The 144,179-nt window shown below is 34.3% G+C and overlaps 2 protein-coding genes across 2 annotated transcripts; one reads left to right on the forward strand and one right to left on the reverse strand.

Annotated features, from left to right (window-relative positions):
- Positions 1-46,813: 46,813 nt before the first annotated feature.
- LOC129229468 (uncharacterized) lies at positions 46,814-102,326 on the forward strand. The gene is made up of 4 exons (XM_054863781.1): positions 46,814-46,952; positions 47,769-47,917; positions 93,745-94,359; positions 102,125-102,326. Exons 2-4 carry the CDS (start codon positions 47,810-47,812, stop codon positions 102,236-102,238), a joined length of 837 nt encoding a protein of 278 aa, XP_054719756.1. The 5' UTR covers positions 46,814-46,952; positions 47,769-47,809; the 3' UTR covers positions 102,239-102,326.
- Positions 102,327-116,448: 14,122 nt separating this feature from the next.
- LOC129230299 (uncharacterized) lies at positions 116,449-118,115 on the reverse strand. The gene is made up of 3 exons (XM_054864697.1): positions 117,536-118,115; positions 116,859-117,179; positions 116,449-116,772 (listed from the first exon to the last, which is right to left on the reverse strand). Exons 1-3 carry the CDS (start codon positions 118,113-118,115, stop codon positions 116,528-116,530), a joined length of 1,146 nt encoding a protein of 381 aa, XP_054720672.1. The 3' UTR covers positions 116,449-116,527.
- Between the last annotated feature and the right edge of the window lie 26,064 nt (positions 118,116-144,179).

The raw sequence follows: 144,179 nt of genomic DNA on the forward strand, positions 1-144,179 counted from the left end.
AATTTCGCGTTGTGGAAAAGGGTATGTGTAAAAACTTTTATAAACATACCCATACGATTAAAGACACTTGTAAACACCACCTCAAACTGTTAAAAATCATTTCTTAACTATACATTATTGTTTCTTAAACAAAAAATTGAATTTTTATTTATTTATTGTATTTAAAAAAAACGTTTTATTTAACATAAAAAACTACTACGATGCACAAAGTCAATGATCAATGGGAAAGGAAGACGTAAAATAAACCACTACGGTACGTACATTATGTAGTAAGAATAACAAATGCACTGGAGTTGTTGAAACTTTCTTTTGCCTTCTATCTTCACAGTTTTAAATGAAACAGCGCTCTTAGGTGTCATTATATTTCATCAACTTTACCATATAGAATGAAAAAAAATAAATGGAAAAGGAGGAGTAGTTTTTTGCATAAGCGATGTTTAGACTAGTACGGTGTGAGAACTTCCGCCCTCAGCGATGTCAAAGGGATGAAGGTCCATTCACGAAAAATCCGCGGTTCACTTCGGAAAATTTTCATGTTGCGGGTGAAGAATTCGCGCTGGGAATAAAGTTCTTTACCGGAGGAAAAATCGCGTTATAGCCATTTCGCGTAAGTCGGATCGCGTTGTAGCGGGAGTCGACTGTACAAGACCAAGATAATCGCTTTCAAAAGAAATTTCAACTTTTTCCCATTTCCAAAGACTTTTAAAAGAAATTTCACTCAAAAAATATTTCGATGCTGAAATATTGCTATGCTTTCGATGCTGCTTATATTTCGATGCTTTCTCGCGTATTTGTCACGTCCGTTGAAATGAATAAAAAGATTTTTTAAAGAAATCTCTCTTAATTTTTAAAAAATCTTGATCTAATTTCAACAGAGAGGGTGAGCTGTTCTCACCCACATTTTTTCTTCTATTAGGACGTGTTTGGGGAACTAACTGCATTTATGGGAGATTACTGCAATTTCTCAAACTCTCAGACTGTTCAGCAAAATTAGAGACAATAACGCAACATTGCCATTTTTACTTCCTTTTACAAATTCGGAAGAAAAAAAATTTTACTCAAAAATCGAAATTAACTTCCATTTTTTTTTTTTTCATTTTCACAAAAATACACGATTTTTTAATGTTGTCATTGGTTTTTTAAAAATTCGAAGCTCGGTAACAAGATTGATCCCGGGCCCAGGGCCTAGTAGACATGTGCCTTAATCAGGCCTGAGTGAGTCACAGCTTGCAAAAGATGATGACATTCATAAAACAGTATTTGTGTTCATTAATGAAGCAGAGCAAATTAACACTACTTGCCATTTTAGCCATGGAAAATAATGACACTCAAAAAATAAATTAAAAAGATATCAAACAAATTGCTAGTGTCAAGCTAGGCAGATACCTCTCCCCGCATGGAATATGGGGGAATAAACCTTCTTAATTTAATACTTTATAACATTAAGCAGATATCAACTTTACTGTTTTTTATCTTTGTTTGTCAAATTTACGCGCTTTTTTTCCTTAATGGGGTTATTTCCATCAGTCAAAAGTACTACTTTTAATAACTGAAGTTTATAGAACGAAAAAGAAATAACACGGAGCCGGGAAAATGTTTTATTTTCAAAACGTTAAATTTTTAATTAATATTTCAAAACGTCCGATTTTTAAAACTAGGCGTAGTCTTTATGACATCAAAAAGGATGAACTTTGGCGCGCACTCCACTGTCGTGCTGAATGTTTACGCTTGCTGTCTAGCACGTTTCCAGTTTATGATAATTCAGAAGCGAGTTAAATATTGTGCTCTTCGGTAATGGCATCAGTGAATGATATTTCATCACTTATGATGTCATGTGCAGAAGCGTAAAAAAAGGAAATTGAATCTGCGCACCGATTAAAATAATTTTTAAGAATATTAAACTTTGTCAAATTATTTAAAAAATGGTCAAATCCTATGTTTTTAAGCATGCTCTTTCAGGAAAAAATATTTCTTATAAATTTCGGAAACAACTCCATTCTCTTTATATCTTTTTTTTTATTTTGGCCAGTTCAAATTGATATTATTTATCTAAAAAATAACACGTAATGTGTAGGTTAATTAATATTCATTATTTTTGTGCTTTTAAATGCTTATACATGTTTTCAGATTAATTTAAATGCGTAGTGAATTAATTTTTCATTTCTTCTTTTTTATCTGATGTAGTGACATTTTACAGATAAATATAATTTAGTTTTTTAACAGTATTCCTTTTTTCGAAAATTGTGTTTGAAAAGCTAACACTTAATAAATATAAATAAAAGTTTCATTTGCTGCTTTTTTAATATTAACTACCTATATAATTCAGATTTTTATTCATTAACAATTAAATTACGAAGACTTTCGTCTATTGTGCATTGAAGTTTGAAGTTACAACGAACCAGCTTAATTTTTCTAGTCGCATGGAGGGGCGGGGGGGGGGGGAACGTCACGTCTTCGTACGACCCGGGTTTTGGACGCAGAAGTTAGGGTAGAGGAAAGTAATACAAATTAATAAATGAAAACTATATTAATCTTTATTGTAACTCCTTTCGAATTTTCTACTTCTTTCAATATGTTTTTAAGTAAAAAGGAAATAGGATTTTAAATTTAAAATTTTTGAGAATTTATCATTTCTTCAATACGTTTCTTCCTCATTTTTATTGTTTGCTCCTAAAGTATTTTATTTATTCATTATTATTTGTATTCATGAATTTTGAAGACTAGAGATGCAAATCATTCAAAAAGCCTCTTCATTTTTTTTAATCTTAAAAATTACTCAAAATTCAAATCGAGACTTTTGATTTCAATAATTGTTTTGAATGCAATAGTTGAAGCAGAGCAAAATGAAATAAATCAATACATGAAAAATAACATTCTATCCTCAAAGAAAATAAACTCGTTTCAATTCTCAGAATTAAACAAGAAGTTCTGTCCAGAACTAAACGAGCCTACTTTCCCATATACCCATACTACTTTCTACTACCTGATCAATATTCTCAAAAACAGCTAAAATCGCAAATTGTTTCAAACATATTTTTTTAATATCATAAGCTGATTTCTAGGAATAAAATATTCCTCACTCATCTTAAAAAAAAAAAAAAAAAAAAAAAAAAAAAAAACACACCTTTCAAACAAAGCAGCTAATACACTTTTTCCCATTAAAAAAATTCTTTAACAGTTTTCAAAACGAAAAAATAATAATTAAAATTAATAAGCTTATTGAAATAAATACGTTATATTAAAAAATCGTTTCTTTTTCCCCTGTTGCCAAAAATATTTTTTTAAATGAATTAATGCAATTACCAAAATAAATAAAAACAATAAAATGTCAACTTAAAGAAATAATTTTCATTGTCAAAAAAAAAAAAAAAAAAAAAAAAAATCGTCTGCGTATATCTTTATGTAGAAACATGAATGACTTCGAGTTTATTCGCCGAAAACTGAATGCCTAAATTAAAACTTTAGCGTGAAAATAAAAACAAGTCATATCAACAATAATTATTTCACAGTTAAAACCATAGCTGAGGAGTCAATCTCATTTTGGGATAAAGGAGTCGGAGTCGAATATCCAAAAATCGGAGTCAGTCATCTGTCCTCCGTGTATAAATTTTTGCCAAAGCTACGAAGTCAGAGTTGAAGTCGGGGAGTCGGAGTCCGATTAATTATCGGGCACAGGAGTCGAGTCGGAGTCAGGTGCCCCTAAATTCTCGGAGTCGGAGTCTGGAGTTTGGCGTCAAGAGCTTTTTCCAACAAAATTTGTTTGAAGTAAATCCGCCTTCCAGTACGGAATCTACATTGACTTTCAGTTTCCCCGTAGGCGCTAATGTTAAGGGATTTGAACTGTTCAAAATTGAACGGAAAATTGTTCAAATCAAAAAGATATTTTATATACAAGTTTTTCATCAAACGTTTTTTCCTACAAAGTTTGTTTGAAGCAAATTCGCCTCACAGTTCGGAATTGCCTTGAATTTCCCCGTAGGCGCTAATGTTAAATTTTTTTGAACTGTTCAAAATTGAACAAAAAATAGTTCAAATCAAAAAGTGAAATATGGGAATGAGGTGTACTCGCCGAGATCTTTCGAACAAAAAAAAGTTTGTTCGAATCGGACTATTCATTCAAAAGTTATAAGGGGGGGACAGACAGACAGACCGACAGACAGACAGACCGACAGATAGACAGACCGACAGATAGACAGACCGACAGACAGACCGACAGACATTTTTCCCCATCTCAATACCCTACTTTCCAATTTTTAATTTTTCAATATTTATTTAATTATTTTACTTATTTTTGATTTTTTTTTGTTTTTCGCGATATTTTGAAGATGCATTAAGCCTTCTTTCATGCTTTTTTCTTCTTTTTCTGACTTTTACTGGGAAAGTAGGCTAAAAAGAAAAAAAAAAGAAAAGGAGAAGTGATCACGGATAGCTTTTGTAAAAAGTAGAACAATTTTATATAATTAATATACAATTCAGTTATTTTCTGTTAAGTAACTTTTGCAACAGAAGAGTGAATAACACAGTTTTCTCTCTCTCTCTCTTTTTAATAGTGTTGATGGCATTGCACTATTTTTATATCTTGGTACTCTAAAAATATTCAACTTGTTATGTACGATGCTGAATATTTGCATGAGATACAATCTAGTACTTGCAGTTCGGCAGTTTGTGCGTGGAGCCATCTTGAGAATGATAGCGATGTTCTATACACGCACGTGCATCCAGTGCCAGAAGAAGCGGGGAGCGCGGGAATGAATCTTGACGTCATCACCGGAGATGCGGAAACTAAGGGGGCGGGGCTAATCGGGAGACTTTAAAAATTAATTAAAAAATAACTAGCAGTGCGAATGAACTGAAATCGGTGTCTATCGTTATAAAATGGCTTAAATTTTCATTTTAAAAAATAAAAAAAATGCATGCAGGTTCCTCATTATAGCTAGTTTTCTCGTGATGTCGGTGTGTACGTATGTATGTGCGTATCTGTGTATGTACACGAAATGGGAAGATTGGGCGCCGCAAATTGGGCTCTGGGAACACTGGGCGCCGAGCATTTTGGACCGAGCACTTTGGGCACCGAACATTTTGGGCACCGCACACTTTGGACGCCTAAGCACTTCGGGCACCGGGAACATTGGGCACAATGTGCTCGGCGCTCAATGTTCCCTCCGCCCAATCTTCCTAGGCCGAGAATAGGGGATTCGGAATTTCTCCATCGTAAATTTTACGAAACTGATGATGTCCTAAGAACCCAATTTTAATTTGTTTCTGGTGTTTAAACAAAAGGGTGGGGCTGAGGGATGCGCGGCTCTTTTGGGATTTTTCAAAATTGAAGTCTTGGAGGCTATATTTCAAGCTTTATTTTGCAAGACTAGGAAAGGGGGTAGATAAGAAACAGGAATGAAGATACTTCTCGAAATTTTTACGATCTTTTTAGAAAGATCCTAGGGGGGGTGGGTAAAAGTTCTTTAGGTGGCGCTTAGCCCCCTATTTTTCACGCCAAATGAGAGTAACAACAGTGAAGTAATTAGTTTTCGTAAATGAATGGTTAAACGCATTTAAAAAAGAAATTGCTTTTTTGTACTTTCAGGAAAGTATTAAGCAGATTTTTTTTTTAAATATTATTATGAGACACAATTAGAGGTAAACCACATTCATGCGAGCCGACAGAACCAAATATGGGGGGAGGGGTGGGGTTCGCTTGCATGCAAATCACAAACAAAAAAAGTTCATCAACTTTTTTTTTCGTTTATTTTTAACTAGCTGCAATACCCTGCTTTTTGCACGGTCTACCTGGAATAAAAAAGTTTTGTCAAGTGACGCGTGTTCAACAACCATGCTTCAATAAGAGAAAAAATTACTGCAAAATATCCCGTCAAAATACATTCTCAAGGAAGAAAACGGCAAATCAAACGTTCATGAAAAAATTAAACGCAAATTCCCAGAAATACAACTAAAATCCAAAAAAAAAAAAAGAATGAAGATAAGTCGTTAGATAATAATCAAAAGGGGAAATTTTACCTCAAAACAAAAACAAAATTTTATTAAGTCACAACCATAGACTAATAATAAGAGTAGACCAAGCTATGGCAACCCTTTTGCTGCTCGTAAACCAAACCATGTGACTGGTGGATATCCTAGCAACAGCGGGTGTTGATCGTAGCAGATGATCAACGGCAGCGAGAAATTAAATAAATAGAATTGATGAATCAAGGAAGAATGATCTTTTATGGAGTCCGATTTGTAAATTTGTTATTCTAAGTTGTAAATATTTTGTTAATATAGTGAGTTTTTCGTTTAGATAGTATTGTGCATTTTCTTTAGTCAATTTCGATAACCCCAGTAGCACAACAATTTTGGCCAATATCGGTCGAGTATTGGCCAAACCTGGCGTGCGTCGTCGTATGTCGGACGATTTTACCCGATTTTGGCCAATACTGGGCAGTATTGGCATCCCGATACTGAAAAAGTGAAAAGGCTTTATAAAACGTTTTTTAAAAGGAAATTTTGTGTTTAACATAAAAGTAGAACTGTTCTAAGACTTTTTCCAGTAGATTTGGTATTTGAAACTCCTGATTAAAGAAACTGACAGACCTCGCTATTGGCCGAACTAGTCCAATACTGTATAGGCTTGGCCAACTGATACTGGTCAAATTAGAAAAACTTAATCAACGGTTACTTTTCAGAACATTTCGCAATTTCCTCCAAAAAGAATAACATGAATAACAGACATTTTGAGGAAATTTAGCACTGCAAAAATATATTTGGAAATTTACGCTTCCTGCCTAATGTCCAATGCTGTCCGATACTCAGCAACATTGGGCACCTCAATTATTAAAATGCATTCAAAACAGTTTTCTTGCAAAGCATTTTGAAATTTAATGCGTGGGTACAATTGGGAGAAGTTATTTTCCAATAACTTCGGAACCTATCATCCACGATAAAGTAATCTACGGTTTTCGCTTCATCCAACATTTGCCGATCTTATCCGATTCTATGCAGTATTGGCATTCTGAATTAAATATCACTTTTAAAATAGTTTCTTTAGTGAATATTTTGTTCTGTAATGTGTTGATAATACTGGGAAAAATTATACTGAAATAATTTAGGAATCTATTATCTACAAAAACGAAACATATGGAAGTTCGGTTCTGCCGACATTGGCCGATCGCATCCGATGCTGCGCTGTATTGGTATTCTGAATTAGAAAATTACTTTTAAAACAGATTTTTTGCAAGACATTATAAATTTTTATGCGTAGGTACAATGAAAAATAGTCATTTTACAATAATTTATCGATCTATAATACACGATATCGAAATGTACAGCGTTTATCTTCTGCCGACATTAGCCGATCGCATCCGATACTGTGCTGTATTGACAGTCTGAATTAGAAAATTACTTTTAAAACATGTTTGTTGAAAGGCATTTTGAATTTTAATGTGTAGGTTCAATCAAAAAAAGTCATTTTACAATAATTTATCGACTTATATAATCCACGATACAATGTACGGCGTTCCATTTCTGTCGACATTGGCCGATCGCATCCAATACTATGCTGTATTGACATTCTGGGTTAGAAAATTACTTTTAAAACAGACTTTTTGCAAGACATTTTGAATTTTAATACGTAGGTACGATTAAAAAAAAAGTCATTTTACAATAATTTATCGATCTATAATACACGATACTGAAATGTACGGCGTTTTTATCTTCTGCCGACATTAGCCGATCGCATCCGATACTGTGCTGTATTGGTATTCTGAATTAGAGAATTACATTCAAAATAGTTTTCCTATTGGATGTTTGTTGCTTCTAATAAGTGGATAAAATTGAGAAAAATTATTCTGAAATAATTTAGGAATCTATTGTTCCCGATAAAGAAATGTATGAAGTTTCGCTTTTGCCGACATTAGCCTATTCCATTCGATATTGTGCTGCACATCCAGCGCTCTTTGATGACGCATGCGCAGAGCCGGGAGTTCTCTCGCTCCGCTCCGTCGAAGGACGCCATTGCTGTTATTTGCTTCATTTACTCGTTCTGTTGGTAAGTTTGAAATCGTTTTGTATATTGAATAGAATTGCAAATTTCTTTAAACTAGAATTTGAAATGTGTTATACTTTTTGCATTCACTCTTTGTTCAATACACATAGTGTTCTGAATACCCGAAAAACCTTCCAAATTTGCTTGTACTGTGTTTGTGATTGTTTTATGATGTCAATAGCGTGGGGGGAAGCATTTCAATTAAAACTTTTTAGCATGTGCTATCCTTTATTATAAATCGTTCCTTTTCACGTTTTGAGAATCGAGCTATAGTAACGTTATCGCCAACACTTACAAAAAAAAAAAAAAAAAATAACGCCGAACTGTTTAGTTCTATATGTTACAGCTATTTTGCTTTGTTTTATATTTTCTTATCTTGCAGAAATTTCATATAGTACAGGGAAATTGCATTTTAGATGTTTTCAGGCATCGAGCAAGATAAAAACATATTTCCCTTAAATTCTTCCCGCGCTCTTGAAAAAATAAGTTAGAATATAGTTTGTCATTTACTGTCAAGTATAACGCTTATTTGTGAGGCAATATAAGTATTTAATTTATGTCAACAACCAGTTAATATATTTAACAATTCAGTTTTGAATCAGATATGTACAATTTCTGAACATTTTGAGGCTGCGAGGAAAAAAGATGGACACTTTGATTCTTTACAAACATTTTTTTTTTAAACAGTGATGTTTTGATGAAAATAATTTCATGAATTCACAAATATTTTCAATATTTCAAGTGCATATAACATATTACTTTTCAGGGAAATCCAAACTCAGGAAATAGATAGGTACCGTAGCAAAAGAGGGTTGTAGTAAGTTTATGCTCTCTGACGCTGTTTTTTTTTTTTCTGGTGCACTTAACAGTAGTTGGCACTTGACATCAGTTTAAGAAAGTAAAGGTATTAAGTTATTAAAGTAAGCATAAATAGTATCTTTATCTCTGTTGTGCTGTGTATTTTCTCTGTATTGCGATTCCAGCGGTTGTATACTAAATTGTTCAAAGTTGTATGTAATATTAAATATTTATTTGCAATTAGATATATTTGTGATTTGTGCTTATCCAAGTTATTTGAGATAATTGCAATATAATGGCTGGAAGTGAAAAGATACTTAATTCTATAATAATTGCTTAAAATTGTATCTGTAAAAATCTGTAAACCACAAAAGATTACATAATCTAAAAGGTTACTTATTACATCATCCTACTTGCTGGAGTAGTAATTGCTTGTTAGTATTTTAAATAAAAAGCATATATGGCTTCAAGATTTTGATGCATAGAAAAATGCTCAAATAACTACATAGATTTGAGGAAAAAAAGAAATCTCTTCAACTAACAAAATCCCTATAATAGCATATTATAGTGTATGTTGTTATTATATTTTCTTATTTTCAAAAACAAAATTTGAAATGTTTTAATATTTGCTATTTTATATCTAAATGTGAAAAAGAGTTTAATGTTAACTTCTCATTAATATCTTTCAGTAATTTGATTTGTTTGCATCTGTTTAAAAAATTGACTTTTTCGATTACATAATTTTTATTTTTGTCTCAAGAATTATAGTTCAAGGTTAGGAACTTAACTTTAATATAAGTTTAAATAGTTGTACAAGACTTTCAGTTGTATGTTGCCATGGTTCGCTGATTATAGGTATATATATATATATATATATATATATATATATATATATATATATATATATATATATATATATATATATATATATATATATGATATTTTTCAAATTTATTTTTGGAACTAGGATAGAATGCACTGTAATTTGGTAAAAAATAAAATGCCTACTTGAAACATAATAGTACTGTTTATTTATTTAGGTTTGTTTAATTACTGCCTTTTTTAATATCTATGTGATTTTGCCTGCCAGAGGTTCAAGTTGTGCCGCCCGTATGACCTCATGATCTTTGCAGCAGGGAATCCTCTCTCATCAGGCTCTAGAGATGAATGATACCTGTTTGTCTACACAACAGAAGATCTTCGACCATCTGGCTTCGAACCCGCCACCCTTTAGTCCACTTCACTGATCCATGATTTGGTAAGTTTGCTCAATAATAAAGCCAATTATAAAAAGTTTTTGTACCGAGATTTTTTTAGTTTTCTGTCGGACCAGTGATAAAAACCTTCCAATTGGGAAAACATAAAATTAGAGCAATGGCTAAAATGTACACATATTGTTAAAAAATACTCTTGTCCAATATTGAGAAAAATGTGTAGTCTTTACTATTTTTTTTTTTTTTTTTGGTTTTTGGATACAATTTCACTTATAGCAGAATCTGTGCTAAAATTTTTATAAAAATTTACTTCTTGGTTGGCAATAATAAATTAAAATAGCTTTCTAGTTTTTTAAAATAGAAAACATTTATCTGTTTTTGGAAATGTTAAAGCATTTCCATGTAACATAGTAAATTTATCTATGTTTAGAAAAATTATTAAGCTGAAACAAATCATCTAAATTGATAATTTCTTTCCTGATACATGATTTGATAGATGATCAATCATAGATCAAGAATCTTGTATTTGGGTCATTCCAAATTTAATGTAACATTCAATGTCCAAGACTTATAAGTTGTAGGGTAGTTCTCAAAAGGTGAACAAAAATGTTGCTTTTGAGCCATTTTTAAAATTTTGGAATTTGAAATCAATTTTGCTTTTATTGCATAGCATGTATACCTAGAACATCATACACAAACATAAAAAGACAGCAGGTATTTATGCAATTTAATAAATAGCAAATTTAATGATCGGTCTGTAGGTAACAGATTTTGGACATACAGTTGTCCGGTAGGTAACAGATTTTGGACATCATAATGCAAGTTTCATTTTTTGAACTTTTCCAATGAAAATTTTATTTATTTTTAAATTCTGCAATGAAAAATAGAGGATTTATGAAGTACATGAGTGGCCTTATATACTGGTTTTAAAATAATAAAATTTTGTTATGGTTTTGTAGAATCGGAAAAAAAAAATCCATTTTGCCAGCGCAGGTGGATCACTTTAAGAAAAGTGATCCAAGTCGCCAAAACCGACGCTGTTGGCGAAAGCCTGAATTCCTCTCTGGTAACCCTTTGCAAATCGTACGCTGTGAGTTGTCGCCAATCGGGGTTTGCTTGGCAATTTTTGCCGCCTTTGTTTACTATTCGTTACATCATAACTTGAGTTTCTACTGTTATTTATGTAATGTTTAATGCATAGCGTATTAATTGTGCAAAATTGCAATGGATTAAAGAAATTAACATTATAATAGCCTTTAGTTAGTAAGGTTAACAAGACAGAAGATCATATAATATTGAATCAATGGACAGAATTATCGGCATCTAGATCATAACGCAATTTGAACACCTCACATATATGTTTAAGAAAAGTGATTTTGCTTCAAAGATACTGCATAAAAACATATGAAAACACTTTAAAATGATTGACAATTGATTTTGAGGATCGAAAAATACCTTTAAAACATATAAATCATATATTTAGTACTCAAATAATAGCATTGTCAAGATTGTAACTTTTGGACATACATGAAATTTCCAACTTCCTTCTTTTTTTAAAATTTTTTACACAATAAATAATCTGTCTTTAATTTTTTAATTTGTAGAAAATATTATCAAAAAAATATTCAGTTTGAGATTCATACCCTTAATTTTGTTTTGAAACGGTTGGAAATAATTTAAAAAAATTTTTTTTTGATGGTACATTTGCTCAGTTAACATTTGAAAGTCTAAAATTGTGCCTTTTAGCAAAGAAAATATATTTTTAAGGGTATTTGAAGAGCATTTTTTCCATAATTTTTAATATATTTAACAATTATTTCCATTTATCATTAATATTCCATAATTTCATTTTTCCATAATTCTTGCCTCTATATAGTTCTATTATTTAACTCAAAAATTTTGAGTCAATTAAAATGAAAGTTATTTTGTGTTGAAGCTTCAAAGTCGAGGTCTGTGTTTGCTCCCACCTTTTGAGAACTGCCATGTAACTTTTTCCCAAATTTTACTCCTAAGTTAAATGTAAATATTAAAAATGATAGGTCTGACATATTTTTCATTGATACATTACTAAAATTAAGTACATTTTTTACTTTTTGAATGGGGTTATTGAAATTGTGTCTTATAAAAAAACCATGTCTCAACAGCACTTTATTTTTAACCCCCTTTTTTTTTGTTTCATGTTAATGTTTCTTTTTTTTTCAACTCATTATTAACATATTATACTAACATGTTTTTAAAATAAAATTTCAAATTTATTTTATGGAAGAAAATCTTTTGTTTCCTGTGATACTGCCTCCTTACTTCTTTAATTATTATAATAAGAATGTGTTACTTAAATATTGTCAACGATAGCTATGTACTTCTACACGTTATGAATGTAAAGTAGCCATTTTTTTCGCATGTGCTATTTTGAAGAGTTCCAGGTGAAGAAAAAAGAACTTTAGACATAGGTGTCTTTTTTATGTGTCCCGTGTTACTATTAAATTATAGAAAGGTTTAATTATTTATTGTTTAACCCATGTTAAAAACTTTCAGGTTGAGTTTAAAGGAAAAAAATCATATACTTTTGCATTGTCTCCATTAATACAAGGGGAATTTTTAATACCATTTTGTCCCCTGTGTTACCTTGATCTTGGTAACACAGGAGACAACAAAGTAACATGGGGACTTAATTGTTTCTAAGCTTGCTATGTAGTTAAATTTTAAAAGAAAAAACATATTTAGGTTGAAAGAATATGTAGTATTTTAAATTATATGAAAAATATGTCTGTTTAATATAATTAAGTTAAGAAATTGCAAATGTTTCTTTGGTTACAACCAAATTTTATCACAGATAGATAAACAAAACAAAGGAGGACTAAAAGGCACATTTTTCTTCTCTTAAATTCTATTTAGATTTCTGTTGTAAAATTTTTTTATCTCTTTTGGAGTTATCATTGTATAAGTTCAGTTTTGGTACTTGGAAAATATTTTTAATGAAAAAGAGCACTAGGGTTTTTTTTTATATTAAATTTCAAGAAGGGTGTAGTGTTTAAAATAAGAAACAGGTTTTTACCTTAATGTTATTTTCTTAAAGACCTGCTTAACCTACAACAATGAGATTTTTAGTAAATTTGCCATCTCTTTGTTGAAGAGTGCCAAGTATTTCTTTTTTCAAATCTGCATATTTTATATTTAATGTTAATTAGTGTATATATATATATATATATATATATATATATATATATATATATATATATATATATATATATATATATATTCATTTCTAGTTCATATTAATTTTTTTTCCTGGTTATTGTCAATTTTAAATGAGTTTGTAATCGTAAGGCTGATGCATATGGTCACAAGAATTATGAATTAAAAACAATAAATTTTAAATTTAACATCTGAATATTTTCCTTTACATTAAAATTACTTTGACAGTCTGAATTAATTTTGTACTGTGTACAAATTATAACTTTCTATGTATTTAAAAAAGTACGTTTATCGATTATTGAACATTTAAATTTGTTTTCTATTTCGAAATTATTTTCTACTTCTGATGACTTTTTCAAAAATTATTTTCCGCATCTATTTATTTCTGCATCTGGCAACTATTTTGAAGGCTTTTATATCATAGATTACTAGAAGCAATTATTTTAATAGCTGAAGTCAGTAATAGCCCTGAGGAGATTTTGTTTTAATGAAAAATAGTGTTTATAGTAAAACTAGTACCAGATTGTCTTATTAAATAGTGCACGATTAAGAACTTTCGATTGTGAAGTATCTTTATTTGAATGACAAAGAAAATAGATGACTTGCTTTAATACTCATTGTATTTTGAACTTATTCAATCCTGGAAATATCTCTTTATATTCTAAATATTATTTAGAATATAAAAAAATATTTCTATAAAATAATAATACAATTATTTTTAAAAATTAGAAGAATTAGCATCTAAAGCCTCTAGGATTTCTTTTCCTTTTTGCTTGCAAAATACAACAATTAGAATTATGAGCAAAAATTAAAAGTTTTATGGAATCTGATCTTAATTTAAGAAATGAATTGATCCTCAAAAATCCATACTCTGAACAGTAGTTTGATGGATCATTTTTGAAAGTAATAAAATTAACAATTTATGCAGAATAAACTACTTAATGATAAAATAGATTTTTTCTATTTAATTCAATCTAAATTTAATGGTGGTAAGCTAAATCTAAAATAAAAATTTCTTCAAAGTGATTTTCTTATACATTTAATCTGTATTGAATTTCTATCACCTGTAAATATTCTGCTGTAACTACCTAGCTTAGAATTGTACTACATAAATTTGTTTGATATTGACAGAAGTACACAACCATTCAAAGAAAATCATTTATATCCGCAAATCAAGTTATGCGTAATTTTTTCATTTTGTAATTTAAAAATACTTGCTAAAATAATATGAGGGATAATGTATTTGTATAAGTTATTTTACAGTGTCTAATAATTGCAAGGGTAAATGGGGGCTACCACTAAAAGCCCACAGTGGTCCACGAGCAATCTTCATGTGATCTGCAAACATTTTAGTTGATGGTGAACAGCATCATTTTTGTAGCTGAAATTAAATTTATCAAAGAAAACTTTTGGAATCATATGATTTCATCACGCATAATTGTTGTAAAAAAAATATCTCCATTGTATGTGGTGTCATTTATCGGTTTGGGGAAAGGGTAAAAGTTGAGAACTTTTCCCTCCCCCCAAGCCGAAAAGAAAGAAAAAAAATGTAGGAATCTGCGAGAAATTTTTTGAAAATATAAATTTGCCAAAGTAAAGAGTCTTATCAAAGAGTAAGACATGATTTGGAAAATGTTTCGTTACTGCTATAATCAGCAGTGAAATAATTTTATAGTCGTTAATCATCTCCACTGGAGCAGCAAGAATTTTTACCTGAATGGGAGGGAAGGTCTATAGTCTTGATGTGTTTAATTTTATCTAATTGGTAGCAAATTGCTAACTCTACCGTTTCTACAGTAATAGAATTAGCAGTATATGTTGAAGCTAAGAACTCTGGGGAGAGTTTGACCTTCAAACCATTCTTGTTGCACCACTACTTATGTCAGATTAACTACCAATTAATTTGCAATACCCTCATTTTACACGGATTTCATTACACACAGTTTAAGATTTGACCCCGTTATTTCATTATATATGGATGAGTTTTGATTTATGCAGATGCAGCATTAAAATGCATTAAGTTTTTCAAAATTTTCATATTTCAAACTTCTAAGATTGTATATAACAAATGAAAACTGCATTTTGGCATGCTTATAAGGGAGCTTGAGCCATTGAAGACATTTTTAGAGCTTTTTTCAGAAGTAATGTTATTAAACTCACGCAATTAATAGCTCACTTGAAAAAAAGCTTTTAGAAGTGACAAATAAGAACAAAACCAACAACAATACCAACATTGATGAAACACGACCCAAAGCTTCCACATTTAAATTTTGAGCCATATTTTGACAGTGGATCTTTCTGATTTGTGTGTTTGTAAAGGAAGATCCCATCATGGAAATGATGCAAGTGACCATGGATGTGCTCATGCCCCACAAAGAAAAAGCCCTGCATAGAAAAATGACTGCCAAAGGAATATCATAAACAGCTCTTATTCATATTCCCTAAGTTAATTCATGTTTTCTTCATGTCCATTGTGTATTTGTATTGGAATTAGTACATATTTTTTATCAATGGAACATAACCTAACCTATTTTAACATTACTGTTAAGTCTTCATTTACACAGCATTTCTGTGGAACGTAACCCCTGCAAAAAACGAGAGTCCATTGTATGTAGTTTACAATTTACATGTTGGTTATAAATAGTAATCCTTACTATGTGTTTGCTTTGCACATTGCAGAGTTAAAAAAAAAGTGTAATTATATTTAAGTGACTGCTTTTTTTCTCTCTCTTTAGCAAGTGTAAAAATTAAGTGGGATGCTGCGAATACAAATGCTATCAGCCGCAGAATCGGCAGATACTTGCTGGAGCTGTAGATTGGGATCATCGGTCTCACAGTATCAAATAAAGGACACTGAATGGTTGAAACGAAGACAAAAAAGCTCATAATATGTAAAATCAATATATATGTATGTTTTAATGAAACATATTTATGTTATAAATAATATGTATGTTTTTTACATATTACCTAGCTGATAATGTGTAAAAAAATGAATAAAAAATTTTTTCCCAATGAACTTGTAAACATATAAATTGCTCCAAAATATTAATTTAAGAAAAAAATAAGGATTTTGATTATATCATTTATATGATCGAATGAACGAACAAAACATTTATGATGGAAATACTGTCAATGGGAAGAACTATCATGCTTAAATCTGATCCTTACTCTTAACAATAATGAATCTTAATTTCCCACAATCTTAACATTTGGCGTAAAAAAAGTAATTTGTGCTCATTAAAAATCATAAAAAATGAAAGATATTACTGTCAATAATCTAATTATAAAATAAATTATAAACCGTCAATTTTCCTCTAGTCTAGTTATTGTAGCCGTAAATTATATCGTTTTAAGACAGAAAGGTCGAGGGACCTTTGACCAGTGCGCTAGGAATAAAACACAAACGCACAGTTTTGGGTTTTATACCTCTAGTGCAGTGTCAAAGCTTCATAGCTATGGGTACGCGCCACTTCTCAGTAACGACGAATTCTGTTAAAAAAAAAATCGTCACACAGATTTCCATCCTTCAATTAAAAGGGGGTAAAAACCCTAAAACTGAAGGATGGAAGCCTCTATGCCGATTTTTTTTTAAAGACTGAATTCTGTTTTAGCAGTATTACCCAACACTGGCTAATAGCTACGTATATAATCGGCCAGTGTCACCTGGTCCCATTGGCCAGTACTGGCTCGAGTGTCGGCCAATGCGGCAAAAGAGATTGCTACCCGGTATTGGCCAATTTAGTTCTGCCGGTACTGGCCAATGCTGGCATCAAGTATTGCTCAATATTGTTAAAAAGTCAACCATTCGACGCTGGCCAACCCAACTTTAACCGATATTGGCCAAAACTCGCTCTGAGTATCTGCCAATACTGGGGAAAAATTACAGGCCAACATTAGCCAATTTTGATTTGCCAGTATTGGCCAATACTGGCAACGAGTATTGCCCAATATTGTAAAAAAGTTAGCCGTTTTACGCTGGCCGACCCAACTTTACCCGATATTGGCCAATCTACCAAACACCGTGGTTATGACATTGGCCGATACTGCTGTGCTGCTGGGGAACTCTCTTAGCAATTAAAGATGAAAGCGCCGAAAAAAGAATCGGCAAACGTTAAGATTTTTACCTACAATTTCAATTTAAAATACTGATTAGTACATTTTTGCGTCAAGCAAAACGTTTACGCCATTACGTTTACACCGATGCTGACGTAGCAGTTCCAAATGAAATAAAAGTCACTGAAAACTGATCAAAAACTAATTACTAATGTCAAAATAATGCATAACTGAAAGAAAAACGGTTCAATCTCTGCATCTGGAAAAAAAAAATTATAATAAAAACACATTACGTCTTAAAATACATGTCGGAGTGCCAAAGTATAGATAATCCTGCCATCTAGCAACCATGCTGCCAAAGTTTTCGCTAAGTCTCCCACCAGTCACATGACCATTTTTTTGGTCATGAACCAATTTTTTCGGGAAAGCTCGATCTACTCTTATTATTAGTCTATGGGAACAACCAAGAAAAAAAAGTGGCAACCTTCTGAACGCTAATTTGAAATAAGATCGCGCAAAAGATAATTTTCCGATTTAAAATTTCTGTTCCATTACACTTCGCAGAGTGCTTTTCATTTTTTCCCCGGTGATTTTACAGCTTTTTTTTTTTTTTTTGAAACTCAAAGGAAATTAAGGAACTCTATGGGTGTTTTCCGCGGACTTTCGAATGGGACCTGAATCAAAGAAATCGGATAATTATTTTGGGTAGAAAGAACCATTTAATTCCATTTCGGGCTTTAAAATTAAAATCCGAACGGTTCAGTCCTGTTTTGGCTTTCGACCCCCCCCCCCCCTCCCCTCATACGTTCTTTCTCGGATGCCCAAGTACCTCTTTGCCAAATTTGGCCGAGATCCGACGTAAACTGTGGATTTGTATAGAGAACAAACACAGATATATACATGCACATATACTATATACGCACATATTCTTTGTTTTATTTATATAGATTAATTTATTTACTTTAAAGCGAATAAACCAAACCCAGTGGAATGACAGCACATGAGGGCCCAAGACTAATGTGCCCCTCTCAGTTTCCCTGATCAAGGACTGTAGGGTGCAAGAGCACAGGGGCAGATTTACAGTCTATTCAAGGTGTGGCAGTTGAAAACCGCGAAAGCCATCTCCCCCACCTGTCATGTAGAGGGATAAGGAGTCAAATGCCCTCCCCCTTATCCTGTCTTTTAAATACTAATCGCCTTTAACGAATTTTCATCCCCTTGTAGTGTCAAATCGCTCCTTCGGGGGCGATCATCACCAGGGTTGGAAACTACTGTTCTAAATCATAACAATGTCTTATCAAGCCAGAATAGTGTAGTCCTGGAAGAAGATGCCATTGAACAACCCATATGAAAATATAAAAATTATCAAAATTCGAAAAAAGGGGAAGAAGAGAGCTTAGGTTCAAATTAAAAAAAAGATAACGCTGTCCATCCTCGACTACACTAACTTTCTAAAATTAATTTAAAGCAAATTTGTGGAATGTACGTGATTAAAGTTAGTAGCGATTGCTAGTATTTCTTTCAATTCTTTATCACTGGTTCCTGAAAATGACGGTCACGGAAGGGGCGGTCGCCCCCACCACCTCCTAGTAAATCCGCCACTGCAAAAGCAGATGTTCCGGTTAGGTAGTCAGCCTAAAACGCGGGACCCCCAGTGTTTAGTTTCCAAGCACGCTTGGTACTCATTTTATTAACCAACTGAAGGGATGAACGGCTGAGTCGACCAAGCCCAACCCAGGAGAGCCACTGGGATTCTTTAAAGCGAATAGTGAGTTGTATTTTTATCTTTGTTGAAACTTTTCAGCGAAGAAAGTTAAGTTAAGTAAAGGAAAGGTTTGCAATCAGGGCTGTGGAGTCGGAGTCGGAGTCGGAGTCGAAGAGTCGGAGTCGGACCGATTTTGGGGTAAAGGAGTCGGAGTCGGAGTTGTTAGAAAATATGCCGACTCCGACTCCGGGCTTCTTTTTTTCTTTCCTTTTCACTGACTCTCCTCGCATTTTTTAAAAACTGACTACCAATTGGTTCGATTACAGGTATAAAAAGATACTAATGAGAAAATAACTGCCATTATGGCAATCAGCTAGCTTGAGTGCTTACCGAACTTTCTGTAGCCGTCCCCTAGTTTGCTTGCTTTTTAACTTAACTAATAGCAACTGTCAGCAAACGGTTTTGTTGCCTAACATTCTCAAGTAATCACTTTCAAATAAAAATAGAAATATAGTGTTTTGTTCGATCTCAATTTTAAAATAGTAAAAGAAACGTTACAAATTAGTAAGTCGAGGCCCGTAGCTAAGGTTGAAACGTTTAAGGGTGATCGGCAAATTCAAAAAAGTTTTGGCACGAAAGCACGAATCCAAAAGATCCGATGAAATAATCTAATGTTTTTTCTTTATTAAGACTATTTGTATAAGCTTGGTTCTCACTAAAAAGTATGGAACAAAATAAGTGTAAATGATTTCTTGATTACAACACTCAATAATTTCAGTTAATCTTAAAATCTTCACATTAAGGTTAATTCTGAAGCAGCCAATAAAATTTAAATTAAAAATTTAGCGAAGAAGAAATACAGGTATAGTAAAAGCTATTCGTACAAATTTGTATACCGCCGCATTTTGTGTGAAATTAGCTCCTGACATATATTGCCCAATTTTCGTTGAAATTTTATTGATGAAATATAATTTAAAATATATTCGCCAAAAATTTTCAGAATCAAAGTATTTATATTTTTTTATAAATTCTGAAATTAATTTTGGGTGTCATCTACCAGATGGGTGTCACCCGGGGCAAACCACCCCCTCTCAAGAACTTGTATTTAGAAGAAAAAAAAAGCTTTTTCTCTCTCAAGTTACAGTTTTCAAAAATTTAAAGCACACGATTTGATCAATATCTATTTGTTAAACATTAAAGGGGGACAAATTACAGATAATCCTTTTCAAATTTTTTAAAGGAGATTTTTAAGTCATCTCACTTTTTAACTCGTAACTATTGGAAAATTTGATTTTTAAATTTAATTTCTAACGTTGAATGCGTCTTGGGTTTACAATAAAAAACAAAATGCGAAATTTTCATAAAAAGGAAGTAATATTTCAATCTCTGTTTAGAGGTGTTCCCTCTTTCCCTGAAGGGAGAGAGGGAGTTGAAAAAATACAATTAAAAAAAATATCAAAAAATCTGGAGTCGGAGTCGGAGTTGGAGTCGGAGTCGGGCGTCTCAAAATCCAGGAGTCGGAGTCGGGGTCGGAGTCGGCAATTTTCCTTCCGACTCCGCAGCCCTGTTTGCAATAAGTAAAAAATAAATAAAAGGAATTCAATATCACAAAAGTCTAAAAGTGATATTACTTTTTAAAATCAACAAATTTTATTTTTAAAAGCCAAGGATTGTAAGAAAAGGCCATTTTCGCTTGCGCCCGGCTTATAACGTTTGGCGATCTAGCTTGCACCAGGCTAGCGGAAAAGTATCTAATTTTTTGTTTTGTAATAAACCATCGATTTTTTTTTCTTGTCATGCTCTGTAGGTGCTGGAACGTCTGCTTGCAGATTCTTAATACTTTATCGTTGTGAGTGATGTGATATGTGACTGCAAATAGTCTGTTTTTAATTTCTCCATTTCTTCCTTTATTCCTTTCAATCATCTTTGGTTGAATCGGAACCCAGTCACAAATCATCTTATCTTTCTATTTTTTTCCTTGAGAAAAATATAAAAAATTAAATTTTGCTCTGAAATGAAAAGTTTTTCTGGCATTTGTCCCAATAGTGCAAGAAGTAAAAGGATGGAATACTTTTCTTGTAGTATATTCTTCTGCTAACATTTTTTTTTTTTCATTTTTGATCTCCTATACTTAGTTTTTTGGTTTGAAACTTAGTTTGAGTGCACTTCAATTTCTAAGAACCACAATGATGAACCAGTGAGAAAACAGCAAGGTTACCAACCTACAACAATGTAGGCACTAAGCATACACTGGTGGTTACAAAAAACGATATGTCTATGAAGTATTTCAAAACTGTTGATCGTAAAACATATGTAGAGTAATATCAGAGCTTTTATTATATCATCTTTGGTAGTTAAGACTTTTTTCCGCTTAACTTTATCTTAAGACTTTTCAAATTCTGGCACAGAGAAATACCACTCTAAACACATGATCGGTAAAGTAGAAAATGGTGAAATTTGACGTATGAACTTTTGAGAAATAACTACCACAGATATGCATATGCCCTATAAAAACCACAGAAAAACAGCATAGAATAATGTACATGGGTGAATAAGGTAAATGATTTTTTTGTGTTTCCAAAGAAAAATTTTCTGTATAGTTTAACATTCATTATTTCACTAGTTGTCGTTATTTTTGTATTTGCTAAGGCCAGATGATGTTTGAATTTTTTTGTGTTCTATTGGCACCAGGAGAAAATATGCCTTCAATGGCCTATATTGTTGGATTTTAACTACCAGAGAAATGGCAAATTCATACATGTTCTATAAGAACAAGATCAACCGTTCTTTTTACCAGAACTTAAACGTAATCCAAGAAGTCTTCACACAATAAACATTGTATTGTACATTGTACAAACGTACGTTTAGGTAACGATAAAATTAAAAGGTCTATGCTTTTCAGGAGAAATACTGAAACGACTGGCACAAGCACACTTTGTAGCAGTGCAAAGAGATTTGATGCAATACTATTTCAATTTTACTCGACCCCATTAGCTTGCTTCTAAATTTTTTGCATTTTTAATGCTAAATTAGTCTTTTAATTTTACCAGGTGAGGGTGACAATGTTTATGTAGCGTGAAAATAAACAATTTTTTGAATGTGAATAAATATTTTTACAACGCTTTTTGACAAAATATCTTGTGATGTTTATTTAGGTGTGTGATCATAGTAAAATACATTATGCCAGATTATTTAAAAAAGAATGTTGAACGTGTTTGTATAAAAAGTAGAAAAAAGGGAGGCCAGGGGAGAATACATTTTTAACTATTTTCAGGTATAAATGCTAAAAGTTATGGAGAATTGACTGTAAGGGCCACATGATAGACAGTATTCTTTATTAATAAAGCATACTATAACAATAATACAATTTGTTTTACCAAAAAATTTCTGTGCGCCGTTTAAATTCAAATAGCGTATTATTCACCCACATACCCTTAATTTAATAACCCCTCAGAACCAAACACCGTTCCGTGATATGTTGTGGCATGCCACTTGCTGATTGGGCTTGCACTGGAGTCAATAGTTCCTGGCATAAGGTGTAACAATGAGGATGGTTGCTGACAGTGGTGATAATGAATTTTTTTAATATTCACCATAGAAGCAACTGTTATCATCAGCACTGATCTTCACTACAGTGTTATCAGTTCTTCCGGCGCGTTTGTACTCCTCGCTATGATACACGGTTGAGTCCATGACTATGCTGCTTTCTTCAAAGACTACTTTACACTTGGCTTCGCCCCCAACACGTGGTATCTGACAGAGGCGTAGGGTGACGAAACATTTGGGTGGGCACAGGCCTCTAACGTCAGGGCAGATTCCTCCCCCCCCCCACCAACTTAGATTATAGCAGTACACTACACACACACACACACATTAACAATTCCTCGAAAGAAAAAATAGTATGTTGAGATGACTCAATTTTAGAAGAAACAAAGATTCTGTTCAAACCTGTTGGGTTTTATGCTAAAAATCACGAGTTTCAAAAAGTTTTCTTGCACTAATTAAAACGAAGGAATATTGTTTTTCGCTCTTGCAGTGAGTATGATTTTAAAAATAATATTTATTTATCAAAATAATACGTGTTTCTTGATTAACTACACAAAATTTTTAATTTAGCAATTTAAATAAACAATTTTATAAAAAGGTTAGAACAACATTATGATTTCACAATTTATGTTTATTATTACTGTGCTTCTTCTTAAGTGGTACGACAGCCCCACGTGGGCCGTGGCCATTTCAGGAATTCATTGATTACTGATAGCTTGTTTTAATCTCCCTAGAAAGGAAATATAGCGTGTTAGCATTCTTTTGAAAAATATTACTTATAAAGTACGGTTATGAAAGTAAGTAATTTTATTGTCGCTGCATCATTCGATGTCTTTCTTATTTAAAGGTTGATTCGGTTCCGGGCCATTTCCTTGAAACTCAAAAGTAAACAAGAATGAAAAACAGTTATTCCCGTCTGTTCAAAATACTCATTAAATCAATTCCATATATGATTGTGTGTGTAATTAATGTCAAATTATGACTACTTCTATTCATATTTCTAAGTAATAGAATTGGCTATTTTTAGCTTGTACACCCCCGATTGAGAAATATCTTGTTCTGCTATTAGAAAAGACATATAAAGAATGAATGCACGCAGTCGACAAACGTCGCAGATTCTCAAGAAAGGACTATTTCTTAATTGAGGCGGAATTTTTTTTTTTTAAATAAGTAAAAAATCTTAAATTCTTGAGAATAAATTTGTACTGTATTTCACGGATTCTGGCGGATATAGTCCATATGTAACAGGTATTTGTAAATTTAAACTCAGCATCTTTTTTTTTTGCATTTTTACGAATGATCTAATTTTGATTTATTTCGCAATATATTTTTTGAAGCATTTTAAACCTGCATCGAATAGGGCTGAATTCTTTTCCCGTGCTAATGCGTAGTAACAGTTAATACGCAAACCCATCTTAGTTACAGCTCTTATTGTAAAAAAGTGGTGCATACACGTACGTCAGGGTTTTAAGAATAGCTTATCAATGAATAAAATTGCATTGCAGTTCTTTGTAACCATAGCTGAAATTCTACTAAAAAAAGCGAAAGAACCCTACATTTCCCTCAACTTAGCTTTAACTTTTATACATAAATAGCTTAAAGTTTGCCTAAAATGATAAAATCTAACAAAAATTGGAAGGCAATACTGGAGCTCGGCGGCTCGGCCCCTGTGAGCTCCTATGCGAATTTAACTCTGTTTTCCAAGTTACGTTTGTGCTACGCCTTTTATAGCAATATTTGTTACAAACACTATGTTGGTTTTTTCTCATTAATTTTTTTCATACAAAAATAAATGTTTTACAATACCTTGTAATGTCAGTAGAAATTGAGCCTTCTATCGGTTGAGGATGCAAATTTTTCTACCAGATCGTCAAGCTCGTTGGGCTCCATCAATTGTGCTGTAACCTCCTGTTCAACAGCCATTAACGCTAATCCGTTTAATCTGTCCTGCCCCATAGTAGTCCTCAAATATGTTTTTAGACGGCGAAGAGTGGAAAACGATCGTTCTGCGTTTGCTGTAGTGATAGGCCATGACAGTGCTACTTCAAACAGCTCCAAAATAGAAGGGATACTAGTTGATAAGTTGTGTTTCAGGAATGAATTTCCAAATTCTGATAGAGTGGGAGACAGATTGTTGAAGTTTAATTTTGCATAGTTGTGATAAAATCGGAGCTGTGTGGTGACGTCAAATTTCATTTTGTAAAGTTCTTTAATGCTATCTGCAGAGGACTCATTTAAGGGATCTTTTAAATTGAGAAGTATGTCTGAAATAACTTTGATTTTACTATAATCATTTTCAGAAAATCTCTGTCTTAAATTGAAGAGGATAGTGTCTAATCCTTGGTAGTAAATATTAACTTTGTATGCCTCTTCTGCAGAAGTAGGAAAAAATGCCGATTGGAAATTTCCATCGTCAAGTCTTCTTGGCACTTTTCTTTTCCGGTGGAGGTGTGGTTGTCTAATTTCGAAACCGTCAGAAGAGAGTTGTTGCATACGTCCTCAGTCTCCTCCCAAATACGCTTAAAATACTCATCATTTCTCTCAGATGATAAACAGTGTAGCAGTGCTTCGACTTTTGGAAAAAAAATGAAATGTCCAATGTTATGCTTTGTATTTCTTTTGACAGAATATCAGTCACACTTAAAACACGGAACAAAAATTTTAAACAGAATATAAATTCAAAGTTCGTTACTAATGTCAGCAAGCCATCTGCTTGACTAGCTATTTTTACATCTGACGAATCATCGGAAATTTTAAGTAGTGTCTGAATTATCTCTTGCAAATTTTCTATCACCGCTGATAGAGCACGATGACGAACTGTCCAACGTGTTTTGGACAAACTACAAAGTCTTCTAAAAACTGAACCTTCACTTTTCTTGCAAATATTTTCAAATATTGCGAACCTTTTTGCAGATGCATTTATTAAGTTATATAATGAATTGACAACGCTAAGAGCATTTCTCAGCTCCTTTATTTCTTCACAGAATCGCATTACTGCCAAATCAAGAAGATGAGCGTGACAGTGAGTGTATAGTGCTCTTGGTTCTTCATCTTTGAATTTTGCAGCAACTCCGTTAAATTTTCCACTCATATTTGAAGCGCCATCGTATGCCTGTCCACGCAGTTTGCTCAAATCTATCCCTGTTTTCTGCAAATAATTTTTTATAGTACGATGCAAATTTTCTCCCGTCGTCTCTTCAACGTCAACAAATCCCAAAAACCTTTCTTTAACTAAAAAGGAATCTGCTGTTTTCTGTGGATGCCTCACGCAAATACTGACTTGCTCTTTTGTGCTACGGTCGGTTGTTTCGTCGCAAATTATTGAAAAAGCAGATGCAGAATTTACTTCATTAACAATATCGACTACAATCTTGTTTTTTATGATATTTATTATTTCGTTCTGAATCTGGCCACTCTTATATGAATGAATTTTTGAGCTCATCATTTGGATAATGTCCACTTCTTTATCTTTAGCACGAATCTGTAGCAACTCAAGGAAGTTCCCTTTGTTCAGAGAAGACATTGTTTCATCATGACCCCTCAAAGCTAAGCATTGCTTACATAAAAACAAAATAGTTTCGATAACAAATCTCAAATACGTTCTATTTTGTTGCGCTTGCTTTGTATGAGCATAAGACAAATTGTCACATATGGTGTTACCACTAATTTTCTTCTCATTCCAAAACTGCAATGATTTCAAATGCATCTCTGATTTTTCACGCTTTCGGAATTTTTCCAAAGCTTTCTTCCAGTTCGAAACCCCTTTTCTTGTGAAATTATCTTCACCCTGACCTGATTTTTCACAACAAAATAACCTGTAGTAATAGCAGAAAGCTGCATCTTTCATAATGCTATACTCAAGCCAAGGAAACTCGGTACCAAAAGTACCAAAAGTCTTTAAAACTTCTAGACTTTCCTTGACATTTCTGAATTTTATTAAAATCTTTCGGCTGAAAAGGACCAGCGTTAATATTTGCATATCTTATGCCATTAGCAGGATCACCATTGTTTATTTCGGTATCTCGTTGTTGGCTTTCAAAATCATCAGTAGGCTTTGATTTTTCTTCATCTATGGTAATCAATTCTTCATCACAAGATTCATCATCGCATAACATATTATTAAATTCTGTTGCTTTCGCAACATCTGCAAATTCCTCAGTGTTATCTTCATTACTTAGTAATTGGTTCGTTGAAGGCTTAGAGTTTTCTTCGATCCTAGCTACGAATTCACCATCATTGTTTGTTTTAATAGAAGACGAACTCTCTGTCACCGAAATTTTTTTGAAAAAAAGATAAAACAGTTTTCTATTTCAACATCTTGCAGATGAAGAGATTTAAGTTTTAAAACTCAAGAGCAAGACGAAGTATTCATTTCAGAATTTATTCGATACTGCATGATAGCTAAATCTTTGGAGAGAAGAGATATTTTCCTTTTCAAGAATCGGAAGAGAATGAGCCTTTCTGCACAAAATGTTCAACTCGGTCGGCTTTTTCTTTCCGCGAGAAACGTCTATTATCCTTTAAAAAGACTCATTTCTGAGAACTCTTTCTGGGAGGTCAATCATGATACTCTAAGTAGTCCCACAGGGACGATTCCCTGCTGTTCTGTCACTTGATGATCTCTTATTCTGTGATGTAGTCACTAACTCCCTGTTGATGGTTCCCAGGTTCCCATAACGCCACTTTACCTGATACACTGTCATTGTAATACAGGTGCCGATTACAATAACTAAAACAGGCGGTAAATGGTAGGCGGCGGCTTTGGAAGTTTGTCATACTGTTGGGAGCCTTGTGTTACCAGGCATCCGTAAATGAACATTTTTATTGCAGTCATTTATCAGAACTTTTCACATCGACTAGCGACCGCTCATGTCATAAAAGGAGCTTAAGATACTGAAGTTCTTTACGAAAATAAACTTTAGAGTTCATCTTCGGAAGAATAAAATTTTTATTAATGAGTCGCATTATGTTCACAAAAATTTTAGATTAGTATTTAGAATGCATTTTAAATTTACATTTTACGATATTTAACCCCCAATGAAATACCGTTTGGATGGGGATAGTTATCCTATATAGATAATTTGAAAAAAAAAAAAAAAACAGTTACAATCAATACCGGATCAAGTCAAGGGATGCCCAGGTCCTTGTAAATTTGGTGTCTCCCTCTCACAAGAAAATTATCACATTTTCAAAGTAGTAATTTCCAAAAATGGGTTGAAATTAAAAAACTTACTGTATGGCTTCCCTAAAATTCTGTTGTCCAGGTTCTCGTTCCTGCAACGTTCCTGTTCCGTGTATTAATCAGGCCCAGGTTAAAACCTCAAAACAATTTTGTGAAATTCCTAAGACCAATTATGTCAGCTTAACTTAACTTTTTTGAATAAAAATAAATCTGACACATATATATAGTTTCATTGTGAATTAATTTATCACACGCAATGCACGAAATCAGTGGTACCTTGAGCGTCAAATAAAGAGTAAAGGAAATTCAAGAGCAGTCGTACCCTCCTCCTCTCCCCTCCTCAAATAATGCCGTTTGCATAGTTAAAATAAAAACTAATCCTTTATTTACTGTTATAATTTCAAACACATATACATAAGAAAATGGTTGTTAAAAAATGGTTATTTTAACATTTTTTCGATTTCAAAAATCTTACACTGCCTTGGAATAAGCCTCTTTTTTCGATAACCAGTGAAGACATGGGGATTGCAAAATAGTCCGTTTTTAACAAATACATAATTAATTCAAAACCCCTCACGACTAAAATGGGCGCATTTTTTCATCATATCATATATCGTGCCATTTCTAGTGTACTTTTTTGTAAAACTTATCGTTTCAGTCGATTTTTTCTTGACTGCCTCTGCAAGCGGCGCAGAGACGATGAACAGTGAGTGAAGTTATTTTTACTTTACTTGATTCGTATATGCCGATTTGAAAGATTTTGTAATTGTAACAACTTCTCCGAGCTCCAAGGCTGGGGCTATAGGAAATTTATACATTATTGCTACCTTACTGGGGAATGTCAGCATAAAATGAAAGTAATAAGTAGCCGCGTAGAAACTCCTGAGATGATTTTCGTTTTAATTTCGGGACAACAGAGGCAACCAATTTTAGTAATAAAAAAATCTGTTCAGCAAGTTGGAGGGGCACGTGCCCCCCCCCCCGACCCTACGCTTCTGGTATCTGATGATTCTATGTCCGTGTTTTGGGGATGAGACTTCAGACCAACACTGAGAAAGGTTGCCAGTTGGCCATCGCGCTGGAAGAAGACAAGTGTTATATAATTTTCTAAGAAATCCCCTCCCACCCTCCCTCCCGAAAAAAAAGTGTGATGTAAAGAGAATTGTTCGACTTAAAATTATTTTAAGATTTGCAGTGTATTTCTATACGTTTTGGGTTAAGTAATAATTTATTTTGCTAAGGAAATCCTAAACTCTGTTTTTCACTTACTGAACATTTTCCGCAAACACAGTGAAGAGTAATACGGGTCAAATTGGAACGAAAAAATTTCATTCTCTTCTACCAATACAATATACTCTCGATATCTCAAAAACCTTCATATTACGAAAAATTATTTTTCCCCTTGATATTGCGTATTTAGCTAATGGTTTTTTTCAATCTTATGTCGAAGAGTTTTTAGTCAAAACCTTGTTATGTCTAATATTTTATGAAATCGAATATAGTTTTTCCGGAAATACCGCAGTTTATTTTCTAGAAGCAACTTGAGAAACACACCTTCATTATTTCTCTTGGGGGTTAAGAATGATTCGGAGAAGCTCATCTACTGTCACTTTCATTCTACAGCCTGGGGCTGTCAGAAAAGTAAAGTTCTGCGAAGGCCAAAAAATCTACCTAAAACTTTTTGCTCTCTTCTCACGCCATTTCGTTGAACCTTTTTACTCTATTTTTACCTCCGTAAAAAGGGAAGATGAACAGAAAACCCTTTAGAGACTCAGGGAATGGCGCAATCCTTTGTTCAACTTCTTTTGTTCCGGGGCGCTCGTTCCCCAGGGAAGTGTGCTAAGCGTAACTCTTTTCATAATCGCAATCAATAGCTTAATTGATCAACTGCCTCCTTCTGTAAAAGGTACCATGTTCGTTGATGATTTTCAAATTTCTTTTTCTTCATCAAGCATGAGTATCATTGAAAGACAACTTCAAATAGCCATCAATAAAGTATCACAATGGGCGGAAGAAAATGGCTTCTCTTTCTCTGCTCAAAAAACCTTTTGCATTCATTTCTGCCGTAAAAGAGGTCTCCATCCTGATCCAAACCTTAACCTTAATAATCAACCAATAGTTGTAAAGGATCAGGGAAAATTCCTGGGTCTCATATTTGATAAAAAACTTAAATTTGTACCGCACATACAAGAACTGAGGGAAAAATGTTTATTGAAACTAAATATCCTGAAAGTCTTAGCAAACACATCTTGGGGTGCTGATAAAGAGTCTCTGTTGAGAATTTACTGGGCTCTTATACGCTCAAAACTTGATTATGGATGTCAAATTTATGGCTCTGCAGCGAAGAGCTATCTGAAAGCCTTGGATCCAATACATAATCAGGCACTGCGCATTTGCACAGGAGCCTTCGGAACCTCACCTATCAACAGTCTTCATATTCTAGCACATGAACAGTCTCTTAACAATAGACGTCTCAAACTTTCTTTAAATTTTTACTTCAAAACAAAACCTTAACCTAATCACCCACTACACCTTCATATTTTTAATCCATCAAATGTTCTGTTATTTCTACACCGTCCTTCGATCATCCCAACATTTGGGATCCGAATGCGTCGGATGCTGTCAGACCTGCAGCTATTAGATTTCAAAACCTTCAACACACTAAAACCAATTGAACCATGGGGTGAAGTAAATACATCTACTATCAATGACCTCGCTAAATTCCCTAAAGAGACTACACCAAATACAGCTTACCAGCAAATATTTTATGATACAAAATGCAAATATTCGGAATATAAAGATATTTTTACCGATGGATCAAAAGCAAACGATCACGTCGGCTTTTCTACAATAGTTGATGGCCACGTTATGGCAGAAAAATTAAACCCATCTTGCTCTGTATTTACTTCAGAAATAAAAGCCATATTTATATCTCTTCAGTCAATAGTCCAACCCAACTGCAAAAAGTGGGTGATATACACTGACTCAAAGAGTTCAGTGGAAGCCATCACTCACTGCAATAATAATAGCCACCCTATAGCCATTTAGTCCTATCATGTGTTAAAAAATCTTATGCAAAACAATTTTAAAGTCCTCTTTTGTTGGATCCCTGGTCATGTAGGCATTGTAGGCAATGAGGCAGCCGATTCGGCTGCCAGAACTGCAAGTATTCTGGTTGATGACCGTGTTCCTTACGCTGACATCAAAAACGCCATTTCTGAATCTCTTAATACGCATTGGCAGCGGTCTTGGCATTCAGAAACCCAAAACAAACTGCGTTCAATTCAGCCCTCAACTAAAGGCTTTAGATCATTGCCTCTCACCAGGAGGAGAACAAGTTTTATTAGCTCGACTTCAAATTAGTCATACTAGGTTCACACATAAATACCTTTTATGCCGTGAACCAGCTCCAATGTGCATAACTTGTAATGTCATTCAGACAGTGTTACATATTTTAAGTAACTGCACAAATTTTAATCAAATACGTTTTAAATATTTTTATGATTTTAACCCTACTTTGAAGGAGTTGCTTGGGGACCAACCCCATCGCAATTTACACCCCTTCCTCCGGGAGATTGGTTTCTCCCCTTTTAATTTAGTGTTTGTGTCGTCATTATGTGATCTCGCCCTTTTTATATTTTTCAAGATATTGTTTTATCCGTTTTTTCTTAATATGTTTTTAGCATTTATATGTTTTTAAGGTGTTCCTTTTTTAATACTACAACTTGAAGGTTTATGCTTTTACTTCAAAAAATACTTTGTTTTACTTTTTTGATTCATTCTTAAATGAAAACTAAATAAAATATAACAAAAAATCGTTTGGCGCAGTATAGCCCTTAAGGGCTCTTGCGCCATAAAAAATCAACTAACCAACCAACCGGGGCGCTCGAAACTAGTTTGAAACAGTTCTGCAGCATGGCAATCCAAACCTGTGATAAGTTTAGGAGTTGTAAATCACTAGTTTTTGTTACTTCACTGGAGCGTTCTTTCTCCTTTATTATTTTTTGCTCATTTCAAAAATTAAAATTTGTTATTGTATTAAGACTTTTTTCAACTTTCGTTACATGTTTCCACTTATTTTTAAGTATCGTGGTTAATTTTTGGAATAAAAATTATTTTAATATAATTATGACCTTGTTACCTCAAAAACTCAATATCTTGAATTTTTTTTACCGTCCCTTCGACTTCGTGATATCGAGAGTATACTGTACTTTTCAGGCACTCAAACGTGGGTTTTTCGCAGATTTTACTTCAGATGGGTTTTACTTCGAATATAATAAAGAACTACTATATCTTCGAATTGTGTTTGTTGTTACTTTGCAAATTCGTACCATTTTTTAAATGATACGTAGAATTTGTGAGGTAAACAAGCAAAAATTAATGCCAAAAGATTTTTTTAACTATTACCACAATAATTGAAAATATTTCAATGCACGACTTTAATGGCGTGTTCATTCTCTGTCTCCTCATTTTTGACCAATTTCAAAGTCAATATTTAATTTTTAAAAAAGTTTGGTTCATGTATTTAGAATCACTTGGAGACGGTATGAAAAAATATTGAACAGTTTCATTTCCAGGATACTTTATTTTTACCACACACTTTTAAAACGTACGAATAATTTTGTAAGGCAAAGTAGGTAAGTTGCTTTCTGTGTAACACATTTCAGTACTTTAATACTATTTTTTGTGATCTATTTTTTTTTTCAATATGGCTTTTTATTCAAAACAAGAATTAAAGCTCTTTACACGCCAATATGACACAGGATAATCCTGCGCACTTAAATCAGAACTGCTTTCGTGAAGGCGGAGCGAAGTGCCCAATGGAAGGCCAATTGCAGCAATCTATCGCTGTTCCGGTGGAAAATTGACGTATCTGTTTTTTTTTTTTTTAAATTTTAATTGAGTTACTTAAGCATTAGCTGCAATTAATTTAGCAATAAAAATAGTCTGTGCAATGCACAACCATAAGGCATTTACCATTTTTCTGACGAACTCTTAATTTTTAGCTAGGCATCTAATATTAAAATTGTTACAAAACTAGTAATTTTATGAATATAAAATATCAATCATTCATATAGTTATTTAGAATTTAGTAATTTTAAATTTTTATATTGTATACATCGATGTTCATAAGAAAAATATCAGGATATTTTCAAAATAAATATCAGATAAATACCGCGCATATTAAACGCTTTTGCTGTAACGACAGCTTGTTAAATTCTGATCGCGTTGTAAAAAATAGTTCTGCAAAGGCCTCAGCTTATCCTGTCTTCTAAAAAGACAGGCTTCGGCAATTTCAGTTTTTGATATCAACAGTCGTTTGTCATGGAATGGTATGTGACAAACAATCAAATTATAAAAATATCCCTATCCGTCACTATACGAAGTGCAATAACGAGTGTATAATAAAGCAGGCTCTTACTTTTACACATGTTTTATCGCCACATTCGTTAGATTAGCATTTGCTACGCAATGTGCTACAGCCTCTACTGTTCCACGTTGTTGAATATCCGTATTTGCCCCCCCCCCTCTCCTACACGGTCAAAATGTCAGCTTTGTAATTATTTACCATGGTTTTAGCTGTTCTTTTCAAGACACGGGATCCGTTGTTTCTCAGTGCTTGATCGGGTTCTAAACATTCAGTTATTTTACTCTCTGGTCGAGGAAATCCAAACTTACATGAATTTTGTTTTCGATTACTTAAAATTTATAGTAAAGCATGAGGTTTTCTGTCCATGTTACAGACAAAAACGTCATGTAAAGACTCCTGTGTGTATTTTTGTAATTTGCGCTCGCTTGATTTCCTTTAAAAAAATTTACTGCGCGAGAGTGAGAGAGAACATTTAAAGATATTTTTTGGAAAAGTCCTTTTTCGGAAATCACCCCAACAACAATTTCCTTCACCCGGAGATTAGATGAAAAAGCCATATTTCGCCCCCAATCATTCCCCCCCCCCCCCCAGTGGCGTCATGTTGTTAAGAACAGAACTAGAGCCGACACGATGAAACAGTGAAGACGTCACTGCAACAGATCCACCAAAAAAGTGTGCATTCTTGATCCTTTGTATGTTAAATCGTGAAATCGAATTTGGGATATTTATTAGTTTTAGTTTTTTTTTTTTTTATATATATTACTTCAATGTAAGCTTCAATCACGGACGGTATGGTCCTTATTGTGCCGGAGGAAGATCCCCTTGCTTGTGAATTTGAACATTTTCTACAATAGCACGTAATGACTCGTTTTCAACATCCAATGAGCACGAAACGACATTTGCTACATTTATAAATATCGGCACACCAAGCAAGCAAATGTAAATGAGGACTGCCCCTATTTTGAAATTCAATCGTGTATCTGTAATTTACTAATGGACCTATCAATTTCTGTGTTATTCTTCAAGTATCGCATTTAAGCGTTTACTCGCACCTTAAATTGTCTTGCTATGGCTATAAGATATCGCTGATCTAGTTTCATTCGCTCCGAATAGCTTAAGAGCCAGTTTTTATAAGAGTCAGACAGGTCAGATACATGCCATTTTTGATTTCGCTAAAAATTTTACAGTGCTTTCTTTGAATGGTTTTTAGAAGACACAGATTTTTTCTTCTTCCAAAAAAATTTTTGTGACCCACAAAAATTTCGAAAGTTGGTCCCAACTTAGGGTTTTTCTCAAATCGACATTTTTTAATATTCAATTATCTCTGCGTATTGAGCATTAGCAAAAGTAACCTTTGTGATTAAAACATAATATTTAGCGCCTCAACTGAAATATATCGTAAATTTTCCGGCTGATCTTCAGTGGAACCTGGCAAGGGTGGCTAAATTCTGCCGAAGAAAATTAAAATGTGTCATGTTTGAGGCATCCTGGTTCCATGCACTAAGGTTCAACCATAGTTTTTGTGCGCAATTTATGTAGTGATACATATAAATCATTAAATAGGCGCATTAAATGCATGATTAATGCTATCTGCTGCGAAAAAATAGCAGTTTAGTCATCAAAATATGAAAAAAAAATTTACTTTTTAGGGGCCTGTATCTCAGTGCACCGAGGTTCAGTATAGAACTTACTGCTTACATTTCAAACTAGAGTATGTGTATTTTCACAATCAAGTGACAGAACTATGGGCTAATTCTTTTCAAGAACACAGTACATATTTCAAAACAGTAAAATGGACTATTTAGTTTTCAATTCAATCAACATATCCGGGTTTAACTTACCTCCAGGGACTTCTAGATACTATTTAAAAAACTAGTATGATCAAAAACGTACCATAAAAGAGTTATAATCTTGCATATAGACTGATTACGCTTACTCGCATTCTGTATACTTAGATAACTGGAAGCAAAGTGGGGGGGGGGGGGGAAAGGGGGTTACTATTGCGGTAAAAACGTAAGTAATTTGTAACACTTTTTTGGAGGTGTTTTAGATATATTTTTAATTATTTTAATTAAGTTGGCTTTTTTTCATTTGTACTTTGCATCATAGTTCGTTGACATTTGTTTAGGCTGTACATTATAGTGACAAAAATTAGTTTCTCTGTACTAAACTACCATAATAGGAAGCAATTACTAAGTCATATTTTATTACTTATGATAAAAGCAATGCTATGACATTAAATTATAAAACAAGGGTATAGTTGCCGAAATGACTAGTGGGACAGTAAAAAAATGCAAGACAAAAGCATTGTAGATTGAGTACAACGAACTGGATGCAACGTTAACTCTTATGCAATTTCCTCATCATGGAATGCATTTTATGAGCATGCAGATCCACTGCCAATAGTTATGTCACTTGTTTGTGACAAGACATACACTCTAGATTGAAATGTAGGCATCAAGTTCTATACTAACCCTCAGTGCACTGAGATACAGGCCCCTAAAAAGTAAATTTTTTTTTCATATTTTGATGTTTTTCTTTCACTTTTCTTCTAGTTATCATATTATAAAGTATGCTAGTAAGCATAATCAATCCATTTGAAGTTTATAACTCTTTTGTGGTAAGTTTTTGATTATACTAGTTTTTAAATAGAATCTGGAAGTCCCTGGAGGAAAGTTAAAGCCCGGATATGTTGACTGAATTGAAAACTGAATAGTTCATTTTATTATTTTAAAATACGCATTGTGTTCTTGAAAATAATTTCCCCACAGTTCTGTTCCTTGTTTGTGAAAGTACACATACTCTAAATTGAAATGCATGCATCTAGCTCTACACTGACCCTCGATGCACTGAGATAAAGGCTTATAAAAACTGCATTTTTTAGCATTTTTCGGTACAAAAACTGCCTATTTTTGGCACCGCACAGGATGAGCCATGCAACTAGTGAGGACATTGAACAATTTATATATATTCTTACACAAATTACGTACAAAACCCATGATTGAGCCTAAATTCAGGGAACCAGAGGGTCTCAAACATGGCACTTTTTCATTTTTTTCGACTAAGTTTAGCGACCCCTGAAATGCTGCATTGAAGGTCAGTCACAAAAGTTACGATATGTTTCAATTTAGGTACTAAATTCACATTGTGAACACAAGATTTTTTTTTTAGCTGATGCTTTTTACACAGAAAAAAATCGCATTTTAAAAAACGCTGATTTGGAAAAACCTCTGCGTCGGGCTCCACTTCACGAATTTTTACAGAGCCCCAAAATTTTTTTGGAGGAAAAGAAAAAATACGTGTTGTGCGTGAAAAATGCATGTTTTACAGTATACGGGGTTAGTTACATGAGATATATTTCAGTAATGAAATGAATTTTACACATTTTCTGGTTTATTCTGTTAAATTTTAAAAATTCTTAACCACGTTAAAAATCAAAAACTTTTCTGCTTTACAGATTTACTTCATTAATGACTTATTCTAATAAACTATCATCATCATTATCATTGTCCACACAAATTACAGTTTTTACAAGTATATAATTTATCAAACTTAGCACACGGTTTCGAGCACTCTATGCAGAACCAGTCTGCATCATCTTCATCCGAAGGACGAACTGTTTGGACGCATCTTCCTGCATTTTTTTTTTTTTTTTTTTTTGCCTTTGTGTCTGTTGATTTCTTCTCTGTTAGACACAATTTCCTTTTCACAGATGTTTGTTTCCCAGCTTCGGCTTGCAAAACATTTTTTACTGGTGTATCTGTCAAAGTGGCGCCGACCTACGGCTTTCGCTTGCGGACCGTCTTCACTGTCTGCAACTTTGGAGAAAGACGTACATTCGAATAATACATCATTTATTATTATTATCATTGTTGTAATTATTATTATTATTTATTGAACCATACATATTAACAATAAAAAAAATCATAGAATGAAAGAGATCATAATCATTATTATTAGTATCGTCATCCAACTACAGTACTTTATATGAATTAAATCATGCAATAAAACATATCAGAAATACTACTTACCCACACTAGCATTTTTCATCTTACTGCAGATTCTCTCTAGTGTCATGAAATTCATCGGCTGCCTTTCGTACTGAACTACGTGCAATTACTTCTTCATCCACATCCAGGTATGTTTCGTTAGGTGTTTTGCCCTTATCCGTCTTGTTTTTATAGTCCCCTGCCATCTCACATTTAAAAAGAGAACATAATATTAAATTAAAACTTGCATGGGGCAAGTTGTTACTTGTAACAACTAACCCCAACAAAATTGTAACAACTTGCCCCATACGACGCCACTTTAGTTCTTGGCACATATTACTGGTATTATATCTTTGTACAAAACTTTTAAATACGTTAGAACTTACCTAAAAATGTGGGCTTTCACGCGGTATATAAATAAATTCGTTATCTACAACGGCTTCGTCACAAATAGAAAAAATAACAACGGAAAGAAAAATTACTTCCTCCCTACTCAAAAAACCGATTTCCTTGAGCAATCTCCATGCTACTGACTGCAAGCACTCCAATGATTGTCAGGGAATGCAGATGGGTGAGTGGTATCATCGACTGCAAGGAAAAAAAGTTTCTCCTGGCGGTTATTTTTTAATTCGAATGTAACAACTTACCCCGTGTAACAACTAACCCCGGTCTCCCCTACGTGTAGCTTCATGCTCTCATGGAAATTCAGCATTTAACTCCTTAAGACCGAGGCCGGCCGAAAACGGCCCTGTAGCTTAGATCCGAGACCGCCCGAATCCGGCCGAGTTCCGCGAATGCAGGGGTGGTGGGTAGAGGAAGATCCCCTACTGTGAGACCTCTCCGAAAAAGATTCTTTCCTCTTGCCGATAGCTATTTAGCAAATGATAGCGACAGTTGCATGAATGGGGATCTGCTAATGACTTGAGGTTGCTTGGCTTCCTCAAAAAAAAAAAAAAAAAAAAGAGAAAAGACGAATGCGTTGTACGATTTCGTTTCAATTTCCTGTACTTTTAACTCTCACTTTTTTATACCACTTTTAAAAAACAAATGCTATTCATGGATTTATAAATTAATATACGAATTATCATAAAAATTATACAAAACAACATTAATAAAGCACAAACTTTGCAAATAACTACATATACATGCTTCAGGGTTACAAGGAACCTCAAAACACGGGTGTGCAATTACTACTTGCAATATTTTGCCATATATTAACCTTTTCTATTTTCATTATTTTATTTTCAACCCAAATGTAATTATTTCTTTCCAGTTTTAGAAACTGAAAAGTAAAACTTAGCAAATCAGAGCTTGGAAGGCATCTAATCAAATCTGCCCAGAGCTTTAACGAGCTCGTGAAAATATACTGCACCCCACCACACAACTGTTACCCAAACAGTAGCGCCGCACAAAAAGTGAAATAGGAGGTCATAATTCCATAAGAACTTAAAACTACATAAACACACACATAATATGTAAAAATGTACGCATGGTTTGCCCAACTCCAGTATTCAGGTCGCACCACGTGTGACTAAAGAAAGTGTCTTAGCTACTAGTTCTCTCAGAATGGTCGAAAGAAAAGAATTTCGTTACGATATTATACAATTTTTAAACAGCCGTATTATCCACTTTACGTTTGGAGTTGAAAATTTTGAGTAAAGTGATACTTACTAGCAATATAATATATATTAGCACTCCTAAAAATTTAATCACAAAACAGCATTTTCTAATTTTCTTCTGAACAACATGTTTTTCATTAATTTGGAAAATTCAGTCAGTTTGTCAACATGTAAATTCAGAACCATGATTTACAAAAAAAGGTGAAAAATGACAATCTGCTTAAATCTTCAAAAACAGCTGTCTCTGAAGTGGGATAAACAGAAATTGCTAATGGCGCTAAGTTACATTGTTATATTCCTTTAATGATGGTAGTGTAACAAACACGAAAAAATCGGATTTAATTCTTTCCTAAATTCATTTAATCAATTTATAAAGACATTATCTCTTGCTTTGAGTAGCACATCCCACTAATTTGTTTCCTTGAAAATATAAATTAATTGTTCAATTCTTCAAACAAATTAAATACATATTTACTTCTGTATAAAAAGCATTATTCGGGAACAGCATCAGAATAAATTGTGGGGAATATTTTTTTAAATCATGTCATACAGCATTTTACTTACTGATAAATATAAAGAAAATCTAAATGTGTGCTTCTACATCTGTTGCATTTACACTTTTAGCACTAATTTAGAATTAATTGATTTTTTAAGAGAAAACAAATGTCACCTCCTTCCCCCAAGCGATTTCAGAGTTGCATCAAGACAAGAAAACTTTCGTTCAGTACTGATTTATGTATCTTGCATTTCTATGTTAAAAAGGAAGTCAACGTTGTCATAATTTTTTCGCATATTTATCGTATTTGCTTAGCTAGTTATACGCTAAGCCATATGCAACTCGTGTGGGTTGGGGGGGGGGGGGCATTTTACCTTACTTTCAAAGGCAAAGAGGCCTTGCCCTCTCACTTTTCAGAAGTAAAAATTAACAATCTACTGAAAAATTATTTTTACTTGGATTGATTTTACGGATTAATTTATTTTGCGTGAATAAAACCAAAAAAACTCCAAAAAGAAAAAAAAAAAATTTTTTTTTCATCTTATTTCATTAGAATGGAGATTATAATTGGAAGAAGTAATCTACGGTGGCTATTCATCCCAAATTTTGACGTGAAACTCCATTTTTATCTGTCATTTAATAAGTAATGTCAAAATCCAATTACATAGACTATTTTTTTTTCTTTTTGTAAAGAAAAAAAAAAGGGGAAATAAATCTCTTGACCCCCGTTTTTTTGAGTAAAAAAATTTTTTTTTTCATTATTACGTTTGAAAAATAATCTTTCTATTATTTTCTTTTAATTTTGCTTCCCCCCCCCCCGACTGGGATAGTTTTTATTACTTGTCTGTAGTATATATACTCAGAAGTGGAAAAGAGGAGATAGGGGTGCAGGTCCTTCCAAATTTTTGAAAATATTTTCAAAAATTTGGAATATTAATATAATTAAATATAATTATTCTCATCAGTTTGTGCGAATGGAATTGATTGAAATTGGAAAATTTAAAATATTGCACAATAAATCTTGAGCTTGTGGTTGAATTGGAATGTTCTTATTTATGATTATTATTTTTTTCTTTGTTTACCTACTGTATAAAAAAAATAAATAAATAAATTAAAAAAATGACTGTTATGCCACTCGACATAAGTTGGAATGCCATCAAAGAAACCATTGGGAACTGAAAGTAGGGCCGTGGTAGCCCGATCGGTAGAGTGTCGGATTCGGGGCCGGAGGGTCCTGAGTTCGAACCTCGATGGTCGAAGATCCACCATCGTCATTAAAGGGGACTGGGCGATGTTAAATATGCTCGTGGTCTCAATGTCCTCCAAGTGAAACGATACCTCTGGGGGGGTACTAGCACCAGGTAGCTATTAGCTCCTGGTCTAGTTCTGAATTCTCATTAACTGTTCGATTCGGTGATGGTGCTGCCATCTATCGTTATAAAAAAATAATGGAGGCAAGGCACTTAGTATGCAGTCCTCGACATAAATACAGTTGTAGTCAGTTCTGACTCGGAATCGAAATCGAAATCGAAACTGAAAGTAACCAAGACGCCATCTGGCGAGATAATCTAAATAAGAAACGATGGCGATTGCCCGTTGTTCTGCGTGTTAAACTTTTTAGAAAAGGAATGAAAAGCTCTCAAGCTGTTATATTTGCAGAAACTCTTGTTTAACAGTTAATCTTTCTGATAGATCTCAAAAAGGCATCATAAGAAAACTTGTCTTGTGTCACTCATACTACTTACGATCATGCTTGACAATGTAAGATACGAAAATATTTTGTAACGTAAACCACTCGGAAACTCACCCCGAGTAGTATATATTGCTAATTTACTAGGATCTGCTATGATACAAGTATATTCTAGCTACATTTTTAAAGGTAACTTGGTATATATCGGCTCGAAAACAATTAGATCAATCAGTGCAAATAATAATATGCAATCTTCCTGTGTAGAAATATACACCAACAGTGACAAAGGGATAGTAGACAGTAGATTAAAGCTGAAATTAGAAACAGAAAAAGATATGAAAAGATTGTGGACAGTAAAGAGTCAAAGAATGGATGTGCAACACTACCAATACTACAAATCAAAATAGGAAAAGAAAACCAATAAACCAACAGTTTATGAATGATTGGTGTATTAAGAATAAACACATATTCACAAACCAAGCACAAGAACGGAGAGGAACGGTCGAGGGGTCTTCAGCGTGGACGGTTCCATTTCTAAAATAGCTTAGTCGAAAAAGTCAGGACTTAACTGTGGCAAAGTTTCCCCCGGCCCGGTCTTAAAGAGTTAAAATGTCAACATGCCAGTAAGATCTTTTGCAAGGCAGAAAAAAATATATAAAACACTTCTAACTGTGCAATGACCCAACTAGTAAAAACGAAGTAAAAATCCATATCATTCATATAGGAAAATCATGGGCTAAGGTGGCTGCCGAAGGATTGTCGGCCCAAAGTGAAAATAAAACGCAGACTTTGCTGCAGCGGAGGTTTCAAGAATCCAAAACCTCGAAAAAATTATCACGCAGAAGAATAAATAGATAGAAAAATTAATGGAGAATCTAGCCAAAGTGGTTGAAGAACTTAAAATCCTAAAAGAACAACTCAAAATTAAACCAATTTCCTGGTTTAAAAACATTGAAATAGAGATAAGCCAAATCAAATCAAAGGTTGCGATATTGAAGGGAAACCATACGGCTATCCCCTCAGCCCTCTTCCTTTCGACAATAATCACGACGTCAATAATCGTGAGCCTGATCCTGATATTATTATTCCAGATGAATACTAATTCCATTACTGTCATTTCGCTCGTTGCTGTTTTCTACCTTTCTTGAAACATTCGTGGTCTCCTTGCCAACTTGGATTTTCTTAAATTTTTTATTGCTTGGTTCAACCCGGTTTCTATTTGTATCCAAGAAACCTGGCTTCCAGTAAGTAAGCTACCTTTTATTTCCAATTATTGCTATGGTGTGGAAAAGAACTTCCCACATAAGGGAGGAGGTTTGTGCACGTATGTACGAAAAGATATTCCCTCGCAATTATCTTATACTTTTTCCTCTACAGGGTTAGAAATTTTAGTTGTTTCTGTCGTCTATCGTAAGAGTTCTTATGATATTGTTAATTGTTATAGAGCACCAGGCTCCCTAAGTGACTTTATTATTGACGAACTTAGAAAAGTAGAAAATGACACGTCAGTGTTCACCGGGGACTTCAATGCCAGAAATAAAGAATTTGGGAACAGACTCTCTACCCCGAGTGGGACAAAACTTGTAAATTGGCTTAAAATATCTAATTTAATAATACTTGATGATAAAACCCCAACACATATCAATAGAGGTAAGGAAGACGGTATTCTTGACTTAACTGCAGTCAGCAAAGAAATCGTAATGTCTTTCTCGTGGACTCGACTTCATGAAAGAGGACAGAGCGATCACTTTCCTACTATCATTAGAACCGACACTCCAGTTCGAACAATTTACAAAAACAATTCATGGAAATGCCCTATCATACAGATATCAACCAACAAACGGTTGACTTAACTAACGCAATGAAAGCAGCAGAAATTGCAGAATCTAAAACCATAAAATTTTACGATAAAAACCCAGGCTTAAAATGGTTTAATAGAGAGTGCGCAAAAAAGAAAGCACATGGAAGTGCATGCTTAAAAAACTTAAAAAAATTACCAAATACATATAACTGGATTAAAATGAAAAAAAGCAACAGCTATGTTCAAATTAGCCGTAAAACGGGCAAAAAATCCTTTTGGGAGAAGTACAACTATAACATAAAAAATTCAAAAGAAATTTTCAGCTCGATCAAAAAATCAAACGTCCTAACCGATATAGTAAATGACAATAATCTAATCCTAGAAGTTAATGGAAACCGGATAACAGGAAAAGTAGAACAAGCAAATATTTTTGTTGAACATTTCGCTAATAAAAATGAAGACAATCCACAACCCTTAATAACCGAAGAAGGTGCTTGTACAGATAACCTAACATCTAAAATTTCAATTGATGAAATGGAAAATGCCTTGAAATACATGAAAAACAAGAGCCCGGGTTCCGACAGGGTAACGATTAAAGCAATAAAACTTCTACCAGAAATTGGTAAACATTCCGTACTACAATTATTCAATATCAGCTTAAGGTCGGGAATTTTTCCCAAAGCGTGGAAAATGCCGAATCTTATCCCCATAAAAAAGGATCTAAAAAAACCAAACTCGTGGACAGCTACAGGCCGATAGCGTTAACCCAAACCACCGTCAAAATCTTAGAAAAAATCCTGCTCAATCGTACCAATACATGGCTTCTGAAGCGAATTATCTTACCCGCCTATATTTATGGCTTCACAGCGAAAAGAAGCACTAATGAATTCCTATACGACCTTCTTAAGCACACTGAAATATGCCGAAAAAAAAAAAAATTATCTATGCGATTAGTGTGGATCTTAAAGGAGCATACGATAATGTCAAAATAACAAAATTGGTTAATAAGCTATCAAATTTAAAATTAGATATCAAACTAATTAATTGGATAAAGAATTTTCTTTCCGAAAGGGAAATTTTTGTTCAATGGAGGGGAGTGTGCTCTGACACGCGTAGAGTTCATTAGGGTGCCATTTTATCCCCGCTGCTCTTCAATCTGTATATTTCAGATTTAGGACAATATATTACTAATGCCAAAATTTTTACCTATGCTGATGATGTAATGCTCTTGGTCTATGACAAAAAAAAAAAAAAAAAAATAGGATGCAGAAAAATTTTTGGAAGAATGCCTAACACAAATTCAATCTTGGACCAATGATAACGAAATGCCAATCTCAACGCAAAAATCAAGCCTGATTGATGTTTCTCCTAAAAAAGAAAAGAATGGAAAAACGTTCTATCTAAATAATAAAAGTATCTCCTGGAACACGAATCACAAAATACTGGGCGTAACATGGCAAAATAATCAAAGAGGGAATGAACATATCGAACTCTTAGAATACAAAACAAGTAAAATATTAAATGCCTTGAAATGGCTGAGCAACAGAAACACGGGCCTAAACAATAAATTTCTGGTTAAAATTATCAGACAAGTCTTGGTACCACAACTAGACTACGGCATAATTATTAGAACGAAGGATAGCAAACGAAACTACAAAAAATGGACACCATCATAAATACAGGCATCCGAATTGCCTTAGGCATAAACAACTTTGCACCAAATGACCTCATCAGATTCCAATCAAAAATGGACCTGACACAACGCAGAGTTCACTGGAAATCTGTTCAATTCTTTTGCAAGCAGCTATTCGAAAAAAAAAAAGAATTAGCCATGTACGATCAATCTAAAGAAGGGAAACAAGGAAAATGAAATTGAAAGCGAGATTAGGCAATGTTTCGAACTAATAGTAAAAGCGAATCACTTATACGAAAACCCAATACTAAAAGAAAACCTATCTGGAAGATTCAGTACCAAAAAAACTAATAGTTCGGACCGATGAAGAAGAATTTCAAACCGTGAAGGTTAGCTCCGCGATCATGTCTCACTTTCCGATGTTTAAGGAGAGCAAAGAAAATTTTCAGGTATGGGCAACAGATGGATCTAAGAGCAACAATGTTGCAATCGGTATATACAATAGTTCATCAAAAGTCGAAAGAGAACTCAAAATCATTCCTATCTGTTCAGTCTTCACTGCGGAAATGTCTGCCATGTATGGTATACTGCTAAATTTCTCGTAACAAACCAACCAACAATAATCTTATCTGATAGTCTAAGTGCTTTAAAAGCTTTGAATAACCCAAAAAATAACGAAGATCCTTTAATAACTTCAACTCGTTCCCTTTTACAATCTTTCGCCAAGCATAACAAAATCGAACTGTATTGGGTACCAGCTCATGTTGGAATTCCAGATAACGAGATGGCTGATGCTCTAGCAAAACAGGCTGAAAATAATGCATCAACTCCTACCATCCCAATTTGCACACACAAAGACATAATAAGGAACTACTTAAACTCCGAAAGTGAAACCGGACGCAATTCCACATGGAATAATTCCAAACACTATACAAGAACAGAGTGTTACCAATTGGGTACAAAGTAGGAAAACAGAAATAATTCTGAATCGAATCATAACTAACTCGCTTCTGACGAAAGATAAACTTCTCAAAATGAAGAAAGTTGATTCCCCTAATTGCTTTACGTGCAACACTGCCGAAAACTTCATTCATCTTTTTTTTTTTTGCCCTAAACACAGTATGGATCCATTCTGATTCGCAACTCCAGCGCTCGAATACGCTACCTTGCGGTGGTTTGTAAAACTGCCGGGAAAACTAAAACATTGCCACGTTGCGTTCCACGTATGTCTGCTGACGTAAACACAGGCAGTTTGTTCTGAGTATTTATTAACGCAATCCATGTGTCTTAGTTTGCTTTCAGCTACAGAAATTAATTCGTCCCTTAGAAGTATTCTCGAGCTTCTCAGCTGAAAGGTTTCGCCAAATTTCTTTAGGGTTATAGTTTTAGTATTGTGCGAGCAAAGTAGCCTTGGCGAGATTTCGCGTTTTTAGTTAAACCATTTTTAATTTTTATCATGAGTGGAATAAAATGGTAGTAAGATTACAGAATTCGATAAGTAAAAAGAAATAATGGTCAATCAACTGAAAAGAAAACTACCACCATATATCCGTGAGAATTTTGTTGATGATTTGCATAACATGACATAATTAAATCGTAACTCAGAAATTAGAAAAATCGAAACAGAAAAATTTTAAATTAACCGATTCGGGAATTCGAGAGAAATAACTCAGCTACAAATGCAAAACAATAAGCGCTAGGCAAGCAAGGCAAAAAAGTATCATCTTCTTTCGATAATAATTTGTAACGTCATATTGAATTTTCTAGCATTAATTGTTATTCTTGTCAGGCCACAATTATTATTTAGTTTAATCAAGACTTGATAAATATCGAATTCAACATCGTGGAAATAGCTGGCTTAGAACTACGAACTACGTAAAGTAAGACAAAACAACGTTAGAAGAAGCACAAATTTGCAAATTACAGCAGACACGTGTTTCGGCGTTACAGGGAACGCCTTTTTCAATGCAAAAAATGATGAGCTTATGGATCTTTTTGGCTTTTGTCTTTTGTCGGATGTCTTTTCATCCATAAGCTCATTATTTTTTGCATTGAAAAAGGCGTTCCCTGTAACGCCGAAACACGTGTCTGCTGTAATTTGCAAATTTGTGCTTCTTCTAACGTTGTTTTGTCTTACTTTACTGTTCAGCACAAAAGTATTTATTTATCTTACGAACTACGTAGTTTGCATTAATCTTTGAAGTTTAGTAATGCTTATTGAATTCCTCATTTCTTTCTACGTGGGCCAGAATATCCACAGGACTTTGAAAATTAATTTAAAAAGAATAAATCGAAAAAATCAAACATACGAACAAAAATCACGACACTTTTAGCACTTTACCAAGTGTGTTTGTTTTAGTTTTTTCGTCCGCCATTAGACAGTGACTGCAGTGCTCCCTATAGTTCGTTGGAGTAGCGAATTTGTTTCGGATTCATTTGTAAGGTTATTATAATTATTATTTCTCTCTGTAGTGGAGAGTAGGGACTTCGTCGTTCGTTGTTAGAGCATGTATCAAACATTAACAGCAATCCAAATAGCAAGTTGTTTATACTTCTGGATCCTTCGGATTCGATTTTCAAATATAGAATTGAAATGTTAAAATAGCACTTCTGCTAAATCTTGTAAGTTTGCTGCTTTTCTTTCAACCTCGTAAAAGTTCATGATCTCTACTTTCTAACATTAATCTTTTGAAATCTGTAGTTTTAGTAAGTGTTGGAAATCTTATATCATTTCTATCTCCTAATTAGTAGTGTGAAATGTCTTTTATTTGAAAAAAGGGCAATAATGCAAATGACTTTTCGCTATTTTAATTTGATTCATCAGAAATATCTTTGTTTACGTAGCAGAATGTTAAGTGTATGTGTCGTTCAATAAACTGTGCACTAGTTAAGGTTGAATAACGGCAAATGAATTTTTTGTGACTCCCAAGAAAAAGTTCTCTGTTTAGTTTTGTATTCATCCTTCATATGAGCAACAGTAGTTCATGACAAAATCCAAATATGCAAATTTCTAGAGTTAGGAGAATCAATTTGGAATTAATGAATATTTTGGTGTTGATGTGAGAACTTGGTGGAAAAAGTAAATGCAATGCAAAGCTTCTCCAAACTTAAAATACACCGCCAGCTCAGTTATTCCATCCAAAGACTGCAGAACTCTTTGACGTTGCAATACGTTTTTGCATCTCCATTTTTTTTTCCCAAAAAACATTTTGGAAAGATATTTTTAGCAAATTTTGATTTTTGACCTATGCAGCAAACTTCACAAATTCTCTGCCAACATTCAGAATTTTGAGAATCATCACAAAGTATTTCCTTCCAAAATAATTTAGAAACATATGAAATTTTTAGTGATTTTAGCCGAAGAAAAATTTTTTCACATGCATTTTTTGGTCATGTTTAAACAGAATTAATACAAGTTATGGCATGTTATTTTTTTAGGAAAACGTCATCAAAACGGACAATATTTTTCTGATAAAAATATGGTGCGGAGGGAATGTTTCGTTCCTGGATGCAGAACAGGAAGTGCAAAAAACCGCTTACAAAACAAAAAAGAGGGTAAAAAGACACCTGCTTTGTTTGGACCAAGAGTGAGTAATATCAAACAAATTAATTTTTTAATATCTTTCAGATGGACAGACGGAAATTTAGAACAGGGTTATCAGGGGTCTGTCCAGGATTTTTCATAGGGTCCGTTTTTTGTGAAAAATAATTAATTTCGCAAAAAAAAAAAAAAAAAAAAAAAAAAAAAAAAGATTTTCTTTTTTTTGTTAAAACGAAATTTTATAATTTAGAGATGGCACAAACTGCATTAATTAAACTTAAAGTTGAGTGTTTTCCTCTTCAATATCGAGAATATCATTCTGGAGTGTTTTTCTGATATTTGGCGGGGGGGGGGGGAGGAGGGCGCATCGCTCTCTCAAGTATCAATATTTATCTACCATTCTACATTTTGTTAAATTATACTACAAATATTTCTGTCCAGTATTTAAAATAATTGTAACAAAAAAATAAATAAATAAAATTCAGAATAGGGTTCAGCATTTAACTTTGTGACCCAAGACACTCTTAAAAAGCACAGAATTTCGTTTAAAACGTATAAATTCCGTGATTTTAACAAAAATAAAAAGTTATTTTAATTGTTTACCTCTTAACAAAGCGTAATAAACATCAAAAATTCGAAAAATCGGATTCCGATAGCGGATGCAAAGAGATCGCAATTCTCAAAGTGAAGACATCAAAAGTATAAAAACGACTTGTAAAAGAAATATTTTTGATAAAATTATTTTAAAACTGCATTTTAGAGTCCTATGATAAACATTTCATTAACATCTGTGGACACAGTTGAAGCAAAAAAATAAATAAATGAAATAAAATAAACCATCTATTCAGCATTTTAATTTTTGACTCATAACAGAAAATGGAATTTTGCTTTAAAAACTTGAAATGAGAGTTCTAACAGAAATAAAGAGACTTTTCATTTATTTGCATCCTAATAAAGCGAAGTTAACTCGAAAAAAGAACAAAATATGACTCTCATATCAGATTTAAAGGATTGCATTTTTCAAAATGTAGACATCTAAAGAAAAAAAACGGTAATTAAAAGAGTTTATTTAAAGTTAATCATCCTTGTTAGCATCGAAAAATCAAAACCCATATAATTTTCTCCCAAAATAACAATTAAACATCGCACCGCACTGTAAAAACGCAAATATTGACAAGCTAGTAAAATGAGAATATTTTCTAATCAAGTCATTATAAAGGTTCAACGCCAGATGCTAAGTGGTGATAATTTTGAAGTTGGTAGCCCTATCTGAAGCGATCATATTTTTTCCCCACCCTTACTATCCTTTTGCAGTTCTAAGTTCATTTCGCAGATATATATTATTATTGTTTATTAAATCAAGAGCGGGGAGAAAAGTGCTTACAAATGCCTTTTCAGAAAAGTTTACAACAACACCGCTGCTAATTAGCTGTGATAAAACAAACAAAACCATTATATTTATTTGGCAGTAGCAATTATTTATCGCTTGCAGGAGCATCGCAAGAGTGCCGATTTTTTTCTTTCAAAATTAGCCGATTTTGTATAAGCTGATCCCTCTAATTTGACTTCAAAAAAGGTTCCAAAAATTATCGGTTTATACACAGAAATATGCATTGTTCAGATTTGCTCTTTCAATTAACAATTTGTGAAAGATCCGATCTTGTTTATCAGAATTTTGTGAAGGGTCCGTTTTGTTTGATCGGGATTTTGTGAAAGGTCCGTTTTGTTTGATCGGGATTTTGTGAAAGGTCCGTTTTGGTTGATCGGATTTTTGTGAAGGGTCCGTTAACGGACCTAAATATCCTCTGGCCAGACCCCTGGTTATTTCACAGTGACTAACAGCACATTTACTGCGGTTTTTACAACTTTATGTGTATAAAGAATAATTAATGGTAGAATTCGCAGATTTGCACTGTACTTGGTTAATATGTGTCATTTCTACCATGAATATGAATAAACGTAACTGCCGATACATAGTTTTTAAACAAAAATGGTATTGTTACTTACGTAATATTTTTGAAAAGCGATATTCTTGGAATGAGGCAAATTTCTCTATTGGTTAAGCAAGCATTTTAAATTGGCTGATATTTGTAAAGGGTAAACTTTCCAATTTTTCTGAAATAGGCAACAGATTTTAGGGGCGGCAAATTTCGAAATTGAAACTTTTTTTTTAAGCATAAATATTTATTTCAGCACCATAAGATTCATTGCTTCAATGCTGAAAAAAGTAATATTGATTTTGAGTGTGTACCAGCGCTTGGATATGCAAATCATAGTTTGGAATTTAACTACAGATTCAATTTAATTTGATATGCGGCAAATTGCAAGATTTAAGAGTCTAAAAATACTAATATCTGTTACAGTGCCATAAGATGCATTACTTTAATGTTAAAAAAGATTCAGTAAAGAGTATTAGTGCTTGGATATGCAAAACAGAGTCTGGAATTATAGTAACTTAGTAATTTTAACAACTTTACTATTTTTATTTTATAAATGTTTCTTTATTTGAAGTGAAATCGCCAGGGTTGGCAGGTTTCTGCCGAGAAGGTAAAAACCACTGGTAGAAACCGGTTAAAACCGGCATGGCAAAAACCCCTTTCTGCCACATTTATGGCAGAAACTCAAAAAATGACATAAATGCAACTCCTGACATACAACAGAAAATGTATAAGAAAAATAATTAAATATTAACCCAAATACAATTTATTTACAACACTATCACCATTCAAAATCAAGTTTTACATTGTTTTCCCACTGCAGCAGCCTGTAACAAAATAAAAGTGTTGATGCTGTTTCTAAACCTAACCAATTTCCCAATTTGTTGTGCACAAAGGAGAAATTTGAGAAGATTCTTTCAATCCCAGCAGAACTAGCTGGCATTATCTTCAAAGAACAAGCAAGATTCACATAACTTTCATCTATAGCACATTTTTTCAAACTGGACCACCATGCGGTATTTGGAGTAGTTGTTACGTGATTGGAAAAATAGGTTTTGGGAAAAGGGGCCGATTTGTTTTGTAAAGCAATGGTATAAGGTACATAATCAGGGTTAATATTTGTGAGTAAAGTGCATGCACTTTCTTCTTGATTACATGATAAATTTACTCCCAAATACTTTGGATGGAGCATATAGGAGAGTAAATGATTATCAGTAACTGCTTGATTAAGCTCTTTGAGAATATCTTTGTTCAGTTATATTAATTGTAAAATGAGAAGTTCTTGAATTTTAGAGTTTAATGAAATAAAACAAATCTGTATTTATTTAAATATTTGATATATATATATATATATATATATATATATATATATATATATATATATATATATATATATATATATATATATATATATATATATATATATATATATAACACTTTATATTAAATGCAAACAAAATAATTATAAACAACAAACTGAAAAATTTGTTACAACATTACAAGGCTAAAATTTCTAACACATAGCAATTTCAACTATGATAAATTTTACTTTGCTTTGGAAATGTCAGTTTTGTTATTTAACATATTTTTACACTAATTATTAAATAACTATTATATTAAGTTTTTGCAATGACGAAATGGAGTTATATTTTTTATTTTACTTAATTGCCTGTCATTAAGTAATTACTAGAGCTATTCAAAGCGTTTTCTAGTTTTTGCCAGTTTCTGCCGGTTTTTACCGGTTATAACCAGTTTCTGCCACTGGCAGGGCAAAAACAAGTTTCTGCCGGCAAAAAGCCAACCCTGGAAATCGCGCACTGGGCATTTTTTGAGATGGGAGAAAAAAACATACAGGACAGAGCTGAAATATTAAATATTAGTTTTTTAAAGTGGGAGGGGAAATTCAGCTGCTTGAAATAAATTATTAAGATGGTGTATTTTTTTCATAAAATGTATGTACAGGGTGTCTTGAAAAAGACTGACTGTTTTTTAAAATTTATAACAGGAAAACAGTTGATGATAAAAAACAAATTCTTGCTGAAAATTCATGTGGTGGGTCCTAAATTTTTTCCCCCAGAGTTCCAAATTTTAGTTCAAAAATGTTTCAATAGATGGAGCTGCACATAGCAAGCCGGCAAGTCAAAAAAGAATTGAAATTCACCGATTTTTCCTCCGATTGCGACTTGGGATTACAGCCGACGATTGTTTGAAAATAGTTTTGTTCTTTTGTTCATTATTTTCGAAAAATAATGAAGTAATTTTCTGTATTTTTTTTTCTGATTTACGGGCTTACTATCTGCAGCGCCATCTATTGGAAAAATTTTCAACTAAAATTTGGAACACTGGAAAAAATTACGACCTACCATATTAATTTTCTACAAGAATTGTTTTTTTTATCATTTACCGTTTTCCTGTTATAAATTTTTAAAAACAGTCGGTCTTTTTCAGGACACCCTGTATTTGTGAATGATTTTTAGTAGTTTCTAATATGTTATACATAGTATTACTTTTATATAGTGATGTAAAATACCCGGGTATTTATTTTTATGGGTAAATACCCAGGGTATATACCTAGGTAAATACCCAAAATGGGTACTTACCCGGATATTTATTTCAAAAATTTATATTCAACTAAAATACTTTTCTGTATGTATTCCACTATGTATATATATTACCAACCATATACAAAACAAAAAATTTTTGCCCAAAACTTGTATTTTGATCACATATTTAAAGAATTATTGTATGAAACAACTTAGCAATCTAATATATGCACATTAAATGTGTTGGATATGTCTAATCAATGTTGATAGCCAAATTTCAGACATTCAAAGCCATTCTACAAGAAGTTAAAAGCTTAACTGGTTACAAAAAAAAAAAAAAAAAAGCAAACATCAATTTTTTAAGGTCCTAATCTTTTATAACCCAGTAATATGTTCCTGCATGACATCAAAATGTACTGAAATTTCGTTCAATTTATTGAATTTATTATTACTATTTATTTACCTATATCTTTTGCAGAAATTTCCTGCAAACCTAGTTCACAAGTGTTCAGGCATATTTTGCATCTCATATATATATATATATATATATATATATATATATATATATATATATATATATATATATATATATATATATATATATATAATAAAAGTGAAAAATATTGAAAAGACCACACCAAGAGCCCATAGATGCGCAACGCAGCAAAACTAAAAAGCCAAGTAAATATAAAATTAAGCAAACAGAATTACAAATATTAAACAAAATATAAATAACAAATGATGATAAAAAGGAAAAATGCAAACAGCTATTAAGTAGGAATAGATAAAGAGTGAATCCAGAGCTCATCAGCCGTGGATGATTCATTAATTATGGTCAAAAGACAAAAATTTTAACTAAAAACTAGAAGAGAATGTTTAAGCTCCAGTACATGTAATATAGAGTAACAATGGGCAAACGCACCACTTGCTAAGCTAAAAACAATAAACTAGAGCTCAAACCTAAAACTAAAAGCAGGAGGTTTCGCCTCGACTAATTAGGAAAACAAGTTCCGATAATTAGCCTTCCACGGGACAGTACCTGCCAATAACAAAATTGTCTTACCTTGAAATCCGCGTAAACAAATCCAATCCATTGTTCAGCCTGATAAAAAAACCAATCCATTTGTCAACAAAACATTAAAAACATAAAAACATATCCCGAAATCGGTCCATAGACATGCCGAGTCTGTTTCGCACGTGTAAATTGTTTACGCGGATTTCAAGGTAAGACAATTTTGTTATTGGCAGGTACTGTCCCGTGGAAGGCTAATTATCGGAACTTGTTTTCCTAATTAGTCGAGGCGAAACCCCCTGCTTTTAGTTTTAGGTTTGAGCTCTAGTTTATTGTTTTTAGCTTAGCAAGTGGTGCGTTTGCCCATTGTTACTCTATATTACATGTACTGGAGCTTAAACATTCTCTTCTAGTTTATAGTTAAAATTTTGGTCTTTTGACCATAATTAATGAATCCTCCACAGCTGATGAGCTCTGGATTCACTCTCTATCTATTTCTACTTAATAGCTGTTTGCATTTTTCCTTTTTATCATCATTTGTTATTTATATTTTTTTAATATTTGTAATTCTGTTTGCTTAATTTTATATATATATATATATATACAGTGAAACCTGTATAAACTGACCACTTGCGGTGCACTATTTCAGTGGTCATCTTAAACAGGTGGTCAACTTATAGAGGTTTTTATATATGATATAGATCTAATTCTGTGCCTGAAGATAGTGGTCCACTTAGACAGGTGGTCAACTTACAAAGGTGGTCAACTTTACAGGTTTTACTGTATATATATATATATATATATATATATATATATATATATATATATACTAAAACATTTAAAATTCAAAAATAAAAAGAAACAAACCAAAGATGTTCTGAAGAATGTACCTTGCGAACTAAGTGGTTGGTCTACCCCCTGATAACGTATCAGTACTTAGTTCACTTATTTCATATTGATGTTTTGACTTTCTCTTTTTGTTGTATTTCAAGCATATGTCTTGAGTGTGAGAAAAAAATAGAAACGTTACAGCTGTTTTACAATATTTTAATTTAAAGAACAAAACAATTTAATACTAAAAATAAACGCAGTACAACAACAAAAAAATGTTATAATAAAAATACTTAATCTATCCTTTTTCAGTAAAATGTGTTTGAAGATGTTTAAAAAATTTTTTTTTATTACAGTAGATCCTCGTTTTACGCTGGGGTTACGTTCCACGGAAATGCCGCGTAAATCGAAATCGCGTAAATTGAGACCTAAAAGTAGTGTTAAAATAGGGGTTTGGTTCCGTTGATAAAAAAAAAAATTCATTGTAGTGATGACTAATTGTGTAATAAGTTTAATGTGTACTTATATCGACTTTTATGCATAACATGCATAAAGAAAACATAAATTAATTTAGTGTTCTGTTTATAAAGAGGAACTGGCAATGATAGTCTTTTGGCAGTCATTAAGAATTTTTCTCTGTAATTCTTTGCAGAGCATTAACGCATCCATGACCACTTGCGTTATTTCCATGATAGAATCTTTCTTCACTAACAAATCAGAAAGACCATTTCTGTTGTCTAGGAATGGCTCAAAAATTTCAATGTGAACGTTTTTGTTTGTGTGCCACCGAAGTCAGTATCCTCGTTGGTTTTGGCCTCCTTTGTCACTCCTCAAAACTCTTCTTCCAGTGAGTTCTAAACTGTGCGAGTTTATTAACTTTACCTCTGGAAAGAGCTCTGGAACCAATCGCATAAGATGTCTCCAGGGGCCTCAAGTTCGATTATTAGCACGCCAAAATGCAGTTTATTACGTGTAATCTGCAATCTTTAGAAGTCTTGATTTTGAAAGAGAAGAGAATGTTATCTGTTTGCATTGCCACATCCGCGTAAAACCAAAACTCATCTGCATAAAATAAAATAAAGGTGTGAAATCTTAAACCGCGTATAATCGAAACCCCGCAAAATAAACCCTCGTAAAACGAGGGACTACTGTACTTCTTCAATTATGACATTGAAAAGAAAGATTCTTTGGTTCGCGAAATGTTTATTTCATAATTTCATCAAATCTTTCAATAAAAAATATTATAAACTATGTAATTACATATGTATGTATCAGTTTTACCAATAATTTCATATTTAGATTTTTAAGAAAAATTCCCATTCACTTTTTGCATTTTTTTTTGTAAAATACCCAGTTTTGGGGTGTTTACCCAGGCCTTGGGTAAATACCCCAAAAATATTTACCTACCCGCTGGGTATTTACCCGATCCACATCACTACTTTTATAGCAATCTTTTAAACATTGCATGTGATTGCCACGTATGGGACATCAGTAAGAATCGTATGATGTTCCACATATGATAGTATACAAAAAAAAAAAAGCACAATACGAGCTTTTAATAGTTAGAACTTTAATGCTAAAAATTATTTTTGGAGCAAAACGATTAAATTAGACTCATTTGCAAAGTATACATTTCTCAGAATTTATTTAAAAATCAACTAAAAAATTATGATAGCATGAAAATTTCAAAGAAGAAAGCATATATTGTTTCATTGAATTTAAATTGATCACGGTTGTTGACAATCACTGAAGAATTCATTTTAAAATTTCTTGTGCTTCATATGTGATGCTGTCAGTAGGAACTGGCCATTTATACATCCCCAGTGTCCCCTTCGCTTCTTGCATAACAGAAATGTGAATCTTGAGAACTTTCTATTGGTGTTATTTCTCCTGGATATGCTTTAGAATCAAACATTACCACCACCCCGTGCCATGGCAGAAACTGAAATTTTGAACTTAATCCTTTTCATCACAGATTACTCTGTGTCATTAGCAGTTAACTTGCAAAGAGTTTTCTTTTCTTTCCAGTGTATTCCATGATACTGCTTGATCCCAGGAACATTTGTTACCATATCCCATGGCTTCCATATTTCAACTTCGTTTTTTTATTTGGTCTTCAGATTTAACCCCTTGAGGACCAGCGCATGGAAAACAAAGCGCAGCTACGGGACCGAACATTCCGAAATGGAACGCCGCCATCGGCCCGAGCATTTACAGCAGTTAAGCCTAACTGAACAAAAATATTCATATAAAATCAGCATTTCAAAATAATGACTTGAAATTTTAAATTTGCTTAAACAATGTACTACTGATTACTAATTATTAATATAAAGACTATTACATTATTAGAAGGGAGTGAAATAAGTAGAATACTAAAACTTTAACTATGTGCACAAAGTTAAATAATATGTGCACAAAAACAAAGTTAGAGTTAGACATTGTGAGTGTGCAATCAAAGAAAAAGAAATGTAGCAAAAAAATATGTTCCTTATGTAATTTTAATTAAAACAACTTAGGTCAACGAATTTAAACTAGTTAAATTCCCACGCAACAAGTCTCAAAACTGCTTCATAATTCTCTCGAAAACATTCCCTTTCATTCACTTCGCTAACCATTTTTATTGCAATGTTCCAGTATCCAAATAAAAAAGAATAAATAAAGAAGAATAATATCAGAAAGGATTCAAAAATAATCATAAACTTCAGTGCCGCTTGAAATCCTTCCTGTACTCTCATCGAACGGGGAATCCCAAAAGTCTGGAACACATACGCAAAAATATTTTAACCTTCCTCCCCTCCCCTCCCCCATAATTTATTCAGCTAGATGTATATCTCTTTCAATTACTCGTAACAAAAAAAGAGAAGCAAAGATATAAACAAGAGCAATTGAGACCTCATAAATCGTATGCGCAGAGCAGTGATTCACTGTTGTTTACATTAAAAAAAAATCTATCCCATTGGGAGGTCCAAATAAGAAACTAAAGCGTGTACATGAAGGTCAAATACCATGTGACTCGAGTATGATCAAAGTTATAGCCATTTAGCGCCCTCTATTATCGTTTAAATATTCAATTCTATCGTTCCATTTCGAGAAAGCGTATATGTGACGCTGGGACGTCAGCGTCGATCAGAGCGCGAAGCGGATACGTGCCGCTGGGCTGATAAGAGAGGAATTGTTGTGTAGCGTCCGCATGACGCTGGGTGCGAACGGGTTAAAAAAAAAAACACTTTAGTATTTTTAGCCAAAGTACTTGCTAGTTCAACAAAATCTTTTGCTGACTTGCTGACTGTATTAGCAGAGGTGGATCAATTAAAGGAGGGGCCCTAAGCGGTAAACATTTTGGCCCTTCCCCCCTCTTAAGTAAAAAAAAAAATTCCAATAAAATAAAAATAAAGTATAAACAAAAATTTAAAGCAATATTGTTACACAATAATTTTTATTTTTAGTATCTAACTTATATAAATTTTCGGCGTGCTTTACTGGCAGCAAAATCGTCAATTATTCTTTTAGTGTCGATGCGATTTTACATATCTTGCTCTATGTATAAAATCGCCAATTTATTTAATCTATCTTCTCCCATTTTATTTCGTAAATAATTTTTCGCTCTCTTCAAAACAGAAAAAGATCGTTCGCCAGTGGCATTCGACAATGGAATAGTTTAAAAAATTTTCAGCAATGTTTCCATGTTCGGAAATGTACAAAAATATTTCTTTCGCAGCATGTTCATCTTCATTCTCTTTTTTTTCTTTTTTTCCATTACATGCCTGTGTGGTTCAGATTCAGAACATGTTTCTAGGGTAGATACTGCACCCAACGGTACCCAACGAGATTCCCCGCCCTGCTCCACCCGAAGGCTTTTCATGGAACTAGCGAAAGCCAGGGAGTCTTTCTTTGTCTAACCACAAGTATGATGCCAGCCAGCAATCCGGCTATGTTCCTCTGCTTTATTGAGTTTTACAGATCTACCGATCAGAACGGTAGTGCAATATTATAGAAACAATCTTGGTTAAATGTAATATGTACAGAACATTGCCAGCCGCAATGCTGGCGGGTGATGGGAAAACACTGCCTATGAGTAGGAGTTACATGGCCGGTCCCATCTCCGGGTAACTAGGTACAGTCTTCATCTGTGGCTGTCCTCAGTGTTGTCTTTGTCGGTCTTCTTCTGTCACGTTCTGGAATTTGTCATGGTCGGGAATGTCCTTGTTGTTTCTAGTCTGTCTTGGTATCCTGTTGAAACAAAGGGGAGGCAGTAAGAGTTCTTTTAATGATATTACAGTAATTTATGTAGTCAGTGTCCAGAACTGGGGGGACTCTGCCGCCTATGGAAGATCTACAATTAACTGTTAAAATGCAATCATTTAAGTAGTGGTTGGTTGTACCTGGTGTGTCACATATTGTGCACATCGAATTTTGAGATATATTGAACCTGCTTAGGTATGCAGGGGTTTTAAAGTGCTCAGAGATTATTTGGTTTGTGATCGGATCAGATTTTTTAATTTTGGGGATTCTATTGATAAATTGATAGGTTCCTCTTCCATTTGCGGTGTTGTCCCAATCGCTTTGCCATCTAGCTAGTGTCCTCTGTTTTACTAAGAATTTCAACTTTTGCCGCGAGATATTAATTGGCTCTTGCTCTTCCATTACTGTGGCTGCCTTCGCCTCAGCATCAGCCCTTTCATTACCCATCCAGCCAACATGGGCTTTTATCCAGTGGAAATTCATGCGAAAGCCATTATTAATAAGTCGATTGAAAGCGATTAATATTTGAGTTTTAAGGGGAGTAGCTCCTTGGCTAGGGTTGGAGAGGGAAAGCAGGGATGCTCTACTATCTGAATAAAAATGTAGAGTGGCACCGTTTCTGAGTTTTGTTGCGTGAATGAGGGCCTGTTCTATTGCCTTCATCTCTGCTTGATAGACAGTGTTGTAACTAGCAAGTCTTTGCTTAAAAATTGAGATTAGGCTGTCGTAGTAGTACACTACAAAAGACAGACCTGTGGAATTATTAAGGTGGGAGCCATCAGTGTACAAACTGTACTCTTGCAATGGCTCCGGGGGATCTTGATCGAAGTCAGTTTTTGAGATATTGGCTGGATGGGTCTCCCAATGCTCCATCTCCAAGGTATCTGGTGTAATTGTTATTTCATTTAGTTTTAATTCTTTTAGTAATCTAGGTCTAGTAGGGCGAATCTACTTTCCATCAAGTGGAACAGGGGAATGCGTCCCAAGAGCAGATATAGTACTTCTGTGGCTTGGTTCTGTAACAACCCGTGATTGCTGTCAGCCAAGGTCTGATACTGTTGTTTAACTTTGTTCTTAAGGTATCCAACTAGTCTCGACAACTTTTTTTTTTGGAATATTAATGAGAACTTTTTTTAAAGTTTGTTTTCTGTTTGGGTGTGAGTGAAAGCTTATAAAACTGGCAAAAAAAAGTTATTGAAAATTTTTTTTTTGAAGAAATGGGCATTTTTTGGTTTAAATTAGGCGTTTTTTGTACCTCATGCCATGTACTATAAAAAAAATTCAATTGCATAATATGCAAAATCTCACATATCATATTGTTCAGAAGGTTGTTGTCTCCAATTTGTTCTATTAACTTTCAGTAATTGCCATTTTTCTCTGAATTAGGAGTCAAAAATGAAAAATATGCAAATTTTTTCAAAATTTCCCACTTGTAACTGAAAACAAAAAACCCTAAAAAATATATAAACAGTCGGTTTTCATAGTTCTTAGCACAAAATATCTGTAATATAACATTGAACACTGGTGCAAAATTTAAAGCAAATATTTGAAGAACTTTTTGAGACAACACGCTTAATATGGTATAAAGTACGACGAAAATTCGTTTCGGACAAAAATTCATTTAAAGATTTAAAAGCATAGTTTTTAAAAAAATTGCAGCTAAAAGAAACCAAAATTCCTGTTTATCAAAAGAATAAACATTTCTTGACACAGTAACAATTGCAAAATTTTTCAAATTCTTATCTTTTTATTTGTTTATCAATTTTGTGGTGAAGTAGAACTTGATTCTAAATGCGTATTTTGTCGAAAAACACATCACATAATTGGAAAAAACATGCTAGGTAAATTTTAATGGAATAAATATAGTTTGTTCTGTCATATAGAATAAAATTTTATTTCATCGTACTAGTTCAATTGAATGTTAATTTTTTTTGGTATATTTTAATAATGAGCATTTATGCAAGAATTTTGAAAAAATTCAAAAACATCTATTACAGCAGGGGGAAAAACACACAATATATACAGCACTTCAAAAACTGCCATAGGAATAAACCTGCCCTTCTTTTTTCTCATCACGGGTATATTTTGTCTTACGAGCTGCTTTTCTTTTTTTTCGAGACAATTTTGTACATTCTGACGAATGTCTTGCAGAAGCTACAACACGCTGTTTGTCGAAACTGATGAATTCTTGAACAAGCGCTTCAGATTGTGATAACTTTAAATGTTACACAACTGGCAATAATCCGTTATAACCAGAGTTAAAAAGTATGACTGATAGTAATGCACCCAAGCGAAAAGTTTCAAGTCCAATAAACACATCTTTGGGCAAAATAGTCCATAGAAGATCGTTGTAACTATCGTTGCAGTTTTGTGTCTTTCCGTGAAGACACTTTCGGAGCAAATTCTCTGAACAGAGCTTGAAGTAAGTTGGCTTTATCAAATTTATGATTTTATTTGGTAGTGCAGGTGCAATATCTTTAATAGTTTTCCCCCGCTGCTTTCCCCCTTTGAAACCGACACCAACTTTCAACACCTTGAGGACATTGGCGGTGCATAGGGTTGTCTTTTTCTGACACACTGTGATAAAATGCAGCAATTACACCACTCATCATTTTTTGTAGATTACCGGCATTGTTTCGAATTGCAATGCCGTAATAATTTTGTATTTTATCAATTAATTTATCCGTCAGCTTTCCTTTGCCTCCCAGACCTTTTGTATTTTTCTTCAATTTGCGTAGCCGCCCCCTACATGCTTTTGTACTGGCCAATGCACTCAAGTTTGGCAACTGTGTCCTTTGCCATAAAAGTTTTTTACGCTTTCATAGCCCTTTGAGTCTCCATCACCATAATATTCAGTACATTGTACATTTCTAGATTTTGATCTTTCGAAAATGCGACACGCGCCAACAACCTCCATACTTCCGGCTGTACCTTGATGGTTTGCACAGATATGCTGTGTTGCGTTGCTCTTCTTAGTGGAACATATCCGGCAATACTTCGACATTACTTCAACGTCTAAAACTTTGCCACTATTGATATTGCAGTAACGCAACCATTCAAAGAGGAGTATCCTCTACGCTGCTAAATGCCGTCAATTCATATTCCACATTTAACAAAATTATTCCCATTTTTAATTTCGTCTAAGGCCCAGTTAGTGTTTTCTTGCGCACAACGTTCAACTACATTCAACAATTTTCTTTCTTGATTTCTGAAAGCAAGCTTGGATAAAAAAAGGTAAACCAAGGAAAGCACATATCTTTTTCCCAGCTGAAAAACCTTTCCTAATCAGTCTTAGACCCAGAACAATAGCAGAATTGATAAGACAAAAAGAATTCAACTTTTCTGTAGAAGAGAAACCTTTCAAAAAAGAGCACTGTTTGCATTTTAAGGTCATGTTCGAACATAATCCAGTCACAGAGTCTTCTATCAACTCCAAGCCTTCAGAAAAACAGTTCGGGCAACAAACCATGGCAAATAATGAAATTAAAGTAGTCAAGCTGACAATTCTATGGCCTTGATGAGTTTCAGATTTGTTTTCAAAGAAATTTTCCACCAGTTCACGGCTACGTTTCAACTTTTTAGCGCTAGCAGTTCCAGCAACAGCGAGATCAGATGCTTCGTCATTACCTTCACGAGCAGGTATAGTGAAGCGATTTCTGTGAAATTTACGCTTTTTAGACCGCTGAGATTTTCCGTTAGCCATGATAAACTAGTATTTTGTCTCAAAAAAGAGAAAATAGATCATAATCGTAAAATAAAATTAATAAAAGCAATGAGGAAGAACGTAAACAAATCGAAAGCAATATCAAACAAGCGAAGCTGTTGCCATATTTTTGAGCAGTTATAATGAATTTCATGCAAAAAAAATTTATTCAGATTGAGTAAGGCTTGCCTTAATTAATATTTTTAAACTAAATTCCTTGAAATTCCATTAAAAACAGCAAAAATCAATTAAAATACAAACACTTCCGGTAGAGATACCCAACTTCCGGTTCGGTCTTGTTGATTTCACTTAACGCGAAAACAGCTGTAACTTTGTAAATACTACGAATTGAAACAAAAGTAAGGTGTTTTCAGAAAGCTGAGATTTCAAGCATTTAGAATATTAAATAAAAAGAAAATAGATAATTTCACCAAAATTGGCAATTTTACACTAGTCAGATACCTTTCTTTTAATTTCTATTGCTCTATGTCCCCAAGCCCCATAACCATGTAGTATTATTGGTATCGCTACTGCTGTTAGTAATCTGTTTAATAAGTGAACTCTATCACCTGTAACAAATTTATATACTAAGCTTTTAAATTTTATTAACAATATTTCAATTTTGTTCCTTTTAATTTTAAAGTTAGTGTCAAATTTTATTAACAATATTTCAATTTTGTTCCTTTTAATTTAAAAGTTAGTGTCAAAGTTTAGTTTTTTATCGAGGGTTAGTCCCAGGTACGTTAACTCATGTTTTTTCTTGATGTTTTTGTTATTCATCTTAAATGATGGTGCGTGTTTGGAGGAAGGAGAGGCGGGAAGGAGGAGACAGCATTTATGTATGGGGGGGGGGGGGATATGGTGCGATCTTTAAAAAAGTCCGTAATTAGGTTCAATATGTTTTGTGGCAGTTTGTTTTCTTCAAGCACTTGAATTAAATTCGACCACCAAACGTTATTGAATGCTCTTTTAATGTCAATTTTTATTAACACAGTGTTTACTTCTAGCTTTGTTTTCTCTAAGTTGCTTAATTAAGTGTCGGAAGGCCTCCTCCGTGCCTCTTCCCCTCGTAAATCCGTATTGGTTGTGTGGTATTTGTTTCATTAGTTCTTGGTGGAAGATGATTCTGTTCGAGATTAGCTTGTCGAGTACTTTACCCAGTGTATTCAGTAGAGATATTGGTCAGTATTCATTGTTTGGTTTTCCTTGTTCGTTGGTTTTATTAATTAGAATTACTCTGACCCTTTTCCATATTGTTGGGAATGTGCCCAGATCGAGACATTTGTTGTATCAATATGTTAGTCTTGTTGTGTCTACGCTCTATCTCTTTGATTAATTCGTTAAAAATATTATCAGGGCCGCTAGCTTTTTTGTTCTTAAATGATCTAATGATTAGCTTTATCTCATTATGCGAAAAAGGCTAATCTAGATTGTTGTTTAATTGCGGTATTCTGTTGCGTATGTCTTTGTGATCTATTGTGTCAGTGGCGCGGCCATCCTCCGTAAAAATTTCATCAATTATCTCTTTAACCCTCTGATCATTATCTTTATTGTCAACATTAAGGAAAGTGGTCTTTTTTCAAATTTTGGAATTTGCAATTTTGTACAGCAGGCCAAAAGGGTCATATTTGTTGGTTTCTATGAAATTTTTCCAAGATGCGCGCTTATAGTGGTTGATAAGTTTTTTGTATTTCGCACGTTGTTTTTGATATGCAGTTAGGGTTTTGAGGTAATTAGGGTTGTCTGTTTTTAGTGCATTCTGATATTTTCTTCTTAGTGCTCTAGTTTTCTTATGACAGATATTAAGTTCTGTGTTCCACCAGTTATTGTTGTGCTTTTTAGTCTGTACTTTGGTTAGTCGTTCAATTAGAATTTTTTCTAGTGTATCGTTAAAGTCTTTAGCTATTTTGTTTAGGTCGTGTGGGCTGTTACAGCGGTGAAGATCCTTTTCCAAGTCTTTGAATAGACTGGAATGTTTAATGACCAATTTTTCAATTTTAATTTTGCTTTTACTAATGAATTTAATTTTATCTATTTCAGTGTAGAGTTTAATTTTAAATTTTAGTAAACAATGGTCACTGAAGGTCTCTTCGCTGCTTACCTCCCAGTCATGTATTATGTTCGTTATGTTGTTGGAGCAAAGTGTTAAGTCTATCCAACTTCTTCCTACTGTGGAAAGATAAGTTGGAGGACTATCAGTGGTATTTACTACGTTGATGTTATTATTATTTATGAGGTCTATAATAATTTCACTTCTATTTTCAACCTGGGGTGCTCCCCAAAGTGGGTGACTGGAATTAAAGTCTCCACCAATTATATGTCGGTGAAGGTTTGAGGTTATTGTCTGCAAATCATTTAATGTTTGTCTAGCTTTGTCAGGGTCTCTATGTATACTGATAAAAAGCGTATTTCTTTGTTGTTTCTTTTAACTTTAATTGCAATTATGTCTCTTTTTTGTATAGTTACGGTAACATTTAAACTAGGTTCAGTTACAATTATAGCCACTCTCCCTTCTTCAGGGAAGTAGCTTGACCATGCTAATGGGACATTCTGTGGCTTATTGTCTTGAATCTTTTAACTTTTAAATAATACAGACTTAGGAGCAAATTTGAATGTTTATTATTTAAATTCCTTACCATATTTGGACAAGACTTTTATCCAAATTCGTAAGATCATGGTATGTACTACTTAAACAAAAAAAACAAATAACATTTAAAAGCAAAGTATCATTAGAAATAATGTTAAAAAACTACCTCTAACTAAAATGTCCCGTGTGTTACTTTTAAGAGTATTTTGTTTGTGTAAAAACTTTATAGCAAGGAAATAAACAAAATGCATCTTGGTACAAAACACTTTTATGTAATGCTTCAAAACTATAATGTTTTAGGAAATAGATAAATTAAATCAAACATGTCAAGAACTAAAAAGTTTTTGTCCCGTGCATTACTTGTCCTGTGCGTTACCTTCGACTTATGGTTCACTAAATGTGAATTGTCCTCTATTTCCAGCAACTACTGGTGGATTAATTACTTTGACTACATTGTCACGTAGATACCACAACCTATCCTCTTTTTCTCGCCATTTCCATGTGTTAGGACCATCCTTGACCATAACATTTACTTCAAATTCATCATTTTTTATGGCAATAATTTCTCCTGGGAAAAGATTGGAGTCTTAAGTCACTAACACCCAATGCCCTACAGTGATATCAGAGGTAGGATTTTGAAATTAATTTTCTATGAATTTGACTTCTTTGCAACAAGCATTATGGTATAAGCGTAGGGGTTGATTTGGCACTGATTTGATAACATGGCATCTTTTAATGCCAGGAATAGGGTCAGTTTTTTCCCACACCTTGTCATTCCTTGGAATTTCTTTATCCCTTGGCTCTTGCTCATCACTGCAGTTCTCACTAGAGACTTTGATCGCCCACCAATTCCATCAATAATACCTTTGCCATGTGATGTGGCTGTGTATTTCCAGACAAAAGTCTTCCTATACTTTTCACTTAATTGTGTCAATAATTTGGCCATGAATCGGTTTTTAAACTCTGATGACGGTCCATCAGTCCAAATAACTTCTTCAACATTAATCATGTCAGGTGAATTTGGTTTCAATTTGTGTTCATACAGATGTTCTATAAATGTCTTGACCATGTTCTTCTCCTTTTCTTTGGTATCTGAGCATCTGAGGTATGTCTTACATTCACCACGATGTATTGAAGCACCTGTAAATAAAGTTACGCTGCCACGAGACCAAAGTGCACTTTGAATCTCGTTCTGATACTCGCAGCTGTAATTCATTGCAAAGTCCAGTTGTAGTATTCTCACATGAGGATTTTCTTTATCTTTGGAAAACTCTGCAGCCTGAATTCTTTTGACATTCATATGTGAGCTGAATATATTGAATGTATTCTTGAGATGATCAAGAAGTTTTCCAGTAGATCCACGTTTGATTAAACATATCAATCTTTTGTTTTCTGCTTTCTCCCACTCTTTCCATGTAACTTCTTTGGCCAACTCATGTCGGGAAATCTAATCTTTTGGCTATGTTTGCATACCTCACACATTCCATTCCAACAGTCAGAATTTACAACATCATCTCAGAGATTAGCTTTCCAAAAATCAGGACTGTATTCAATTTTCAATGCTGACAGTTTTAAGAAAAAATTTTCACACACTATACACTTGCATTGATCTGCTGGTGTCTCATGTAAAAGCAAAACATTTTTTGGTCCCAATTTACAAAAAGTAGAAAATCCAACTGTCACTTCAGGATTCGACTCCTTAAACAAACAAAATGCTTCTTTCATGAAAATGGTTAAGTAATACTTTCTCAGTTGATTTTTTTCCCGTTCTTTCCATATGGTCATTTCATCCTTTATACCCGGGCACCAGTGGCGGATTGGTTAAAGAAATCGGCACTGGCATAAAGGGATGTCGCGGCCCTATAGCTTCTATATATACTAATTTCTACAAAAATGATTGGAAAACGATATCACTTAAATCTGAGGAAACTATTCAAAAAATAATAATAATAATAATAATAAATAAAAAAATAAATACTTTCTCTTAAACAAAATTTAACAGATGGGATTCTTTTCTGTGTTTGAATGGTAAAAAATTGATACAAGATAAGCTAATCCTTTGTTTGTAAAAAAAAAGGTGATTGTAATAATCTATTTAAGTATTTTTAGGTGCCTGGTGCTGTATTGATTATTTCCGTAGTAATATCTTCTAACATTACTTCAGTTAGAATAGGTAGGTTCCTAGGGAGGCGAGGGGTGTGTGCGACTCCTTAATTTTTTCAGACACATGTATCAATACGGAGAGAGATAGGAAGTAGATTGATTTTATTTTGCATATGGGATTTATTAAATATTAGCACTAGAAACCTAATTGTAAGTTTAACATTGAGTCAGAAATATGGGGTCCTGGGGTCTCTCCCCAGAAAAATTTTCAAACTGTAGTCCTAAAAACGCAATTTTAGATGATCTCTGGTGATGTTATAGAGAGCGGAGGCTCGAGAGTCCTCTTCCGGCAATTTTTAGGAAGTGAAACTTTGAACTTGCATTTATATATTATCTTCAATTATGTTAGGAAGATGAGGTCCGGGAAAATTTCAAAATACTAGCTCTGAAAACGCCGTTTTAAAAGATTTTGGGTGATGCTAGGGAAAGGAGAGATTCGAGCAACGTCCAACCAAAACTGTTTTTGAAATTGAAATCTTAAAAAGGTAATTGTAAGTTTTTTTTTTTTTTGATAAAACTAGGACATTGACATTTATTCAAGTTAAGTACCAAAAGCGAAACTTTTACCGACCTCCGTTGATTTTAGGAGGAGGAGTTATGGCGAGGCTCTACTTGGAATTTTTTCGAAATTGAAGCATTAAAAACGAGATTTTTGACGTGCTTTACTGATGATGACAAAGAGGGAAGGAGGGGGGACTTTCTTTGAGATTTTTCGATGCTGTATATTCAAAAACGGAGTAATAAACGATCTTTCATAGTGTTACTAAGAAGAGAGGATCGAGGACTTTCACCAGGTAAACAATCGAAACTTCGGAAAGAGAAATTACTGGGGTAATATTTAATGCGGAAAGATGAGGTTAGTGGACAATGGAAGATATAAAGGTCTAGTGTACCGTCAGGGGTGATTGTGGTCCGGTATTTTACCGAATTTCCGGTATTTTCGGACGTATTTCCGGTATTTTCATGTCTGAAAATACCGGAATTATGTTCTTTTTTCGTTATGCTTTTATCTCCCTACCTCCACAGTTTATTTTAAATTATACAATACTCATCAAATATACCTGCAAGAGCCTTAAGATGGTCAACTATCCCTTAAGATGGGCAAATGTCAAGATAATTTGTATAACACCAGCTCAAAAGTAACTTTGTAATACATTAAAAATTTAATTAAATGTGCACACAATATACAATATTTTCACTCAGAACTATTTAAAACTATGGCAAAGGTGCAATTAAGTAATAGGGGCCAAAGATTACCCCCCCCCCCCCCGCCTTTCTCGCTTTGAAACTTTCAGGTATTTTTTGATGAACTCACAATCACCCCTGACGGTGTACCTGTGAGTCAATGAAACTATGACATGGACTTTTACGTGATATAGAATCTGAAAGTGAGAAACGAAGCAGATCAATAGGGGAAGGACTATGGCCAGTTACAAAAATTGCTTGGTGTGTGGTGTTTAGATTTAAATTTGAGGTTTTAATTTAATTTTTGGGAATAGATCGAAAAATCTTCTGTCATGATGTAATGGGAAAAGTGGGGATTTGGGGGTTTTCCTTTTTTTTTTTTTGAGATTGAAGCCCAAAAAAGGTAATTTTAGACGATCTTTGATGATATTATGGGAAGGAGATGCTTAAGGGGTGTCCGAAATTTTTTCGACACTGATTTCTGACGCTCTTTAATGATGGGGTGGGGACGTTTCTAGGTCGATTGTGGCGGAAATACTCTCCTTGAAAGTTTTCGAAGCTGAAATTCCAAATACGCTGTTGTAGGCCATCTTGAATGACGTTGAACTGAGGAATGGGGTTCGGGAGTTTTTCCCAGGAATTCCTTAAAAAGCTAAGTTTCAAAAACGCACTTTAGGCAAGCTTTGGTGACTTAAAAGGAAGATGGAAGCTCTTTTGGATCCCTCTCTTCCCTCCTTTTGGCTACATCCCAATCTTCTTTTATTTATTTTATTGATAAAAATATGAAACACCATCCAACCGTGTTCTCCTTAAAAACCATTTACATTTTCCATAATAAAATTTTCAATTTACAGCCCAGTATTTTTATTTGCTTGAAATGCAAGACATCTGTGGCCCCAGGTAAAAAAACTTTTCTTGAACTGATCTGGTGCTTTAGTGACCTTAAATAACTTTAATGATCTTTGGTCTTTTTTTTTCACTCTATTTTATTTTAAATATCATTCCATCTTCACCTCTTGATAAAGTTTTGTTTCAAATTTTGGTTCATACATGCTTTTTACATTCAAACACTTAGAACTACTGGTGTGACTAGTAATTTCAATATTTTCAATCTCTCTCGCTATACTTTAATTTTTCTCCTAGTTAAACCATATTTCTGCGGCCTGTGTACTTTTCTATATACATAACTCTGATTTTCAGGATATTTTTCATTTTAAAAAAATAGGAAAGGTACATGGTAGAAAAGGTCGGTGTGTCGGCGGCCCTTGAGAATCATATTTTTTTATATAATCATTTTTAAACTGAAGGGTCTTAAACCGTGTGTTTGAACCCTTCGAGGGATATCGAGTGAGAGAAACTGAATATTTTATTTTTCGCGAAAAAAAAAAAAAATGTTAGAAACGCACATTTAGGAGGTCTTTACTTAAATAATCTTTATAATACAGAAATTTGGACGCTCCAAATTGTGTTTTAAGATTGCATTTTCTGTTAAAGCCTTATTGAAAAAATACTTTTTGTCACGTTTATCACAATTGTTATATGAACTACAATTCATAACAATTGTGAATTGCCATTCCTAAGTAAGATAAATGTGAATTGCAATTCATAGATGAAATTGAAAAATGGACAAAAGTATTTTAACTTTTAAATACTGCCCTTGTTTTTCTGTTTTTTATTGCATTACTAAAATGAAATTGGCGGCCCCATTTCTGAAAAACTGGGCTGGTATAGCATCCCCACGGCCCCCTTAGCGACGGCCTTGCACCCTCCATCCGTGGGACCATGCGTAAAGAGGGATTTGAAACTAGAGAATTTACGTAGCGGTATTTACATTTTACTATTTGTAGACAGGGCAACTGATCGGCCCGAACATGACCGGCCCACCGGGCAAATGCCCGGTTGCCCGCCGGGTGTATCCGCCACTGCCGGACACGTATAAACAATTTCAGGTCGTTGAAAGGACTCCTCCACAGCTGTTTGTATAGCTGCTTTACCCTTTTTTGACTCCAGCATCTCACTCGGAATATCAATATTAAGTCCAACCTGCTTGGCTAATTTTGCAACAACTGCCTGTTTTTATCTTGGTGATTTTGGCAAGGATGAAACAACTTTTTTAACTGCCTTACCAAATGTTTGTGGTGAATTGTGTGATCCTAACTCTTTAGAGAAACTTGCAGAAGAGTTCAGTTTTGATTCGTTCTTTTTTCTTTCTCTGTATTTACGTTTGCGTTGTCGTTCTTTTTTTACGAGACTCCTCTTGCAATTCTTTATCTTTAAGTTTTTCTTTTTCTGCTGCTCTAAATAGACGCATTCTATTCTTATTTTCACTCTTATGCTGTCCATGTATTTTTTTCTATACTTCTTCATCTTCTCAGCATTAGTCATTTTAACTTTTCTTTGTGCATTTACATCCATCATTGAATTTTGTCTGACCACTCACTTTCACTCAACAAATGTAACAAATAAAGGTCTTATAAAAGTGCGGTTAAAAAAAATTGGAAACAAAACAAACTAGGAACATAGCAAGTTTCAACAAACTGAGAACATTACTTGCATTCCAAGAACAACTAAACAAGTTTAGTTGTTCATGTGCTGCTTTATTACAAAACAATTAATAAATATATTTGGGATTTTTATATCAATACAAAATAATGATGATTTAAATAAATTTATTGTTTATTAACTGCAAATTAGCTTTTATAATTTTCTTGTCCCGTGCGTTACTCTACACAATAGTAAAACATCCTTCTTTGTTATAAGATAAGAGGTTGTTTGATACAACTAATTCATTTAATAGGTACTTAATTGTCCCTTGTAAGATTTTAAAGTTAAAAAAATAAAATATCAACATATACTTCACAGAAAAAACCCTCTAAAGTTAATTTTTATTTTACTCAATGCCATGTGATGTCCCGTGCGTTACCTTAAGTTTTCATTTTTTTCCAGCTAACCAAAGCCATTAAAAATAATTGCTGATGGGGAATAATACATGCTTTGATATACTATCAAAGCATAGCAGTTAATCCCATATTTAATTAATAGTTACTTGGATAACTCAAAAAATTACTTGCAATTGTTCCGTGCGTTACCTGGAGAATCACCCTCATGCATCGCGTCTAGATTACAGTTTTCTTCTTTGTTAGCAGTACCACATTTGGTACAGTATGGGGTCTCAGCTTTGCACTCTGTTCTGGTATGGCTACGAAAGCATTTCGTGCATAGCTGATCCTTAGAATTGCAGTTAGTGCTTATGTGGCCGAATTTTAGGCAGTAATGGCACCTGCGGGGTTTCAGGTACTCCATTACCTTAAATGCCTTCCAATTCGCCGTAATTTTTTTCCTTTTATTGTTGATTAGATTGTGAAATGTCAAGGCATTAACTTCGAAAACAGAGTGAAATTTCCCCTCTGTCTTCGCCTTGAATTTAAATTTAAATTCTCCCTCCCCCGAGTCCAAATTTAGAGCCTCTACCAACTGTGGTATGTCCTCTTCAGTGGTGTTATATACTATGATGCGTGGTTTTAGAACTAGTGGTCTTTTAATATCGAAAATGTTATTTAGTTCATCAATTTTCTTAAATTCTTGTATCAAGGTATCTATATCTTCTGGAGTCTTTCCCTCTACTACCAGGTTGTTGTTCCTGCTTTTTCTAACATTAGTTATCCTTATTTTTTTGTCCTTAGTCTTTATGTGTCTCCTTAGTGCAATTTCTGCATGCTCTGCTCCTAGTACACCCTGCTGGTCTGAAATAACTGCCATCCTGTGTCTAATAGGGATAGGTCTGCAATCGATAGGTTTAACGGCCTCTGAAAAAGACCTAGGGGGGGGAGGAGCCGTAGCCAAAAGAGGCGGTGAGGGGGGGGAAGTCCAAGGGGGGGGGGGGCTGACTTCTCTAGCTCAATAAGAGCCTGCTGGTATTTAACAGCGAGGACCATTAGCTGCGTAAACATACCCTCAACATTATATGAGGCCCCTAGTTTCAAAACCGGATACTTGCAAAAAATTCCATTTTCTTTTTTTTTTGTTAATCTTGTAGAGAATCATAAGGCCTATTTGCCTGCTCAATATTAGGTTCAAAAACCGCTTCTTTCCCCCTTGAAATGGGGCGGGAAGGTCTGCCTCAGTTTCAAAACCGGACTTTTACATCTGCTGTAAAATTTGGTTTTCTACAAGTATCCGGTTTTGAAACTAGGGGCCTCATATGACACGTGATTAAAGGTGTCTCTACTCATTTTCTTGTCGATTTTACAGTTACTAATGTGGTCCAATACTTCACCTCTAAAAATAGAACCCCTAACAACTTCCTCACAATTGAGGAGATTAGGATTAGTGGGGGGGGGTGTCCCTAATCTCAGCTTGTACCCTGAGGGCCTCCGCCAATCTAAGGGCTGCCTTATTTCCTATCATGTCCAAGATTCCCGTAGCAAACGTAGAGTCGAGGTCCCTGAATGCATTAGCGCTTTGGACTGAAGGCAAACTGACAGAATCTGAACTCATATTTGTAACTATAATCATAATAAATCCACGGTACCTTCCATGGATTGCCACGCCCGCTACATGGATCCCCAAGACTTTCTAACGTGAAAGGCTTTTTCGCAATCACGAGTGTGTGTATGTAGGCGTGTGTGTTTGTGTGTCAGGGGGGTATGTGTGTTTGTGTGTAGGGGGTATGTGTATGTGTGTGTAGGAATGTGTGTTTGTGTCTGTATGCTGGCATAAGTGTGTGTATGTATGTGTGTGGGGGGGGGGTATGTGTATGTGTGTGTAGGCATATGTGTTTGTGTCTGTGTGCAGGCATGAATGTGTGGATAGTTGTGTGTATGTGTAGGTGTCTGTATGTGTCTGTAGTTGTGTATGTGTGTAGGTGTTTGTGTGTAGTTGTGTGCGTGTGTGTGTGTGTAGTTGTGTGCATGTGTAGGCCATGGATGCAACATGGAGACGGCTTTCGCTACAGGAGCAGCATCGTGAGGAGCCGGTCGACGGTGATGGTGCGGAGGGTGGCGGTGGGAAAATAAAATGATAGCATGCCAAAAAACAGTCTTTTAAAGCAATAAGCAATCGTGATTGCTCAAAAAGAAAACTAAGTATAAAAAAAGATAAATCAGAGAACACCCAGAATGGCAGCCCTTCGAAGGCTTGGCAAAAAAAAACAGTCTAACCTGGCGGCGTAACAAAGAGCAGCCCGCAATCTGGTCGCTAGTCCCGATCGACCCCCACCGCCGCAGATTCGGGCCAACTGCAAACGCAGTCCCGACGCGGGGCGGTGACGAGTAATCTTTCGGTCCCGCTTACCGGGCTTACCCTGCCCGTCTCCTCACCAGCTGGGGAAAAAGGGAGGGAGGCTACATCTTAGGGATGTAACCTTAGTGTGACTAGACCCGCGCTTTTGCGCAATCAGGCAGGTGTGTTGGCATAATTAAAGTTAAGTTTAAAAATCCAAAGTTTAAGAGATTTAAACTAAGCCAACTTTAACTGGCCGTGTAATGTCAAGTTGGAGACAAGCAAAAAACATATTTCAGAAAAATACATTTATTAAATATGACTAGAATTATAATACAATATCCCCATAAAAGAACACCCCCAAAATATCACAACAAAAGTGGTTCCAATAAGTAAAAGAAAATGTCACCAATCTGTCGAAGTCAGTGGCCAGTACGAAGGATTCACTTCCAGGAGCACAGAAAGTCTTCCGGAACACACTTCAGGAATGCCCTTAGCAGGAAGGCAACGTTAGACAGTTCGAAGATTCGGCAAACATATCAGGTAGAATTTTAGGAACTCACTTCCCCGGCAATATCAATTGGCCGGACACAACACAAGTGTTTCTTCACCTGGACTCATTCTAATTCCAGAACTTGGAAAATTTCGATACTTGAAAAAAAGAGGTGAATATTCATCGCCAGTTGCACACCACAAAAAAACCCTCGCTAGCACCGCGGGGAAACCCCCCCCCCCCACACGTGAGCCGAACTAGGCTTCACGATCAAAACAAAATTGGGGATCGTTGAGAAGAGAGAGAGAGTGCTGCCACTCGCCTCAATATATATGTTTCATCAGCCAATGAGATTGCATGCCTCGACGACGTCACCACACTAACTTCTACTTCCAATCTCGCTCATTTGTTTATTCCACTGCCGTGAATATTCGTACTCCCCTCCATAGCATGTGCGGACAACAAGTGGAATTAATTCTAATCAATCAGGTGACAACTCAACTTTTTCTGAATCCACACATCGAGATATGCAATCTTCAATGGTTTTAGTAAACAGTCGCCATTAATTATGGCGTGAGGGAATTGTCGATTGAAGTGTTAGCACCAACTAGTTGAATTCTACTTTTACCAGACTGGGCTTAAAGTAGGTAACAATTATAACCTTTAAAATATTTTCTTTAAATTATCGGCTGTGAACCGAGAATAAAAATAAAATAATATTTTATGCCAACAAATTCCCCCCTTCTCGGTCACACAGCACGATACACTTCAAAACGACATGAAAAACCCGCGTTTTTCAAGCAACAATTTTAAAACTTTTTAAACACTTTTGAGAAACATTGAAAAATTTACACATTTGAATATTAAACTTTTACATTTTCATAATTTCCAAAAATGAGTTTGCACATTTTTCTCAATGTACCCCGATCAGAGACTTGGTAAACGTATCCGCAGGATTTTCTGCGCTTTTCACATATTTTAATTCAAATGTATTCTCCTCTACTAAATTTCTCAAAAAATGATACCTGATGTCAATATGCTTTGTTCTGGAATTTTCTATAGGGGAATTTGAAAATTCTATTGCAGCTATATTGTCACAATTAATTACAGACCCGTTAAATTTATATCCAGCTATTCCAAAATGTGATGTTTCTTCTAAAATTCTTTTTAACCACACCACCTCTTTTGCTGCTTCTGTTAAAGAGATATACTCAGCTTCCATGGTGGACAATGAAACACACTTTTGTTTAAATGTTCGCCAGATAATAGGTACTCTGTCAATGTAAATAATAATTCCCCCCCATCAAAATCCTATTGTGCCTATTAGCAGCATAGTCTGAGTCAGAAAAGCCGTTAATTTTAATTTCATTTATTGCAGATAGACTTAATTTATAATAATTTGTATATTTTAAATAACCTAAAAGTCTTAATAAGCACTGCCAATGATTTTTACCCGGATTTGCTTGAAATTGGGATAATAGATTAACTGTATAGACAATATCCGGTCTAGTTTTCCCTGCTATATAGGACAAACATCCCAATAAATTGCGATAAGGTACTTTCTCCATTTCTTTTATTTCTTGGTCTGTTTTTGGACAATCACTTAATGACAAAATTGTACCTTTCGCTATTGGGAGGGTCGAGTATGGGTATTGATACTTTTTAAAACTTTCACAAACTGTCTTAATATAAGAATTTTGGTGTATAAAAATCCCCCCATTCATTTCTTCAAATTCTACCCCCAATAGTTTTTTAGTTCTTCCCAATTCTTTAATATTATAATGTTTAGATAAATCCTGAATTGTTTCCTGAATTATAATTTCACTTTTTTCAAAAATTATTATATCATCTACGTGCATCAATAAAAATACATTTCTGTTTCTTCTATAAACACAGTTACTACATTTAAATTTCACAAAATTTAGACCTTGGAGAACCCTATCAATTTCCAGGTACCAATTTCTCCCCGATTGATGAAGACCATATAGTGATTTCTTTAGACGACATACCCAGTCTTCTTTTCCCGGGATTACAAAACCCTGTGGTTGTCGCATATAGATGTCTTCATGCAAATCAGCATAAAGATATGCGTTTTTTACGTCTAATTGGAAAGGACTCCAACCTAGAAATATCACCAGAATTGAAAAAAACATTCTAATCAGGGAGAAATTGATAACTGGGGAGAAAACCTGAGAATACGATTCACCTACCACCTGTCTATTTCCCATCGCAACCAATCTGCTTTTAAACCTGGCAATTTCCCCCTTAGCATTCCTCTTCAAGTCATAGACCCACTTATTACCAAGTACTGGTTTACCAACTGGCTGGGGAACTAACTGCTACACCCCCCTTTCTTGAATCACTTTCATTTCTTCTGACATGGCTTCTTGCCAATGTTTTACTTCTGGGGTTTTTAAGCATTGATTGTAGTTTTGGGGAATTAGCACTTCTGACAAATTTGCCTCTGGCTCGGGTTCCATTTGTTCATTAGGGGAATTAAAAATATCAAACAAAAGGTTATAAGGTACATTTTTACTCTTGTAATCAAATAGTTCAGGATTGTAAACAATGTTATTCTCCTTACAATATTTCTCTACATCATTGGGTGACCTCAACCTTGTTTTATTTCCCTTTTCATAATAGTAGGTATCAATACGGTCCCCTTTCTTTCTTTTCACTGCATCCTTTACCCATTCAATTTCCTCACGAGGGGTGGGAGCCTTTATTTCATCTGTTTCTCTATCCAAGAGAACTTCACTCATAGGTTTAATAAACGAATAATCATCCTCATTGTCTACATTCCCATTCAAATTTGATTTCCCCCAAATTAAATTTTCCCTGAAATCCACATTGATAGTTTCAAAAATTTTCTTTAGCTCTGGGTCCCTAATTCTCTACCCTTTTGCTTGGGTTGCATAGCCCACCATTATGCCCTTCCTACTTCTTGAGTCAAATTTCTTTAAATTTTGTTTTGGCATGTGTCTGTAGGCAATACATCCAAACCTCCGGAAATGCCTTACTGAAGGCTTGTTTCCCCAGAACAGCTGAAATGGGGTTTTCCCCTTTTCCTTTAGAACTGTTCTATTCCTGACATAGTTTAAGCATAAGAAGGCTTCCGCCCGAAATTCTTCCTTTAGTCCAGAGTCTTTCAGCATCGCCTTAACCCCATTCATCAAGGTCAAATTGTACCTTTCTACTACTCCGTTTTGTTCAGGAGTATGAGGGTTGGTTCTCTCCATGCTGATGCCTTCTTTAATTAAGTGGGTCTCAAAATTAGAATTTGTAAATCTCCCCCCCCCCCATTATCAGACCTTATGGCCAAAATTTTCTTGTTGAGGGCTCTCTCTACATGCCTCTGGTATCTAAGAAAATATGTAAAAGCTTCATCTTTTGACTTTAGAAAGTAAATAGTGGACTTCCTTGAAAAATCATCAATTATTGTGAAAATATATCTTTTCCCCCCCTAGTGACTCCACCGGAAATGGCCCTGCTAGATCCATGAGAAGAAGCTCAAGTTGTCTTCTAGACCTTATCCCTGGGGTGGACTTAAATGAACACCTTCTTTTTTTCGCCATAATACAAGGCTCACAGTCTTGCCGGTTTTTACCTTTTATATTAAGCCCTTTGACACAGTTCTTTTTTTCTGTTTCCAAAATACTATCATAATTAATATGGCAAAACCGTTCATGCCACAACTCTAGGTCTAATCCTTTGACCTCGGTTACATTTACATTTGGTGGTGAGTCACTACTTTGATTACTTAAAAATGAGGTGGGTTTTACAAAATACAATTTATCAATTAAAAATGCAGCGAAAAGTTTGATGCCATCATTGTTAAAAATACATATTTTACCAGGATACCACTTTAAAGAAAAACCAAGACTGTCTATCCTGGATCCAGAAAGCAAATTTCGTCTAAGTGTTGGAGCATAATAGACCTCATTCAATGTGATGGTTACTAGCTTACCATCTGTCTTAATCTCGAAAACAATTTTCCCTACCCCCTCAACTTGACTATTTACATTGCCCACAGCTACCTCCATTTTTATATTTTTAACAGGCCTCAATTCACAAAATTGGTCCCTATCTTTACAGAAATGTGCCGTGGCACCTGTATCCAGTAAAAATACTGGTATTTCTTCCTTGAAATTTGTGTTATTGGCCTGTACTCCTGATACTTTACTGATGGTGCAAAACATTCCAGCCTAAGGGTATTACTTTGTTTGGAAAAATTACGATTACCTTTATTTTGAGTGTTTGGTTTTCTGCTCCAACACCGAGCCGAAAGATGCCCCCTTTTGCCACATGTGAAGCAAACTCTTGTTTCAAATTTATAAACATTTTCAACTTTCCGCCCAGTCTGGGGTTTATTTTGAACAGAAAAAGCATTATCACCTGAACTACTATTTCCAAATTTTTCATTTCCTAAAAATTTTAATCTTTCCTCTTCTGCCAAAAGTTCATGCAAAATATTTGAAAAATTAAATTTATTTTCGTCCCATCTATAAATATTTTGTACTATCCACCTGAAATTTTGATCCAAACTACGTATTAGTTGAAATCCTTTTAATTTTTCATCCATTTTGTAGCCATTCTCCTCCAACTGTCGGAGCAAACACTTCAATCGAGCCGCGAACATTCCAATAGTTTCTTTTTCATTAATGTAAGGATCTCGGCTGGTCTAGGGGTATTCTTCACACAACAAAGCATAATGACGGCATCGTATACTAATAAACATTTAATAATTGACAGCACAAGACGAATACAGGAACATAGAACAAGAAACATTAAAACATCGAGAACAACACGTCTTCCACCACACTTCCCATCATTCCTTCCTCTTCAACCCGCCAAAACTGGTCGCGTCGCGCACAATCTCACTCCGCGTAGGAATAATAAAAACATAGTTCACAAGAGTTCGAGTTCTTAATAAAGTGTCTTATAAAATAACAAATCACCACATTAATTCTACTAGAAAAAAACTCCTCCCACAATCCGGCAACACGGGCTAAAGACGGAGGTTCAAAATTCAACTTCAATGACGTCGATACAGCATATGGATCGTCTAAATCATCAATCAGTTGTTTTAACTCATCCGCTATGTTGAGGTAAATAATCGCCACTGCTTGGCCCTTCCGTTTCTTTATTTCTGCCGAAATACCTTCTTCTAATTTTATTTGGGTTAATTCCCATAAATCTCTTTCTATCAGTACCATTTTCATATTTTTCGACCATGTTGCCCAATTGCAGGAGTTAAGTTTCTTAATGTTTCGATAGTCCCGTTCCATATTTCTGAAAACTTTTGCACATTCGTCTCCAACTAAAAAGACATTCGACCGAGCTCTGCTACCACTCTGTTGGCATAATTAAAGTTAAGTTTAAAAATCCAAAGTTTAAGAGATTTAAACTAAGCCAACTTGACATTAAACGGCCAGTTAAAGTTGGCTTAGTTTAAATCTTTTAAACTTTGGATTTTTAAACTTAACTTTAATTATGCCAACAAGGTGACCCTACACGGAATTCCAGGAGTCCCCTCACTGTCCGATTCGAGCGACTGAAGCGCACGCAGAGCGAAATTAATACGGCCCCCAGAACCAGTACTTGTCGTTACAGTGAGAAAGACAGCTTTCCTTCCTTCCTACTTACCCTACGGGTGAAAAACACCAGAAAGGGTCTACTCACGGGGAAGCCCTAACGTGATCGCCCTGGTGACGATCTCAGAAACAGACAGACCCAGGAAACAGCTAAGGGTTGAGAAAGATTTAGTATGGGTTCGCCAACTGAAGCCAGCTAGCGAGGTAACTGATTTGTTCACGGGTAGAGTTACTATGCTCATCTGTTCCCCTCTCAGCGTATGCCTCGCTCCCTCGAGACAGAAGGGAGGAACCACCCTGCCAAGGCAAGGCCGTCCTTCGAACCCCCGATTCAACAGCGACAAGACACAAGGTCTCGAGGCCGTATTCTCCTGGGCATCTGCTCTCCCAAGCCCCCGCGGCACGACAAGCCACTTTCTCGATGCGGCGGAGGGTAGACACTGTATCTGATGCAGATATTGGTGAATTTACAGTTGATGACAAGTCAGTCTCTAAATTTACTGTTAATGACAACTCTGTCTCTGAATTTACTGTGGATAGCAACTCAGTGGCCGAGTTTACTGTTTATGGTAGTACTGGCTCTACAAGAGTCAGCCTCGGGCTTCCTCCGAATCAGACGTGCTTCCACACGCTCCGCATTCCATTTGCCATAGCTACAGAAATATAGCAGCTAGAGAGTCATATTTTATACCAATTCAAAGATCTTGTTGAACCCTTCCCGTAGAGTAGCTGCACACGGATTTTGGACCATCCATTCATTTGCAATCCGTTAATTTCATCTTTGAACATGTCCCCGCCCTGTTTTAGCACATTGTCTGACTGAATAAAGAATTGGAAAACATCGCGGGCCACCTTGATCCACTTCCTGTCATCGCACCACCACGGACGACCTGTCAATGGAAAGCTTATTTTGCAAGCTCCAAGAGGATACTGGTTATTTTGCCCTAGCGCCAGGGGCCTAAACAGAAGGACACCTTAAATTATCGTTGAGACTACCCGGTTCTTTCAGCGCTAGAAACACCCCGTGCGACCTTCGACCCCGCCGTGCAAGCACCCCCGCTCCTGCGGGATCCCTCAACAGCGTAGGAGATGAATGCCAGGGGGACATTTAATGTAAACATCCAGCATCCACAGTGAACGCTCACGCCTCAGCGAACCCAACACCTTCCAGAGGACCACCCGCAGAGTATTTCTGCATTGCGCATCCAAGGGATCTTCCTCACAGTGCATCATTTACTTTCAGTGAACATTGTGTATTCTAATGTGCCCAGAGTGTTAATCCACCTCACACTTCAGAGTCACCATATCAGACTTTTATGGACTTTCCCTCTCCGGCTGACTAGGGAACGTGCTCTAGTTGCCCCGCTATATACACATTCGTCATTCCTGCTATCATCACCTGAACTGTCGCTCACATGTGGGCTAATTACTGCTCTTCATCCAAGGAACTGTACGTATAAACATTTTAATAGTGATTTATCAACTATCTATGTACATTTTACTGGTTTTACGTAATTATTTTTCACTTTTGGAATTTATTATTATTATTTTTTTATATATATATAATTTTTTTTATATATATATATTTTAATTAACATTCGCTGTATACTGCAAAGTATATCTCCGTACATCTTACTTATTTTGCACAGTTACTTTTCACCAATGTGTTTTATTATACATATATATCTATATTTTAACATTTACTCCTTATAATTACCCCCTTTTTTTTTTTTTTTTGATTTAAGGTGCCTCAAGCAGAGCGACGCTAAAAAATTTTAAATGCATTATGCCTGGATTTCCATTGTTAATTAAATTATTGTAATTAATTTTTTATGCAATATTTTTATGCGTCTTAAAAATTCAAAAACTGTTGAAATGTCAAATATTCATTTTACTCAGAATTAAGAGAGATTTCAGTACTCTTTTTTTTTTCCTTGGGCTAAATCATAATCTCAGGAATTATTAGCTTAAATAGTCTTGTCCAATTAGTATACAAAATTAGAAGCTTATTGAATCCTATCAAGTAGACATTCATTCAGCTCAGATTTCAAGACAACATTTTTTTTTTTTTTTTTTTTTTTTTTTTGAAGTCACTCTTCTTTTTATTGATTAGCATCCGAAATATTCGTTATATACTTATCGTTTAAATACGATGGAAAATACACACGAGGTCGTACAAAGGCATTCTCCCCCTCATTGGGTGTTACAGAAACTGGACTCTAAGATGACCTCCTTGGGTAAACTTCCTCACCCAACCTCCCCACCCCCCCCCCCCAACAGTACACCACCAACACCCTCACTCTCCTTGCAATCTTCAAATTCCACAGATTTTAGTGAGATTTACATTGGTCCTTTTGAAGACCATTTTCATAAGACCACCCAACCCCCAATAAATTTCATAACATACGAAAACTCAGTAGACGATATATTGGATTTCTTTGACACCATTATCTCGGGCAAGGATCGAAACCGTCACATCTTCTTGAAGATTGGACTACGAGAGCAAGTCAAATCTGCCCTTGCGCTACTACGATTTAAGCTTAAGGATAGCCAACAGAACCAATTAACTTCTTCCCCCACTGGAATTTTGCCCAACGATGCAAATAATGTCATAAACTTACAACCTGAGCTCAATTTGACTGAGAGTAATTCACAGTGTGACCAACCAGAGATCACGTATACAACAGTTTGCACACAGACAGAGCTAATAGTTGATTCCCCCACCATCCTTTCGCCTTCTCCTCTCCAACCCGTTAAAAATCCTGCCTCTCCCCCCTTTAATGACCCCCCGTCCTATGCTTCGGCAGCCAAAAGAAATGTACACACCATGTTAGTGTACCCCACCGACCCCAATTACACATCATCTAAAAACCTCAGGAAGCTCTTGGAGAATAACTTCGATCCATTGAAGGACGGTATCAAAGTCTCAAGGGTCAGGTACGTGGCTAAAGGGGGAGTGGCTATTGACCTGCCAACACAAATTGATATTTCCTCTCTACAGGAGAACCTCGCAGAAGTCCCAGTCCTAAAGGACAAAATTAGCGTGCGAGCACCGAGACTCAGATTACCGAGAATAATCCTCTACGGTGTCACACCTGACTTTGACGGCCCAGTCCTACAAGATATTCTCTACAACGATTTTGACATTCCCGAACATGAGGAGGTCTCCCCGTGTTTTAAACTTTCAGGGAAAAACGGCACTAATAACTGGGTTTTCCAGTGTTCCCCAAGCGCCTACCACTTTATTATGTCCTCCCCCAAACTAAGCCTTTCCTGGCGGGTCATCAGCATCCGAGAATTCCTCGGAATTCGACGATGTTATGCCTGCCAGGGCTTTGGCCATGTCGCCTCGGACTGCAACAAGCAACGCAGTTGCTGCTATTGCTCTGAGGACCATGGCAATGAACCTTGCAATGCAACCCGACCATTTTGCACGAATTGCATCAATTCCAATATAAGCAAACACACAAACTACTTTACCGATCACGCAGCAAACGACTCTAAGTGCCCTTTTTATTTGAATATTGTTAACAAAGTTAGATCCCAAACGAAATATGAATAAAACATATAAAAATGCAAACTCTGAGATTTCCCTTCCATCCACTAGATTGGCAAATTCTTCATCTTTCAACCACTTAAATCTTAAACAATTTTCAACAGTTTCCCCAAATTCATTCACCTCAGTCTCCGCTCCCTCTCTGAAGATTGTTCAGATAAACCTTCAAAGAGCGGCTGCACCTACATCCTTACTTCAACAGTTATTACCAGAACAAGAAATTCATGCATTCTTGGCTCAGGAACCATACTTGGTCAAGAAACAAATTTGCAATATCCCTTCCTCCTGGGGCCGAGTCTTGTCAACCAGTGGTCGTGCGGCAATTTTCCTACCCACAGATAAACTTAAAACTATAAGTGCCTTCCAGTCATATGACTTTGTGGCAGTAAAGGTCTCAATGGACACCTCCCCCTTCATTTTGCTTTCAGCATACTCGTCCCCGGCCGAACCAATCGAAGAACTTCTTCTCGAGCTTTCGAGTTTCATTAACTCAATAAATCTCATCCCCATCCTCATCGGAGGGGACTTCAACGCCCCTTCTAGAACTTTCGGTTATTCCAGAGACGGGGCAAGGGGAGAGGCCGTCCTTGATTTTGCCGCTACTTTGAATTTAAACATGTTGAACTCTCCCCACTCCCCTCCCACCTTTCAAACAGCACATGGTCATGGTTGGCCAGACCTAACCTTTTCCAAAAATATTTGCAGCAACATTAGCTGGGATGTCAGCAATATCATATCAGCAAGTGATCATAATTATATTTTTATTAATATCGACAGCTCTTTTTCAACCTCACGGTTCATCCGCTATAAAACTTTATATACTACTATACCATTTGAAAAACTGCTCAAAGTTAAACTGCCACCAATAATTGCCCTACTTCCAACCCTGACCACATTTGATGATCTTGATCGATTCACAACAGCTCTCACACTCACTATACAGGACTGTGCAGAGCTAACTTTCAAGAAGAAAAATTTCGCCACACCTTCACCGGCAAAATGGTGGCATACAGGTTTGACTGTTCTAAAAAAGTGTGTCACTGCTACGAGACGCCGTCTCCAGCGCAACAGGGGTTCCTCACTGGAGAATCAGTTCAAAGTCATTTACAAAAAAGCACTAGCCAAATACAAACGAGCAATACGCCAAGCTAAAACCTCTTCCTGGAAAACCTTCTGCACACACAGCAAAAATGTGTTTGGCAAACCCTACAAAATCTGCTTCGGCAAAGCTTTCTCCCCAACTTATATGCATCAATCATCCGCCACTACTGATACCGAAGATTCTTTTTGTCAAAAGATCCTGAACCATTTTTACCCAGAAGACCAACCAGATCCTCCAGTCGATCCCCCTGTCCCACCCTCAACCTACACTCCTTTTACGAGGGAGGAGGTTGAACATGCAGTTCAGCTCCTCCCTCGCAAGAAAGCACCAGGTAAAGATGGCCTGGACTACATTATATGGACTGCTATTCATCGCACCTTCCCCAATTTCCTTAAAGACTACTTTAACGCCTGCCAAGCACTAGGAACTTTTCCAAAACCTCTCAAAGAGGGAGTATTGATACTTTTCCTGAAAGCAGGTAAGGATCCTTCCCTCTTTACCTCCTTTAGGCCAATAATTCTTCTGCCAGTGCTTTCAAAAATCTTTGAAAGAATCTTACTTTTCCGTCTCCAAAGCCACCTTTCCCTTAACAACCTCCACCACCCAAACCAATTTGCCTTCGTCCCGCGGCGTTCCGTTAATCATGCCTTGGCCGCACTATTTGCAAAAATAGAGGAAGGAATTGCAAGAGGGCATCAAATGGTGCTCATCTCCCTAGACATTGTTTCAGCTTTTGACAATCTTCCATGGGATAAGATCATGTATTACCTCACCGATTCCCACTGCGATGAGGGCATTTTAAATATATATCGCAGTTTCCTCTCTCACAGAAAAATTTTCATTCAAACAAGCACAGGCTCATGCTCTATCCAACAGAAAAAAGGTTGTCCGCAAGGTTCCTGTAGCGGACCGGAACTGTGGAATCTCGTCGTGGCTTCACTACTTCGAATTCCATGGCCAGATCACACCCACGTGCAGGCCTTTGCGGACGACATTGCAATTCTCGTTTCAACAAGGCGCACGCATGATCTGCAAACCTTTGCGCGCGACACTCTTTCACTAGTCAACACCTGGCTGCTCGAGCATGGCCTGACTGCTTCCAATTCCAAATCAGCATATATGCACCTTAAAGTCCCAAGGAATCTCAAAAGAGCCCCCACTCTTCTAATGGGAGACTTCCACATCATCAGAAAAAATAACTTAAAATATTTGGGGGTGGTACTCGACAATCGCCTAAAATGGACGGCTCACCTCGACTACCTAAAAACTAAATCAGTAACACTCCTTAGCAAATTTCAAAGATTAGCGGGGGGTAATTGGGGCATCAGTTTTCATCAAAGACGTCTACTTTACAAGGCGGTGGTCGAATCCTCCCTCATGCATGCAGCTGGCCTTTGGGGTAATTATCTAGGAGTACGTCTTGTAAATAAAATCCATTCTATCCAACGCCGTTTCCTTCTTGTTCTTACAGGTGCATATTCCACAACCTCACATCAAGCCCTTTACATACTATCTGGGATCCCCCCTTTGGAACTACTAATAAGGCAACATATGTGGTCCTTCAACATTCTAATCAAACAAAAACCAATTCATCTTGACGGAATCGAATTCCAAAGTACGCTCTTTGAAACTGACGCTCCAAAATGGTTCAAATGCTCCTACGAACAACTCGTAGACACTAGCTTCATCCATACTGAAGAGATCCATCCAAACCAACTTTTACCCCGCAGAATCTACACAGATGGTTCAAAAACCATGACTGGTGTGGGCTCCGCGTTTGTTTCCTTTTCGGGTAGCACAATTACAAGTTCCTCTTCGGTGAGACTTCGGGAGGGAAACTCTGTCTTCCAAGCAGAACTCTTGGCCATCAAAAATGCAATTGCTTATACGCAAAGCCTTCCTCAATACCCGTTCCAAATTTTCTCTGACAGCCTATCATCTCTATTGGCCCTCAAAAATTCTTTTAGCAAAAATCAATTAGTCCAAACAATTCAAAAACAGGTACTCAGCTCTACTAAAAATTTTAACATCTTTTGGGTTAAAGGCCATTCAAACAACAGAGGGAATGACGAAGCTGATCGTCTTGCCAAATTAGCGGCAGACACTACCGGACTTCAGGAAGACGCGAGTGTCCCATACCCCGCGTCACACCTCAAGAGGCTATTAACGACTCAGCTTTGTATGGATTGGCAATACCGATGGGACAACGCGGAGACGAGCAGAGGATTGCACGATATGCTACCAACAATCAAGCTCTACCCGCGCGTCTCACACCGTTGCCACACCATTTTCTCAACAGGTCACGGCCCATTTCCTTCATATTTGAATAGATTTAACATTATCGACTCTCCTCTCTGCTCTTGCGGAGAAATAGGGGACAGCCTCCATTACATCTTTGACTGCCCACTGACAGAAGCCCACCATCTCCGCTGTCCTCCGGGCACATCCCATCAACAACGCCTGAAGCAGGCACTTAAACTGCGGCATAGCACCGCGCGTCTTAACGCAATCTTCCATTCTTTATCAACCGAGGGTTACCTGTACCAGAGCTCAATCTAATTTCTTTTACCCATGCATTTTTATTTACCCACAGCTTTAGTATCTAATGGTTGCCTCTTTAGACATTCTGTCCTTCTGCATGTCTCCTATTACATTGTACAATCTAATGATTGTTGGCTTTGTTTTTGGTGAATGTAGCTGAGTGTATTGTCTGTTTGTGTCACTTTGTTGATTTGCTACCACTATTCAATGGTGTATAGCTGTGTACCCTGTGTAATGTGTGTATATATATATATCTATATCTATATGTATGTTTGTATATGTGTGTGTATGTTTTATTATCATTATTATTATTATTATTATTATTATTAATCTTTATGTGAGTTTAAAATTGTGTAAGCAAAATTCCTGTCTGTCGGAATATGATTTCATGTATTGCATGCATTATGTACGACATATACAATGTATCAACTCACCGATTAACACAGCTGTCTCCAGGGCCCCATCCAACCGTTTAAACCACACATAGTGGTAGGTACGGGGGACCCTGGAGTGTTATGTTATGTTATGTACTGGCTCTACATTTACTGTTGATAGTAGCTCTGTCTCTGAATCAACTGTCGATAGCAAATGAGTCGCTGACTTTACTGCTGAAGGCAACTCTAACTCTAAATTTTCTCTTGACGACAATTCTGTCCCTGAATTTGTTGTTGATGGCAACTTTGTTTCGGAATGTACTGTTAAAAACTTATGCAAAGCATTTCTTTGACTCTCGACAATTTCTATGTTCTTCTTCATTTTTTTCGTTTTTCTGCCACGCTTTGATATCTCTTCATTTTTTACTGTAAAGAAAGAAAGTTCTTTTTAAGTTTTTGAAAATAACATTTTCCCCCACAAATATTTATTCAACAATTATCCAAAGTCTCAACCTTGGAGGGAGGGTGGTAAAGGAGGTTACCTTGTTTAGCTCATGACCACTTTAAATGCGACATATTAATGTTTTACCAGCCCTTTTTATTTGACGCTTTTTTGACATTTTACACCCTGTAGTTAAATGTCAAAAAAGCAACAGCTTTTTAAAAATTAAATAAAAAATAATTATTTAATGAACAAAAACCCGACTGCGTAAAAACCGAAAAAAATAAAGAAAAAAACTATAAGCCCAGTAGCTTATAATGTTATTGAGTCCTACTGAATATTTACAACATTGAAATTGTTTCATAACCGATACACACATATGAGAAATCATAAATTCAAAACCAGAATAGAAGGATCAGCAGTCATTTTAAATTTTACGGGGTTCCTGGATTGGTCAAAAAGGAATGCTTGCTAGTAAATAAGAAAAACAAAGAACAGTTTGTAAACCTGGATTCTTCAATAGCCAAAACTTTGTCAGAGACTGATTCATTTTCTTTAATTATTGGTTTATTCACTTTTTTTTTAAACCTTGTAAAAAATATTAGTCTATTTCAATTGGTTTCGAGTTTCAGAAACAATTTAGACTTTTAAAGAGCCTATTCGTAGGAGCAAGTGACAAACAGAAGGAAAAGAAGCAAAATAAATCAAAGGAAATTTGTGTTGTTGACTATTTATATGAATCAGAAAAAATAAAATGGGGCCATTCCGCGGTTACTCTTGTTACATTTATAATGTTTTTTTTTTTAGTTTTACATTTAAATTTTTAAGATCCTTTATGTAAAATCTTCAACTTTTTTGCCAAATAAAAAGAAAAAGGCCTGCTTTTCCTTTCTATACAAGAAAAACATGATTAAATGTTTTAATTTTTTTGAATAATTCATCTGAAGCATGGTTACTCTTGTTACCTGAAAAGGACATGAGTTTGTAATGTCATACGAAAATATTTTTTAAAATCTAAACTATATAACAAAGTTATGAAATTTTATGCTTTTTTAAGAGAAGAAGGATTTATTTATTAAATGACAATAATTTCCAACATTTAAATTTTCAATTAACATTTAATAGTAGAAAAATTCTCAGTTACTCTTGTTACAAATTATTGGTTACTCTTGTTACCCATAAATTCTAAAATTTGATTAGTAGTTTTAAAGTATATAAGTAAAAATAATATGCTTTTACTAGCATATTTATTTAATTTCTTGAAAACAAAAATGATTTCTTGAATTAACAACAGTGGGATAACTTAGTTTATTTTAATATTTTCTCCCTTTTGTACGGAGTTTGATCGGGGACTTTTGGCCATTTCCAGTTGCTCCTTGCTGGAATCATCACATTTACAGAGTATGAGTCCTTGACTTTGCTGGTTATTTCACCTGGGAAAAATTTGTTTTCATATTCAGCCAATACCCATTCACTGATCTTGTAATCATCATCCTCTTTTGTCTTTAGATCCTAATGAGGAGTCACTATTCGGCCCTCAGGTTTTCCATTCATTACTGAAAAGTAGTGCATTTTTTTTATCCCCTTTATCGGAAAACTATGAGCAAAAATTGATTTTATGTCTAAAAAGTTATTCCTTTCAATAATTTGTTTGGGCTCCAGGTTTATGCCAATTTTTGTTGACAGACTTGCTTTGATAAACTCCAAAGCATTGCATACTATATAACGTTGATTTTTAGTGCTAAGCCAAACACCTCGTTTTGCAGCAGCTCCTATTCCGTCTACTGGGCCCTTGCCATGTGATGCGGCGAAAAAGTACCATGCAATAATAACATTATGCTTTCCTTGCAAATTTTTTAAAGAGGACATCACATACTGGTTTTTGAATTGAGATGCAGGCCCATCAGACCACACATCTACAACTTCATGGCTTGGACATTTTTAACACATACGCAATCAGTTTCTTTACTATGTGTCAAGTCATCTGACACTAGGATTAGTGGATGTATTTGCCATCATAATAAAGAGCTGATGTAAAAAGGCTAATTTGTGACAGGTCCCAGTGCGCAGTTTGAATTTTGTCCCGAAACATTCGCTTGTGGTTTCGGAAAAATCAATTTGTATGAGTGCCTGTTTCGTGTCAAATTCTTCAGACAAGGCCCTCTCTTGCAGCACTGTAATTTTCAGCTTGGTTTCTTTTTATGTAGCAATGTTCCATAAAGTTCAAAAGTTGGGAGTATACATAATCATGCAAATCTTTTGTAGTTCCCTCTTGAAGAACTTTGTATGTTCTTTCTTTTCCATCAGTCTTCCATTTATACCAAGAAACAGCATCCTCCTCATGTTTCTTGAGGTCATGTCAACAAAACTTTGAGGAAAGCTTTTTCAAAATTGCACTGATTACATTTTTTGAGCCAGCAATCTTCTGTTGCAGTTTCAGAGATCAGTTTGTTTGGAAAATCATGTGTAGGGAGTTGCTCTATGAAGTTACTTAAGGAGTTTATGGAATTAATATAATTTTCATGATTCTTACACATACAAACGTTATATGGCAGCTTAACTGTTGAGTAAAACATGTTTGGTTCGAAATTCCGCAAATTTACTCTTTCCTATTGAAACTGACAGATTATTTTTTAAGAAGATAGCATGAGCTTCTTTTAATGAAGTAAATACATGTCGCTTTTGTTTTGTCAGTTTTTCACCATTATTATGAATCAGTATGACATCTTTCTTTCCAGGAGCAATTCTGCTTATATCGTCTTGCTCATAAAAACTTTTCAACGATTTCCTTAAGGCTCTCTGTCAGGACATCCGACTCTAAATTTGTGAATAAGCATTATTCTCAGTTGCATTTATGAATAACTAGCTTACTACCCGGTGTTGCCCGGGTGCTTCTCAATGCAACGTATCTTTTAGATAATTAAATGGATGAATTCTACCTAAATGACAGTAAAAAAACTGCATTCACACCACTCTAGGCTCAAATTTTCAGAAGACTGTAAATAGCACAGAAAGTTGAGCATTTGCAGAAAAAATAGCATCAAGTAAAAAAGGAAAATCATGAGGTATGTTATCGGGGTTCTGTCAACGATATTCTTTGGTTCTGTCGTGTCCTCTGGCACGTTGTCTGCGGTTGAATCAGACGGGCGGTACATTTGTCTTGCATATCTTGTGGGACAACCTTTTACGTGGTGCTTCGAATACGAAAACCGTTGTGCTGCCTTTGAACGGTTTGTATACCTCAAGACATTTAGCATGATGCTATAGTACACTTCACATACATTTGATTCTGAAAAAAAATCTTTGAATGTCTCCCTAGGAAGAGTCGTTAGTAAAATTCAGTGGCTTTTATCAGTTACAAATATATGCAAAATATGGCACCGTTACAATATTTTCAGATATGAAAATCATCGTCAATTGCCCAAAAACTAAACAGATAATCCACTGTACAGAAAATAAGGAATTCGGTCATTGTTATTAATAGCCGTTAACATTACGGATTTTCTGGCGGTGTTTTTACTTTCAAGTTTTCATGTGTAGGTAGACTCATTTTATAAGTTTTTGTAAGTGTTCAGGTATGTAAACAAATTCCGTAGAAAACGTTCACTTAGTAGAAATAACTTCACAAAATGTGTCTGTTTGCCCTTTCCTTCGCGATTTAGTAGCATACCATGGAGTAAAATTAGATAAGTGTAAGTTGCATAAAAAGACGTACATCAACTAAATTTTATTTTCTTATATTTATGTCAAATTTCTATTTTCGTAGGTAAAAATGACAGTTAGACAGTAATATTGGTGTCTTGCAACAATTCAAAATTTGTCTAGATTATAATTTTATTTCACATTTTTAAAACCTCACACTTGCCGTGAATGTTGTACATAACTCAAACTGATGCAGGTAAGAGCACTTATTTAAGTTTGCTGCTCTAAAGTATTCCTTTAAGAATATCGAAATTTTAATTTACAGAGGCACAATCATCATGAAGGGTAGAAATGGTTAAACTGAATAATAGTTACCATATATATAGTTACAGATATTATTTTAAGTTACACATAAAGCATTAAAAATGGAGTACGTGGACGCAAACTTATGGAACGAACTATATAAAACCCGTCAATTGAACTGCCTTATAGAGAAAAAAATAGGCGTGCACATTTTGGTGACTATCCGCGTCATTTTTTTAAAATTATTTGCACGTCTTGAAATTAAAAGAAAGAAAAAAACCGTCTTGTTTCTACTTACAACTGTATAATAGACAATTCTTTTGTTTATGTTTTACAAAAGCTTGTTGCACATTCTGCTCTCCATATCCACAGCTTAAAAACGAAGGAAATATATTTCCACGTTTAGAAACGTAATCCAAATACTAAAAAGTTAAATTATTCAAAGTTTTCTAACTCGTAAATTTAACTCAAATCTTGCTCCTAAATACAATTCTTAGTCCCCCTTCCAGCAGCAAAATGAAATACATTTTTGAGTGAACCCAATCTTAAGCATGCAGCATAAAGCTGTCTATATGGGAAAAATAGGTAAATTTCACATGCATTTAAAGTACTTAATCGCCTGCCCTTCTGACTTATTGATCGTGATACAGAACTTCCAGTGAGAAGTCTCACTGGAGATTTTAATTTCTTGAAGTTTAAAGAATAATGTATTGCGAGTAGTGGTTATACAAATTGTTTCACCTTATCCCTCCACTGTGAACAGAGTTGCTTCTATAACACTGATACATATCCATTTTTATCTTACAGCATTTTTTCAATGACGGTTGAATTACTTAGTGGTAGTTACAAACACTAATATTTTTTGATTGTTTACAATAAAAGTTATCGAACTAAAAGTCTTGTAATTGGAAATGGAGCTTTGCTCAACTAATTTCACGATGAAGACTAAAACGAAAGAACTTTATAATGTGGCGTAATATTTCATCATGCCCATTTCAGTAGCAATCTCTTTCATGTCAAAAGTTGCCTCGTACCCGCTAACTGGTTTAAAATTATTGCTTGTCAGTGAAGATGCTCCATCAGGTGTACTATTGCTTCAAGCGTTAAAGTAATGTAAAATTTTAACCAATTGAGAAATTTGTTTACATAAAAAATGGAGACATTTTATGCATTTTAAAAGTTTAAATTAACATTTCTTTACATTTTTTCAAACTTTAAACTTTTACCCTTCCAAAACTATGAATTCCGCCGCATTAAATTTCCGTGTGGTTTTGGGTCTAAAGGTGCACAGCCTTTTATTTTACCACACATTAGCAATCCTAGTATGGTAGTTTATGTACATATAATGAGCCCCATGATTATCCCCCCCCCTTGAAAGATAAATTCAATGCATGCTACTATGCACAAAAATGATTATTTTGCAATTCATTAGCCATATTAGTATTTTTACCCCTGATCTTTGATAACCTGGAGCGATTTCTGTGAAACTTAGGTGAATCGAATTAGGTAAATCATAGAATAGTATAAATAAAATATACATATTGATTTGTTTAAGAATAATACAATATTAAATTAAATTTCTGTTTCAAGGATGTCGTTTTAATATAAGTTTAATATTGTAATCCTAAAACTGTTGAAGATTGTACTTCGATAATGAATGCATTTTTAATACTTAACTCATTTTGGTATTTTCTGTGCTGTTTATGTAGATAATAAAGATCAAAATTTGTGTTAAATATTGTTACGGTATTATTATTTGTAAACTTATTAAAAAAAAAACATTCATGAAGGGGGAGCCCTCAGACCCCCCGTAATAGGCAGTTTTTAGGTATTTGGAATAACGATATCAAATCGCTTAAATATTATAATTTAAGCTAGGTTTATGTTGTTAGAAAAATCAAAAGCTTAAAATTCAAATCAAACATAGATTTTGAAACTGGCATAGTTAAAATGTACAACATTTATACATGTAATTTTTTCCTTAAGCACGCATGCATGGTTGTGGTGGTGGGGGGGGGGGCTGAAAATATTTTCGGTCTTGAACTCTTTACCAAACTTGCACCCATGTTCTGAAGTCTTAAATCGTGAAGTCTGTTGTTCTCTTCAGTCTAATAATTTTGATTTTCTTCTTTCTGATGCTTCCTCTGCACAGTCCTTTTTTTTTTGCTGAATATGACTCATCCATTCTAATCAACCTAAAATATAATGATTGAACTTAATTCTTTGAGCTTTCCTAGGATCTGAACTATAAATGGGATAGTCCACTCACATTCCTTTGCTTCTCACTGCCTCATATGTAATTTTGCTCAACATGTAATTTTCATTGGTGATTTTCTTACTTTAATATTTTTTAACATGATAGTTATAAGTGACTTATTCTTTATGTTATGCATTGTTTTACAGAGTGTGGAACAACTCAAACAATGGAGGAAGTATATCCCCAGGGCAGATAGAGATTTAACGATGAATGATCGTGTGTGTGAACTGCATTTTCTTGAAGAAGATGTAATTAAATATTTTGAGACTGAAATTACTGATGGCACATTATTTAGATTAGAAAGAGGACGGTATACTTTAGTACAAGATGCAGTGCCTTTGATTTATCCATGCCTTCCGAATTATTTGTCAAAAATTGCAGAAAAGAGGAGAAAAATGAAACAAAAGTGTAGCATTGATCATGATCTGAAAAGAAACCAAAGGATAAAAAATTCTTTTAATTCTATGAAAAATGTTGCAGTTAATGTTGAGGAGCCTCTGGAAACTTTAAGCATTGATAGAAATCTAAACAGCAATCAAAAAACGAACTCTTTCGATTCTGTTGAAAATTTTGAACCTTATGTTCATGAGACTCCAAAAACATTTACATATGCTGAATTGACAGAAAATATTGATTGTATAGTAAGGCCTAACATTTTGTGGGGTATTACTTGCCATGAACTGTTTGTTATGTGTGCTTTATGGAATGCTGAAGGTGAACTCCAGCTGAAGATGATTATAGACAAAAATTTGGATGTAAAGGTAAGTTTTTTTGGCCAAGAATCTATAAATGTAACAACAAAGCAATGTTTAAATTAATGTTCATGAAAAAATCAGTTTAGCGAGTTATCAATCTCATGGGGATTGGAAAACCAAGAATTGTTCATTTTTGTACTGGTTTGTTACTGTGTATCTTTTTGCTAGCTCCCAGATCACTAAACAAAAGTTTTTGAGTTAAAAATTATGTACTCTTTTTTGCATTTTCATCAAATTAAATTTTGTTTTTCATTTTTCAATCTTAACTCAAAGCTTTTAAATGATAGTATTCATAATAAATCAGTACTAGATTGTTCTTTTAAGTGCAGCAGTTATCCAAACCATGAAACTAGCAAAAGTGCACGATAATGCGTTTCTTTTTTGATTATGAAACATATTTGAATTATACTGCAGTGAAACTTCAGTAACTAGATTTATATTTTTCTTATGGTTGGCCAAATGCGAATTTCAATGGGCGAAATCCTCTCAAACTTGTAACAGATTTGCAGAAACCTCTATAAGTCGACATCCAATTGCTATTGGAGACTTAATTTTTACTGTCAACATTCTTTCATATTGACCTCTTCTCGTAATTTTACAATGAGGTTACTCAATCCTTTTCTGGAAAGCTTGTTTTGAGAATTCCATCCCTTATCCAGGGGAGTTAGCCACAGCTATCTGTGCTGATAGTGCAATTTGAAGGATAGAATAAATGTACCCATGGAAGTTCTTTAGAGAAAAAAGGCAGCATGTCATGTTTTGCACAAGCTGTTAACATGTTGTGAGCAGTACTTTTTATCTTTAACTCTGACATATCTGTCTGAGAAGGAGCTTTTCCACTTCCAATGAGTTTATGACGCTTTGGGATACTCAGCCCTAGTACATGCTTGCACTCCCTTTAATTGCCCCGTTGTAACCTTCACTCCTTTATTTGCATTCAGTTCCATGTTGGAAATCCTAGCTTTAATTTAATTAGCTAGTGCAGCTGCAGTTCCTTTATGTATTGGTACAAATTAAATGAAATCTTCTCTCATTTTAAATTTGCCATCAATATATCGGACGCATAGAAAATTCGTCAGTTCTAGTATCTGTAGTTCTACCTGCTTAATTTAGTAAAGAAATTTGCTTTTAATGCGATTTCAAGATTTTACATTATCTCCTATAATTTGATTAGTTCGTTCTCGACGACTGAACTTTTATATAATTCGTTCCCACCAGATGAAGAGATGTGCTCCTGCAAACTATATCTCCAAACTTGGCTCAATACCGAATTAGTGATCTAAAATTTCCATCATTGTGTTTTGGATTTTTCAATGAAATAGGGCTGCAGTCATCAGAACCTCTGAGTGCAATTTTCTGCCTACCTCAAAAAATGATAGAATCACGCTTGCTAGCATTCATCTATTTTTCTGTACTAAATGTCTTCTCCTACTCTTTCAAAATTTTTTAGAAAGTTGTCAGCAGAAATTGCTGCCTGTCTGTGATAATTTGTTTTTTCATGATGTGAAAAAATATCCAATGCATCTTCCTGTATGTAAATGGGCATGTTACGAGATTCAAAAGACACTGATAATTCCCTTTGCAGACTTCTCATATATCACAAAAAAGACACAAACTTTACATCGAGCTTATTTTGCAACATCTGAGTACAACAGCCAAGAAAGCTTTTTCTTGGCTGTTATAAGACTCACTGGGCAACCAAGGATTTTTCATTTGCTCTCAAAAAAATATCCGAGACATAAAGGTGTAAACTTATGTCATTTTTGTTAACTTACGCTGCATGAGAAGTTACATTATTTTTCTATATGTAGCATATATGACTCGTTATAAGTACTCAAATAGTAATGGGCAGGTTTGTCTTGTAATGTTAGGGTTTGTAATAGATATTCTACATAGGGTGGCAACAAATCAGGGAAAAGTCAGGGAACTTTATTGATCAGGGAAAAATCAGGGAATTTCGAAAAAATAATAAAAATTCAGGGAAAATTGATCAAATGAAGAATTTTTTTTTTTTTTTTTTTTGCTTTGCAAAGTTAAGCACCCTTTTTCCCTATTCATTTTCCACCAATTATTTGTTAAAAAAAAGTAATATTAGTGAGGTGTGATTATGCACTGACACATGTTTGCGCAATTTTTCCCCCTTAAGGTCAAAGTATTGAATCTTAAGTTATTAACCACAGGATGAATTTCTGAAGCTTCTTTGTCTGTAAAGTTTTTTATTTTACGTAGTTTGAATTTTTCTGCTAGGCATTTCATGCTATGTAAAATAAACAACCCAACAGGCAAAGAGGAAGTTGCCATTAAAGACTTTGCTCCATTGCCTTTACTCATTGTCTTGAAGTAGCTAGCGTACTGTAATCACGATTTCAAGATTTTTTTTTTTTTTTTACAATTGATACTGCTAAGAGCTTAAAAGGTATTTTACTTGGCGTTTTCGATTTAATTGCTAAAATTGAATGTTAAATGAAAATCAACTTTGTTTTTTGTCATCTTATTATTCGCTGTCGCTTTAGATTATACAAAGTTTTTTTTTTATTTTTTATATAATTTTATTTTCAGACTTTAAAGTTCTTTTATTTTAAAACCAAGTTATATACTATAAAGTTTGAAATTAATTATTGTTTTTTTACATTTCAATGTTTGTTAAAAAATATTTTTTTTCGACTAATAATGAAATCTTTTGAAATTGAGTTGTGTACATAAGTAAATATTTTTACTATTTTTTAATAGTTAAAATGCTGTATTCCTTTGTTAAAACCTAAGTTCTGGATTAGGGAATAGCACAATATGACCTTTTGTTTAAAGGTTCCAATTTGTTTTTACATAAATATGCCCATTATTTATGTAAGCAAAACTGCATTACTTCTATACTTCCACAATTACTTGTTATTCTCACAGCAACAATTATGCTGCTTGAAAATTCAGTCCAAAATTATTTCCAAATAAACTTTTTTAGTTTTATGATGATTAGATATTTCTTTACAAGTGGTTTTAACAATTTCTTAGAATTCTTATGTTAACAGGATACTGAAAGTAAAGCATTTGTTTTAGATTTCCTATACTATTTCTGGGTAGATAATTTAATATACTATTTTTACTAAAAAAAAGCTTATTTTCAAAACATGGTTTTTTTAATTAACAGCTTAAAATGTTTTAAACACTGCATTTTATTTAATATGCAATGGTTTTCAGGTAGGGTAAAGGAAGAAAACCATTATCCATGGTAAGCTAAATCAGGGAAAGTCAGTGAACTTAATCAGGGAAAAGTCGGGGAACTTTTTTTGCCGTTCCTGTCGCCCCCCTGTTCCAGGAATACCATCAGTGGATTTTCCAAATACATAGCATCTTTCAAGAACACTCCCATCTCATTTTTTTGAAGCATAAAATTTTATCTACTATGTAGTCTAGTATGCTAATAGTGAACTAGGTGTGTGTGTGATTACTTATGGTTATAATACAAAAAACAAAACTGAGCATTGTTTGTGCTACGAGTTTCGAATTGTTAGCCAGTAAATTAGCCAAAGACTAACTTTAACCGATTTAAATGTATTTTTTTTCAGTAGGGACATTTACTCAGAGAACCAAGTATAATTTTATAGAACATTTAATGCAAGCACTTGCAAGATGCAGCATACACTTGCTGAATTCCATGTGTGACAGACATGACATAAGACAACTTTTTTGCTGATTTTAAAATGGTAAATATTTATTGATCAGGAAAAAAATGCCATGGGTTGATGTAGATATATGCCTAAATAATAAAAAACACTAAAATTTTAGTTTAAGCGAAAATACTTTCAATTTTATGAGATAAATGTGCCGTGGCAGACATGACAAAATTGCGACATAGATTTTGAGTGACCATATATTATTACAATTTGCTCTTAATTGGTATGCATTTCAAGTCTAGAATTTTTTGGGAATGAAGATCTGATTTGGATCTCTCAAGCAGGAAGAAAAATATTAAAAAATTTATGAGTTGTAAATTATCATAAATATATCAGCGTGACAGACATGACAAGGTTTTGTGACAGACAATGACGCGTGTACAATTTTATACAAATCTTTGTATTTTTTCTTTAACATCATCTTTTAAAACTTTTCCCCACTAATTAGTGGTTACATCATGATTAAACATTAAAAGGTTACATTATATGACAGAAAACAAAAATTGAAATTTTTTTTAAAACCTGTAAAACCACCTGGAACTGACCAGTGTGGGAGCTATAACATTTCCTATTATTTGTTCCTTTGCATACCATACAACATGCTCTTCCAGTTCAAACTTAACCAAATCATTTATTTTGGTTGGTATTAAACATTTTACTTTATATTGATTGGAGCAGTTTGTGTTACTACTCCTTGAAAAACATCATTGTCGTACTGCACATTAACCCATTGGCCACATTGCAAATTTGTATCGATCTTGTTTGGATAGATGTAGTTTTTGGTACTCTCACCAGTGTTGAAATTGAAGAGAGTACCCTTTTTACATTTTGAAGTCAGGCTGTAGAAAACTTTGCCAGGAGCACAAGATCAAAAACAATGCAAATTTCTTGTTCCAGGCATTGTTTTGATTTCTTGCCATGTCAGTTCCAGGTCTGCTTTCATGCTTTGTATTTCCTCTTGAGGTTTGTATATTATATTAATCTCGGGGCATATTTTCTGTGCAGCTTCAGAAAACTCCTGTGATGTTTTTGGATCTATACTTCTCGCTCGAGTAGCATCTCAGACTTGAAGCTTAATAGTCCCTCCCAATACCATCAACACAGCCTTTCCCATGCGATGTGACTGAGAAATTCCAGATTGTCGGGAACTTACTTTGTGTTATTGAATATAATGTGTACTTTTGTTTGAAGTGCTGAGATGTTCCATCAGATTGGAATTCAATCTCTTGCACTTCAAACTGGGAATGATTCTCCTTGAACTTGTCAATAACCAAATTGTTGAAACAGCATATTTGTCGTGAGTACTGTAATCAGATATTACAGCATATGGCTCTGAAGAAACAGCGTCAGAATTAAATTCACGAAAATAAACCATTGTAGTGTATAGGGTTGTGGAAGTATTCTGCTAATGAGCTAACTGGATCTTGTCCTGATAACTAAGAGAGTAATTCTCACTAAAGTCAGTTTGAATCAGAAATTTTCCTGTCGATAGATTTTTCTTTGAATTTGTAAAAACTTCCGATTGGGTGCGTTTCACAAACACGTGACACAAGAAGTACCTACTGCAGTTGTTTCTCCATTGAATTTATCACATCATTCAAAATTCCATCTCTTTTGCTTTGAACGACACCTCCTTCCTCTGATTTAATCCATTGTCGAAAAGAAATTTCAGATTCTAATTTATTTTCTGAAATATTTTCAGTAAACTTATTATAAAGTTTTAGATCTTTACAATTGTCACATGTTTGGAGAGTACAACTCTTACTATTGTCATCGCAAACAATCATGCGAACAAAATCTGTCGTAGATCTAGGAAAAAATAGAAAACGATTCTAACAGTAACCGTACATTTTCGTCGTAAATGCACAAACACATATTCGCTGGCGTCTCAGAACGTAAACAAATATGTTTGGGTCTTAACTTTGCAAACTTGCTGAATCCAATTTTGGCTACAGGATGTTCTTCTAGGAAAAGTTTGTAGGCTTCTCGAAGGGGAAACTGGAGGTATCTCTTTTGGATTTTTAGTTTCCCTCTATCATCCCTCAAAATTAGAAAATCTCAAACTCCGGGAGCTTGACTCGATATGCTGTCATTAGCATAAAACAAAGCAACAGCTTCTTTAGTGGCATCATCAATAGTATTATTGCTGTGTGACCGTTTTGGTTTGGTACTTTTGGTGAATATTGAACCGCAAGTTTTTGGACGACTGCTGCACACTTCCTCGGACTGGCAGGAAGATTTCTTTTAGCATGTGATACAGCTTTTCCAAATGCCCTTGAATTTTTAAATGCTTTTGTAGGACTAATTGGCTGATGTTCTGCTTCTTTTAATTTAGCTCTACTTAACATGATTAATGCATTTTTTTTCTTGATGCAGAATCTTTTCCTACACACTTTCGTTTTCATCTTCTTGCGTAGGGCTTGCTTCTGAGCTGCTACTTTTTGTTTATATTGGTCATACATTCCATTTTTTTAAAGCTTCATTCGCCTTTCCTTCTGTTGTGCTGCTGCAGTTTTAGCCATTGATATCTAAAAAATACAAAATAATTTTGAGAATCAATGCTCAATTTATTAAAGTTTGACTCATATTTCCTAATTAATATTTTTTTTCTAATTAAAATTTATTATTTTAAACTTCTTAAAAATAAACAATTACATTACATGCTATTAAATAAGATTTTATTTTGTATAATTTGAGAAAAAATATCAAATGCTTACCTTTGCTACTGAAGTTCTTGAACTAATCACTCAATCCTTATGCATCTGCCACTAAAAAATTGATACCAATATCTGCAATCTATGCTTACGTTCAACGAGCACGACCGGTAGCGCCCGGTTGGTTAATCACGTGACAGCAATGACGTCAGCAGTTACTAACCGGTTGTTCACGAACCAATGCTTTATCGAACGCTTTCGATTGATCACCGGTTACTTGGGCAGACAAACAACACGCGGGCTGTTTTTCTGCACCAATTTAAAATTACTTATAATTGGTCAAAAATGTCACGTGGTTCCCTCAACAAACCAATCAACCAGCTTAAGTTGTGGTTGATCGGTAGATCAACCAGTGAGGCTCATAGAACACATCAGAAGCAACCAGTTAACCGGTAGCTCTCAAGAACGTTGTGGTTAGCAACCGGATACTCACCAGTCGACCAGTGAGGTTCGTCGAACGCAAGCTATCACATGTATAATAGTGTTCTGAATAAAAATATGCTGAGTTGAGTTGTACAAAGTGCTGTTGCCATACAGACCAGGCTAAATAATAATACTTTAAGGCAAAGTTTCTTGAAAAACTTATTGTGACGAACATGACTGGTGTGACAGACATGACAAAGTTTAATGGTACATATTTCGCTCAAATTAAAAAAAAAAATTTTTCAAATTTTTTATGAGCTGTTTCTTTTGACATACATAAAGAGAAAATAAAGTATTAATAAGTTTTATCCAGCAGATTTTGCTCAAAATAAAAAAAACACCATGTTTTTGTGACAGACATGACATGAAGACTAATATCAAGTTTAGGGGGAGGGGGGAGAAAATAAATAAATGGTTTCCAGTTTCTCTATAGGGATTTTTAAGAAAAAGGTGAACCATCCTTTCAAATAAGTATGCTTGTTTTAAAAACCAATGGATATTTGTATGTTTCCAAGGGCATGGAACTAGAGATTTCATGTTTCTATGTTAGTCTTGGAGCAATCAGTTGTAAAAAATTATTTATACAACTAGTGTATAAAATGTTGTTATTTTCCTAAATTTGACTTATTTTCTACCAAAAGAAACAAAAAAAAAAAAAAAAAAGTTGAAATTTTAAAATTGATTGTTGCATTTCCATGCAGTGGTCAATTCGACCACTTAAGATAAATTGCACTTATATACTGATATTTTTTTTTGCCCTTTGGAATTTTCAACAAATGTTTGAGGATCAGGGATTTTCTTTTTTCTGAGAAAATTTCGACAAATGTTTTGTTCGCCAATAAATTTGCCACATCAAAATTTTATTCACTGAATTTACGATTTTATTGGATTCGGCATTGTGGCTAATGCTTAGCAGTCCCTGACTGAGTGTTAGTTTTTAATGCAGTCATAAATTTCTTTTTGCAGATTTGTATGAAGGGTGAAACCAGTGTCTTGAAACATGGACTGACTTGTATTGAAGATATTTCTGCTTTGCTATCTAAGATTAATGGAGATATAATTACTGATTCTACAAGTTAGCAAGTGGTAAGCTTGCTCTATACAGTTTCAGCCCCCCCCCCCTTTTGTATAAATGTGCCTAAAAAATAAAGGGAAACATTGAAGAACTGTTCTCTGCTGAACCTTAATAGTTGCTTTTTTTATTGTTAATCTATACACAAACAGAATAGAAATAGTAAATAGTTTTCCCCTCCTTATGTACCGATAAACATGGTTGTAAATGTCTAAAATGCTGTATAGTAGGGATGCAACGAATAGTAATTTGGCCGAATACCGAATATTCGGCCATAGTCAAGGCCGAATATTCGGCTATTCGGCCGCCGAATAGTTAACTTGTTTTTGTCTAAAAACAAAGCACAGTTTGTATTGAAAGCACATTTGTGTGCATTAAACAGCTTAAAATACTATATCACACAAGAAAAAAAATGTTTTGGAGTGAATTAATTATTTTTTGAAAGCATTAGTATTATCTTTAACAATATTCGGCCGAATAATTACTAATAGCAGGCACTAAGAGCAATCCTATTCATCTTATGTAAACCTATTTAATTTTCTTTTTAAACTGGCAATCTAAAAAATAAAGAATCTATTCAAATAAGCTTCTTTTTTACCTCCCTTTCATAAGAACTTCCTTTTTCAACATTCCTCTTTTACTTTCAAAATCTGTTCTTTTGACTCCCTACCAAAGCTTTTTCTGTATCCTTTCCCCCTTAACCCCTTCTAACTAATGGACTGGTTCTAACTGATAAGGGTTGTAAATGGCAAGAAGGCAGTAGCTCTGTGCAGATCCAGGTTTTGGTTTAATCTGGTATTACATTTTTTTTTACTTTACAAACCTGTTCTTTCAATAGGCTCAATAGTTGTTCTGTCACTACCCTAACCCCTTTCAAAAGAGTGGACTAGTTCTAACTGATAAGAACCCCTTTCAAAAGAGTGGAATAGCTCTAACTGATAAGGGTCAGTAATATTAGTTGCTCTAAGCAAGTATTTTATTCTGTTCTGAGTTCAAAGAAAGCAAAATGGATTTTTCTGTCAATAAAAGAAGTATTGTTTGGAGCATTTTTGAACCTATACCAAATGATTGCACAAAAGCAAGATGTAAATTGTGCAAAAGTATTCTGTCAAGAGGAGTTGGAAAAAAAGCAACTACAAGCTCACTGATGAACCATTTGGCTAAAAAGCATCCAGAAGAATATAATGAAAAAAGCAAAAACCAAACTTGTGATGCAGTTGTGGAAGCAAATATACCATCTACATCTACACCCAGTACAAGTCAAGGCGTAAAAAGGAAGCAAGAAACCATTGATTCACTTTTTGAAAAGAAAAAAAAATGGGACATTAATGACAACCGATCAGTAGAACTGCACACTTTAATTGCGGAAATGATAGCATGCGACAATCAACCATTTAGTTTTGTCGAAGATGAAGGCTTCATTAATTTAATGAAAAATGCTCAGCCACAGTATAAAATTCCCAGCCGGGAATATTTTAAACAGAAAGTTATTCCTTCTCTTTATGAAGATTGCAAAAAAAAAATTGTAACATTAATATCAGATGCAGAATTCATATCACTAACATCGGATATTTGGACTAGTTCTGTCAGCAATGAAAGTTTCATGAGCTTTACTGCCCACTGGATATCAAAGGATTTTATTTATCATCACGCTGCCCTGGAAGCGAAGCATTTTCCGGGAAGCCATACTGGTGAAGCTATCTGTGATATGGTCAAAACAGTGGTTGACGATTGGAAAATGAATGACAAAATCCACATAGTATTACGTGATGAAGGATCAAATATCAAGAAAGGAGTACGTATTTCAAACTTGAAAAATGAATCCTGCTTTTTACACTCCTTGCATTTGACTGTATGCGATGGTTTAGCATCACAAAGATCAATAAGCGATTTAATTGCTCAAGGAAAAAAGATTGTTAAACATTTCAGTCATTCTCCCTTAGCATGTTCAAGATTGAGAAGCATTCAAGCGAATGAGTTAAAAGTTCCTGAGAAAAAACTAATACAAAGTGTGTCTACTCGATGGAACAGCACATATTACATGCTGGAAAGATTATTAGATCAAAAAAACACAGTTTCTCTATATGCCTCTAAATTTGGGGATATAAGCAACTTAAGTTCAAATCAGTGGACAGTTTTGGAAAAGGTGCTCCATCTTCTGAAACCATTCGAAGAAATAACAAAAACAAATTTCACTATCAAAATCATTTATTTCTGAAGTCATCCCAATACTTACAACATTAAAATTATATTTGGATAAATTAAGCGACTTTTCTGGAGTTGGTACAATGAAGGATACTCTTAGCCAAAGTTTAGAGAAGAGATTTTCATCAATTCAAAACAATGAACACTACTGCATTGCTACAGTTTTAGATCCGAGATTTAAATTATTTTTTTTCAACAAAATTGAAGCAAAAGACACTGAAGTTAAGTCAAAACTTATAGCTATTATGAAAAGTACCAGCACTAAACCAGCTGAATTACTGGAGAAAAATATTTCAAGTTCATTCCTTCCAACATCTGAAGCACAAAATTCTTTGTGGGCGTGTTTCAATGAAATTGCAACGCAACCACTAAGTGAAGCCCCGGAAGAAACCTCCACTCAAAATGAAATTGACCGATATCTTTCCCAACCACTTTTGCGAAGAACTGACTGTCCCTTAAAATGGTGGGCGCAAAACACTGAAGCTTATCCTAATCTATCTCAGTTAACCAGGAAATACCTTTCAGCACCAGGAAGCACTGTTTATAGTGAACGATTGTTCTCAGAAGCTGGAAACATTTATGAGAAAAAGAGAAATAGACTTTCTCCTGAAAATGCTGAAAAATTATTGTTCTTACATCATAATTTGCGTGCGTATAAAAATAAGTAACTGTTTTATGATAACATATGATAAAATTATGATATGTTCCCAAGTCCCCAAAATTATTTTTTTCAAGTTTCAATTCATTTTTTCCCGCATTTCTTTTTTCTAAGTAATTGTGTAATATTTATGTTTATCATTTTAACCACTTCTCTATCTCTAGTTGTTGTGTCCATTCAATTATTTTTGAAGAAGCCAATCTACACTAATAGTTATTGCTTAATGCCAAGAGGGGCAGTTTTCACCCCCCCCCCTTTTTTTTGTTTAGTGCAAAAAATTCCATTTTTAAGTGATAGAATACTAGGTTAGATTAGAAATACTTGTACTCTAAATGATTTTTATTTTTCTCTCTGCCTTTCTAATTAAAATAATGATGCATTTTGAGGTTTCGTAAAGTTTCACGACACTGAATATTTTTGCAATATTTTTTAATTTTTTATTTTCGTTTGTTCTAAAACATCCAAAGAAAACAGTTCCACTTTTGCAATCATAATTTTTTTTTATTTAGCTGAAATGTAATTTTTCATATGGTGTTTATAAATCAGTGTACTTCTGTTCTTGTATTGATATTTTTTCCCAAAATATATTTATACCAAAATTTCTGAATCCTTTAGTTAGTTGTATTTTAAAACTTGATAAGTCTTATTTCCTTTATTTTGTAAATATCACATTCACAATTGACCATTACACCTATTCTTGGTCCCTTGATTTAAATTTTTATTTTTAAAATAATGATTTTGTCCCTCTATAATCATGCAATGTTTCTTTTTCCCTTGTGAAGGCTTTATAAAAATGTTCATTATTTGGTTAAAACAATTGAATCTAATTTTTAAACAATCATATCCTATTTTAATATGAAACAGAACTTCATTATCTTTGAAAAAAAAAAAAAAAAAAAAACTTATTGCAGTGTCAGGATCAGGATTATGCATATGCAATATTTACTGCTAATGAACCAATTGCTCTATGTTATTCAAAATGAAAATTTATTATTTACAATTACTTTTTTTTTCTCATTCATAATCTATTACTTGAAAAATAGCATTGTCACACTGTATCAGGGTTCGTACGCCCTTGAAAAACCTTGAAAAGTGCTTGAAAAAAAAAGTTCATTTTCAAGTGCTTGAAAACCTTGAAAAAGTTTTAAAACCTTGAAAAAGTTTCTTAGTGCTTAAATTATCCCAAAAATCAACGAATTGTGCTTAGAAGTTTTAAAAAAGTATTTCATCAATGCAATTTTCTGAACATGTGTTCAGTATGCAACATCGCGAAAAATTGCTTCCGTGTTCGGGATTTCAATCCTTTTGCATCTTGTAAATATTTTGATGTTTTTTACAACCGAAAGATATTTTGACATATGGTACCTTAGATTAGTTTATTTTTCGTTTAATTTCATTAATTAACAAAGAAATTAATTTGGAAACCATGACAACATTGACCTTACTCGGGTTTCGCGGAAAATTGCTCTTGTGTTTGAAATTTCAATCTTTTTGCATCCTGCAAATATTTAAATATTTTGGCTAATCAAATGTTAGTTTCGCATATGCTACCTTAGATTAGTATATTTTTTGTTTAATTTTAATAAAAAAACAAATAAATTTATTTCATAGGAAACATGCCACGTCGAACGAACTCAGACTTTGCGAAAAATTGCTTCTCGTGTTTGAAATTTCAATCTTTTTGCATCTTGCAAATATTTAAATATATTCACTAATCGGATGTTATTTTCATATTTGCTACCGTAGATTAGCATATTTTATGTTTAATTTCAGTAAAATATAAGTTTATTTTATGGGAAACATGACAACATTAAACTTAATTCGCGAAAATTTGCTTCCCTTGTTTGAGATTTCAATCCTTTTGCATTTTGTAAATATTTTTATATTTTTGGCAATTAGTAGTTATTTTGACACTGCTACATCAGATTAGCTTATTTTATTTTTTATTTTAATAACTAAAGAGTTAAAGAATTTATTACCTTGGTCTTGTTTAATTATTTGCTAATTTATTTTTGCAATTTTGAATGATTATCTTTACCTAATTTTTGGTCATAGCATATTTTTTTTTTTAAATTTAAATTTCAGCAGTTGAGCACCTAACAAATTAACTTAAAGTTTGTATTTTAAATATAAATTTGATTTATATAATTTTATTTATAAGTACATCATTTTTTTATGTCTGCTAAAATAAATAAGGTGTATAACAGGGGTGGTTGTGTTATGATTATTCACTTGAAATCCAGTAGTGTTCGTTTTTATGCTTTTACCTCCCTATATCTCCAATTTTCCCCCTTTTCCTCAAATGTTCAAAATTACTACTTTATTAAGGTTGTGGGTACTTGGAGCTTACCGAAAGAGGCTTTAATCAGCAAAGGGGTAGATAGCTTAAGGAGGGTCATTCATCTTCATTTGGATCTAATAAATTGACCAGTACAAGCCTAGCTAGGCCCAGTGCCTGTTGCTGGTTATCAACAGGCACTGGGCATGGTATTTCTATGCAAAATATTTTGACTTAATAAACTATTTTATGAATTGTATGCATAGCAAAAGTTGTTGTTGTACATATGTATATTCAAGTAATAGGGGTCTTAGTTTTAAAAATTATTCCCCCCCCCCCCTCGCCCCATTTTGCTCTTTGAAACTTTCAGGTAATTTTTTATGAACTCACAAATCACCTGAATATTATTGCCTTTCTAAATTTAAATTCTAATTTCAACAATAACCCATTTTTTCCCAAAATAAAACTACTTTTGTCATAATATATGTCAACTTCTTGTGAATCTTTTCAATTTCGAAATATGGCTCTATAAATCTGAACTTGCACATTTATTGTCTATTGCAAGTTAATCAATGAAAGCTGAATAGGCTCAAGTTTGCATTCAGAGTATTTATCACTGCTTAAGCTGCTTCTGTATATTTTGAGGTGTAGAGACTGGACTGTGGACTTTCATAAACTTTTCTTACTTCCTAAGTTTTAAATTTACTCGAGGACAGTTGAAATGCCTTATTGTCTGAACAGCTAATAAATACATACGAATAATTGATTTGCATACTTATAAATGATTTGCAAACCTAATATTTTTAGAACTTAATAGTGAGAACTGAAATAACTTTCTGGGTAGTGTTTTTGTCCTAACCGCCCTTATATTGTAATAAACCACTGTATAGATATTGGAAATAAATGTTGAAACCCGAGGGGGGGGGGGGGAGTGACTTCAAAAACTCCTCTCTGGCAATGCCATTGAACTTGGGTATTTTAGTTTCTTCCCTTAAAAGTTAAAAGCACTTATGAAAGGTTTTTTTTTAAGTATTAATTGCTGATTCTAGAAAATATACAAACCTTTGACTGCTGCAACCTTTGAAAAACCTCAAAATTAAACCCTTTGGTATCTGCTTCTCTTTATAACCAAACTTTTCAAACATTTTCAGAAAAACTTTCAACGCAGTAGATCTTTCATCAAAGCGTCTCTCGTTGTAGAAAAGCAATTTTGCTTTCCTATACTTTTTTGTATTATTGCCTTATTTCTATGTGTTTGTAGTAAATGAAATCTGCATACAATATTTTTAGTACAAATTTATGATATTGCCTTGAAAACAAAATTTTTTACCTTGGAAAGTACTTGAAAAGTGCTTGAATTTTTTTCTGCCTAAAGGGTATGAACCCTGTGTATATATATTTTTAATGTTTTAGTTGGATTAGTATATAAAAGTGGATTAAAAGACTTTTTTAATTTTTATGTATTAAGTTTAGCTATTATACAAAGTACTAGTAGTTTTAGACTTCAGGTCCCTTTTTTCCCTTGCGGCTAATTAAAAATCTGGTTTGAACCTGGACATATCATACTACTGCAGACATTACAAAGGTGGTTTTCAAAATGTTGTAAAAGGAATCTTAATAGTTTATGTCTGGACGAAATTTTGTATTTTAAAGAATAAGAAAAATAAAAGTTTTTTGAGTCTTTTTATTTAAGTTATTCTTAATGTATGGTTTATCAGTACATTATAATTACTTTAATAAGAAGTATCAACCCTTCCTAATATGTCAGGGGAAAACTATTTTGTGTGGTTTTTTCAGAGGTAATTTTGTAGATATATCTTAGTAACCATTCATTAATGTCCACCATTAAATATGACAATGCACTGGATAATGAACCTGACAATGTGCTAGAGGCTGACTTCATTGAAAATATTCAACAAACATGATGAATACAAATTTAAAGATGTAAAATTTTCAACGAAAAAGTGACAAACAAGCTTTTTTTCAAGTATTCGGCCAAGGCCGAATAGTAAACTAGGTATTCGGCCGAAGCCGAATATTCGTTGCATCTCTACTGTATAGTATGTGGTTTTGACACTTATTTAAAAACTTTGAAAAAAGATTAATATTTTTTTCCAGAATACTCAAGTACAAAAGCAGTGCAGTACACAGTTTCAAAGCAACTAAAGCCAACTGCAAAGAGAGAGACAACATGTCTGTACCTCGAAGCCAGACTAACGCAAGTCTAAAAATTCCGTTTTCCATTTATTAGTGCATTGTATGTAGAAGCCTATTCTGCATCAAGAAGTGAGAACGTAATTTAAAAAAAAAATCCTTTTTAATTTTTTGCTATGGTTAAAAGAGCATCCGTCCCATCCTTTGCATGCGCCAAATTTCCTCTATCCTGTTAAATTTGCCATAATGTGATTTACATCCTTCTGACTCTGAGGTACAGATATTGCACCCTGGCAAGGAAAGTAACACAACTCAAAAAAACTGCATTGGAGAAATTCATTACGCAATAGTAGTTTTAAGCGCTCGAGTCTCAAATATTACAGTACATGCAAAAAAAAAATATGTGTTTACCGATTAAGTTTTGTTATCTAAATATAAAAAAAAATATTCCAAATTAAGACAATTTAATGATGTATCACTATTGAAGATATCATTTTGATGCCACCACGCACCAGTTATATAAGCTAATTTTGTGCGAGTTTTGGGGTAAGAACATGGATTAAATTTATATTTTAAATCAATAGCTAGTACGTTTTACCCAAATTTTGCGCTGTGTCATTTTTTTGCAGGGGAGCAAAATGCAAGTATTTAATGGAAAAATTAATAAATTAATGTCTGCATCGGCAGTTTCATACAGCAAACAATTTCAAATTGAATTATTAAATAACAGAGTATATTTTCCTTTTGAATACATCCCATGTTTCATTGATTTGATGTTTCATATTCCAACTTTTATATGTCCCATTCTTCTGATAGCTTTAAAAATGTTCTTTTCTTGAAATGCCAGAATCTATGCGTGCTGTATGAAAGGCTCTAAAATTGGTTTCATTTTCAAGAGGATCTCAGCTTAGGTCAGTTTTCAATCTCTATGGCCATGCAGAGGCATTATCATATGCATGGGTCATTTTCAAAATAAGGTGTCGTTTAAAAATTTGAAGCGTATAAAACAATTATATAGATCAAGTATAATTCTCGAAAGCAACTAATCGAAATAATTATGTTGCACTATTTCGGTGTTTTTCGTGCAGTTTCCTTTTAAGAAATTAGCTGGTGCATTTTCGAAGAATTATGAAAATATTGGACGAACTTCCTAAAATTTCACAACTCAAAGTTAAGCACATAAAGTAATAAACATGTATGCCTTGTGACTAGTGAGTCTTTCTGTACAACTAACGATAGATAAATTTATATCTAAATATTGAATAATATTTTTCTGGCTTTTGTTTTGTCATCTCTGTTACCAACATTGTATTTTGACAAGTGTTTTCTTTTTATAAAATATCGTAAAACACAAGTTACGGTTAATTTAACAATATTAATACTATGCTTACTAACATTTTTAAAAGAAAAAATATGAACCTTAACAGACATAACACACTGTAATTAAAATGTGCTACTATAAAGCTGTGATATGTTTTTTTTTTGTACTGATTATTTAAGCTGAAATTGAAGTGTATATTAAGACATAAGGATAATGATTAAAAAAGAGCATTTATTTATTTATTGTAAATGTAATTATTCAATATTATGCTGTGCCAAATCTATATTGAATAGTAAGTATTGCAATTGCCGAACGGATGATCTAGTAAGACATAGTTTGGCAATTTCATTACAATATAATCAAAATCAATTTCATATTCTTTGTCATCTTCCTAGTAAAATTTTGCATGGATCCTAACCTTTTTGAAGTATTTAACAATGAAACAACTATCTTCTCTATTAGTTTTCCTTCTAGTTTTACGAGAACAAAATTTCCATCTGTTATGTTTTTTATTTCAAAGTTCTTACATAAATCATCAGTTGAAAATTTTTGGTAGACGAGTCTTGTGATTGTTTTGATGATGCTTCTTTCAATATCATGACTGTATTTTTCTGTTTAAGCAATATCATAGTATTTGAAATCTTAACATTTTCTCACATCTCTATTTATGGTATTCTCTTTCCGAAAGAAAATATTTGATGCAGATGCATAGTTCCTTTTAAAAATGCTATGGCGTAGGAAATCACATTTTTAAAACCTTCCACATGTTCTTGAGAAACTTTACAACATTTAAGAAATAAAACGATTAAACGTTATTTAGTGTTCTTGCATCAGGATTGTCTGTACTAGCATTTCCAATCGTGCAGTCCTGAATCCTTCGGGATTCCGCATAATTTTTAGCGGAATTAATCCCGCTGGATTTTTGATCCCGCAAATATTTTGCGCACAAAAGTTTAACAATTTTTACCGTCCATGAAACATATTTTTGCAAGTATTATCTGAAATTTGAATAATCTTCTTGTCTATGTGCAAGAAGTGCTTTAAAAAATTTGTCTCATATGATGAACGATAGATTTACCATTCAGGAAAAACAATTAAGATTAAGTATATTTTTCTGAGAATGAATAGGTATTCGCATTCGAGGTTTCAGTGTTCATATGTTCAGCAATCGCGAAAATGCGTAAAAATTATAAATTTTTGCAAAAGCCATCACTATTGAAACCCAAAAAATTAGACTTAAGAAGAAATTGAGAAAGTGTATTACGAAGTGCAATATCCGTTGAAGTAGCCTGAATGTAATGTTGAAACGCTTCTGTAAACTTAAGAAATGCGCTGGAAGCCTTTAACTTACCAAAAGTGCATGTTATTTATTTTTTTTTTCAGAAGAAAAAAAGCAATAAAAAACCCAATCTTTGCTCTCTAACCTGTAGTAAGCAACTGTCGATATCTTTGTCACTGTGAAGCTAATAAACTAAATGTGGCTGATACCTTGAAAATTAAAAGAGGTGACAGACATGTGAATGAAACACTAGATGTCTCTTTAAAGTGAGAGGTAAAATTAGGGAAATTATTCAAAAACTTTTATTGAGACTGCGACTTGGTCATATTTCACTTCCTGTTGTAACAAATCAATTGCACTGATGTAATAACCAACTTTAATGAAGCAACAAGGCAAGGCAAATTGGATAGAGTAATACACAAACTAAACAGACATTGTTTTTGTGAGAAAAGTGAAGTTCAGGAGCAAAAACTTTTAACATCATCCCCCATGAGAAAAGAAAATCTATTTTAGAGGGTAGTGAAGTTTATGAGGAGCTTTAGTTAAAACTAGCAAATGTACCCGGCGTTGCCTGGGTCAGTAATAATTGTAAGAAACAATCGCTACTTTCTTTCGTTTTCTGTTTTAACTCAAAGAACTTAAAACACACCGCTTTGACGGGATTAAAAATCGAGCTTCTTTCTTACCCATAAAAGTAAAATAGCAATAAGTGTAAAGAACCAACGAATATTCATTTAGAAGCGAAAGCACGAATTCAAGCATATTAAAACTTTGAAGAATTTCCAAAATATGAACTAACAAAAACAAAGATCACTAAAAAAAACCGTGCGCGTGCTTCATTTAATTAAATAGTACACACACGCACACAAAAGGAAAAAAAAAAGCTCTCTACTATAAGCTTTAACTCTGAACTAAAGCTCTCCTACCCTCAGGGTGCGAAAAGTAGAGTTTCCAAATGTTTAAATGACTTTAAACTCATGTTTGCTCCGAAGAAGCCTTGATTCAAAATTTTCATTATGATAACTTTTAATATTGCTGTTATTAGGCTACGAATTTTTGTAACAATGGCTTTTATGTTTAATCACATAGGAAGTTTCACCGCTATATCCAAAGATCCTTAGCTTCTTGCTAAGCATTTTATGATACATCTTGATTCCAAACATTCCATTACTGAATCTCAATTGGTTGTTAATTTAAACTTAGATATTGTTGCAAGTTTATGGAGCACGTTTTTGAAATTGCATTAATACATGAATTAAAATTCAAACCAATCCGCCAGCTACTTTATACGGTCTCTTTGCGAGATTGGTGAAAACTATACTCGCGAAGTGATCACGTTATCATAACCCCGCTAATCATTGCACCACTGTACCCCACAATTCCGGCTTCAATTTCATCTCCTTCTTACCATAGACGGGGCCTCTCTATGTATATTTCTTTACTCTATATATGGTGATGTAACTATGTATGGTGAAAAAATGGTTAAAATCCGTCCAGTAGTTTTGAAGTTTACCCCGGACATCCGGACAGAGCTTAGACCTTTATGTATAAAGATAAGGATGCAACTCCTAAGAAAGCAATAAATGTCATGCTTGCTCCAGAGAGGCCTTGATTCAAATTTTATATTGTGATTACTTTTAACATTCCTGTTGTTAGGCAACGAATTTTCCTAACAATGGATTTTATATTTAATCATTTAATGGGGAAATTACATGAAATTTGCTGTTTTCCACCATAACTTTTGAAAACTAAGTTTTTAAGGAACAAATTATAGCCTAAGTTGTTCCCCGATTATGTAGCTATCTATGGTGAAAAAATGGTTAAAATCCCTCCAGTAGTTTTGACGTTTACCCCGGACATCCGGACAGAGCTTAGACCTTTATGTATAAAGATAAGGATGCAACTCCTAAGAAAGCAATAAATGTCATGCTTGCTCCGGAGAGGCCTTGATTCAAATTTTATATTGTGATTACTTTTAACATTCCTGTTGTTAGGCAACGAATTTTCCTAACAATGGATTTTATATTTAATCATTCAATGGGGAAATTACATGAAATTTGCTGTTTTTCCCCATAACTTTTGAAAACTAAGTTTTTAAGGAACAAATTATAGCCTAAGTTGTTCCCCGATTATGTAGCTATCTATGGTGAAAAAATGTTTAAAATCCCTCCAGTAGTTTTGACGTTTACCCCGGACATCCGGACAGAGATTAGACCTTTATGTATAAAGATTAGATAATCTCAGTAAAACCCAACTGCAGTGCATCATTTTTTTGCACAAAAACCTTTTCTCATCCCATACGAGTGATGCTTTGTTAAGACACATTGAGCTTTTTTAAAGCACACTTTTCATTTCAAATGATAGTTACTAATTGAGATGTGATTTTGTAGTACTACGGTGTACGGAACTCGAGATAAAGACTAATTCATGCAACAAAAGTAGTCCTTCCTAAAATGCACAACCTTTTTGCATAAAAATTTAACTTTTTGATTTAAGTCAATGCCGTGGGAACAGCTGCTTATAATCCCAGAATCTCGTCGGACTGAGATTAGTGGGGAGTTTGGAGATCCTAGTCTGTACCCTGTGACACTTCTTGGACAGCTCTTCGCTTACTAGCAGCTCCCGCTCCATCTGCAGCCCCTTCAGCTTCATAAAAAGACCATGATCCATATCTAAACTCATTTTCCGAAATATACTTGTTTTAAAAAAAATTCTGTCAATACTGGGTTGTAGGATCATCGGAAAAATGAACTTCTGGTGCAATTTTCCGTAGCATTATATCAAGAATTGACTGAAGATGAGCCCACATTGCTGCAGACCCATGATGAATGCTCTCTGAAATTGGGCAGAAATTGGTCCCATTGATCTTTTTCTAATGTAAAACACCAGTGTGTAAGGAAGCTTTTTTTCACGAGCCCCCAAAATAAAAAGATTGGACTACAGTAGCTAATTTGCAATTATCATTTTTAGAGAAGTCAATATGAAGCATTGCTTCCTTTTCTTCAAGATTATCTTTTCTAGACTATATATTGTAGCCATAGATTGTAGACATGGTTTTAAACTGTAGCTTATACTTTTTCTTGCTCATCTACTTTATGAGATGACCAATACACGGCCACTTTATTTTGTCAGAAGCTTCGTAGAAATTTGTAGGTACCACTTTCTCTTTATATTTATTACAAAAATTTTACATGCAACTTTTTTCTTATTATCACATGCCAAGATCTTCATTAGCTCATATGAATATATAAAGGATTTATAATTTTGAATTTATAGAACTTCAGCTTTAAGCGAGAGATTTTCATGCATGATACATTTATTTCGTCCATACAAGGAACATGTGGAAAATCTAGTGAAGGGGCTACAAGAAACTTCCACAGAATTGTTCTCCATTATCAACATTTTATAAAGATTTTTAAAGTTGTCTAAAAGATATCTCTTTTCGAATATGATCTTGTTAAGAGTTTGTCACTTTCTTTCCTGCTGTTAGTAAGCTGCCGAACAGCTATAGTTTTACTAGGGGTTAGTTGAATTTTAAAACTGTCATATAAAGTTCGTTTTGCCGTTGATCTTGGACTAGTATTAACATTTTTTTCTTCTTTTGAAGAAGCCCTACTCCATCTCTTATAGCCCCCCCCCCCCCCTGTCCGTTTAGCTTGTCCTGGTGGAGAGGTGGGGGGAGGGCTCTTGGGCGGAGTAGTGACCCCCCCCCCCCCGCCCCCAGTTGTCAAACATAATATCGTCTGGAAGGAAGTTTCTTCTCTTCCTTCAGCTAGCTTTTTCAGAATGCTGTTTCTGATAAATCCAGCTGAAACTTTGGCAAAGCTGTCTTTAAATTCATATAAAGGTTAAAAAATCCTGAATTTTTCTCATCTGTCCCTGAATTACTTTTTAAAACTTTAAAAGTGTCCAATAAGATGGAGAACAAGCAAAATAAATTGCACCCCATCTAGCCGTCCACAAAGGCTTTCAAGTCATCGAAGATCACCAGAAGAGAACAAGTTATAATAAACAGACACCGTTCTGGTCTAACCAGATTTAAACAATCTTTTTTCACGTGAACCAACTCCAACGTGCAACATATGCAACGCGTATCAGACAGTGTTGCATATCCTTTGCAATTGTCCAATTTTCAATCATATTCGTTTGATATACAGTAAACTCTCGTTAGTACGCCGTTGACGGGGATTCTGAAAAACGTCGTATTAAGCGGGACGACGTTATAAGCAGAACTCTTTAAAATGCCGTTTTGGAAGATAACAGGAAAAAAAAAAACATACCTTACAAAAATCTGATGACTCGTTTTTAATCGCTGAAATAAAAATAACAGTCTAAAAGCAAAAGAAACGCGTATGCATTTTAACCTCTACAACTTTATTACATCTTAGTTACATCTATGCTATTATTTTTTTGTAAGAAAATTCTCCATAAGGAGTTGCTTTCCTCCATCATAAGAAGTTGGTTTCCTAAAATTTCTTATTATAAAACTTTCAATCCTGTTAAGTTCTCTCAGCATCGCTTCCGAGTTTTCGGTAGAAGAGAGCGCCTGCCGCAAAACGCTTACGGAATCGCAGGCGCTAATAAAAGAGGGAAGTTGGGGAGGTTCATCTTCTTCCTCTTCCTCATTATCAACCTCGAATTCTCCATCTTTAAATGAGAAAGTAAAATAAATACTAAACTGAAGTAAGGGTGAACTTTAAAAAGGAAAAAATTTAATAAGTTAACTTACTTACCTTTCGCCATGTCAATCATATCCTGAATTTCTAGAGTTTCCGTGATAGGCAAATCATCATCAACTGAACAATATCCAGGATACTGTTCCTCAAATTCGATGTCCAGAAAATCCGCAACATTCAGGTCATTTTCATTAGATTTGCTCTCAAAATGCGCTTTTCGAAAGCAATTTCTTATCACATCTGGCGCGATCTCATCCCACGCAGCCGAAACATAATGGATAGCATCCAACACATTTATTTTACAGGAAGAGTCCTCTCCTGATTCAATTTCACGTAAGTAACGCTGTACCAGCTTTTTACGGTATTTCTGCTTCAAAACTTTAATGACTCCTTGATCTAATGGCTGAAGCTTGCTGGTAGAGTTGGGGGGGGGAAATACTCGAGCTTGATGTTTTTGAGGGGGATTCCTTTGGGATGAGCGGGACAGTTGTCCACAAACAGAAGGACTTTCCTCTTTCCTTTACCGAATTTTCGGTCCAACTGTTGCACCCATTCAGTAAACAAACACCCAGTCATCCAGGCTCTATTCTGTGCTTTGTAGTTGCACGGGAAAGTTCGCACATTTTTAAAACACCGTGGTGACTTAGATTTTCCAATCACCATCAGCTTCAACTTGTCAGATCCAGTCCAATTAGAACATGCTAATACAGTCAGTCTGTCTTTACTTAGCTTACCTCCGTGGCACTTTTCATCTTTTAAAACTAAGGATTTGTCTGGCATTAATTTAAAAAATAATCCAAATTCATCAGCGTTATATACGTCCTCAGGTGCATAGTCTTTTAGTAGATTAGGGAGGAGATTTTCTATCCAGGGAGCAATGTTGTCGTCGTCTGCGGCTTCGGCTTCACCACTAATTTGACGATATTTAATGCCATATCTTTTTCGAAATCGATCCAGCCAACCAGCTGATCCAGAGAAATCATTTATGCCCAAGCCTTTGGCTATTTCGTTGGCTTTTTCCGTCATAATGGGTCCATTGATCGGCAAGTTATTTCCTCGAGCTTGCTGGAACCATTGGTACAGCACTTCTTCTAAATCCTCATTTTTGCCTTTACGTACCCTCCGTCTTTTACTGATGCCTGAAAAGGCGCTGGATTCAATTTCTTCCCGTTTTTTTAATAAAGTTTTTAATGTAGATACAGGTATTCCTATTTCATTTGCAAATTGCTGCTTATTCGTAACTCCTTTTTTCTCATCATACTGCTGTATAATTTTTAATTTCTCATCGAAACTAAGAGCTTTTCTTTTAGCCATTTCTTAACGTGTGAACAAGTAACCGAATGGACCCTCACAGCACGTAGCGTAGATGGCGTAGTTATCGCTCTCTTGGCACCAATAAAAGCACCGCTCTTTTGGCGAATTCAAATTTCCTTACAACCCTTTGGAACCAGAATGGCTGATGCGCCAGCCTGTTTCCTGTCATGGAGCTAGAATCGAGGGGAGATGACGCGGCGGCGAAGATCAAACGAATCCGGGTTGCCTTTTCCTGCCATTCCTCGCTCTTTCGTATCGGCACAGGCAAATGGGGCGCGCAATGCTTTTCTACGAGAATTTGTCAAACTTTCCCAGCTTGTATTTTTTCTGAATTTCTTTTAATCTTTCAACTGATGTGAAAAATTATTTAACCATACTACTAGAAGGCCTCATTTAAAAATGGTCAACATTGGAGGCGATTTAAGATAAAATTGAGTATTTTCGCAGAGCATACTTACTTGATCTGAGAGCTCCCCATCAATGATTTTTTGACTTTTTACAAGGTGGACCTTTTCCTTAGGTGAGGGGGAGGGGGGTGAGAAATTCTTGGAATTCCGAGATAACGAATGCGAACAGGGACAAAGAGGCGTACTTCACGGGTCGGAATAAAGTAGTCGAACTGGTTGCCTTCCGGTAACAGAACTCATGTTTTAACGCGAAGATACAAAAGTTTACTAGCGACGCAATATACGGACGCAATATACGGGATTTTTCCTGTGGGGACTCTAGAAAAACGTCGAAATAAGCGGGAAGTCGTTATAAGCGGGGGCGCTATAAGCGGATAGATTTTAATATTAAAAGCATATTGGTCCCAGGGACCGGAAAAAAACGTCGATATATGCGGGAAGTCGTTCTAAGCGGGGGCGTACTAACGAGAGTTTACTGTATTTTTAATGATTTCCTTCCATCTTTGAAGGAACTATTAAAAGACACACCTCATCTGAAATTATTCCCATGCCTTCTAGAGATTTTCGTTTCTAATTACGTGTTCGTCATTTTGTCTATGTCTTTGTCTGGTTCTTATGCTGTTATAAATGTTATTATTTTACTCAAAATTATTTTCCGGATATTATTACCAGGGATAGTCAGTACCTCAAATGGTTGAAGTTAGGGATAGCAGGCGAACCCTGATATATCAGCCTTACATGAGAACTACTTTTAATGAGAAAAAATTAATAAGTTAATATTTGAATTAATTTAGTACTGTGGTTTTCTATTGTAACTTTTATTCGGCCCATCTCTATTACATATATTTTTTACTAATTTAACAAAAAGAAAACAAAGAATTAAGGAATCTACCCTCATCCACCTATCGGTGCTCTTTTTACACCCTCCTTGTGCATTCAATGTGACGGTTAACGCACTCCACATCTTTTTCTTTTTTTTAAATCTTGATTTGAGAAATCATTTGTCAGTTGATTTGTAAATAAATTACTGTTATCCTCTATCCAATCCAGAATTATGCACAGCTGCTCTTTAGAAACACGCTTCGTTTTAGCCAATTCACTTTCTCAAAAAGCAAGCTAAAGCGATTGCGACTTCCAATGCGATGAAAAATGCGACGTGAAACAAGGACTGATATTTTTGTGCTCCAAATATTATGACATCACTTTCAGCAACCACGATTGGTCAACACCCTTCCCCTCCTAAAGAAAAAGATGGGCTAGGTCCAACTTCCTAGATCTCTACTCCACTGCCACCCGGCCAACCCGTGTCCGTTTACCTTGACGTTTTGGGGGGGGGATTGCATGGTGGGTTGAGTTCGGAGCGAGCTCTTGGACGGAGTAGTGACCCCCCAGTTGCTCAAGCAGAATATTGGCGGGAAGGGACTTTTTTCCTTTCCTCATCACACTTTCCAAAATCCGGACGAAAACCCCTAAGCCAATGTGTGTCTACCGTGCCGATGGTTGCGTGGTACCGGGGGTAGTCGATACCTCAAAAGGTTGAAGTTAGGGATAGCAGGCGAACCCTGATATATCAGCCTTACATGAGAACTACTTTTAATGAGAAAAAAATTAATAAGTTAATATTCGAATTAATTTTGTACTGTGTTTTTCTATTGTAACTTTTATTCGGGCCAACCGAATATTCGGCGCATCTCTATTACTACATATATTTTTAACTAATTTAACAAAAAGAAAACAAACAATTAAGGAATTTAACCCTCATCCACTTATCGGTGCCCTTTTTACACCCTCCTTGTGCATTCAATGTGACAGTTAACGCACTCCAGATCTTTTTTTTTTTGAGCAATCACGATTGCTTATTGCTTTAATTTGACTGTTTTTGGCGTGCTGTCATTTTATTTTCCCACCACCACCCTCCGGACCATCACCGTCGACCGGCTCCTCACGATGCTGCTCCTATAGCGAAAGCCGTCTCCAGGTTGCGTCAATATGCCACACACGCGCATACATACACAACTACAAACACATACACACACCTACATACGCACACAACTAACCGCACATTCATGCCTGTACACAGACACAAACACATATGCCTACACACACATACACATACCCCGCCCCCATGCACACAAACACTCATACACACAACTACCAACACTCATGGCTGCCCACAGACACAAACACACATGCCTACACACACATACACATACCCCCTACAACAAACACATACCCCCCCACACACATAAACACACACGCCTACATACACACACACTCGTGATTGCAAAAAACATAATTTGAATTCAAGATGACAAAATTCAAATTAATTTTTATCTGTTATTTAGTCTTGATTTGAGAAATCATTTGTCAGTTGATTTGTTAATAAATTACTGTTATCCTCCATCCAGTCCAGAATTATGCACAGCTGCTCTTTAGAAACACGCTTCGTTTTAGCCATTTCACTTTTGCAAAAAGCAAGCTAAAGCGATTGCGACTTCCAATGCGATGAAAAATGCGACGTGAAACAAAGACTGATATTTTTGGGCTCCAAAAATTATGACATCACTTTCAGCAACCACGATTGATCAACACCCTTCCCCTCCTAAATAAAAACATGGGCTAGGTTCAACTTCCTAGATCTCTACTCCACTGCCACCTGGCCAATCCGTGTCCTTTTACCTTGACGTTTGGGAGGGGGGCTTGCATGGTGGGGTGAGTTCGGGGCGAGCTCTTGGGCGGAGTAGTGACCCCCTCAAACAGAATATTGGCGGGAAGGGATTTTCTTCCTTTCCTTATCACTTTCCAAAATCCGGACGAAAACCCCTAAGCCAGTGTGCGTCTACCGTGCCGATGGCTGCGTGGTACCGGTGACATTCGGTACCTCAAACGGTTGAAGTTAAGGATAGCAGATCAGCCTTATTTTTGTGTAGGAGGGCTACACAGGGGCTAGACCCCACTTCTCCCCCCAATTCTCTGGTTCATTTATGGAAGAAAAAAAAAAAAAAAAAAAAAAACTCTTCTCCCCCTAGTGGGGGGAGCATCAAAACGTCTTGTCAAACACTGCTAAAGTTTTTCGAATTAACCTCAACAATACAAACCTCAATTTAAGTAAAGCACTTACTCATTTAACAGGAGAATATCAGTTTGTAAAAAAACTACGCAGCGGTGAACTTCTAGTTGAAATCAAAGACACAAAACAAATTAAAACTATAATGACTATTAAACAAACTGGTTCATATCTTGTAACTGTTTCAGAACATAAAACTCTTAATTTTACACAGGGAATCATTTCCAAACCTGACTTTATCTCTACACCCGAAGATGAAATCTTGGAGGAAATGAAGGTCCAAAACGTAAGTGCAGTAAAAGGATCACCATAAAACGAAACCGCGAAATGATGAAGGCCAAACATATCATTCTGACATTTAATGCACCCGTCCTTCTGCCATGTGTTAAAGCTGGTCATCTCTCTTGCCCAGTACGCCCCTATATTCCAAATCCGGTGTTTCAATTGCCAGCGGTTTGCACTTTCGAAGTTTGCGTCCCCTGGTTCTGACACCTTTGCCAGGTGTGCAGAACCCGGTCACGATTTTAATGCATGTAACAGGAAGTACAAATGAGAAAACTGCAAGGGGGACCATCCTTCATACTCCAGATCATGATCAAAATGGCTCACAGAAAAAGAAATTCAGATAATTAAAACAACACAAATATCTTATCCAGATGCAATAAAATTAGTTGAATCTCGCACACCAACAACAGGTCTCTCAAATGCTTCAGCCATTAAAAAGGTATTGAGGTCTGTAAGCACACAAACCGATCCCAAACAGAAGCTGCTATTAATGCGAAAACTGTAAATGCACCCATAATCAAGCAAACGAACTAATATCCATAATTCTCCTCCAAAGAAACGTAATCAAAACAAACAAGTACAAAAAACTAATACTGCAGCGACTACTCTTAATGAAAACAAACCTTTGTACGCAGACTTCGAAAAAAGTGTTAAAAAAAATATGCAAACACGCGCTAAATATATCCCTGAGCATTTTTTCTTGGAATTGTCAGAGTTACTTGCGTAATGTCACGGACGACAAAGATCTTGTCGAATATCACCAACCGGCATACTTTATCTGGAAGAAACATTCCCCCCCCCCCTGTTGATAAACAGAGGTTGAAAGGTTTTGAAATATGCCGCAAGGACTGTTAGTCCGCCGACTGTCCTTGTGGAGGAGTGACATTGCTAATCTTTCATGATTACGCATCTGGCCAGCTCAATATTATTGGCATAATTAGAATTAAGTTTAAAAATCCAATATTATGTTTAAGAAATTTAAACTAAGCAAACATTAAATGGCTGTGAAATGTCAAGTTGGAGACAAGCAAAAAGCATGTTTCATCAGCCAATGAAATTGCATGCCTCGATGTCACAATACTAACTTCAACTACAACTCATTTGTTTATTACACTGCCGCGAATTTTCGTACTCCCTCCATGGTACGTGCGGTCTTAAACAAGTGGAATTAATTCAAATCATTCAAGTGACAACTCAACTTTTTCCGAATCGACACATCGAGACATGCAATCTTCGAAGGATTTAGTAAACAGTAGCCATTAATTATGGCGTGGGGAATTGTCGATTGAAGTGTTAGCATCATATAGTTGAATTATACTTTTACCAGACTGGGCTTAAAGTAGGTAACAATTAACTTTAAAATATTTTTCTCTAAATTATCGGCTGTGGACCGAGAATAAATAAAATGAAATAATATTTTATGCCAACAAATATCAACACATCCCCGCAAGCAGTAGCTGCGCGCGTTCACCTTCACTCGCTGTTCACAGTTTGTTCTGTATATATCCCATCTTCTTACGATTTGAGAAGTGTGGAGTTGCAGAGACTGGTTAATCAACTTTCTTCCCCATTTGTCATCTTGGGGGATTTTAATGGCCATAATCCTCTCTGGGGGAGTCCAGACTCCCCCAGAGAGGGACCAGCCTTACCGTGTCATCGATCTCGTAATATGCTCACCTTCTTTTCTGCCACCTTAGGATTTCCAGGTGGAGGGTGGTCTCTACACCAGTGGCCACTTTCCGGTCAGGATAACCTCTACTGGACGCTGCGGCCATCAGCAGCATCATCAAGCACGACTTCGCATTGAGCGAGCTGATTGAGCAGCATTTACCCAGTTGGCAGAAAGAAAATCAGAAGACGTGATTGATATCAATATCGATGTAGCGGTAAGCCGAGTAACCGACACTATCTTAATGGCAGTGAACATTGAAATTCCAAGAACTACTGAAGGTAGGATCAAATTTCCTAAGCCTTGGTGGAACTTTGATTGCCAGGAAGTTGAGAAAAAAAAGCATGGAACACATTTCTTAGATATCCCAACCACACAAAATCTTGTGGCACCTAAAGGATTCGACGGAGGAGCCAGCGGGAGTCGTTGCAGGCCTCGTCAGTTCAGTCACGACGTCCACCCCATCGAAGACAGTGTGGGGGTAAAATAAAAAAGATTGCTGGAAACTACAATACAACTTGTGCACCCATTCTAGAGAAAAATTGCCAAATTTATCTGACCACTAAGAAGTGGCTGATTGCATGGCGATTTACTTGGTAGAAGTCTCCAGTGCAAATAACTATTGCCCAAAATTTAAATCACGCAGGGAACAAAGAATTCTAGATTTTAATTAAAACAGTTTTATTCAATACAACACAAAATTTACCTTTCAAGAATTCAAAATTGCTTTATAAAAATCCAAAAACACATCACCAGGCCCCAACGAAATACACAATAGTATGCTAAAGAATTTAAGCAGGTCTTCATTAGAAAATATTCTGAGATTATATTTAGTGGAATTTATTCTGAACACAGATTCCCCAAATTGTGGAGCCAAGCAATAGTACCGTAAACCGGGGTTACTTTGATACAGGTTTCGCATATTTTGTATTGTAGCACCCTCATTTTTCCATATATTTCAACAGTTCTTGAACCAAACGATAGCTTAACATCTCAGCTTTAAATTCTTCGATATATTGAATAGGGAGGGAGGAGGGTCATTTTTGTTTAAATTAATGTTACCCCATCATTCGGGGTTACTTTGTAACAACGTGTTTTCTCCATCTAAAACGACTGTTTCGGTGATTTGTAATAAAGTTAACCCATCCAAAAGATAGCCTGAGTTTTTTTTTAATAACAAAATTCAATTTTTCCATTTTTTTGGGTTTAAAAAGCTGGTTTTAAATGGAAAATGGTTCTTAAGTTACGTAGAGTGGTTCCTAGCACTCTAAGCATGCTCATCTAGCAGGAATCAGGTTTGAATCAAACTAAAAAGAGAGAAATTCATAGGAAACTTCTTTTATTATAAAACATACGTTGAAAAAAGCTTGAAATCACATCAGGCGTGTTTTTTAAATGTAAAACCACAGCCATCGTAATGTTTTTCTTCATTTCGACAATAAAAATATCAAGGTAATTTCACTTGATTAGAATAAAATAGAACTTGAACTAGAACTTGAAAAGAATAGATTCAAAAATTATAAACGCTCGAAAAGAAATTAAGAATAAGGACAGAAATCACAATCTTTTAAAAATAAATGAGGCACATGAGATCTTTCTTATATCGTGAACATTATCCACGGTGTTTTCACAGCAGTCTTTGATCTATGGCTTCAAGTCAACTTAAAACAGTGCATTCTCTCCAGGTATGATCCTTGGGATTCGAATCCTGCAGCAGATGCGGCGAGATTCAGAATTCCCCATGTATCAAAGTTACCCCTTCAACTTGTGTTGTTTTATGTTTTAATTCATAGTAAATCGTAGAATTGAGTCACAGAAATAAAAAAAAAAAAAGACAAAATCATCTTAAATAGTTGTGTAATCAGAAAATAACTCACCTGGATTCAAAAGGTTGCTCTGTTGGTATCACCAGAAGAGGTTAGGACAACAAACTTAAAACAGCTGATATCACGGATAACACATAAATCAGTGTTGCAAAAACCACTTTACTGTTTCAATCAATTGGCGATGTCAGCGCACTCTGAAAAGTGATTCTTGAAACCCTGAGACCACCAGGGGGTCTCAACTCAATAAATGTAATTGAACTATGGTGTGAAGTAATTCCATCCGTAGTCAATGACTTCTATAAATTTCCCAAACCAACTGCCGCCAATACAGTTTTTCAACAAATCTTCTGTGATTATAAAGATATTTTTACTGACGGATCAAAAGCAAACGATCATGTTGACTTTTCTACAATAATTAATGGTCAAGTTACGGCAGAAAAATTAAACCAATCTTGCTCGGCATTTCCTTCCAAAATAAAAGTTGTATTTACATCTCTACAATCAATAGCCCAATCTCACCATAAGAAATGTGTGATTTACACTGACTCAAAGAGAGTTCAGTAGAAGCTATCACTCACTGCAATAATAACAGCCACCCTATAGTCATTCAGTCATATCATATATCCGAAAATCTTATGCAAAATTATTTTCAAGTTATCTTTTATTGGATCTCCAGTCATGTGGGCATTGCAGGCAATGAGACAACTGATTCAGCCGTAGAGGTGAGAAACAAGTAGAAGAAGGAACCCAGCTACCTTTTCCCCTTTCGAAGAAGCGCCGGAGTTCCCTACAAATCATATGGTTGAAAAGTGCTATGTATGGCGTTAATCGCATTTTTGCCGCGAGCGAATTTCTTACCAGCTTTTTTTTTTTCCTACGTCGAAACTCCGTAGGTTTCGATTCGATAAATAAAGTTATTTTTTCCACATGGTTTAACTTCATGGCCATTATTTCTGAAACGAGTATCCCAAAAGACATTACTAAATAATCGTGGCAGGTAACTTATCACACAATTGCGCTATGTTTTCAAAAGACGACCAATGAGAATCTTTTTTTTTCAAACGTCATAAACTAAGATAATCCCTTTTTGTTTTTATTTACTATAAAAAGCTAAATGTAAAGTAATATTTTAAAAATTGACATTTTTCTGTTTGTTCTTCACATAATTTGATATTTTGTAAAAAAAATTTTCATCAAAATAAAATATTTGTTTAAAACTTTGGTAATTTATTAAACATTTCTTAGTCATCGTTATTAAAAGAAAAAAAAAAACTTTTTTTTGGATAATACACGGTACATCTTTCCACCTCTCCTTTGTGCAGAATCATGTGTTGCAACTAAAACATTTTGCACAGTTTAAATACCTGTATTAGTAATCATTATTAGGAAAATAGGTTTTTAACCGTTTTATTTTTCCTTTTTTCCCGTTTAGTTTCATTGAGAAAACTATTTGTTTTCATAACTGCCATTTGTACTTGAAAGCTAGATAGAATTCTTTAATAAACAAAATTAAAAAGAGAGGCATACAAGAAATAATTATAAAAATTCTTTTATTAAAAAAATGAAATCTACAGTGGCTCCCAAAAGTGTTCGTAAACTTATAATTTTCAATGAAATAGGGCTTAATTCATTAACTAGGATCAATATTTGGGAATGGTCATTTAAGAGTAAGATCTATGATCTATTTCTGACAAAACTACATGAAATATTTTTAAAATGTAACAAAACTTTGTTTTTAAGAAATTAAAAATAAAAAAGTATCAAGAACTCGATCACAGTCTTTGTACACTGCAATATTTTTGTATTAATTCATGACTAAAATTCGCACCAGTCATTTTTTCATTATCATTGCATTGTATTGATACTTGAACACCATTTTGCTTTAATTCTTTGCTTTTTTACTCCGAAATGATCTACTTATTATTGTTAAATGCCAAGCATATATATATATATATATATATATATATATATATATATATATATATATATATATATATATATATATATAAACAAGACACCGTTGAAAATGTGATTATTTTCCATCATATTAGTGTTTAATCAGTTTGGAACATCCCAAATGAGCGTATAATGATTGAAGAGTAAATGAATGCTGGCACAAGAAATCACACAAAAAAAAAAAAAAAAAAAAAAAAACCACCAATGAAATCTACTAAGCGTTTAAAAGCTATTATACATACTGAACAATAACCTACTAAACATTAAATCAATAAAAAATTAGATTATTTACAAAGATGCGAGTATTTTGTAAAATGTACGAAGACTTGTGAGATCGAGTTCTTGATACTTTTGGAGTATTAATTCCTTAAAAACCAAGTTTTGTTAAAAATAGATCATAGACCTCACTCTTAAATGAGGCCCCCAGTTTCAAAACCGGATACTTGTAGAAAACCAAATTTTACAGGAGACGTAAAAAACAAGTTTTGCTATTGTAACAGTATATTTTTGAATGTTCAACTATTTTGTGAGATAGTATACGGTCACAGTAGGAGGACTTTCCATGATTGATATTTTTTAATTGTTCCTGTCATTAATTATTGCTAATTAAAATTTGCAAGTATCCGGTTTTGAAGCTCAACTGGACTTTTCCTGGCCTTCTGATTGGATCAATGAAATAAAAGAAGCAACAACACCGCATAAAACGAACGAAAATATTTTTTTTTTGGTTTGAACATAGATCATTTTAAACCTTTATCAGGAACTTTTACCGAACTGACTTCAAATTGAAACATACCTCATTTAAATTGAAACTGAGGTAATTGGTACTTGTTGGGTAACCAAAGTAATTAACATTTTTTAACGAAGAGAAAAAGTAGGTAAAATGCGGGTACGCTGACAAGATTGGGGTAAAAGGTTTTGGGTACCAATATTACACGTCCACTGGCTCGTCCAGTAATTCTTCGCAGTCTGGCTGATCATCTGCAGCATCAGCGTTGGAACGAAGGTTCAAGTAAAATTGCAGGTCTTCATTATTCTTCCAGTTCACTCCATAACGTTTAGCCATACGATTTTGGATGTCCTTCGCTTTTGCTTCGGCTATGGGCTTGCCTTGGGGGATCAGGGAAGGCCGGATATTTTGCACTTTTTTCCCAGCCTTGAAAATGTTCTTAAAAGCAGCTATTTCAATGTTGTAGTTGGGTTCTCCCTTAACCACAATATTATTTTGACCGGCTTTCTTGAGAAAAAATCGTTTTGTCGGGTTGAACTTGAAGTGCCATTCCTGCACATTTTTAAGAACCATTTTGCTTTCGGTTTTCCAGTCCAAGTTTTTGCAGTCCAGAGTCCCCAAGCGTTGGATTGTACCATGGCGGCTGTACACTTCGACGTACTCATCAGGGGCAATAATCACTTCCAATTTCCTGAGCTCAGCTTCAATACTCCCAAAAACCCGTTAGGGAGGGAGAAACGAATGTCCGACCATCGGGAACATGATCTCAACAAGCTCTAACTGAGCTGGAGCAAATTTACCGAACCAATACAGCAGCATCGTAATCTTGATCGAATTTTTATTTTGGCCGCCACATCCATCAGCCACGAGTCTTAGAATTTTGACATCATTAGAAAAATTTGTGTTCATCAATCGGTGGAAAACAGCTGAGGCGATTTCGTTTACTCCTTTCAAAAAAATGGTCTCGTTCCATACGTAAATAAACATTCTCTTTCGTGAGGGGCGCTTTCGAATTACCACAAACTATGGTGAAGTTGTATGTGGAAATTTTTCTGCTATAATAAGCGGCTTGGTCCGGAATCTTAGGGAGCATTTGATTTTTTTGACAGTCAAACATCATAATGACTGTGTCAGCTTTATTCTCCTTCAATTTGGAGTAAAAAGCCTTAGCTTTAGCTTTATGCATCGTTAACTCAGCTTGGAGCTTAATTTTTTTTGCCAATATCTCCCTCGGCTTTGATTTTCTCAGCAAACTGGGTACACGTTGAGCATGTATCGGTGCGAGGGGAGCCAAATCCTAGGTTGTAATGGGGTTGAAAACGTTGCGAAAGTAGCTCTCTTTTACAAGCAAATCTGCATCAATACATTGCTCTTGGTACATTCGCCACATTTTGGCAACCGAGAGGTCAGTGGGAAAATATTTCCGAACTACGGTTTGACTGCGACAGTAATGACTTTCAGAGCACAAGAAACGCTCAATGTATGCTTTAACGGCTTGAAGTTTTTCAGCATTTAGGTGCGACTTTCTGTCGCCCCCTTTTATCTCAGATGGCATTGTGCTTTTGGTGTGATGTCTTTTGACAATGCCAAGCACGCGATGTTTTTTGACCCCAAGTATGGTCAGAAACATGTGTTTACAAACTTGAATGGTCCCATCACGACGAGAAGGTATAAAAAACGTAGTTACCACGTCCTTTCGAATGGCAGCAACCCCAGCTTGGCGATGAGGTTCGGAACTTTTCGTGTACTTCAAGATGAAAGAATCTTGATCAAGTTTGGTAAGGTGTGAATAAAATTTATGGCAGAATGAGGTTGCATCAGCCACATCCACTTGAGTGCACTTGAAATGTTTTTTGTTAGGGTGATTACAAGCTGGTAATGCGGCAAATTCGGTTGTACTGGACAATACCGTTTCCTCTTCTCTTGATTCCGCTTCCATTGATCCTGATTACGCTTCCTCTTCCTCGCGAATTGCGGCTCTACCTCCGTAGGATGAACATTCATTTCACTTCAAGATACACAACTGACTTCGCGAACTGAACAAACAGATGAAGAGGCGCTTCAAAATAATGTAAACAACAGTACCAACACCTGTTGACACTAACCTCACTGGCTCTTCCAACGAGGCGCTCCAAGCGGACAAGCGCTCAACTTGTAAAAAGTCCGGTTTTGCAACTTAGGCAGACCTTCCGCCCCATTTCAAGGGGGAAAGAAGCGGTTTTTGAACCTAATATTGAGCAGGCAAATAGGCCTTATGATTCTCTACAAAAAAAAAAAAATCGCATTTTTTGCAAGTATCCGGTTTTGAAACTAGGGGCCTCAAGTATCCATTCACAAATATTAATTTTAATTTATGAACAAAGCCATATTTCATTGAAAATCGTTTTGTGTATGCACACTTTTGGGAGCCACAGTATATACAATGAAACGGTAAAAACAAAAACTAATGTTTAACATTTTTTATGCTGTAATTTTAGAGTAATAACAAAAAGATAAACCAGAACATAGCAAAAACAAAAAGCTGATACACTTATGCATTTCAAGTATGCTATATTAATGAATTGTTTGGAATTCAAAGAAATAATCGCAAAACCAAAGATTATCATATACAAATAAGCATTTCAGCGAGGTCCTTCATTACCACAATTTTGTCTCCAATACTCTTACGATATTACAAGTAATGAGGAACTTGCATGCATTTTTTGTATTTTTTTAAATGAAAATTTAAGCCATTTTATAACGATAGACACCGATTTCAGTTCATTCGGACGGCTCGTTATTTTTTAATTATTTTTTAAAGTCTCCCGATTAGCCCCTTCCCTAAGTTTCCCCATCTCCGCTGATGACGTCAAGATTCATTCCCGCTCCCCGCTCCTTCTGGCGCTGGACGCACGTGCGTGTATAGAACATCGCTATCATTCTCAAGATGGCTACACGCACAAACTGCCGAACTGCAAGTACTAGATTGTATCTCATGCAAATATTCAGCATCGTACATAACAAGTTGAATATTTTTAGAGTACCAAGAGATAAAAATAGTGCAATGCCATCAACACTATTAAAAAGAGAGAGAGAGAGAGAAAGAAAGAAAACTGTGTTATTCACTCTTCTGTTGCAAAAGTTACTTAACAGAAAATAACTGAATTGTATATTAATTATATAAAATTGTTCTACTTTTTACAAAAGCTATCCGTGATCACTTCTCCTTTTTTTTTTCTTTTTTAATTCTGCGAATTGAAACGAGTTTATTTTCTTTGAGGATAGAATGTTATTTTTCATGTATTGATTTATTTCATTTTGCTCTGCTTCAACAATTGCATTCAAAACAATTATTGAAATCAAAAGTCTCGATTTGAATTTTGAGTAATTTTTAAGATTTAAGAGGCTTTTTGAATAATTTGCATCTCTAGTCTGCAAAACTCATGAATAAAAATAAGAATGAATAAATAAAATACTTTAGGAGCAAACAATAAAAATGAGGAAGAAACGTATTAAAGAAATGATAAATTCTCAAAAATTTTAAAATTAAAATCATACTTCCTTTTTACTTAAAAACATATTGAAAGAAGTAGAAAATTCGAAAGGAGTTACAATGAAGATTAATATAGTTTTCATTTATTAATTTGTATTACTTTCCTCTGCCCTAACTTCTGCGTCCAAAACCCGGGTCGTACGAAGACGTGACGTTACCCCCCCCCGCCCCTCCATGCGACTAGAAAAATTAAGCTGGTTCGTTGTAACTTCAAACTTCAATGCACAATAGACGAACGTCTTCGTAATTTAATTGTTAATGAATAAAAATCTGAATAGGTAGTAATATTTAAAAAGTAGCAAATGAAACTTTTATTTATATTTATTAAGTGTTAGCTTTTCAAAACAAAAAAGGAATAGTGTTAAAAAACAAAATTATATTTATCTGTAAAATGTCACTATATCAGATAAAAAAGAAGCAATCAAAAATTAATTTACTACGAATTTAAATCAATCTGAAAACATGTATAAGCATTTAAAAGCACAAAAATAATGAATATTAATTAACCTAACACATTACGTGTTATTTTTCAGATCAATAATATCAATATGAACTGGCCAAAATAAAAAAAAAGATATAAATTTCGGAAACAACCCCATTCTCTTTATAAGAAATATTTTTTCCTGAAAGAGCATGCTTAAAAACATAGGATTTGACCATTTTTTTTAAATAATTTGACAAAGTTTAATATTCTTCAAAATTATATTAATCGGTGTGCAGATTCAATTTCCCTTTTTTTTTTTTACGCTTCTGCACATGACACCACAAGTGATGAAATACCATTCACTAATGCCATTACCGCAGAGCACAATATTTAATTCGCTTCTGAATTATCATGACCTGGAAACGTGCTAGACAGCAAGCGTAAACATTCAGCGCGTCAGTGGAGTGCGCGCCAAAGTTCATCACTTTTGATCTCATAAAGACCACGCCTTGTTTGAAAAATCGGACGTTTTGAAAATAAAAGATTTTTCTGGCTCCGTGTTATTTCTTTTTCGTTCTATAAACTTCAGTGATTAAAAGTAGTACTTTTGACTGATCTAAACAACCCCATTAGGAAAAAAAGCGCGTAAATTTGACAAACAAAGATAGAAAACAGTAAAGTTGATATCTGCTTAATGATATAAAGTATTAAATTAAGAAGTTTTATTCTCCCATATTCCATGCGGGGAGAGGTATCTGCCTAGCTTGACACTAGCAACTTGTTTGATATCTTAATTTATTTTTTGAGTGTCATTATTTTTCATGGCTAAAATGGCAAGTAGTGTTTATTTGCTTTGCCTCATTAATGAACACAAATACTGTTTTATGAATGTCAGCATCTTTTGAAACTGTGACAGCTCAAAATGAATTTTTCAAAGGGGGGTGCGGAGTGTCAATAAACCATACCCCCCCCCCAACATCGGTCAATAAATGCTCTGTATTTAATTTATTGTGTTAACAATATGAAGTAATTTACTTGTGAATAAATATTGATGTTCAATTTAAAGTCAGTTTTCTTGTTGTCGGAATTTCGGGGGTTGAGCACCTTTGTTTTCAATAAACAACGGCAAACCATGCTGCGCTCCTATACCCTTCGTTTCGACTCCTTCGGAACCGGTTCTATTGTAACCCAGGGACTGAATCTTGACGTTGTGCATGCTCCTCCTCTTTTTGTGTCACGTGAGCTTCGTTCCGTTTTTAGCTAATTTTAAGCTGTAATTTTGAAGAATCCAAGTCACTTTTTTAAAAACTGAGTTGATTTTTGGGAGTTTTAAGTAGAGGACTATTCAAATCAACCAACGTTCCGCGATTACCCGAACCATGCAGGTTCCTCATTATATTGTACAAGTAAGATTATTACAAGTAAGATATTGCAATTAATACATCAGTTAGAGATTGATCGCTGCTTTAAAGAACAAACAGGTTGGCATGAAAGCAAAATTGGGTATTCAACATATCTGGAATTTCATTCCAAAGTTCCATAAATAGAAACTTTTTTGATGATTTTTTTTATAAACTAAACAATTGCTGATTTAATTATACTGATGCTTAACGCATAAAACATCACTAGTAAATAAATGTAAAAAGGGACAATTTCAGATATGCTTTTAAAAAACCCTGCAATTATATAAGTTTTAAATTCTAAGCCAGTAAAAAATCCGAGTCAGAAATTTCAGCAAACTTGAGTTTTGAATTTTGAAAATGTCATGGGTATGGAGGGATAATTGTGTTCACATTTTCTTTTGTTGTGTAAGTACTTCAATGTTTTCATATATGTAAATATCTTTTTTTAAAAAGGGAACTGGCTAATTTGTCTGAAGATATAAATATTTTGGTACAGGGCCGTAACCAAACTTTCATTTTGGGGAGGGTTTTTACCAACACATTTCTCACGACATCTATATGATCAATTAAGTGGGATTTAATTTGTATATTGCATTGGTTTCTCATGTACGCGCATTCGAAGTAATACTTCATGAATTTATATTTTTTGCCTCTTAAGAAAAAATTCAAATATAGTGTTTAGCATTTCTAAAGTTAAAGAAGTGCATTTTTTTTGGACGTAAGGCACGCACGTGTCTAAGATCGGGAAATACGTTACATACATTGAAATTTGCATTTGTGACTTTGCAAGATAAAAGAAAATAGGGATTTAATTAAAGCCAAATATATCAAAATAAACAAATAATTGATAATATTATTTGGAATTCCCAACAGGGCCCGCCTCTTGCAAAGCACAATGTATCAAAATATTACAAACAATTTTTTTTTCTACAAATGCAAATAAACTTTTAAAAATATGTGAAGTCCATGGCATGACATCAGAAATAGGTTGACACTTCAAAAGTTCTTTTTGCTCCAAAAAGTCATGTCCGGTAGGCATACAAGAAAATGAAAGATACAATTCAAAAATACATATGAACAAGTACAAATATACCGAATTTCATTTTGAAAGACGAAGTAATTACATTTGTTCAAGAAAAGCTTTGTTTGTGGTAAAATTTGCCAAGAAACACTCAAGCGCTGTTGGACTTTGAATTTTTTTTTTAAACCAAAAAGGTTTTTAAAAAAGAATTTAATTTTACTTCATTTAAAGGTTTCGTGAAAAGGTCCGCAAAATTTTGTTTCGTATTAACGTAATTTAAATCAAACAAATTTTCATCGATTAAATTTCTCAAGAAATGCAATTTTATATCAATATGCTTAGTTCTACAGTTCTCTATCGAAAAATTTGAAAAGTTAATTGCAGATTGATTGTCAGAGTAATTTGAATTTAGGTTTCAAGTTGATTAACTTTAAATTTACAATTTCATTCAAAATGCGAACAATTCATATAAGCTCTTTCGCTGCCTCTGTTAACGACACATACTCCGCTTTCATAGTGGATAAACTGACGCATTTTTGCTTGAATGTTTTCCAAATTATGGGAGATTTGTCGATAAAAAGAATCATACCACCGATTGAAATTCTGTCATCGCGATTTGCAGCGAAGTCAGCTGAAACATTCAATTTTCAATTTGGAAACATTCGATAAACAGAGTTTTAACGATCATGTATAGCTTAAATACCCGAGTAGTTTAAGTAGAACATTCCAATGTATAAGTCCTGGATTCGATTGAAATTGTGACAAGGTATTTACGGCGTAACTTAAATCCGGCCGTGTTCTACTCGCAACAAAAGCAATACAGCCTAAAATGTTACGATAGGGAAATTTAGAAACCATTTCAATCTCTTCTTTTGAATCTGGACATTGGGTTTTTGATAGAACTGTGCCAACTCCTATAGGCAATGAAACAATTGGGAAATTGAAATTCTTATAAGTATGACATACTTTGTTGATGTATGTATGTTGGTGAATGAATAAATTGCCGTTGCTTTCTTCAAATTCAACTCCTAGAAGTTTACTAGTTTTTCCTAGCATTTTTATATGAAATTTAGATTGGAGTTTTGAAGTGACAGTATTTAAATATTGTTCATTTTTACAAAACACAACAATATCATCAACGTAAAGAATTAACACAATATTATTTTCAAATGTATATACACAATTTGCCCAAGATAATTTATGAAAACCCAAATTTAGTTGCACATTGTTAATTTCAGTAAATTTTTCTCTTGAAGGTGCATGTGAATATGTGCATTTTATCTCTAACTGATAATGCAACCATTTAATTTTACATACTAAAATTGAAAATAACAATCTGATTAATGAGAAAATGCAAGATTCTAGTCATAATTTAGATTCCGCCCTGTCTGGATCAACAATTCCAGAAAAATGATTTTTACGGCTGAAATTAAAATTTTCCTTCATATACTCAATATTACGGGAATTGCAGAATTTTTCCACATCTTTGTTTGAACGTAACCTAGCAGTTGAACCCTCAATTGAATAATAAATTTTCGTACGCGATTTATCTGGACGAAGAACGGCTTTTCTAACCCAGACAATTTTAGCGGGATCTAGAATCTGGCTCGAACTTGCAGAACTCGATTTTCCTAATTCCGGAACGGGTGTAGGAATGGTATTAAGACTGTGCGCTTCATTAAGAATTTCATTAAATTTAACATCCGTAAAAATACTTTTAGAAACATTAGTATTTTTAATTTCACCAGATTGGCTATATTTTGAACTCTTGTTAAATTTACTGGTGTCGGAATCTAAATCTACATTATTTTTCGGAAAAGTCTTACTTTTCCTTTTCATTACCGAAGGTTTAGATTTGCTAGCACCGTTTTTCAAAGTTGAAATTTTAGTCACACGTTCATTACTTTTATCATTTTTGGAATTATGTACGAAATTAGTAAAAGCATCAAAATGAGGATACGTAGGATTAACAATATAAAAAACCTCTTTCAATTTAGCTGTAAGAACGATTCGACTATTACATTTAGATTTCACAATAAATTTACCACCTCAACAATAAAAAGAATTAGCAGCACGGTCAATTAGTAAAGCTGAAATTAAATTTCTGCGCAATTTGAGAGAATACAAAACATTATTCAAAGTCACTCTTTCAATGTTACCTTTGTTTTTCAGGATCATGATCACTGTTCCTTTTCCCTCGATTTTGCAGGTGGATCCTTGAAGAGCGGTAGCCATACTATATTGTTTCACGGGCTGGAAATCTCGAAACAGTCTCTTGTTGTTGCAAAAGTGATTTGAGGCTGCTGAATCCAGGGCCCAGCACAATTTTAGATCCTCTTCAGCTACTGATGCAGAACATATGAAGTTATTTTCTTTTGATCTCTGCTTTTTAAAACACTTTGACTCTGTGTGCCCAATTTTATGGCAGTCCACTGTTTGACTTTCGTACTATTTAAAGTCCTACGGGAGGTGGCTCATGCAGAACTTGAATATTCACTGCGGTCTCTTTGAACTTGTTGCAACCGGGATTCCTCGGCTAAAAGTTCCTTGAGAATTTTGTCGAATGTGAAATCAGCGTCTTTCCATTGGTATATAGACGGAACTATTCCTTCGAATTTATCAGGTAAGTATCGGATAAGTTGAAAAGCTTCATAGTAACTCGAAACTGGTTTACCGGCATCTTGAAGTTGTTTCATTATTTTTCTCAATCTTGAAGCGTAATTGATTTCTTCACCTTCGTCAATTCGGCATGAAAAAAACTCGTCTGTGAGACCGATTACTCTCGCTCTTGAATCAGGTCTAAAATGAATTTCTAATTTCTTCCAAGCTTCTTTCGGTATTTCTACATCACTGATTAGTGGTTTGTACTCCGAACTTACATTTAAATTAATCAGGCTGTACGCCTTATCGCTTCTTTTATGGAAATCTTGAAGTAAGGCAGAATCTTTTGCTTCGCTTCCGGAAATTAGTCTCCAAGAGTTCTTAGACATCAGGACTGCCTTCATATCTTCGGTCCACGTGGCGTAGTTATCCCGATTCAGTTTTCTGATTTCCATTTTGAATTTTCAGGGCCCGCCGTCTGAGAAATTTTATAAATCACCAGGAAGTGCCAGTTTCATTCATCAACTCCAAATAGAAAACGCAAGGAGGGCGCTGGATGCCCGTAACCCTATTGTGCGATGAGGTTTTATCAATGAAGTTATCGCACCGATGACTAATTTAATTAGAACATTTTTAGTTGCAGAGTGTAACTGGAGTCCTTTTCAGAAAACAATACCTGTATTTGAAATTATGAATTTATTTCCAAAACAAATAATTCAAAGAATTAAATATAAAAAATAATCCTCACAGTTGATGTGAATTTTTTTATAAAATGATTTTCCTATTTTAATAAATATGCACAAAAAGACAATCAGGTCCTGAGCTGAAGAGGTCAGAGATCAACAAATTTTGAAGACTCCTGCTCTAGAGCAAGAGTTTTTCAAAGAGTATAAAAAATTGACTGGTCTGCAATTTCTTTCATAAGCTTTATACCAGTCCATGGGTCAAAAGAAGTTGAAAAACACTATTATATAGAATTGAAAAAAGGTCTGACGCTGCGTGGAATTGAATTAACTGAATATTTTTGAATATGAACATGTCTAAGAAAGCTAAAAGTCTAATATGGCTGTTGTTATACCCAACATTAAATAACCAATACAAAGAGAACCACAGAGTAACTGCGGTATTAATGCCGCTTGTTTTTGTTATTAGTTGTTGGTTCAAGTAAAGCTCGAATTGCGTATTGTTCAATATGTTTTTGTCTTCTCGGTGAATTATTACTGGGTGCAACAAAGATATCTTTTCTTCTGTTTTCGCATATTGGAACGGCAGCTTTTCTTTTAGAAGGCAAGGCAAAAGCAGCATTGTAAAACTTAGCTCACTATCTGAAATCATAAATAATGTTAAGTAAGACACAACAGAATGTCCAATTAAAGTATCATCAAAGCACAGCAAAAACTAACTAGTAGATGAAAAAAAAGAAAAGAAAAAGATGAAAATCAATTGAATAGAAATTAAAATTTTAAACACCAATTTTCAATTCGAAATCAAGCAGCAATTAAAATGTAATACACACTAAACGTGTAATGTTTAATCAAACACGAGAAAAGTTGGAATCTTAGTGATTCTCCTTGTGTGTTCCCTGGCTGCCTCCATTGATATGCACAGAAACTGGCAGTACGTCAACAAGAGAAATAGATTTTTAAAGCGATTTTACGATTCATCATGTTTTTCATGTAAAAATCGAATAATACTCTAAATAGTCAATCCACTTAATGGAATAGTCAATTTGCCAAGAAAAAATATTCTAAACTGAGATATTCCATTATCCAGTACCAAAATGACTTGCATCCACGATTTGGGTACATTAAAAATTTATTTCATTAAGCGGGATTTTCTTTTAACCGATATTCCAATAAGCGGGCTCGAATGAATATCATTTATTTACACTTACTTGTGTTCGAATAGAGTTACCAGTTAAATCAGTTGGTTGATTACAAGATAACTAATGACGTCAGCGGTTAGTGCAGGGACTGCTGGTAATGTAATAATATGGATACCCCCCTCCCCCCGGCCGACTGGTAGCTCTATTTGAACAAAAGCTTAGACCTTATTTGCAAAGAATAAGTAAAAAGCGGAGATACCCCAAAACTTTCAAAAAACTTTTATGTCACCAAAATATTCTAATCAAAAACTTTTGAACCACACCAAAATCATGTTTCTTCAGAAATTAAAAGTAACTTAATTTAAATAACAAAAAATATGACTTCTGATCAGCTGACTAACCTCCTCCCCAAGCGGACACAGGACCTTACACGAGAAGTTTTTGGAGAAGCAACAAATTCACTCTTATTTGGACTTCTATAATCTAATTTATATGCTTAAAAATAAATTTAAAATTTACGATGATAAAAAACACTTTTAACTCAGTTTTCTTAGAAAAAAAAAGCAAAATTTAAAAAACTCAAAAATTAAAAAATTGCTCATCGCGCCACAAAAGTCAAGCAAATAACTTTTAATTTGAAGTCATTAGCATAGAATGCTCACATAAAGACTTTCCAGGATAGATTATTGTTTACTTACCTTTTAAACGCTTCTCAAAAAAAAAAAAAAAAAAAAAAAATATATATATATATATATATATATATATATATATATATATATATATATATATATATATATATATATATATATACTCTCTATGATTAAAATTTTTTTCAAATTATGTCTGTGCAATTTATCAAGTATAAAACATTTAGGTTGAATATTTTTAAGAACCAATCCCTGATTTCTAGTATAATTATATCATATGAGTCAGCAGAAAAAGTTTTAGGTAATTTATTGAAAAATTGAGGCACGAGGAAAGAACCACATAAAGATAGAAAATACTAAAAAAAAAATTTTGCAGAGAAAAATGAGTTTTTGTGTAAATAAACTCAAAAACTCTGAATAAGCCATAAAATAACTAAAAAAAACTTCAAAATCATAAAATTTATATTACTTTGAAAAAACGTATGACTTAAAAACACTAAATTAATACCAAACAAGTTTATTTACTGTTTATTATGAGAAACTTTACTTTATTATTTACCTATTCATAAGGTTTGGACAGATCTAATTTCATTAAAAAAATTATCTCTAGTTATATTTCATTGAACCACATAGTATAGTAACAGACAACAAAAACAATTAACTATAGTGGTATGAAACAATTTTAAAAAAATCAAACAAGCAAAATTTTTTTAAAATTTCCAATCACAAACAAGCAAAACATAAACAAATGTGAATCTCAGAGCAAAGACAAGGTTAAAGTTAATACTATGATGCCATATGCAATCAAAATGTAATGATAATAATAAGGATACAATCTAAAAATGAACAAAACTAAAACTGAAATTCTCAACACCACGTGATACAGACTGATTTTTTTTCCACAATTCCAGCGAAGAAATACTTTTATAAATTTGATGTTTTCAAGGTCCTGTGTTCCCTTTAAAAAAAAAGATGAAAGATTTTCCAAACTCTTTTCCAGAAAAGTCTTGTTTTTCTTGTATTGTTTGTTTAGTTTTCTCTAATTTCCTGTATTAACTGCGACTGTGTTTATAACGGTTGTTAGCATTTTTGCGGATTTTTAGTAGGTATTTCTGCTTACGTTACTCGTGATTCATTTGCTTTTTTAATATCAATTTCCTGTGGCTCTCAGCATCAAAGTTAGTAAAGATTGGCTCTTTGGTATTTGAAATTGTATTTTTTATGCAGTAAAGTATGTCAAGAACAAAGCGATTTTTTAAAAAATGTAAAGGAGCATATTTTAAGGTGAAATCTGCAGCTGCTAAAAATTTGATGCATTGCAAAATGTCCCTTCTTCTGACCAACACAATATCAAAGACAACACATGTGCAAGATAAAAGAAAATACCGAAACTAGATGGAAGTTTCTCTTCGTTTGATGTTAAAAAATAACTTTTTAGTGTGATCATGGATTTACACATTTGATCACGAGTTTTTGAACACCATGTGAGATGTTAAATGCGTGATAATAAACTTGATTTGACAGTGAAAGAAAAAAACTGCTGGTTTGAATGCGTAATTAATTGTAAAATGTACTCTCAGTTTGAATATATTACTAAATTTAACTCTTCTGAACTTTTTGAAAATACTGAGACTGCTGTTGTTAACACATTTTGTGTATGCTCTGAGGGTGATTGGTAAAAGAGCTGGTGCTGACCACATGTGCTGTGAACTTATGAATTTGCCGAAACCTCCAACACGATTTTCTTTATATAACCAACGTATTTTGTGCGCTACAAAGGAGGTATGTGAAGATAATGCGCTAAAAATTTATCTGATATAAATCAGCCAAATTGTAACCAAACAACTCTTCATGTCCTCACTTGCCGAGGAGATTAACGTGTGAAATTTAAAAAAAATGCAGGATTTTTTTTTTTTTTTTACCTTCTGTGCTTATGCATTCTGCCTGTGCTCTTAGCAAGTCTGTCAGCCTATTACGATTTTTCTCATTTTGTGACATTTCTGTCAGGCGGCTGTTCTTTGCTTGTAAAAATTCTACGAGATTTCTTTCTTTGATATCCAGTAGCTGGAAAAAAAAAAAAAAAAAAAAAAAAACTGGTCAATGGTCAATGCTTTAAAAATACTTACGAAATAAATAGTCATTGTAACTGAATTACCTCAACCGTTTGTTGTAATGGAGGGAAACATTTTAAGGTTTCCGCAACCGAATGTGTTGTTACATATATTGCCCGAAAACTAAAAGTTCTTGTCATCTTATCCTCAATAAGTTGTTCATCAGGTTTTCTTTTCAATGACTCCTCTTGCAGCACTTTGAGGTGCTTGTCAATTGAAAATTGATCCTCAGTGCCTTTATTCAATTGTGGAATCTGCGAAGAAGGAAAAAATGTTTTTGTGCAGTAAATATAATGTAGCAAAGAAAGAAGTGTTGCAATATTTAAAACAGGTTAGTGTAAAAAAGCAAGATATGTATGTATATTGAAAATTTTCCTTAATTGTGTGTGCTGGTGGTAATTGCAATGCAATTTGTTGATAAACCCGCAATAGCTTTAAACGTTCTTTTTTCTTTCTACCTATTTTTAGAGGAAAGAAGATTGCTCATTGATTTTACTTTCACATGCTTTTGATGTTTCTCAATTTATTATCCTTGTGAATGGCATACAGCAGTGGTGCTGTACCGATAACCCGTGGGTCCTGCAAACTTGAACCATGTGCCCCCCCCCTTTTTTAAATGTTACAAATAACAAAGCACGTTTAATGGCAAAGTTACGAATTTGGAGCCAAATATTCAGGAAGTGGTTTATGAGAAACAGATGCATTTAAATTTTATAAATAAGTACTCTTATTTGTTTTATTTATTATTATAATTACTATAACTTATGCCAATTCATACTTAAAGCTATTTTATTTTTTGATCATTATTGATACAGTTCATGATTACTGTGAGTTAGTACTTTACTGTAGATTTATTGTTATGTATATGGTTCATTGCTGCACATTACAAAACATAGGCATTGATAGCTAATATGCTGTCTTTTTAATTTCCTTTTAAAACCAACCCTATACCCAGAACATAATCTAAGTAAAACCTCACACACAATCACAACAGAATCATAATCCCTCATAGCAAAGTTGTACTAAGTAATTGAAGTCTCCTGCTGTATCTCTTGGTCTACAGATATTTCTTAGCTATAGACCCATAGGTAAGGCTATGAAAAATTTACAAAAAAAAAAAAAAAAAAAAGCAAGAGAGTACAAACAAAGGTGGGAGAAATTTTAATTACAGAGCAGGTGGCTACAAAATTGTACACAGAACATGCAAGTAATACAAACAAAAGCAATAAATAAATAAATATACATTGAATAAATAAAAGGATATTAACAATAATTGATAAACTAACCAATGAAGTAGAACTGAAAACTAGTGGTTCTTCTAGTTGTTAAACCCAACCATTGGCGACTGGACCATTGTTAATAATGTGGAATAAGTCGATTCAAATTCATAGGTTCAATCACTCAGCTGAAAGTGAATGTACTGAGAAGTTTGCTACAAAATCATCTTCCGGATTATCGTATGTGCTCCCCAAGAAGATAATTAATGATGTCCAGGCATCACAAGTTGTAAAAATGCTACCTCAACCAAATCGCAAGTCTTTGCCAATACACCTTCTTTTGTTCATAAATTTGGTTTAGTAAACATTTTTTGTGGTTGTTTTGGATTGATGTTTTTATCGTTCAATGCAATTAATGTCACTTTTTAAAATTTTCTGCATTAGTTAGTGTAGTTCAACTTTGAATAGCATATACCCATTTTACCCCGAAGCACCGGGTAAAATGGGTATACATAGGTGTAAAATAGGTATACCCCTTTACACTAAATTTAAAGCAAAAAGTTAACACAAACTATATCCAAATCAGACCAAAGAAACAAAATGTATAGAATATTGAACAAAAACACGATTATATTTCATCATATTACTACGGGTCACTGAAGTTTAAAAATCTGTTTTTCATACCAATTTTACCCCGGGTGACCCTACCATATTTGACTTAAGAATTTTATATACTAAAGATATGCAAATGAAGTTATTAAGGAAGAAAGGGAGTATCAAGAAATTGTGAGTTTGTTACTTAGAAAAAGAAGGGTGAAATGAAGAGTATGACATCACAGACATATTTTAAATATTGTGTTCATGAAAAATGGTGTGATATGTGACAAACGAGTAAGGGGACAAAAAATTTGACATAGTTTATGACAATCACTTAAAATGTTTTTATTTTTATATTATTCCCTTTAAAAAAAAGTTTTAACAGCTAAACCATAGGGAGAATATCTGAGCCCCCCCCCCCTTAAAATTTTGCATATGGGTGCCCATGGTCATAGTATAGAATACTTTTATTCCTGTGAAATCTTTTTGTATGATTTTTAGTTATGTATAAAAAATCTGCTAGATTGAAATCTACACAAACTATAACTTTTATAGATAGATAACCTTTGTTGCAAGAACTTTAATATATCAGAAATGAATCCAAGTTTCTTTTTAAGTATGATTTGAACCTTTAGAATTTGTTAAATACAATAACCTCTACATTAAAAGTGCTTCAAAGTCTTGAACAAATTTTTTAACAGTTTTTCAGAAAACTGTACATGAGGCTTTTACTCATGCTATCTGAG

This window comes from Uloborus diversus, chromosome 9, assembly GCF_026930045.1.
Source record: "Uloborus diversus isolate 005 chromosome 9, Udiv.v.3.1, whole genome shotgun sequence".
Classification (NCBI taxonomy): Eukaryota; Metazoa; Arthropoda; class Arachnida; order Araneae; family Uloboridae; genus Uloborus; species Uloborus diversus.

What these genes read in the sequence shown, in the direction of transcription:
- LOC129229468 (XM_054863781.1), top strand. Translation starts at nt 47,810, where the DNA reads ATGGTGCGGAGGGAATGTTTCGTTCCTGGATGCAGAACAGGAAGTGCA. An exon ending in CTGCTTTGTTTGGACCAAGA is followed by an intron (nt 47,918 to 93,744) that starts GTGAGTAATATC and finishes ATTGTTTTACAG; the next exon opens with AGTGTGGAACAACTCAAACA. An exon ending in ACAAAAATTTGGATGTAAAG is followed by an intron (nt 94,360 to 102,124) that starts GTAAGTTTTTTT and finishes TTCTTTTTGCAG; the next exon opens with ATTTGTATGAAGGGTGAAAC.
- LOC129230299 (XM_054864697.1), bottom strand. Translation starts at nt 118,115, where the DNA reads ATGGCTAAAAGAAAAGCTCTTAGTTTCGATGAGAAATTAAAAATTATA. An exon ending in AGATGAAAAGTGCCACGGAG is followed by an intron (nt 117,180 to 117,535) that starts GTAAGCTAAGTA and finishes GAGTCATTAAAG; the next exon opens with TTTTGAAGCAGAAATACCGT. An exon ending in TATGATTGACATGGCGAAAG is followed by an intron (nt 116,773 to 116,858) that starts GTAAGTAAGTTA and finishes TCTCATTTAAAG; the next exon opens with ATGGAGAATTCGAGGTTGAT.